A 106,755-nucleotide genomic window follows, 5' to 3' on the forward strand; every position below is an offset into this window, starting at 1 on the left:
GATGTTCACTGTTGAAATGGAGATGTTGAGATGTTCACTGTTGAATGTGGAGATGTTGAGATGTTCACTGTTGAATGTGGAGATGTTGAGATGTTCACTGTTGAATGTGGAGATGTTGAGATGTTCACTGTTGAAATGGAGATGTTGAGATGTTCACTGTTGAATGTGGAGATGTTCACTGTTGAATGTGGAGATGTTGAGATGTTCACTGTTGAAATGGAGATGTTGAGATGTTCACTGTTGAATGTGGAGATGTTCACTGTTGAATGTGGAGATGTGGAGATGTTCACTGTTGAATGTGGAGATGTTGAGATGTTCACTGTTGAATGTGGAGATGTTCATGTTGAATGTACAATGTTTAAATCCCTTCGCAACTAGTCAAAAAATGTAGCAGTCAATGCCTGCTTGAGCTGGACCCAGACAACGTTTAGGCATGAGCTGATAAGTGGCAAGTGACATTCAAGTGCCAGACTATGACTACTGCAACAAGACTTGACATTAAATGGAATGACCATAGCCAAGTTCATCTTCATCAACATCTTAGACAGTCACCGTTGATAAGAACTTGACCGTCCATAAATACCATGACTACAAGAGCAGGTCAAAAGATAGGGATACAGCAGTGAGAGTCTCACCTGCTGATGTCCTTAAGACAAAACCACCCATTTCTCACTGTCCTGGCATCCAATTTTTATTAACTATCACCTCAGGTTTTTGGAAACTTATGGCAGATTTACTTGTGGTGAAGTGTGAGGGTAAAATCTTTCCACAAGGCACAAGTCAGGCATATGATGCACCACTGTGTGCTGCACCATTTGTACTTTTTCATGCAATTTTTACTGAATAATAAGAGAAAATGTACAGATGTTGGAAATCAAAGTAATGCACACAAATTGCTGGACGACCTCAGCAGGCCAGGCAGCATCTATGTAAAAGAGTAAGCAGTTGATGTTTAGGGCTGAGTCGCTTCGTCAGCCTGAAATATCAACTGTTTACGCGGTACTCGTTTCCACGGATGCTGCCTGGCCTGCTGAGATGCTGAACACTGTACTGTTCAGTTGCAGCCACATGGTGGCAGGAGAGATCAACAAATTGTACAGTTAGCTTGCTGAGACTTGGAGATGATGGCAAGTCAATTCAGGACAGCAAAAGTTCAACATGTCAGTTAAGGACAACATGCAGTCATAGAAGCATTCTGCTCATTTTGGTCGCAGTAAATTCACCTCAAGATCCTTCTCAGGAACAATTGGGCACTGAACTATTCACAGGTATAAATTCTTAAAATCTTGATCAATGAGATAGATTTTAGGGAGCTCATTATGGTGAGAAGGAGGTAAAGAGGTTAGAGTGGAGGCCTTAGGTGGCTGACAACAGTCCTCAGAGGGCTGGGAATGCTGGGAATGGAGTGAAGATGTGACAGAGGGCACAAAAGAGACCCTTCAGCCCACTATGTCTGTGCCAACCCTTTAATTCGACATTAATTCGACCGACTTTCCTTAGTCTATATATAGCCTTACATATCTCGGCAATTCAAGTGCTCATCTAGATATTTGTTGAATGTTATGAGAGTCTCTACTTCCACCATCTACTCAGACAGTGTGTTTCAGACTCTAACTACCCTCTAGGTAAAAAAAAATCAATTCTTCCTCAGGTCCTTCAGAACTTGATCTGAACCTATCTAATCCTCCCATGCCTCATCCTAGACCAGGGGTTCCCAACCTGGGGACTCTAGACCCGTCGGTTAATGGTAGGGGTCTATGATATTAAAAAGGTTGGGAACCCCTACCCTTGACCCATGTCTTCCAGTTTCACACTTCTCTGCTATCGAATGATTAGAAAAGCAGTCGAATGATTGTGGAAGGTTTTAGGACTGAAACAGGTTAGATTCAGATTCATTTATCACATGTGCATAAAAACAGTGAAATGGGTCATTTGTGCCAATGGCCAACACGGCAGAAAGATGTGCAATGAAGAACTTTGGTCACAAGTGCGTGAATTTTAAACTGGAGTCATTACCTGACTGGAATCCAAAACAGACCAACAAATACGTGGGTCATTATGATGGCCCTTGAGTGACTCATGTCAGCAAGAATCTTAATGGAATATTGCCAAAGGTAAGGAATATAGAGGAAGATGGGTGAGAATTCTTTTGAGAATCTTTTTTGTTGATATTGGATAAGATTCTGGAGAAAGAAATACCAAAGTTCAAAGGTTCAAAGTAAATTTATTATCAAAATACATATACGTCACCATATATAACCCTGAGATTCATTTTCTTGCAGGCATACTCAGTAAATCCATATTAGAATAATAACCATAATAGAGTCAATGAAAGACCAACTGGTGCGTTTAACCAGTGAGCATTAAAATCATATTAAAAAGAGCAAATCTTCCTCAATCCCTTCTAAACCTCACCCTAAACCTACCTAATCCTCCCATTCCTCATCCTAGACTCTTCTAGTTTCACACACCAACTAATCTAGGCGCTGCATTTTGTTCATTTACTATTTATTTTCATGGTTAAAGCTGAGATTCACAAAGTACTCCCTGGACACAAATTGAGGAAGGACCTAATCCTCAATTAGAAAAGTATGAATTAAAGGGGAGGTGGTTAAGAATAATAATGTCTGCCTCATCTTGATTAGGTTCTTTGAAGAAAATAGTGTGTGTAGGAGGTAATATAGGAGATGATGTTTATCTGGATTCAAAGGACATTTGGTGAAGCAACAGAGTGTATAAATGGTTTGTCCAAAGGCTGATGTAACTTGTGTCTTGCCTCACAGGAACATAAATTACCTCATTAAATCGCCATCAACCCTTTTCAGTTTTTGTCAGAAGTGTCCTATCTGGATGCATAATGACAGGATACAGCAACTGCTCTGCCAGTGACCGTAAGGATCGGTAGAGTTGTCGAAACAGCCTAGCACATCACAGAAACCAGCCCCCCCCCCACCCCCCATCTCCATGGACTTTGTCTATATTCCCTACTACCTCTGTAAAGCATAATCAAACACCCCACCCAGCCTGGAGGATCTCTCTTCTGCCCTCTTCCACCAGGCAGAACATACAAAAGCCTGAAAGCCCATTCCTCCAGGCTCATGGACAGCTTCCATCCCACTTCATAGACAATTAAATGGTTCTTTAGTTTGAAGACGGACCCCTGACATCAATCTAACCTGGACCCACAACACTTCCTCACTAGTGAAGAGGGCACATGAGGAGATTGAGTCGTGCCAGGCTCCTCACCCCATTCTAACAACTGTCTACAGGAGCACCATTCATCGTTGCGTGGTACAGAGGCTACAAGGCATCAGATCGAAAGGCCTGAGAGGATCACTGGGGCACCCCCACCCACCCCAATTTGTGGCATTTCCTAGGAACATTGTAGACGAAGGTCCCAAAGCATTGGTGAGGATCCCTACCACCCATCCCACAACATCTTTGACCCACAACCATCAGGAAGGAGGTACAGAAACACCAGGATTAGGACTGCTAGGCTGGGAAACAGCTTCTTCTTCTCAGTCTGTGAGACGAACAAATACCCTGTCACCACGATGTCTCGTCACTAGGTCAGCGAGCTGTTTGCTGTACTAATTACTCGACCGATGCTGAATCATATTTCTTATCAACAGCATATGTCATGAAATTTGTTATGTGGCAACAATACATAAAAACTGTAAATTACAGTAATTATATATTAAAATGTTAAATTAAATAGGGCAAACAGAAAAAAAAGTAGTAAGGTAGTGTTCATGGGTTCAATATCCTTTCCAAAATCGGATGACTCTTCCTGAATCGTTGAGTGTGTGTCTTCAAGGCTTCTGTACCTCCTTCCTGACGGTAACAATGAGAAGAGGGCATGTTCTGGGTGATTGGGGCCCTTAATGATGGATGCAGCCCTTTTGAGACACCACTCCTTGAAGATGTCTCCGATGCTGGGAAGGCCAGTGCCCATGATGGAGCTGACTGAGTTCAAAACTTTCTGCAGCTTATTTTGATCCTGGGCAGTGCTTCCCACCCCCATACCAGACGGTGATACAGCCAGTTAGAAAGCCCTCCACGGTACATCTGTAGAAATGTTAATGTATTTATGGTAGTATTTTGTTTTACGTGCTGTGTGTATTATATGTGCACTGTGGTTCGGAGGAACGTTGTTTAATTTGGTTGTATATACGTACAGTCAAATGACAGGAAACAAACTTGAACAATTTACATCGTTATGATCTTGCATTTTTATTGTTCACCTGCTCTTTCTCTGTAGCTGTTTCACTTTATTCTGCACTGTTGTTTTACCTTGTTCTACTTCAATACATTGCGTTGATCAGTATGAAAGACTTTTTACTGTAGCGCATTACATGCGACAATAATAAATAAATTACAATTTCAAATTCAATTACCTATCCCCTGTTTTAGTCAGATAATGCACAAGTGCAACAACTTCATGAAACCTCCTGAGGAAGGGGGTCTGACGGTTTCCATTTTCACAAGGGCGAACCACGCCGAGTTACCCAGCAGTTGGACGTGGTGCGAGTCATTTACTGCACTTGCAAATTCTGGGCCTGTTGTAAAACCGACCGACGCTAGGTGGCGGTGGAGAGCCATTAAAGGAAGGGATGCATTTCCCACTTGAAACCCGTGTTTAAATACCCACTCTCATCTCTTGCCTTTAAAGATGCGCGGAGATACGGCACGGACATAGGTCCTTCAGCCCACTGAGTATACGCCAACCATAAATCACACATTTCCACCCAGTTGCCGATGGTCCATTTCCCTCCATAAATGCTGTCTCAGTCAGAATCAGGTTTATTATCACTGTCTGAGATGACATAAGATTTGTTCTTTTGTGGCAGCAGTACAACGCTGAGTCTCTCCGTCACCATTTGTGAAATTCTGGATTCCAGTGTCCGACACCTTACCCCCTCATTCCCATCAAATCCCACCTGATACCTCTCACCAGCATCTGCGGGAAACCCACCAACCCACACATTCTTGGCGGGTGGGAAGCGTCCAGAGGGAACTCAAGCAGTCTGGGAGATAACGCGCAAACTGCACCAAGGTCAGGATCGAACCCGGGTCACTGGAGTTGTGGGGAAGCAGCTCTGACAGGTATGCCGCAGATCAGTGAGGATTGCGCTGGAGCAGCCCACAACGAGGTGCCAGGCTTCCGGTGCCAACATGGCATGCCCACAACTTGCTAACCCTGACGTCTGGAACGGGGGGGGAACCGGAGCACTCAGAGGAAACCCACGTGTTCACGGGGAGAACTCACAGACAGCGGCACGATTCAGAATCACTCCACTGTATTTCCAGTATGTGCTCGATTCCCATTCAGTGATTACTGTAAAGCGATTGCACTAACTGCTACACTGCTGCCCCCTCACCTCCAAATCCCATCTGTACAAGGTTCTTGATGCTTTCTGGTCCTTTGCTTGAATGATCATGTCCAACGTGCGAGTGCAGAGAACGAAATGAGTAAAATTGTTCCTTCGTCAGTAGCTTTCAACCACAATCAGGCTTCCATTTTGACGTGTGGGTCTCCTCCGGCTCCCACATGGTCACGGAGGCAAGTTGGGGTTGGGCTATGGGAGCAGACTCATTTGCAACTTTCCGAAGGATAAGATCAAAGGTCGTAGGAGCAGAATTAGGCCATTCAGCCCATCATGTCTGCTCTACCATTCCATCATGGCTGCTTTATTTTCCCTCTCAACCCCATTCTCTTGCTTTCGGCATCCTTTGACACCCTTACTAATCAAGAACCTATCAACTCCCCTTTAAATATGACCGATGGTTTGGCCTCCACAGCAATGAATTCCACAGACCCACCACCCTCTGGCTGAAGAAATTCCTTCTCATCTCTTGTAAAGGGACGTCCTTCTGTTCTGAGGCTGTGCTCTCTGGTCCTAGTCTTCCCCACTATAGGAAACATCCTCTGCACATTCACTCTATCTAGGCCTTTCAATGTTTGATAGGTTTCAATGAGATACCCCCTCACTTTTCTAAATTCCAGTAAGGCCCAGATACATCAAATGTTCCTCGTACATTAACCCTTTCAATCCCAGGCTCATTCTTGTGAACCTCCTCCGGACCCTCTCCAACCTCAACACATCCTTTCTCAAATAAGGGGCCCAAAACAGCTCACAAAACTCCAAATGCGTTCTGACTAAAGCCTTATAAGAGCTTGGATTTACAAATAAGGAAAGGAAATGCATGCACTGCAATGGGGAAACCGTGGAGGAACAGGTGTAAAAGCCTCAGAGTTGCTGAGCAGATTTACTGGAAGGGACGAGGATCAGTTGATGTACGGAAACACTGGGACTGTTCTCAGGACAGAGACAATGAAAAGAACTGAGGGAATCAGTCTCTGATTTATTGTCATGATTTATATGACATGAAATTTGTTCTTTTACAGCAGTATAACAATACAAGTACTTAAGGTTGCTATAATTTTAAAAAAATTTAATGGTGCAAAAAAAAAACCAGAGCTGTGTTCATGAACCATGCGGAAGGAGGGGAAGAAGCTGTTTTTGAATCACTGAATGTGGGTCTTCAGGCTCCTGTATCTCCTCCCTGATGCCAGTAATAAGAGGGCATGTCCCAGATGGTGAGTGCCATAGAACACTACAGCACAGTACTAACCCTTCAGCCCACGACGTGCTGACCTAAGATCAATCTAACCCTTCCCATCTACATAGGCTTCCATTTTTCTATCATCCATGTTTCTTAAATGTCCCACATGCACCTGCCTCTACCATCGTCCCTGGCAGGGTGTTCATTACAACTACTCTCTGTATAAAAACTAGCTATATATATATGTGCTAATACTTTTGCACTATACCTCTGACTTTCCTCCAATTACTTTTTAATTACGTCCCCTCGTATTAGCCATTTCTGCTGCCCGCCTGATCTCTTATCAACTTGTACACCTTTTTGAGTTGCCTCTCATACTCCTTTGCTCCAAAGAGCCTTAACTCACTTAACCTGTCCTGGTAAGACATGATCTCTAGTTCACAGCATCCTGGTAAATCTCAACACCCTCCTCGTGAGGTGACCAGAACTGAATACAATACCCCAAGTGTGATCTAATCAGAGTTGTATACAACTACATTACCTCGTGGCTCTTGAACACAACCCCCCTGAACAGGACGGAACTAGAAACCTGTACAAATTTCTTTCTTTTATTAGCCAGGAGATGAAAGGGCGAGGAAGTGGTGGTAGAACTGTAAACAATAACCAGGTAGCCTGAGCAGCTAATGTTCTCATCAGATCTTGTAATCTGATGAGAACAACATGGATGCAGTGATGAACATGCTGAGATCAGTGAAAACATTTGCTAAAGTTGCATTGGGGTTTGTTTTCTTTTGAACTGATGAGACGAATTGAAACCTAAAATCCTATTTCCCTTACAGAAAAATTTAAACCAAATGGATTAGGGGAGAGGGCAGCTGTACCCAGGTTCAATTCTGGACTCCAGCAAAGTGGGGGGGGGGGGGGGGGGGGGCGACAGTGGGGTCATTGCGCGTGCGTGAATTGTGTAGGTCAGAAGGTTAATCGGTCATTGTAAATTGCCCCTAGAGTGCGAGTGAGTGGTCGAATCTAGGCTAGTTGATGATAATGGAAAGGATGACGGAATCTTACAGAAACATATAAAATTATGAAAGGGGTAGATAAGATAGAGGCAGGAAAGTTGTTTCCACCAGTAAGTGAGACTAGAACTAGGGGACATAGCCTAACGATTCAGGGGAGTAGACTTAGGATGGAGATGAGGAGGAACTGCTTTTCCCAGAGGGTGTACTGAATCTGTAGAATTATCTGCCCAATGAAGCCGTGGAGGCTACATTTAAGACAAGATTGGACAGATTTTTACACAGCAGGTGAACTAAGGGTTATGGGGAAAAGGCCGGTATCTGGAGACGAGTCCATGGCCAGAGCAGGCTCGACGGGCCAGATGGCCTACTCCTGCTTCCATTATGTATGAAATGAAATGAACTGGTTGGTTGATGGTCAGAGCACTCATTGTGCTGCAGGGCCTGTTTCTATACTGTACATTTCTGTGAAAGAAAACTTAAAGTTAACCTGCAGAGCTATGACCTAAAAAGGGGGCACACCAAGAGCTGGAAACTGAGATTATACCTCTTTTTTGAATCAGCACTTTAATATTGTTCAATAATTCTACTCAAAATACTAAATAATGTAACAATTTAGAATGACCTGGATCAGAGGGACTATCATTTTTAGAGGCAGTAACAATAAAAGGAGAGTGCACAGGTTTTCACTGGTCTTTAAACTGTTACCACCTTGTGGTGTCTGAGATCATGGAATTTTAGAATGTTATTTCTGAATCACTGTCACCACAGAAGAGAAAAACAATTCAAGACACTGTTTCCTCTCTGAAAAGGTGGTAATGACTTCCACAAGCACCAGCCAAACCGGGAGACTGAATGAAGTGACAGGTTGCACTGAGCCGCCAGGCTGTCTGGGACTTCTGTCACCCCTGAAGATGGAACACAGAACCAAAATAGGTTCTCTGTGGAAATAGAGTGCCTGTGTTGCAGATGACCACATCCAAAACATTGCAAAAGATGAGATTTGCAAACAAAAAGTGTTAATTAAACAGAAATTCAAACTCAGTTTAAGCAGAGTGAATATTTGGGGATTTCTGTAATGACCTTCTGCATCACGATTCACTTTGCTCAATGACTGAAAGAAAATGGTAGAGCAATCCTATTACGTTTCTGAACCGTGTGCTAAATTACTGCTCCCCAATACAAACCAGGTTCAATCCTGACCTCGGGTGCTGCCTGTGCAGTGTTCATACAACCTCCCTGTGACTGCGCGGGTTTCTTCCCACATTCCAAAAAAATGTGGGGTTAATTAGCCGCTGTAAATTGCCTCTAGCATGCAGGTGAGTGATAGAATCTGGGGAGGTGGGAGGATGAGAATGTGAAAGGAATAAATTGGGGAATGAATGTTGAATTTGAATTTATTTAAATCTTACATCCATCCCACGTGAGTAAAAATCTTCGCGTTATGACTCCATCACAATGTACAGACGTGAATTCTAATGGCTTGTAGGAAGAAGCTGTCCCGTAGCCTGTTGGTCCTGGTTTTAATGCTGCAGTACCACTTGCCAGATAGAAGCAGCTGAAAGAGTTTATGGTTGGGGTGACTGGTGTCCCTGATGATCTTCCAGGCCTTCTTTATGCACCTGCTGCTGTAAATGTCCTCAATGGAGGGAAGTTCACATCCACAGATTCAATGGGCTGTCCGTACCACATTCTGCAGTGCCCAGCGATCAAGGTTAGTGCAGTTCCCGTACCAGGTGGTGATACAGCCAGTCAGGATGCTCTCAATGGTGCCCCTGTAGAAGGTTTGGAGAATTTGGGGGCTCATGCTGAACTTCTTCAGTCACCTGAGGTGGAAGAGACACTTTTGTGCTTTTTTTGCCACAAAGGCGGTGTGTACTGTCCAGGTGAGATCATCAATATCAGGGAACTTGAAACTGCTCACCCTCTCAACTGCAGTCCCATTGATGTTGATTGTGGGGGGGGGGGGGGGGGGAGGGAAGCCTGTCTCCAATCCTACTGTAATCCACAATCAGCTCGTTTGTTTTTTTGAACACTGTGGGAAAGGTTTATTTTGGCATGACTGTGTCAAAGTGCAATGGCTGGCATAGATTTAGTGGGCTGAAGGGTCTATTCTGTGCCCTATGATCTTCCTTTAGCCATGAAAGATACCAGACAGAAACAAAAGGCTCAAGACAAAAATATTTTTAATTTTAAAAAAAATGCAAGTCACGATTCATAGCTTTCAATTGCTTGTCAGTGCAAGCTTCGGTTAATATACTGTACAAACATATTTGCAATTTGTCCAATGTTTTCTGTGGGGTGCATCTTGGTGTAGCTGATGAACTGGCGTCTCAGTTTGCGTAGCTCTGCCATGTGAAGGCTGCGTGTCAGTTCTATGTGATGAGAGTTAAGGACATTTATGGCTATCTGATGTTTAACAATCACTAATGAGTATTCAAATGAATATTAAGGTCTTCCAAAGCAACACAGCTGAAAGGAAGTAACAATGGTGCTTACATCACATCTTGCAGAGTTTCCGCACCTTTTGGCAATTAGGAATTCCTCAATTAACTGAAAGCAAAGTCAAAGCAAGCTACAGATGATAGAAATCTGAAGATGCTGGAAACATTCAGCAAGTCAGGCAGCATTTGTGGAGACAGAAATTGTTACTGTTCCTGTCTTGAGGACCCTTCTCAAATGTAAAATATTAATGGTTTTTCCTCCCACAGATGTTGCCTGATCTGCTAAGTATTTCAACTTTTTGTCTCATTTCAGCCTTCACCTACAGTTAGGCCGTAAGACAGCACCAGAATTAGGCTTTTTGGCTCTTCGAGTCTGCTCTGCCATTTGATTATTGGTGAGTTATTTTCCCCTTTCAACCCCATTTTCCTGTCTCTCCCCATAACCTTTTTTTTGCCATTACCAATCAAGAGGCTATCAGCCTCTGCTTTAAGTGTACCCAAAGACTTGGTCTCCACAGTCAGATGTGGGAATGAATTCCTCTGGCTACAGAAATTCCTCCTCATCTCAGTTCTAAAGGCATATCCTTTTATATGAGGCTGTGTCTTTTGGTCCTAAACTCTCCTATTGGAAACATCCTCCTCACTTCTACTCTATATCCAAACCTTTAAATATTCAGTAGGTAACGGCTAGGTTTTGAATCCACCTACCAGAGAAAATTTCTCCATCAAATCCTCAACAGCTCAATTGCACCAACCCTGGATTCAAGGGAGTATTAGCATACCAAGTCCAACCTTTTGAACAGCAATACAACTGCTCTCTATTTAGGCCAACCTTTGAGATTTAAAAGGATATTTTCATGTTGGCTCCCGGTACAGTGATCAGGTCTCCTGGTACACTTGTCTTCTGTGCGTTTAATACTGCCTGAGGTAAATGAACAATATTTTAAAATTAGGTTTTAAAACTCACATTTTAAACCACAGTACTGACAAATGTTTTGGGAAGTCGGGAGAGAGGTTAGGTAGAATACAAGTTACATTTTTATCCCATCATCCTGGGCTGCAATAAATACAGATCCTATTCTCCTCTGCCCAGACAGTAGCACATTGTAATGTTAGCGGGGGGGGGGGGGGGGGGGTAGTCTGAGCATTGGCTTTCTGCACAACACTGCCCCGGAGTTGCCACTGATTTGTAATCCCACTCTGACATCTGTACAGATGTGAAATGTAGATAACAGTATGGGAAAGTATGCTCATCAGTACAGTCGGGAGGGCACGAATTCTGACCTTGTGCCAAGAGCTTTGCTCTGTATCTGTCTTCCACTGACACCCACCTCAAGAAGAAACTCACTTGTTGAACAGAAGTCATTTATTAACTGAAACTAGAGTTCTAAGAGTGTGCAAGTCAACAGCAAGTGAAGAATACTTGATTTCACCTGACATCCACTTGCTTGCTAGGCAATGGAATTTAGTCACTGAGCCATACAGGAGCTTTGCCCAACTTGTCCATGCCAATTAATGTGCCTATTTAAGCCAGTCCCATTTGCCTGTGTTTGGCTCCTGTTCCTCTAAACTTGTCTTTTAAATGCTATAATTGTACCTGCCTCAAGATTTAATCCAACTCCCACAGGACAGAAGACAGAATAGTGGGGGGGGGGGGGGGGGGGGAGGTGAACAACAGTATTGGGGACAGAACAGAGACAGTGAGTATGACAATGTGTGAAAGAATATGACAATTATTATGTAGTGACTTTCACTGCTCATTAAAGGGGAGTTTGAGTTTAAACAAATAGACAACTTATTCTTCCTATTGACAGTTCTGGTGTTGCCAAAAAGGGAGGCGATCACGACTGGGAGTGGCCACTTTGAGAAAGGCTGTTTTGAGGATGAAGTGCAAAGTCTTTGACGAAGGAGAATTCAGCAAAAAGGTCAAGGGGCAAGATTAAATCAAGATAAGGTATTTTCTTTTAAACATAATACAGGATGATCACCACAAATCCAGAGTGATTGGGACTTGTGCAGTGAATCTGTCGAATCGCAAGTGGTTAAGTTAGGATTAAATGAACACCTCTAACGCACTTGATGATCACCTCACCCTACCTTTAAAGTACCCTGTAAATAGTACAAATTGGATAATGAAGAGAAAAAGCATTCAAGCAGCTCAACACAGTGACACCATCTTTTGATGCTTTCTAACCTGTTGGTGATTCTGCATCCTCTGTAGTTAGTGCATCTTGGAGTACAACAACAATACAAGGCAGTTTTGTCCGCATTGTAGGCCTGCTCAGGACTTAAGTTTTCATCAGAAACTAACTTAGTGAACTCATCAATCTCAGCAGCTGCTTCCTTGTCCACTGACCCTTTTTTTCACCATATGTTGACTGCACGAAATTTTGTGCTTGAAACGGTGAAGCCACCCTTCACTGTATTCAGTCATGATCCAGCCCTAATTCTTCATGAAGTAATTTTGCTTGTTCCTTCACCATCTCTCCTGACAGTTCTACACCTTCACTGAGTTTAAATCACTTCGAGAAGTTTATCCAGTTGTGAACATCTTCCAGCTTTCATTGTTTTCTTTAAACACACCTGCTTTTTTGATTCACTGTCAGCAAATAACTGGAGCAACTTTTCTTTTTGTTTCTTTATATGTGGAAGAAAATGAAATTTTGAATTAAATCTTGTTGTCAAGCTTAACTAGGCTGGGGTCATGAGGGTGACAGGATAAGAGGCAGATGCTGCCTTGCTTGTGCAAGCTAACAATAGCTCGATGTGGATCATGCCAGCAATGAGGTATTGTTAACCTTTTCTCAAGATTGTCTAGCAAATAGAGGAACCAACTGTAGACATGCATTTCTAATTTTGTGTATTGCACAGGAACATCAGTAGACTTGCTGATACCCAACAAGTGCTTCTTGAAATCGCTGACCAAGTATGTTTGGCTGTTGCTCAAAATTTGCTGTATAAACTTAAGATGTAACCTGACATTGGCAGACTTTGAAGACAACAGCTCCCAGTGATTACGTATTAAAGGGTTAATACGTGTTTTTATTTCTGTTCCTTAAGAGTAAAGTCTCTCTCAGTAAATTGGTGACAAAATCCTTTTTCAAGTCTTATATGCTACATCAGGATAATTCTTCAACATCATAAACTGTGGAAGAACCAATGTTATACAAGTCGCATATGCTTTTCACAGACATGCCACCGTTGAGTTTTATCTTGTATAGATGACGTATGATGTTTACACTTTACACAAGAAGCTCTTCCTTTATTCAATGAAGACATGACCGGGACTAGATAAGCACAGGTTAGAAAAATAAACTCTTTAAAAGACCATGCCAACAGCCAATCCTGCTAATGGTACCACCAACACAGTGGCGATGGGTTGGTGCGGCGACGCAGGAGATTTGAAATTAGGCTGACGAAAGTTATGTCTGAACCAGCGGTGGAACCAGAATACTGATTGCCAGACTCGAGGTGGATGACGGTCAGTGGAGTGGTGTACTTTTCTTGTGAAATGTGTGAGATCGGGGAGAGGTCAACTATCCCTGATCACTGCTGCACACTTGCAGTCAAGATGATCATTACTATATGGTCTAACAAGGCAATCTCTATGCTTCAGGACTGTTCTGAACGGACGAATGGTCATCTCATGGCCCAACGAGAAGCCCCGGCTGAAAGCATAGGTGCTCTCCCTAACAAAAGCCTGGGACACTACCTTCATATCCGGTGACAGAACAGCCAGGAAGTACCTCACCTTAAACATCAAGAGGGCAAAGGCTGCCTAAGAACAAAAGATTCAGGAGTACCTGTCCATTAACTATCTCTGGTGTATGTGGCTGGGCATCAAGGACATTACTAACCACGCAAAGAAAACAGGGGTCAACTGTATCAGTGACATCTCTCTCCCTAGCACTCTAAACAGCATTTATGCACACGTCGAGGCATGCGACACATACACTGGCCACGAAAGCTACCACTTACCGCCCCCAGGTGAGCAGCCACTGTCTAACAGCAGCAGACGTGAGAAGGACTCTGCAGAAAGTCAACCCCATAGGGCATCCGAGCCAGACAACATCGCAGACCGAGTGTGCTCACTGACATCTTCAACACTTCACTCATCCAGGCTGCTGTCCCCACATGCTTCAAATCAGTCACCATCATCTCTTTAGCAAAGAACTCTACACCTTTAGATCCAAATGACTAACACCCAGAAGCACTGACGTCAACCATCATGAAGTGCTTTGAATGGCCAGAAATGGTAATTATCAAAAAATCCATTTCTGCCACACTGGACTCTCACTAATGTGCTTACTGACAGAACTGCTCTACAACCTGATATACCTAGAAAAAGACACATGTCAGGATGTCGTTTCTAGATTTCAGTTCAGCTTTGAACACTATTGTCCCACAGATCTTGGTGAACAGACTCCTACTCAGTCTGAATACACCATTGTGCAATGGGGTGTTGGGCTTCCTAACCATCAGAGCTCAGATAGTCAGGATTCACAATGACTCCTCCCTCCCCACGAGTGCTAGTGACAGAAACAGGAACACAGCTGAATTAGTGCCTCCCAAGCTGGAGTAAGGGCAAGAGCTTCAGGTATTTTGATCACTGGGATCTCTGGAGCAGGGGTGAGCCGTGGAGGAAGAACAAGTTGCACCTAAAATGGAAGGATCAATGCCCTTGCAACATTGCTAGTGCCATCCAGGAGAGTTACAGGTGGTGAGACGGTGGGTGGGACCCAGAAATTCAGGACAGGTGGAGAAAACAGAACAGGCAAGTCCAGTGGGCAGAGAGGAGAGAGATAGGTGGGAGTGGTGATAGGTGTGACTACATTTGCAAGGATCTGCAGAGATAAAATGATTGAGCTGAGAGTGCGGATCAGCGTGTGGGATGATGATATTGTTTCAATCACAGAAATGTGGTTGAGGGAAGGGGAGTACTGGCAGCTCTATGATCCAGATACAGATTTTTCAAAGGTGCCAGAGGAGGGTACAAAAGGCAAGGGGATTTTGCACTGCTGATCAATGACAGTATCACAACAGTTCTCAGGTAGGACATCACGGAGGGATTGGCCAATGAGATTATATACAACTGGAACTTCAAAATAACAAACAGGTGATCACTTGGACAGCATTACTAGGCTTCCCAACAGTCAGCGGGAAGTACAACAACACATGTAGGCAATCACGGTAGTATGCCTAAACCATAGTGCAGTATAGTATAACATGCTTTATATTGACTGAGATGGTCTTAGCGCAAGGGCTGCAGAAGGGAAGGAGTTTCTAACACGTATTCAGCAGGGGTGGGTTTTAAGGCATTAAGTGGAGAGCCCTGCATGGGAAGTGGCTGTACTCAGACTTATCTTTGGTAATGAGGATGGACAGTCTGTGCGAGTGTCTTTGGTAACAGAGACCATAGCTCTGCAAGTTTCAAAGTATCATGGAAAAAAATCAAATTGGCCCTAGAGTTAGTCTTAAATTGGGGCTGAGGGCTAATTTCACAAAACAGGACCTGGCGAAAATAGACTGAAAGCGGCTTCTGGAGGGAGAAACAATAGTCAATAAATGGGAAGTGTTTAAAAATGGTGTAGTAGGAACTAAGAGTCAGTGCATCCCCTAAATAAGGAAGTATATGTCAGAAATAAGGAAGTACATGTCAGATATTGGCATTTGGTATCGATGGGGTATTTTGTCAGTATTGGGCATCACAGTTGTGTAGTGGTTAGTGCAAGGCTATTACAGTTTGGGGCGATCCAGAGTTCAATTCTTGCGCCATTCTGTAAGGAGTTTCTGTACGTCCTCCCCGTGAAATGTGTGGGTTTTCCCTGGGTTCTCTGTTGTCCTCCCACAGTCCAAAGGTGTACCAGGGAGGTTAATTGTCCTGTGATTGAGCTAGGGTTAATTAGGGTTGTGGTGCTGCCCGGCAGCGTGGCTCGAAGGGCTGAATCTGCACTGTATCGCTAAAGAAACATTCACCAGGTTTTGAAGGATGGCAAGTTAGAAAGGGGTATGATAATATTGTAAAACAATGATTTTCCACGCAGAGGATGGAAGTTGCCTGGAATAGACTGCCCCCCAGAGGAAGTGATGGAGACAGATACAATTACGACATTTAGGAAAGATGCAGAGACACGGTCAAGTGAGATCAGCATATTATGTGCTGACATGGATGAGATGGGCTCAATGGCCGGTTTCTGCACAATTAACTATGACACCAAGTGCCTTCTCACCAGAGAACAAGAAAATAACTCACCATCAGTATTTCCTGTGTGACCCTGTCCAATTCGTACAAGAAGTTTGTAGAGGAAAGTGGTTGCTAAAAAAAAATTGCAGACACATTAAATTTTACTTGACTGCTGGAATCAAGTATCGACAGGCCGCTCTTCTGCCCTAACTGAATGTTTAATCTGCAAAAAGATTTCACTTTTAAACCTTCATCACTGGAAAATTTTACCACAGTTTAAGATTCTTTATTGTGGGTCTGGAATCACTTTACTTCTGTATCCAATTACAAATAAAATTACTAGATTTCAAGCAATAAACTGTAGATCAAAATTCATACAGTCAAAAATCAAATCCACCCTTGGATAATTTTGCTAGTTACTTAAATGTGCGCCCTGTGGTCAAACTTCTAATTTAAGAATACTTCTATCAAATAACTATTTTTTGAGAATAATCCCATTGCTATAATCATTTTGACATCAGGTGACACCCTCACCACCTTCACCCCACTTTTGCACAGGAAACATTGGTCATCTAACATAAGTTGTAACTGTCTTTCAACGGTTAGAGAAAAACGTATTAGCCAAATGAGTGGTCAAACACCCTTCTACTCGTTCTTCTTCCACTCTTCGATATTTTTGTTTCATTCACAAAAGAACTCAAAAGAAAATGAAAACACCCCAATACTCTAGTGAATATTCTAGGTTTGCATGGAACAGTTTTCTAGAAATGAATCTAGAATTCATGGGGTGTCCAGGCCAACAGTGGTTACACATTTCATTGTAGAAGTTTTCTCACCGTCCTCACTTACACTTAGCGTTGACTGGTTGGGTGGTGGGGCTTTCCTGTGGAAGATTGCATCGCTTATAGCCTCAAACGGGAGGGTATCGTCTTTCTGAATGGTGAACAATGGGCTGTCCCATCGGTTTCTGGAATCGGGAGCCTCAAACCTCATCACCAGTGCATCAAAGCTGATGGAATTACAGAGAAGTCAAAGTTAGAACTCATTCACACCAGGTGATGTTATCGCATCGGTTGAATAGATAACTGGGAGGGATTTCCAGGAATAATTTAAACAGCACCTTGAACACAGTAATATCTAAAGGATCTCAGCTGAAATCCAACACTCACGCAGAGATTAAGATTAAAAACAAACACCTGGTTGCAGAGGCTTTTAAAAATCATCTTCAAAAGATTAAAAAGAAATTCCTGAGCTCAAATGAGGGCCCAGCTGAAGGAGGACTAATGAATAATGGGCCACAAAGGAAAAGGAGAGCTTGGGAAGGAGATTACGGACATGGGTACAACATGCCAAGGGGCTTCATACGTTTCTCAAGCAGCTGCAAAACAAAGGAACAAAATCAGCAGTGAGGGCAGCTCAATTTTGTTCCACTGGAGCAGGAAACAACACATACCCATCCCTCTACAGAGGTGTCTGCTGGGAAGCTGGTCAGACCGACAGGTTGTGATGAAGGGCACTGGAGAATAGTGAAGCATAAGCTCTGGCACAGGCGGTGGTGCTGCTGCATCACAGATACAGCAACCCGTGTTCAATTCTGGCCTCTGCTGCTACACGCATGCTTACCTGTCCATGACTGTGTGGGTTTCTTTCCCATTCCAAAGACGGGCTACTGGTAGATTAATTTATCGGCAGCAGAGTGGGTGGTAGTGGAAATAAAAGTCAGGTTGAAGTTGATTGGCTTGTGAGAGAATAGGTTACAGGGAAGTAATTGGCAAAGGGGAAAAGGTGTTATTCTGTAGGCTGCTCTAGATTCAATGGGCTGAACAGCCTCCTATATCAAAATTACATATGATCAAATACAATTGGAGCAAATGACAAGTTTCTGGAATGTTAATATTATGTATTAATGCTGGCGGACAAAATAAAGTAGATGAACCACCTTCTGTTAGGCAAACTTGAATGAATGGATCCTTTCACCCGTCACTTAAACAAAAAGCATCCAAGGGTTTATGAATTCATATCTTCATTTTAAATACAGTTGCATAAAGTTCAGGCAAAGTGTAGCAAGCAAAACTAAACACTTTTGGTTCTTTGATCCTTGTCTCTGTTCTCCTTCCCCGTTTACCAAGTTTGCTACACCAGAGTGCTGTTGAACTGCCTTGGCTATGCACAAATGATAATGTCTAGATGTTAGGGTTGGTGAAAAACAGGTAACATAATGACGATTGGTCAAATGTCATAGGAGCCAACAGAATGTCTCCCACTGTCGAGTTTGGAACGTAGTTCATTAGATCTGGTTAAACTGGCATAAGAAAACACTTTTATAATTAATGGTTGGTGTCTGCTTCTAACTTTACAATAAACAAAATCTATCAAAAAGGTATAAAGTTCAATGTACAACTATTATGAAAGTACATATACTATATTCAACCTTGAGATTCGTCTCCTTGCTGGCAGCCACTAAACAAAAGAAACCTAATAGACCCATTAAAATAAAAGACCACCAAACACCCAATGTGCAGAAATAAAACAAATCGTGCAAACAATAAAAGTAAGCAAATAACATTCAGAACTGAAATTTCTGAAAGGGAGTCCACAGCCTCAAAGCCAGTCATCACTGCAGCCGGTCCAGGAGCCTGTTTGTCATAGGCTACAGCTTCAGTTTAGCACAGAGATTAGTAAACCTGTGGAGCAGTAAGCTGAACACTGTCCCTCACCTCCACCACCCCCCCCCACACCCTGATCGTTTCAATCTGTCCTCGCACCTAAATTGGTTTAAAGGGATATAAAGGGATATAAAGGTAGGTATATGGAGTTTGATCGCATATCAGCCAAGATTTTACTGATTGGTGGAACAAGTTTGAGACCAGCTACTTATGCCTGTAATAAAATATACGGTACAAACCTTCAATGGCCCCAGTCTGACGCCAAGGCTCTGGGATGCAGATCAGGATCACTGCTTCCAGAGCCAATGAGCCAATCACCCAATGAGCAGGAGTCACTGCCAGAACAAACATCATGGCCAATCACAATGAGCCAGTGAAACCTTACCCCAGAACTACTTGAAGTTTCAATAAAATGAAACAGCATAGAACTGACACTGCACACACAATGAGTCGAATGCAGTAGTTCCCTAGCTGGGCCATCAATGAGCTTGGTTGTTGGGCTGGATGCTGCCCGCAGAACGCTAAAACTGGGAGGGACTGTAGAGGGCACCAATGAGCTTACATTGTCTGGAAGTACTGTTGCTCCTGCTCTCTGCTTTGGTTCCATGACGAACAGATGTCAACTGCAGTCTCACAGTGAATCTGGAAACAACAGCAACAAAGACATAAAAGATCGCATCTCAACATAAAACAGAAGCCCTCTCAAGAACTTGAGGATTGTTAAGTACAAAGCAGATTTGGCCAGGTAGTCTGTGGTGGATAGGAAAAGCAGGTTGTTCCAAGGGATGGAGAAATACAGGCAACTGTTAAATCCGCGGTCACACAGAGCTGTATAGCACAGAAATAGACTCCTTGACCCAACTCATCCATGCCGACTGTGATGTCTACCTTTGCTAACTCTGGCCTGTTTGTTGATGTTAGGTAGGAGGTGGAGGAGGTCTCTCACAGATTAGGGAAACACTGGGATTGGAAGTCAAGATGATGATCAGCAAAACTAGTCAATGTTCAGTGGCAACTGCATGGTTCAGGGAGAGACAGAAGGGAACCGAGCACTGGTGTTCCATTCAGCAAACAACGCAGCTCTATCCGCACAGAAGACACAGTTTTTTACCAGCAGTTTTAATGATAACATTAGGGAGGAGCATGATTGAATGCAGTTTAGAGAGTAAAGCTGGGATGAATAAGAGGAGGAGAGGAACTGACATGACCATGATCATGACAGGAATTTGCAATGAAAAGATTAAGCATCCAAGTTTTTCCTTGCATTGTGTTGCCATGCAATCATCCACTTCAAACTAATTTACCTTACACTGGTGTTCAAAATCTTCCTGTGTACAAATTAGCTGTCTAGTAGTCTTCATCCCAACACATCAAAAGGAATAACGCCCTTAAGTGTGAAAGAGCTCCTTTTCTTTTGTATTATCTGCACTACTTACTCCCAAGTTCTCTTACAAGTTGGGAATGAATGGACACACTTCCATGGGATTATGGAGACTTCCAAAACCTCACCCAATACCCATGTGAATGACTGAACAGTCAATGTCTGAAGTTATTAATGATGTCAGTTTGACTCATGTCTAACCACCAGGCCAAATGTCACACACAAAATGCTGGAGGAACTCAGCAGGCCGGGCAGCAACTATGGAAAAGAGTAAACCATCAATGTTTTGGCCCAAAACATCGACGGTTTACTCTTTTCCATAGTTGCTGCCTGGCTTGCTGGGTTCCTTCAGCACTTTGTGTGTGTTGCTTGGATTTTCAGCAGCTGCAGATTTCCTCATTTGCTATCAGAACAAATGTCACAGGTAAGATCCTAACTCCATAATTTGATCAACTGGTCTGGTCAGAACTTTCAAAACACTCACTGCTAGAGGATTAGCCTTTGAGGTGAGGTGACCAATATGTTTTCCCCTGCTTCTTAGAGATGAATAATTCCTATGAAAATACTCAGAATTCTCCAATCCCCTGGCCAACATTCATCCTATATCAACAAATTGAATGATAATGTGGTAAGTTTGATCAGGAAATTAGTGGATGACACCAAGATTAGGGGTGTAGTGGACAGTTTATCAAAGCTTGCAGTGGGATGTGGACCAGCTGGAAAAATGGAGTGGACTGAAAATGGCAGATAGAATTTAATGCAGACAACCCTAAGGTGTTGAACTTCGGGAGGACTTACACCATGAGCAGGAGGGCACTGCAGAGTGCGGCAGGACCGTGGGACTTGGGTATACAGACCCAAAATTCCTTTGAAGTGATGTCACAGGTAGATAGGGTCGTAAAGAGAGTTTCTGGCACATTTGCTTTCATAAATCAAAAATAAGCATTGAGTACAAGGGATGGGATGTTATGTTGAAATTGTAGAAGACCTTGGTGAGGCCTAATTTGGAGTACCGTATGAGGTTCTGGTCACCTAACCCACAGGAAAGATATCAATAAGATTGAAAGAGTGCAGAGAAAATTTAACAAGGACATTGCCACGACTTGAGGACCGGAGTTACAGGGAAAGGTTGAATAGGTTAGTCCCTGGAGCGTAGGAGGATGAGGGGAGATTTAACAGAGGTATACAAAACTATGAGGGTTATAGATAGGGTAAATGCAAGCAGGCTTTTTCCGCTGAGGTGGGCGAGACTAGAACTAGACATCAAAGGTTAAGGGTGAAAGGTGAAATGTTTAAGGGAAACATCTTCACTCGGAGGGCGTAGAAGGAGCTGCCAGCATAAGTGGTGGATGCAAATTGGATTTCAACATTCAAGAGCAATATGAATAAGTACACGGATGGGAGGATACCATGTTCTAGGTGCAGGTCGACGGGATGAGGCAAAATAATGTCTGGCACAGTGCAGATGGGCTGAGGGGCCTGTATCTGTGCTGTAGTTGCCATGACTCTATAACACAAGCAAAGCAGGTCAATGCTGACCGCTGGAGCTTGCTATACACAAACTGCTGCCAATGTATCTGCACAACAATAAGTAAACCTCACAATGGAAAAGCAAATTACTGCCTGCAAAGCATTTTGGCATGTCTGGAGGACACAAATCGAATTAAATTCAACTTCAGACGACGTGTGTGGGGAAAATGCATATTGCGAAATAGCTCTTTGTAGGGAACAGAAAGCAATCATCAGAAAAAGTAATTGAGAAAACCTGGTTCACAGCAAGAAGGCTGCGAGTGAACTGCTGATTTTTTGGAGGGAAGGGAGTTTTTTTAACTACTCGGGTTAAAGAGAGGCAAGACAGTGCAGGTGCGTGATGTCAGCCAGTAAGAGTGCAAAAGGTTTAAAAAGAATACTGCTGTATCCTGCAGGCAGTATCGGAGCGGGCAGTGGAGTGAGAGGCAGCAGAGTGACAGGGTTTTGGCTCAATGGGCTTAGGCGGTAACGGGACGAGGCGAGGTAGGAAGTATGTGTGTGAGGCCAGTTTTCTGTGCTCGGTGTCAGATGTGGGGGGGTCCTGGAGTCTCCCAGCGTCCCGGACGGCCATATCTGCACCAGGTGTGTCGAGCTGCAGCTCCTGAGGGACCATGTTAGGGAACTGGAGATGCAGCTTGATGACCTTCACCTAGTCAGGGAGAGCGAGGAGGTGATAGCGAGGAGATATAGAGAGGTGGTCACACCAGGGCCACTGGAGAAGACAAGTGGGTCACAGTACTAGAGTCAGGTACTAGAGAGTACTCCTGTGGCTGTACCCCTTGACAATAAGTACTCATGTTTGAGTACAGTTGGGTGGGGAGAGGGGGCAGCCTACCTGGAAGCAGCAGCAGTGGCCGTGCCTCTGGCACAGAGTCTGGCCATGAGGAGTAGGGAAGAGAAGAGGAAGGCAGTAGTGATAGGGAACCATAGTTAGGGAGTCAGACAAGCAATTCTGTGGACGCAGGAAAGAAACTCGGATGGTAGTTTGTCCCCCAGGTGCCAGGGTCCAGGATGTATCAGATTGCATCCAAGATATCCTGCAGTGGGAGGGAAAACAGCCAGAGGTCGTGGTACATATTAGTTCCAATGACATAGGTAGGAAAAGGGAAGAAGTCCTGAAAAAAAAGACTACAGGGAGTTAGGAAGAAAGTTGGGAAGCAGGACCACAAAGGTAGCAATCTCAGGATTACTGCTTGTGCCACGCAACGGTGAGAATAGGAATAGAATGAGGTGGCAGATAAATGCGTGGCTGAGGGATTGGAGCAGATTTCTGGATCATTGGGACCTCTTTTGGGGCAGGTGTGACCTGTATAAAAATGACGGGTTGCACTTGAATCCTGGTGGGGAGGTTTGCTAAGGCTATTGGGGAGAGTTTAAACTACAACTGTTGGGGGGTGGGAATCAAACCGAAGAGACTGGGGAAGAGGAGGTTAGCTCACAAATAGAGAAAGGTTGTAGACAGTGCGAGAGAGAGGATAGGCAGGTGATAGAGAAGGGACGTGCTCAGACCGAAGGCTTGAGATGTATCTATTTTAATGCAAGGAGTGTTGTGAACAAAGCGGTTGAGCTTAGAGCAAACATGATGTGATGTGGTGGCCATTATAGAGACTTGGATGGCTCAGGGACAGGATTGGTTATTTCAAGTGCCGGGTTTTAGATGTTTCAGAAAGGACAGGGAGGGAGGCAAAAGATGTTGGGGCGTGGCACTGTTGATCAGAGATAGTGTCACAGCTGCAGAAAAGGTGGACACCATGGAGGGATTGTCTACAGAGTCTCTGTAGGTGGAGGTTAGGAACATGAAGGGGTGAATAACTTTACTAGGTGTTTTTTTATAGGCTGCCCAATAGTAACAGGGATATCGAGGAGCAGATAGGGAAACAGATCCTGCAAAGATGTAATAATAACAGAATTGGCGTGATGGGAGATTTTAATTCCCCAAATATCGATTGGCATCTCCCTAGAGCAAGGGGTTTAGATGGGGTGGAGTTTGTTAGGTGTGTTCAGGAAGTTTTCTTGACACAATATGTAGATAAGCCTATAAGAGGAGAGGCTGTACTTGATTTGGTATTGGAAAATGAACCTGGTCAGGTGTCAGATCTCTCAGTGGGAGAGCATTTTGGAGATAATGATCATAATTCCATCTCCTTTACAATAGCATTGGAGAAAGATAGGAACAGACAAGTTAGAAAAGCGCTTAATTGGAGTAAGGGGAATTATGAGGCTATCAGGCAGGAAATTGGAGGCTTAAATTGGAAATAGATGTTCTCAGGGAAAAGTACGGAAGAAATGTGGCAAATATTCAGGGGATATTTGTGTAGAGTTCTGTATAAGTACGTTCCAATGAGACAGGGAAGTTATGGTAGGGTACAGGAGCCGTGGTGTACAAAGGCTGTAATGAATCTAGTCAAGAAGAAAAGAAAAGCTACAAACGGTTCAGAGAGCTAGGTAATGTTAGAGATCTAGAAGATTATAAGGCTAATAGGAAGGAGCTTAAGAAGGAAATTAGGAGAGCCAGAAGGGGCCATGAGAAGGCCTTGGTGGGCAGAATTAAGGAAAACCCCAAGGCATTCCACAAGTATGTGAAGAGCAAGAGGATAAGACGTGTAAAGAATAGGACATATCAAGTGTGACAGTGGGAAAGTATGTATGGAACCAGAGGAAATAGCAGAGGTACTTAATGAATACTTTATTTCAGTATTCGCTATGGGAAAGGATCTTGGTGATTGTAGTGATGACTTTCAGCAGACTGAAAAGCTTGAGCATGTAGATAGTAAGAAAGAGGATGTGCTGGAGCTTTTGGAAAGCATCAAGTTGGATAAGTCACCAGGACCGGATGAGATGTACCCCAGGCTACTCTGGGAGGCGAGTGTGGAGATTGTTGAGCCTCTGGCGATGATCCTTGCATCATCAATGGGGACGGGAGAGGTTCCAGAGGATTGGAGGGTTGCGAATGTTGTTTCTTTATTCAAGAAAGGGAGTAGAGATAGCCCAGGAGATTATAGGCCAGTCAGTCTTACATCAGTGGTTGGTAAGTTGATGAAGAATATCCTGAGAGGCAGGATTTATGAACATTTGGAGAGGCAGAAAATGATTAGGAATAGTCAGCATGGCTTTGTCAAGGGCAGGTCGTGCCTTATGAGCCTGATTGAATTTTTCTGAGGATGTGACTAAACACATTGATGAAGGTAGAGCAGTAGATGTAGTGTATATGGATTTCAGCAAGACATTTGATAAGGTACCCCATGCAAGGCTTATCGAGAAAGTAAAGAGGCATGGGATCCAAGGGGGCATTGCTTTGTGGATCCAGAACTGGCTTGCCCACAGAAGGCAAAGAGTGGTTGTAGACGGGCCATATTCTGCATAGAGGTCTGTCACCAGTAGAGTGCCTCAGGGATCTGTTATGGGACACTTACTCTTTGTAATTTTTATAAATGACTTGGATGAGGAAGTGGAGGGATGGGTTAGTAAATTTGCTGATGACACAAGGGTTGAAGGTGTTGTGGATAGTATGGAGGGCTGTCAGAGGTTACAGCTGGACATTGATAGGATGCAAAACTGGGCTGGTAAGTGGCAGATGGAGTTCAACACAGATAAGTGTGAAGTGGTTCACTTTGGTAGGTCAAATATGATGGCAGAATATAGTATTAATGGTAAGACTCTTGGCAATGTGGAGGATCAGAGGGATCTTGGGGTCCGAATCCACAGGACACTCAAAGCAGCTGTGCAGGTTGACTCTGTGGTTAAGAAGGCGTATGGTGTATTGGCCTTCATCAATCATGGAATTGAATTTAGGAGCCAAGAGGTAATGTTGCAGCTATATAGGACCCTGGTCAGACCTCACTTGGAGTACTGTGCTCAGTTCTGGTCCCCTCACTACAAGGAGGATGTGGAAGCCATAGAAAGGGTGCAGAGGAGATTTACAAGGATGTTGCCTGGATTGGGGAGCATGCCTTATGAGAATAGGTTGAGTGAACTCAGCCTTTTCTCCTTGGAGTGAAGGAGGATGAGAGGTGACCTGATAGAGGTGTACAAGATGATGAGAGGTATTGATCATGTGGATAGTCAGAAGCTTTTAAACCAGGGCTGAAATGGTTGCCACGAGAGGACACAGGTTTAAGGTGCTGGGGAGTAGGTACAGAGGAGATGTCGGGGTAAATTTTTTTACTGAGAGAGTGGTGAGTGCGTGGAATGGGCTGCCGGCAACAGTGGTGGAGGCGGATACGATAGGGTCTTTTAAGAGGTTTTTAGATAGGTACATGAAGCTTAGTAAAATATAGGGCTATAGGTAAGCCGAGTAATTTCTAAGGTAGGGACTTGTTCGGCACAACTTTGTGGGCCAAAGGGCCTGTATTGTGCTGTACGTTTTCTATGGTTTTACCAGAAATCGTACTAGAAATACTTCAGATTTAACAAACAAGGGCTTAAGTGCAGTTATTAGCGATTAACATTTGTGCATGAGGGTAGCCTGGTGAGTGGTTTAGCAAGCGGCCCAGAAAAGTGGCGAGAAGTTACGAGGGTCTCAGAATAAAATCAAACTGAGCTAACAGCTGTGTTAGTAAAAAATACATACAAAACCTGCAATCCTTCACATTTCATTACAAAAGGAAGATTTAATGGCTACTTACCAAGCAATGTGGAGTCTGTGCATGCTTTATTAAACAGAACAGCTCATATCTGTAACCTATATTTAAAAGAACAGTCAGATGGATTCACATATTTGTAACAAAATTAGACACAGTGAGTCAATATTTTCACATCTCAAGAAGAAATGCTAAATCAAAAGTCATTCTGATCTGCCTCTTGATTAATTGGCCCCATTATCAGCCCAGCTGCTCATTTATAGCAAGCTTCTGTCAACCTGACTCGTCACCTCGGACAAGCTAAATTGGCGGCTTCTTCACAAGGCTTAAACATACACGTGTAGATATCGCCTGTACCAACTGCCGTCTCACACCTCCCTTATTACTTCCATGTATCCAGTTGGCAAAGAGATTCCCACATGCATTAAAAGCTACTGAGAGGGCCAGAGACTGCAAGTTAAAAACATTTCATCCTAACAAAATTGTAAATGAGTTTGAAAATAAGAGCATCTGTGCTTAAAAATCAACCCACAGCACCCACCACTCTCCCCTTTTTAACTAAAATATTAAATCCTCTTGATGGATAATTTACTTTATTTATTAATATACAGAAGAAACAATATAATATGTTAATGTTTTCCTCTACATTCATTGGATTGTCAAAGCAATAGAGTTTATTACTAGACATCAATGCCACGGATGATTCCTCTTTAAGCAATTCACAAATAAAGCAGTTAAGGTACCAAGATTGTGGTCCTTGCCCAAAGAGCCTTTGCAGTGGCTGCACCAAGCTTCAGTGCATCACCCAGCACGGACTTCTGCTGCCTGCAGTGTGCCGTGTGGCAGCATTTGCTTGCAGACATCTCTTTATACTGAAAGACCAACAAATTTCAGGTGGACCAAGGTGTACCCTTCCCAGAGCTGATGTTTGCCTCAGTGTGTATCTTTTGGAATTATAAGAGAGTCCTCTGTAATGCAGCCGCTTGGGATGTGCCTCTATGGCAAGGTATCCTCTCCAGACCTTCTTGACAATGAACTTGATCGGATACTGGTATCAGTTTGAGCCCCAGCCCAGGTGGCCAAACAGCAAAACTTATTCACGGAATCTGGCAGGCTGGAAGTGCCAAGGGGATTTGAACACTTCCTACTCAACATGTGGAAGTGGCTGGAATGATGAGCAGAATTCCAGCAGCTTAAGCTGTGGAATTACTGCTGATGTTCACAATTGTGGAGGGAAGGGAAGCCTTGGTTTTACAATTCCCACTTGGCTCCCATGCCCACTGGCATGATTCTACAGAGAATGGCTGTGCATTGCTCCACACTAAACCATTTGCTTTTGAGAACACACGGGATAGCAAAAGAACGTATTTAGGACCTTTAACACATGCAAAAGACATGTACAAAAGGCACAGAGAAATGCTTTATTAATTCTAGGAGTGGACCACCTCATAAGCCTACCTGTCAGGCATCTCCTCCCCCTATCTGTGTGGGTGGGCGGGGGGGGGGGGGTCTACAGTTCCCTTTTTTACCTCACCAGCCTCCCAGAGAACCTACAAATCCACAGCAGAACAAAGCCATCCTCAAAGATGACAGCTCTTTGTTATTTATGCCAAAGATGTCAGTACCCGTGAAAGCATTTTGAACATTTCCTGCAATCCAGCAGAAGACACCATTAGCTCAGTTCAATTTTTCATATCAGGATATCTGCAGGTACATTATCTTTCAGAAAAGAATAGGTAAAAAAAAAAGCAGAAATTGTGAAAAGTACTTTTCATTCCAGAGATTTCTTTTGTTTAAGCTCTATTTTACAAAATTAGAGCTAAGCATTTTAGTAGCATCCTGAATGCAAATTGCTCATCACACTGACATTCTAAACACAATGGATTGCAGTTAGCAACACTCTTAGAAAAGCTTATTACCTGAAAAAGGAGCACCAGCTCAAACGTGAATACTCGTAACGATAGTATAAGTAGCAATTGGAGAAAACTGCAGAACTCTAATTATGTAAACCCATGCTCCTTCAGAGCACGTGGTTCAAGACTATTTAACCTGGGCTGCACTTTAGTGCAGAAGAGAGAAACCTGCACAGGCACTCTTTGAGATCACACGAAATAAAGTCCCATCAGCTCTCAGAGGGAGATACAAAAGGATGACACAGAGGAATTATCGCTGATCTCCTGACAATGTATAGCATTGCAAATATAGATCACCTGCTTATTCATGGGCCTTGGGCGACCTCCCTGAACTTCTCCAGAAGATAAGAGGGGTTGGATGAAATCCAGGCCATGCCACCTGTCAAGCCCAGCCAGGAGATACTCATCCTCCTTCTCTGGACATGGATCTATCACTGAAGAGGGACACCTTTACCTGTGAACAGCCACCTCAGTGAGGCCCAGAAACAGACTCGTAGCCCATTTGGCAAAATTTGCTTTGCTATAATTTATCTCATCCAAGCTATGGCACTGAACTCCACTGGTCTTAGTCTTAAGTGTAACTAGTAGAGTGGGACCTAAGCCACATGTTTCTAACTAGACTACAACTAAACCAAGCCCAAGACCTCAGACCTTGCAATATTAAACAATTTACTTACAGAATGACCTGCAAGGACATTGACTGTATTACTGCAAACAGTAATCATTCCAGGTAGGTACAGTGGCATGCAAAAGTTTGGGCACCCCAGTCAAAATTTCTGTTACTGTGAATAGTTAAGTGAGCGGAAGATGAACTGATCTCCAAAAGTCATAAAGTTAAAGATGACACATTCTTTTCAACATTTTAAGCAAAATTAGTGTATTATTTTTGTTTTGTACGATTTTAGAGTGGAAAAAAGGAAAGGAGCACCATTCAAAAGTCTGGGCACCCCAAGAGATTTGAGCTCTCAGGTAACTTTTAACAAGGTCTCAGACCTTCATTAGCTTGTTAGGGCTATGGCTTGTTTACAATCATCATTAGGAAAGGCCAGGTGATGCATATTTCAAAGCTTTATAAATACCCTGGCTCCTCAAACCTTGTCCCAACAATCGGCAGCTATGGGCTCCTCTAAGCAGCAGCCTAGCACTCTGAAATTTAAAATAAATGATGCCCAGAAAGCAGAAGGCTATAAGAAGATAGTAAAGCGTTTTCAGGTAGCCGTTTCCTCAGTTTGTAATGTAATTAAGAAATGGCAGGAAACAGGAACGGTGGAGGTCAAGTTAAGGTCTGGAAGACCAAGAAAACTTTCCGAGAGAACTACTCATAGGATTGCTAGAAAGGCAAATCAAAACCCCCGCTTGACTGCAAAAGACCTTCAGGAAGATTTAGCAGACTCTGGAGTGGTGGTGCACTGTTCTACTGTGCAGTGACACCTGCACAAATATGACCTTCATGGAAGAGTTATCAGAAGAAAACCCTTCCTGCGGCCTCACCACAAAATTCAGCGTCAGAAGTTTGCAAAGGAACATCTAAACAAGCCTGATGCATTTGGAAACAAGTCCTGTGGACTGATAAAGTTAAAATAGAACTTTTTGGCCGCAATGAGCAAAGGTATGTTTGGAGAAAAAAGGGTGCAGAATTTCATGAAAAGAACACTCTCTAACTGTTAAGCACGGGGGTAGAGAAGAATGAATTCAATTAAATAGCAGCAAATTCTGGAAGCAAACATAACACCGTCTGTAAAAAAAAAAGCTTAAGATGAAAAGAGGATGGCTTCTACAACAGGATAATGATCCTAAACACACCTCAAAATCCACAATGGGCTACCTCAAGAGGCGCAAGCTGAGCCATGGGCCTCACAATCCCCCGATCTAAACATCATTGAAAATCTGTGGATAGACCTCAAAAGAGCAGTGCATGCAGGACAGCCCAAGAATCTCACAGAAGCCTTTTGCAAGGAAGAATGTGCGAAAATCCCCCAAACAAAAATTGAAAGACGCTTAGCTGGCTAGAGAAAGAGTTTACAAGCTGTGATTACTTGCCAAAGGGGGCGTTACTAAGTAGTGACTATGCAGGGTGCCCAAACTTCTGCTTCGGGCCCTTTTCCTTTTTTGTTATTTTGAAACTATAAAAGATGGAAATACTACTTTAAGCAAGATTACTTTTTAAAGAAATGTGTCATCTTTAACTTTATTATGCCTTTTGGAAATCAGGTCATCTTTTACTCGCTTAGCTAATTTTGACCAGGAGTGCCCAAACTTTTGCATGCCACTGTAAATTCTTTCTGAGTCAAAGCGCGTTGAACTCCAAACTAAATTTAACCTTCTATCCACTCAACCTGTCGAACGCCAACTTCTTGAAAGCAAGAGTCGCTTTTACATCCATGGGGATAAGTCTGGTAAATTCCTAGCCAATCAGCTGAGGCGTTCCAAAGCCAAACAACATATTACAAAGATCCAGAAGGAGAACGGAGACTTTACATCGGATCATTTTGAAAATAATGACGCATTTAAAAATTTTTATTCTCGGCTTTATTCCTCTGAATGACAATATCCCTGTGGATCAATTTTTACAGAATCTGAATATCCCCTCACTTTCATCTGATTTCAAAGCCAAACTCAATGCGCCTATATCACCAGAAGAAATATCTTTTGCAATTTCTGCACTGTCCTCAGGGAAATCTCCTGGACCTGATGGGTTCCCTGTAGAATTTTATAAATCATTCTCTTCACTTCTTTCTCCTCAGTTACTTTCAGTAATATCTGACTCGTTTAATTACGGCAAATTGCCACCCTCTTTCAATGAGGCATCTATTATTCTTATTTTAAAAAAGGGCAAAGACCCAACAGAGTGTTCCTCGTACAGGCCGATCTCTCTGCTCAATGTTGATGTAAAGATCTTAGCTAAAATGTTGGCTCATAGATTAGAAACCGTTATTCCCTCCATTATCTCTGATGACCGAACAGGCTTTATTAAAAACCGTCTCCCTTTTTTTAACATTCGGCATCTATTTAATATTTTATACTCAGTTCCAACTGGCACTCCTGAATGTGTTATCTCCCTTGATGCGGAGAAAGCATTTGATCGTATAGAGTGGAACTACCTTTTTGCAGTCTTAGAAAAATTTGACCTCGGCCAAAGTTTCATCTCTTGGATCCAATTGCTGTACCTGTGTCCTACTGCTTCTGTTCTAACCAATTTTCAGAAATCCCAAGTATTTAATCTCAAACGTGGCACCCGTCAGGGATGCCCCTTAAGTCCCTTTCTCTTTGATTTGGCTATAGAACCTCTGGCGATAGCATTTCGAAATTGTCCTGAATTGACCGGGATTTGGAGAGGGGGTGTTGAGCATAAAGTTTCTCTCTATGCTGATGACTTATTACTCTTTCTCTCAAATCCATCTACATCCTTACCTCTAATGTTTTCACTTCTTGACCAGTTTAGCCAGATCTCTGGCTATAAACTCAATTTACATAAGAGTGAACTTTTCCCAATTAATAAAGAAGCACAAGAACTAATATTTCGTGATTTCCCTTTTAAAGTAGTCCATAATCAATTTACTTATCTTGGAATTACAGTCACAAGGAAGTTTAAAGATCTCTTTCGTGAAAACTTTGTCAATCTTTCATATGCTATAAAACAGAGTCTGGTACAATGGTCACCTCTATCTATGTCTTTGGTAGGTCGTATTAATGTTGTTAAAATGTATGTTCTCCCCAAATTTTTATACTTATTTCAATCTATCCCAATTTTTATTCCTAAATCTTTTTTTGATTCCTTAGACTCTATTATTTTGTCATATCTGTGGCAGAATAAGCGCTCTAGAATTAATAAATTCCACCTCCAAAAATCTAAAAAAGAGGGTGGCATGGCTTTACCTAACTTTCGCTTATATTACTGGGCAGCTAATATACATTGTGCTGCCTTCTGGTCTTTCTTCCACGGTCAACCCGAGTGCCCTAACTGGGTGGCAATGGAGTTGAGCTCCACCAAAGAATTATCTATATCTGCACTTCTTGGCTCTGCACTTCCTAGCAGTCTGCCCAGATCAATAGCTAATCCTCTTGTTAGACACACTTTGCGTATATGGGCTCAGTTCAGGAAATGCTATGGTTTCCAGGGGTTTTCCGTTTCTAGCCCTGTCGCACATAATCACCTTTTTTTTACCTACTACGTACAATTCAGCATTCCATGTTTGGCACAGGAAGGGCATTAGACATTTTGAAGATCTCTTCATTGATAATCGCTTTGCTTCTTTTCAGCAGCTCTCTGTTAAGTTCAACCTGCCTAACGCTCACTTTTTCAGATATCTCCAAATCCGACACTTTACTGCTCCTTTAATTACTAACTTTCCTGAAATGCCTGCGAAAAATGCTATGGACCTATTTCTTTCCATTAATCCACTAGGTAAAGGTTTAATATCAATTATCCGAGATAAACTAGCAGCCTTACGACAGGCCCCTGTGGATAAAATTAAAATGGCCTGGGAGCAGGATTTAAATATTTCCTTATCCGAGGAGAGCTGGGACTCAGTTCTCAAATCGGTTAACTCAACCTCCCTTTGTGCTCGCCATTGCCTTTTACAGTTTAAGATTGTTCATAGAGCCCATATGTCTAAATCTAAACTATCTCGATTCTACCCTGGCATTAGACCGCTCTGTGATAAATGCAAGAGGGGCGTGGCCTCTCTCATCCATATGTACTGGTTCTGTCCTAGCTTGGAGAAATTCTGGAAAGATGTCTTCACTACATTATCGGTACTCTGAATCAGCACCTAGAACTTAACCCCTTAATTGCTCTGTTCGTTTTTTGGGGCGAGACAGACTTATGTCTGGGTCCCACCCAATGCCGAATACTATCCTTTGCCTCTCTCCTGGCGAGACGCTTGATCCTCCTTAGATGGAGAGATGTTGCCCCGCCCACTCATGCGCAATGGCTTAACGACATTATGGCCTGCTTGGACCTCGAAAAAATTCATTATTCAGTTCTTAATTCGGATCTAAAGTTCCATAAGGTCTGGGGACCTTTTATCGAGTACTTTCATAACCTTCCTCCTGACTAGGGTTTTTTTCCTTTCTTTTTTTTTTCTTCTTTTCAGTCCCTTGCTTTCAGCTCCCTTTTTTTTCTGGTAGTAGGCATTATTATCCTCTGCTGCTAAGTGTATTCACAGTCTGGAAGTTTGACTGTCCTGACTTATACTCTCTATATTGTGTGGTGGTTGGTCTGGAGTTGATGTTGTTTTTTTCTTGTGTTGTGGGGCTTGGGGAGGACACTAAGCTCACTTGTCTTTAATTTAGGTGCTTTTTTGTTAAATTCTCTTTCTTTGTAGCATATTGTTATTGTATGCTTAATTTTGCACTGTATTAATGCTCCTCATTGGGATTTGGGGTTTTTAATTTTGTAAAATGTTTTGAAAAACTAATAAAAAAATTAAATTCTTACTGAGTCTGATCTGACTTTCTGGCCAATTGCTAACTGCTTGTTGCAACAGGTACTCACAGGTTTCTTGCTACAGCCCCAAATTTAAAAACAGAAAGAAACAGTTGGCTGCCTTTTTATAATTAAATGGTTCAAGTACAACAAATAGTTCAGGAAATTACAATTTGGTGCTGTGAACAGTAGACATATACGATACATAATAAAACTTTTTCAGACGTAATACATTGGCACCATTCTAAAATACAGTGCCCATAAAAAGTATTCACCGACCCCCCCCCCCCCCGAGAAGTTTTTATGTTTTATTGTTTTACAACATTTAATCACAATAGATTTAATTTGGCTTTTTTGACACTGATCAACAGAAAAGACTCTTCTGTGTCAAAGTGAAGACATATTTCTACATATTGGTCTAAATTTATTACAATTATTAAACATAAAATAACTGATTGCATACCTGCTCACCACCATGCTTCACAGTAGGGATGGTGTGTTTACGCCAAACACTGTTTAGTCTGATGGCCAAAAATCTCAATTTTGGTTTTATCACACCATAAAACCTCCTTCCAGCATGTCCCACATGCCTTCTGGCAAACTCTAGCCAAGAGTTCAAGTGAGTTTCTTTCCCCCCAAACAGTGGCCTTCTCTTTGCTACTCTCTCATAAAGCTGCAACTGGTGAAACACCCAGGCAACAGTTGTATGTGTAGTCTCTTTCATCTCAGCCACTGAAGCTTGTAACTCCTCCAGAGTTGTCATATGTCTCTTGGTGGCCTCCCTGACTAGTCCCCTTCTTGCAAGTTCACTCAATTTTTAGGACTGCCTGCTCTAGGCAGATTTACAGCTGAGCCATTTCTTGACAACTGACCTAACTGTACTCCAACGAATATTCAGTGACTTAGAAATTTTCTTGTACCCATCTCCTGACTTGTGCTTTTCAATAACTTTTTCACGGAGTTGCCTGGAATGTTCTTTTGTCTTCGTGTAGTTTTTGACAGGATACTGACTCACCAGCAGTTGGACCTTCCAGATACAGATGTATTTTTACTACAATCAGTTGAAACACTTTGACTGCACACGGGTGATCTCCACTTAACTAATTCTGTGACTTTAAAATGGCTACACCAGTGACGACTTGGTGCGTCATATTTCGAATACTTATGTAATCGTTTTTTTATGTTTTATATTTAGATCACTTTGTAGAGTTCTGTTTTCATTTTGACACCAAATCTGTCAATCAGTGTCAAAAAAGTCAAATTAAATCCATTGTAATTCAATGTTGTAAAACAATAAAACATGGAAACTTCTGGGGGTTGGGGGTGAATACTTTTCATAGGCACTGTATATACATACACACCATAAATCCTAGTCAAATGACAGGCACGTGAACTAATTAGTTCTTATTTGATGGAGAAACACAGTACAGTTAACATTTTGTATCAGAGTAACATTTGGACCTTGTGAAAGTCATAGCCTTAGAATGAAGAATGTGTCTTTCGAACAGAGATGAAAAATTTGTGAATTTGTAGAATTCACTGCCGCATATGGAGGCAATTCATCAGGTATATTTAAAGCAGAGTTTGATATTTAGTAAGGGTGTCAAAGTTGATGGGGAGAAGGCAGGAAAATAGAGTCGAGAGGGAGAGTCAAGTCTAACTACATACATGTATACCATCAAACAAAATGACGTTTCTCCAAACCAGGGTGTAAAGCACTGCAGTACACATAACACACAATAACTTATGAAAGGAAGGGTGAAATCAACAAATAAATTACCCACAAATAAACAAATTCAAGTGCACAAATTAAATATTGTAAGGTACAGAACAGATTAACCAGTGACACTTTGAATACGATGCAGCAGGGAGTTCAGAAGCCTAATGGCCTGAAAAAGTTTCTGATCCTGACCGTTCTTGTTTTTATGCATCGGAGTCTCCTGATAGATAGGTGGGATCCTTAATAATACTAAGGGCCTTGCGTATGCAGCACTCCTGATAAATGTCCCCAGTAGATGGTAGGGAGACCCCTATGATCCTCTCAGCCATTCTCACAGTCATGCTTGAATGGCAGAGCATACTCAATGGGCTGAATGGCCTAATTATGCTCCCATTTTTAATGTCCTGAATTGTTTCTTTCTCCACAGCTGCTGCCCGAACCAACTATTTTCAGCATTTTGATTTTTAAATTTAGAGCTGCATTACCACATGCTCTTCGCCTTCCAGCCTTCAGAAAGTAATCAGCTGATCTCCATCTTAAATCTCAGCCCATCAAGCATAGGATGGATGGCCTGCTGCATCACACAACATATCACTGCATAGGATGGATGACCTACCCCATCACACAACATATCACTGCATAGGATGGATGACCTACCCCATCACACAACATATCACTGCATAGGATGGATGACCTACCCCATCACACAACATATCACTGCATAGGATGGATGACCTACCCCATCACACAACATATCACTGCATAGGATGGATGACCTACCCCATCACACAACATATCACTGCATAGGATGGATGGACTATGGCATCGCCCAACGCAACAAGCATAGGATGGGTGGGCTATGGCATCACCCAACATATCACTGCTCTCAAAACAATGAGAATGGCATCTGTACATCATTGAATCAATTTAAAGACTCACTCCATACCTTTGATGTAGTTTAGAGTATCCAGAATCACAACATCTTCTTTATTGATTTTTCTGAGAATAAAGATACACAAGTTTAAAGAAAAATATGAAATTGCACTAGATAGTACAAGTATCAGGCACATTCTGAATCTCATCCAAAATACCACTGTAACAGCCAGGCAGAAAATATGTCTGTTTTTGCTATTCCTTTCCTGCTCACTGGGTTGAGTACGATTTGCTTCCAAATGCTAACGATGCTCTGAATGGCAAGCTGCGTACAAGCCCTACTCAATTGTTGTGCTTTATTGTGGAATGTGTGTCTAGGCATACAACAGAACATGGCAACACAGTATATTATCAAGTTAAAACAATAATTAATTACCATCTTATTAAGTATCTTATCAATTTGGACGGTCATTAATTCCAAAACGAAGAACTGTGGATGACAGAAATCTGAACAAAAAATAGTAATGTTGAAAATACTCAATACATCAGGCAGCAACAGTGGAGAGACAAGCAGAGTTAATGCTTCAAACTGAAATACTTTCAATGACTCTGCAGTTCATGTTATTAGCATCATTTACTTTTTATTATTCTTTTTGTATTTGCAGACTTTGGTTTTCTTTTGCACATAGATTGTTTGTCATTCTTGTTTGTGTGTAGTTTTTCACTGATTTGTATTTCTTTATTCCATTGTGAATGTTGATGCCCATAAGAAAATGAACCTCGGTAGTACATGGAGAAATACATTCAGTGGCCACTTTATTAGGTACACCTGCTCGTTAGTGCCAATATCTAATCAGCCAACCCAGTGTCAGCAACTCAATGCATAAAAGCATGCAGACACGGTCAAGAGGGTTCAGTTGTTCAGACCAAATATCAGAATGGGGAAATGTGATCTAAGTAACTTTGACCATCAAATGATTGTTAGTGCCAGAAGGGGTGATTTGAGCATCTCAAAAACTGCTGACCTCCTGGGATTTTCACACATACCAGTCTTTAGATTTTACAGAATATGGTGCGATAAACAAAAAATAATCTAGTGAGCAGTAAATCTGAGTGAATATACCATGTTAATGAGAGAGGTCAGAGGAGAATGGCCAGACTGGTTCAAGCTGATAGGAAGGCGAATGCAACTCAAATAACCACCTATTACAACAGTGGCGTGCAGAAGAGCATCTCTGAATGCACAACATATCGAACCTTGAAATGGATGGGCTACAGCAGATGACCATGAACATGTACGTATGTTGGTAATAAATTTAGTATGAACCTTGCATCAGAATGGGGAGAAGTTGGAGGTAAACAAGTGTTACATTACTGGAATGAAGAGGGAGAACAAGACATCTGCGATAGAGAAGACCAGGAGAGATTAAATGACACAGAGTGGAGGTATTAGCAACACTCATTTCTTGTGGGTTATTTTAGTCGAGAAAGATGCTTGTCACACTGACCAACAACATGTGTGCAACCACAAGGAAATTAAGCTCAGAGTAGCAGAACTGTAAAAACGTCTCCAGTGCTACTGTGAGCCTGATAGTAGGAGACAAAAATAACCAAAGTCTTTTACAACTCAAATGTGCACCAAGGGCTGATGTCAAAATGACACAGAGTACCAGGACCAAGCACAGATAGAAGCATTGCTCTTACATTGTTAAAGGAAACAGTTCTGACCAGAAAGATTGAGAAAGCTTTGAGTCACACTCAATCACACAGGGAGAGCATATAAACTCCTTACAAGCAGTGGTGGGAATTGAACCTGGGTCACTGGTACTGCAAAGTGGGTACTAACCACTATGCTACTGTGTTGCCCCTTTAATAGTAACTGTGTTAGTTTGTGCACTCTGAAAAATGACAGTAAATGCAAGGACCAGTTTGCAGAGAGGTGGAGCAAATGGATGCCAAGCCAGGAGACAGAAGGAATATTACAGCAGGAGATACATGCATGTGCTGTATAGAACTGGCATGTACACAGAAAAGGCAAAGAGAATTTACTCCTTGGCATGGGCAAAGTTTGATTTACACTGCAGTGCAACCAAAATGTACAGAAACCAGAAAAAATACAAATTGCAAAAAATGTAAAAGCATGGGTAGTTTCATGCTTTACAAAAAAACCCAAAAGCTACAGTTTTCAGATCAGACCTTTTTTTATATCCTAATCGCAGAGTAATAATTTCATTCTACCTTTCAACTTCTGCTTTCAATGCTCCTCGGAGCTCCTTCTCCTTCCGAGAATCTGAAATACAAAATAAAAAATGACCACCATTTAGGTCTCTCTTGCTCATACTAAAACTATACATATATTAAATCAAATGGTGCTTTTTCCAACAGAATACACTGATGATATGTTATTCCATATATCCCAAGCTAACATCAAGTACCAAGGCACAAAAAAAGATTTTTAAAAAAGCATGTATAGTTGCAAGAAAAAGTTTGTGAACCCTTTGTAATTACCTGATTTTCTTCATTAATTACTCATAAAATATGGTCTGATCGTCATCTAAGTCACAATAATAGACCAACACAATCTATCTAAACTAATAACACACAAACAATTGCACTTCTTCTCATCAATACTGGGTACACCATTTAAACAATCACAGAATAGGTTCAAAAAAGTACGCAAACCTCAGGGGCAATGCCTTCCACAAAAGCTATTTGCAGTCAGGTGTTCCAATCAATGAGATGGAGATTGGAGGTGTGGGTTGTAGAAGTGTCCTGCCCTATAAAAAAGACAGTCAGGTTACTGACAGAGCCTGCTCTTCTCAAGAAAGAGCACCATGCCTCAATCAAAACAACTTTCAGAGGACCTTCGAAAAAAAACTGTAGACATGTAAGAAGCTGGAAAAGGCTACAAGAGCATTTCTAAAGACCTGAGTGTTCATCAGTCCACAGTAAGAGAAATAATCTACAAATGGAAGAAATTCAGTACTGTTGCTACTCTCCCTAGGAGTGGGCAGCCTGCAAAATCACACCAAGAACACAACGTGCAATACTGAAAGGGGTGAAAAAGAACCCAAGGATAACATCAAAACACCTGCAGAAATCTCCAGAATTTGCTCAAGTTTCTGTTCATATATCCACTATAAGCAATACACTCAACAAGGATGGTGTTCTTGGAAGGACACCTCGGAGGAAACCACTACTCTCCAAAAAAAATAATTCTGTATGTCTCAAATTTGCAAAAGACCGCCTGGTTCCACAACACTTCTGGGACAATATTCTGTGGACAGATGAAGCAAAAGTTGAACTGTTTGGCAGAAATGCACACCACTATATTTGGAGGTAAAAGGGCACTGCACGCCAACTCCAAAAGCTCATCCCAACTGTGAAGCATGGTGGAAGGAGCATGATAGTTTGGGCTGCTTTGCTGCCTCAGAGCCTGCACAGCTTGTAATTGTTGATGGAACAATGCATTCAAAATTATATCAAGACAGCTAACAATATCAGGGTAGCGGTCCATCACCTGAAGCTTAATAGAAGTTGGATGATGCAACAAGACAATGATCTGAAACACCAGTAAATCAAAAACAGAATGGTTTATAAAGAAGAAAATTTGTTTTGGAGTGGTAGAGTCACAGATTTTAATCCAACTGAGTGTTGTGGCATGACCTAAAATGTCATCCCAGAAATGTTGATGAACCAAAAGTTTTGTATGGAGGAATGGTCTACAATTCCTCCTCACTATGGTGCAAATCCGATCAGCAGCAACAGGAAACGCTTGGTAGAAGTTATTGCTGCTAAAGAAGGTTCTACCAGTTAAGAAGTACAAGGCTTAAAATACTTTTTTCCAGCCTGGACTGTGAATAATTTATCTATTATTGTGACTTAGATGAAGATGAGACTACATTTTATGAGTAATTAATACAGAAAATCAGGTAATTACAGAGGGTTCAAACTTTTTATTGCAACTGCAGACGCTGGTTTTATTTACTTAATTATTGAGATACAGTGAATAACAGGTCCTTAATGTCTTTGGGCCAGCAACCCCCAACTTAACTCTAGCCTAACCACAGGACAATTTGACGATCATCAACCTACAAACCGGTACTTCTTTGGACTGTGGGATGAAACCGGAGCACCTGGAGGAAATCAATGTGGTCATGGGGAGAACGTCCTTACAGACAGCAGTAGGAATTGAACCCTGGTCACTGGCACAGTAAAGCGTTGTGCTAACCACTATGCCACCATAGTGCAGTGGTAAAATTCCATGGCATCCTCAGATCTGAATGAGGACTTTTATCAGCATACTCTTGGGCAACAACAGTACAATTCTGGCAATCTAACAAGTAGCAGTGATCCCACCTTTCTATACGTTTCATAGACATTGATTATCTAAAGCAGTCACATTAACCAGTAGAGAGGTACCACTATGAATTCCTCTAAATTCACAGCAAACCCATGATGGCATCCTCCCTGAGCCTACATTGCCAGCATTGAGGCTTTCAATAGGCCAAATGGCCTAATTCTGCTTCTCTGTCTAATTATACTAAGCAGACCCCAGTGAGCAGGCCACATTGCTTCCAAAGCAAATACTCAAATGGAGGATCCAAACTGTAATTACCACAAGAAAAGCCATCTTTCAAGTGAGAAGTTACATTCACCTTTGGTCTCAGGTTCATGTAAAAGTCTTAAGACCTTTAGAAGAATAACCTGGTTAATGATTAAGAGATAGCAATAAATTTCCAAGGTTTCTTTTTTTTTTTGGGGGGGGGGGGCAATCAACGGAGATAGTTTACTATTCCACTGGGTAGCCTCTAACCTGATGGCACAAGCAATGATTTCTCTAACTTGGTAATTTCTCCCCATCCCCCTTCTCTCTTGGCTCCCCTCTTACCTGCCCCACTCCTCACCTACCTTTCAGCTCCCTCTGATGCCCCTCCTCTTTCCCTCATGGTTAACTCTGCTCTATCAGGTGCCTTCTTCTTCAACCCTTTACCTCTTCTACCCATCACCTCCCAGCTCCTCACTTCATCCCCTCTTCCCCCTCCCACCTGACCACTTGGGTTCCTTTACCCTCCCTCCCACCTTCTATTCAGGCTTCTCTCCCCTTCCTTTCCAAACCTGATGAAGGGTCTCAGCCCAAAATGTTGACTATTTATTCCCCCCTCCCCATTAATGCTGCCTGATCTGCTGAGTTCCTCCAGCATTGGTGTGTGTCGATCTGGATTTCCAGCATCTGTTTTGTATCAAAGTGGGCCATAAGGAGGGAGATTTTTCATATGCAGTTATCGCCCGAAAGCTGGCTCAATACTATGAGTACTGTGCTGCCAAGACAAAGATGCCATTCAAGCCTTGTAGAATGACGATGAACTGAAGTCCTCACCACCCCCAAATTAAAAGTCTGAGCACAAGGGTAGGCAAGTATGGGCTCTTTGGGAAAGTAAATTAAGAAACCCTTCTAAAGATACTAAATAAAATAGAAATTAGAAATATAGAGCAATATATTAAGTTAAGCCTGAAGAGATAAAGATTTAAACTGGCAAAACCAAATTGTTAAACGAACTCAGCGGGTCAGACAGCATCTGTGGAAAGGAATAAAGAGTTGATGTCGCCGGTCAGGACCGAAAAGGAAAGAAGCCAGAAATGCCCTCCTCCTTTCCAGTCTGTTCAAGGATCTTAGCCCAAAATGTTAACTTTTTATTCCTTTCCATGGCCGCTGCCTGACCTGCTGAGTTCCTCCAGCATTTTGTGCGTGTTACTCTGAATTTCCAGCACCCTGTATGTTTATGAAAAACAAAGTGACAATTGATATCAGGCAGTAGTACATAACAGCTTGGAAAAGCTTGGGGGAAGAGAATGGGAGAAAAGGCAAAGACCCCCATCATCCCGGCCGTCTTCTCACTGCTACCATCAGGAAGGAGGTATAGGAGCCTTGGGTCCCACACCATCAGGTTCAGGGACAGTAATTACCCATTAACCATTAGGCTCCTGAATCAGGGTGGGTAACTTCACTCACTTCAGCTCTGAACAGATTCCACAACCTAAGGATTCATTTTCAAGTTCTCAGTATTACTTATTTACTTCATTTGCAGTTTGACTTCTTTTGTACAATGTCTATCTATCAGTCTGTTTTTCATTGATTCCATTGTATTTCTCAGTTCTACTGTGAATGTTTGCATGACAATGAATTTCAAGGTAGTATATATTGACATATACCATACGTACCTTGTAAATACAGTCAGAGAGTACTACGGCATCCATGCTCTCTTCTTGCTGCTGCCATCAGGAAGATGATACAGGAGCCTCAAAGTACATGAACAATCATTACCCCTCAACTAAGAAGCTCCTGAACCAAAGGGATAATTTCCTATCATTGAAGTGAACTCACCTTCAAGGACTCTTCATCTGATATGCTTGAAATTTATTCCTTATATTTTATTATTTCTTTGTTTTGCATTTGCAGTTTGTTGCCTTTTGCACACTAGATAAATGCCCAAGTTGGTGTGGTCTTGTATCGATTCTATTATGGTTATTATACTATATTAAGTTTGCCCACAATCTCAGGGTTGTATATGGTGACATTTATATGGTGACAAGTAAATAATAAATTTACTTTGAGAAACTCCTTTATGTTCCCCCCAACAAATTCCCTATCACTATATCTTGCCTCTTCTCTCTCCTTCCCTTCTAACCAGAGCCAGACTCATTGCCAGAGACCTGCTCACTGTGGTTTCTCTCTGGTAGGTCAATCAATGACCCCCCCCCCCCACAGTATCCAAAGTGGTATACTTATTATCGAGGGAAACAGTACTGGGGTACTCTGTACTGGCTTCTTATTCCCTTTCCTCTTCTAACAGTCACCCAAGTAGCTGCCTCCTACAACTTGGAGGTAACTACCTCCTTGTAGCTCCAAGCTATCACCTGCTCACTCCCTCCCATGATCTGCAGCTCAGTGCACCATGCAGATGTAGTTATCAGGGAGACCGAGGTCTCCCAAAATTCCCACATCTCACGCAAGGAACATACCACTAACTCTGGGTTCATTCTCAACACATGTACATTCTATGTACTAACAGAGAAACAAAAACTTACTTGGAACCTACATCTGTGCTTGTCCGAGCCTTCTGAGCCAAAGCCAGATCACTAAAACTGGCCCACTCCAACAATGGCCACTCCACTTACAACTTTGTTTTTTATTGGCCAAAACAATATCTCTTTCCTAACAAGACTTGCAGCTTTCAAATGGCTCCCACCCTGCAAGATGTCGCTCTCTCACTTGCTACTTCAAACACTTCCCCTTCTGTAATCATAAAGTAAATAATAAATTTACATTGTACCTTGATTACAAGAAACTGGGAATCTTTCATGGAAGATTAGGATTTCTTTGGAAACAGAAACTCAGGGCTCCCTGATTTAGATGTCAAATGATTCTAGTCTGAGTTACTTATCTGGTTATCCAGGTCATCCAAAACTGGGAAAAGGGATAACAGCCCAAAATAGAAGAATGGGCATTGCTGGAACAGCCCACCCATCAGGGCTGCAGGAGGTCAATTCATGAGTGTATTCAGTCAGAGGCAATAGATTTTTAGATACAAGAGAATCTAAGGATCTGGAGTCAGAACAGAGAAATTGAGGAGCAGCAGCCACAATCTTACTGATTGGGTTGAAAGGCAGATTCATATTATTTATCATGTACGTCCCGAAGGCAGTGCTTGCCTTCATTATTTAGTCTCGTTATTTAAATAATTCTAAATACATGTCTATTCTATTGAGACCATAAGACATAGGAGCGGCATTAGACTATTCAGCTGATCAAGTCTGTTCCACTGTTCCTTCACGGCTGATTTATTATCTCTCAAAACCCCATTCTCCTGCCTTCTCCCTGTAACCCTGGACACTCTTATTAATCAAGAGTCTATTTTCTGTTTTAAATACCCAATGACTTGGCCTCCACAACCATCTGTGGCATTGAATTCCACAGATTCACCACTCTCCTCTTCTCTGTTCTAAAGGTACATCCCCTACCCTGAGCCCGCGCCCTCGGGTTCTAGACTCTCCCACTATAGGAAACATCGCCTTCCTGGCCACTCTATCAAGGCTTTTCAATATTTGATAGGTTTCAATGAGATTCCCCCTCGTTTTTCTAAACACAACAGCTATCAAATGTGCCTCATACATTAACCCTTTCATTCCAGAGACTATTCTTGTGAACCTCCTCTGTACCCTCCCCAATATCAGCATACCCTTTCTTACATAAGGGGCTCAATACTGCTTACAATATTTTAAGTGCGGTCTGTCCAATGCCTCCTAAAGCTTCACCATTACATTCTTGCTTTTATATTTTAGTCATTACATTTCCCTTCCTTATCATTGACAGGGCCTGCAAGACATAGCAGCAGAATTAGGCCATTCAGCCCATTTAACCTCATACACCTGCCTTATCACCATATCCTTTGAACAGGAAGCTATCAACTTCCACTTTAAATATACCCATGGACTTGCCCTCCACCACAGTCTGTGCCAGATTCACTACTCTGACTGAAAAATTCCTCCTTACCTCTTTACTAAAAGGTTGCCCCTTAATTCTGAGGCTGTGCCCTCTAGTTCTGGATACCCCCACCCTAGGAAACATCCTCTCTACATCCACCCTATCTAGTCCTTTCAACATTCGGTAGGTTTCAATGAAATCCCTCCGGCATTCTTCTAAATTCCAGTGAGTAACATTTAGGGAATCTTGCACAAGGGCTCCCAAGTCCATTCACACCTCTGATTTCTGAATTTTCTCCCCATTTAGAAAATAAACTATGCCTTTATGCCTTCTGCCAAAGTACATGACTATACAATTCCCTACATTGTACTCAGTCTGCCACTTTTTTTTGCCCATTTTCCTAATTTGTTTGTCCTTCTGCAGATTCCCCGATTCCTCAACACTACCTGCCTCGCCACCTACCTTTACATTATCTGCAAACTTACCCATAAAGCCATCAATTCTATCAGCCAAACTGTTGACATATAACATGAAAAGAAGTGGCCCCAAAAAGGTCCCCTGGAGTTTTCAACTCTGTCAAAGCTCATACAAACTTGTAAGCTCCTCAGTGTCACTACATCTGAAAGCCAGTTTCATTCTGTTTACAACAGTCAATAGCCTTACCACAACTGCCATTTTGTTTGACTCCACATTTTGTGCTTAGGGGTGCTACTTTGTGTCAGAGGGCTGTTTGAAATTGCATGCCAAAGACTTGGAAATACAGCATAAGAAAACACAACCATTCTTAATATAGCAGCACAGTACAGATGCTAAAGTGTCATAATTTAGCTAAAATGTTAAACTGAGGCCCAGCAGCATCTAATCTCAAATCTCACTCAAATGTTATGAATGCCCCCTCTTCAATACCCCTTGCCCTTCCCTTCACACACATCTCTTACCTTGCCCTGAATTGCCATCCTATTAACCCACTCCCATAAGCCCCAAAATACCCCCAGCATTCCATTGCTTTCTCCTACAACCCTCCCTTCTTACACCGCTCCCCAAAACTCCATTTTCCTCAACCCTCGCTTTTGCCATCCAGCCCACTCCCCTTTACCCCGGCCAACACCATCATTCTGTAACCCTTCGCTACCTATCCTTTCCCCTCTACTCTCTCCCCACACCCACTTTGCCCCTTCCAACTCTATACCCTCCCCCTTTACCCAATCCCCTTGGAACCTCCCTTCTCTCCCCTTAGCCCCTTCCCCTCTGCCTTTCCACATTCCTCATTAGCACCCTCGCCCTTTTACCTATGTCTTTCTCGTCCCTCCCCGGTTTCCCCTCTGCCCCTCCCCCCCACTGCGACCATTTGCCTCATTCCTCACTCCCACTTGCCCCTTTTCCCTGTGCCCCCTATTCCCACACCCTTTGCCCCATTCTATCCCCTTTATCCCCTCTCTTTGCTGCTACTCTGTCCCCCTTTACTCTCTACCCCGTCTCTCCTTCGGCCCCTCCATTTGCCCGCACCCCGTTCCTCCTTGCCCCGGCCCCTCTCACCCGCATAGACCTCGTTGCGCTCCACCCCCAGGCTCCGGTCTCCCACCTCCACCACCTTCCTGTCCGTCGCCTCCCGCAGATATTCGATCAGCTCCGCCGCCCTGCGGCTCTTCCCGCTGCAGGGAAGGCCGCACAGAAGCACCAGCGGCATCGCCCAACGCTCGCAGCCGAAACGGAGAGACCCGAGCCTGCAACCACCGGATTCTTCCTCACGTTTAATGGCGGACGGCAGACCAACAGAAGGCGCATTACCGCCCCCTACCGATCCGGAGTGTGGAGCAAAGAGACGGCAGCTCCCCCAGAAATCACAACTACTCTATCATAACTAACTAGTATCATAACTAGTTAGTCCTGACGAAGGGTCTCGGCCCGAAACGTCGACAGCGCTTCTCCCTATAGATGCTGCCTGGCCTGCTGTGTTTCACCAGCATTTTGTGTGTGTTGTTGTTTGAATTTCCAGCATCTGCAGATTTCCTCGTGTTTACTGTATCATAAAGTCTAATACTTTTCAGAAAGTCAAAAACACACTTGTATACATTATGATGGCAGTGATATCCTAACACACTTTCCATCCCAAACTGTGTCTGCGCTGTTTCTTGACAAATGTCTGTATCGTGCATATTAATTCTGAACAATGAATTAATTATTCAACTTACTATGTCCAATACGTAAACGTGCAAGTATAACTTCTTCCCTCCTTTTATACCCATCTCCCACCAACCTCAGAATTTTATATAAATTACGTCCTTTCTCTGCCACCGTGATCGAATAGACTTTTTAAATTACGACTTTCACCTCACCTTTATGCAAAAGCACCACTATATTTATATTCTTTTTTGCAATTTATTTTTATTGAAGTTCATCATCAAGCAAACATTTCCATAAGATGTATTTCATATATTGTACATATGTATCATATAGTCATATATGCCACAAATCTCCACCTATATTTATATTCTTAATGTTAAGTGATTTATTGGCTAGAATATCGTCCACCTCGTTTCCTTCATAGGCGGGGACCTATAGGAACCGGATACATAAGCCTCGACCCTGCAGATTCAACAGATGTGGTCGAATCTCAAGGAGAATGTCTTGCCTACAATTTGAAAGACCTGTTTCAATCGATGTCAAACGCGAGAACGAATCAGAGCACAGAAGCACATAATCAGGGCCTATTTCTTCTGAAGCCACCTTAAAGGTGCGGCGGAGCTTCTTGTTTCCTGTCGGCCCATTAAAGGGATCTGTGCGTGGCCGCGTCCTCCGATTTTCGCCAGGTCCGCTCTCGCACAGTAGGACCTTCAAAGTGAGATTAAACTGTTTACTCTTTTCCATAGATCTCCTGAGTTCCTCCAGCATTTTGTGTGCGTTAAGTTAGAAGATGCTGCAAACACAAGGAAACATTGACAATTTCAGTGCGTGTAATTGAGTTATATTGAAAGCTGTGACATTATTGACCTGATAACCCAGAGAGCTGGATTACTATTCCCCAAACTAGAAATCAGAATCAAAATCAGGTTTAATATCACTGACATACATTGTGAAATTTGGGAGACAGTACATTAAAAATTATAAATTACAATAAAAATATATATTCAAAAATTAAATAAGTAGCGCAAAAAAGCGTAAAATAGTGTTGGTTCATTGTCCTTTGAGAAATCTGCTGGTGAAGGGGAAGAAGCTGTTCCTAAAACTTTGAATTTTCAAGCTCTTGTGCCTCCTCTCTGATGGTAGTAATAAGAGGAGAGCATCAAGTAAAGTCGTCACTTTTATTGTCACTTTGACCATAACTGCTGGTACAGTGCGTAGTAAAAATGAGACAACATTTTTCAGGACCATGGTTTACATGACACAGTACAGAAAACTAGACTAATTTTCGATTAGGGCACATGGATAACAGAGCGGCTATCTACCATCGCCAGATACTACTACAATACAGAGATCGTCCAAAAACAAACCTTCACAAAGATCTGCTGGCTGAATTACGCGACGTCGGTTTGCTGAGGGGAACGGGCCTACATTCCTCTGACTTGCCTGATGTCTTGGGTGGTGGGGTCCTTAAATGATGGATGCTACCTTTTTGAGGCATCACCTTTTGAAGGTGTCCTTGATGATGCCCATGATGGAGCTGGCTGAGTTTGCCTTTTCTGATCCTGTGCAATGGCCCCTCCGTATCAGATAGTGATGCAACCAGTTAGAATGCTCTCCACGTTCATCTGTAGAGATTTGCTAGAATTTCTTCTATACAGTAGGGAAATTCTAGGCAGCTTCTAGAGTAGGTTACATGGTCGGCTCAACATTGTGGGCCGAATGGCCTGTAATGTGCTGTCGGTATCTATGTTCAATGTTCGAATTCAACGAAGTGGGAATTATCAAAATGGGTAAAAAAAAAATCAAGGTTCTGAAAAAACCTGAGGTTCCTGTTCACTTCCATTCCCCATCAAGAAGGACTAAGCCTGGTCTATTTTTTCTAGAAAATGAATCCAACAAGTTCCTCACTACTAACATTCCACCACCTGGAGGAATTTATACAGAACTAACCCTAACCCTGAACAACTTCCCTTTTGACTCCTCTCACAGCTACAAATCAAAGGTGGTAATTTCTTGGGACTAGAAGTGAATTTAATCATCTAGATTTTTTTTTTAAAAAGTATAATCAATGGGAGCCCATGAAATATAATTGAGTCATGGCATAAGCAATTTAAAGTCCTCCAACGTGGGAAATTTGTAGCCTGAGCCACTGTTGACTTCAGACTCCGTCCCAAGGTAACTCACTCTTACCTGCCCCTCTGCCAAGCACCTGGACTAAGATGCCAGTAGAGAGTTTGTCCGTAGGGAATGCTGCCAACTAGCACATTCCAGGCTGCAGGAGTATGTGCTGAGGGATGTACTGAAGCTCAGCAGAGACCCTGTGGGGGGGAGGACCACAGTCTACAGTCCTTCTATCACCAGACACTGAGTGTTAGGTCCAGGATAGAAGCTCCTTAAAGTCTTGAAGTTTGTCTCATCCCTGGGAGCCAAAGAGAGTGACTATGGTGCTCTGTACACAGAATATGTGAACGCCAGTGAATAGCATCAATGACACTGTGGGTGATACAAAAGCTTGAAAGCATGTACTGCCAGGCTCAAGGACAGTTTCTACCTTGCTGTTGTTATAAGGCTATTAAATAGTTCCCTAGTACAATAAATTGGACTCTTGACCTCACAACCTTGCTCATTATTATCTTGCATCTTATTGTTCACCTACACTACACTCCCTCTGTAGCTGTTACACTTTGTTCTGCATTGTTATTGTTTTACCTTGTTCTACCTCCATCTACTGTGTAATGATCTAATCTTATGAATAATATGCCAAGAAAAGCTTTTCGCTAAATCTCAATATGTATGATAACAGTAACCAGATTCAAGAATGCTACAAATGCAATGTGATGGATTTTTCTGTACTTGTAGATATCTTAATGAATAGAGTTTAATTTTGAAACTTTAAAAATGTTGGTTTCCCAAGGGCCCTCAAGATGGAAGTGATAAGGATGGGACAATTGTTTACCTTTTTGTGGCCGGTCAATTTACAAAGAGGGTCTGGAAAAGGATGCAAGAGCCCTTGTCGAGGTTCTTCCTCAAGCCAGGACAAAAGGTTTTAAAGAGTAGGTCTGTCACATGTACATGGAAACATCGAAACATACTGTGAAGTGTGTTGTTTGTACCAAATCAAATCGTCAAAAATTGCGTTGGGTAGCCAGCAAGTGTTGTCATTGCTTCCATCATCAGTATAGCATGCCCACAACTTACTAACTCCAAGCTGTACATTGTGGAATATGGCAGGAAACTGGTTCATTCAGTGGAAACCCTCATGGTCAAGGGCAGAACGTACAAACTCATTACAGGTGGTGGCGGGAATTGAACTCTGATCAGTCCTTGTGACAGTGTAAAGCGAAGCACTAACCGCTATGCTACCGTTCCACCCACCCTAAAGCCCCACCCCCCCCGGTTCGGAACCTTCTAGTAATGCCTCACTTTGAACACTGATTTCGTCTCCCTTCCTAGCAGCTTGCTCACATAACTGGCAGGCAGGTGATCACTATGAAGGCACCAAAAGTAGCAATCTCGGTTAAGGGGTAAAAAAAAATAGGCAAACCATGGTTTATTGCTACAGAGAGACAATTAAAAAAAGAGAAACTACAGTGGGGACCTGTCCTGAACTTTGGTTAGACCATGTTTGCAATACTGAGTTTTGATGGAGCCACAGGCATTCTACAGCAACCCACTTTTAGCACAGTAAATGGTTATTGTAAAGAGCTGGAGGTGGTGGAGGGAGATAATGGTGAACATTGAGCAAGTATTAAGCTGATAAAATTGTATGAGGATGGATGGGAGGGAACTCCATGGACTGTCTGTGCCCTTCATCCTATGTAATGCCCTGGTTATATTCTGTACATTGAAGCAGACCAGCCTCTAGAGGTAAATATGAATTTCAAAAATAGCTTAAGACTGGACATAGCGATGGAGACAACCTACCTGCCAGTTATGTGAGTAAGCAATTAGGGACAGAGATGAAGCCAGTGTCCAAGGTGTGAAATTTCTGGTCGGATGGTTTTATATTTACTGTTAGTGAGTAAGAGAATGTCCTGAAGTTTATTATCAGATGGGGAGCCTTTCCACAAGTCAACGGCCATGGAATTAAGGATTGAGACTGAGTTGAGAATGATAAGGAAGAAGGCACAGAAATACATTTCACCAAAGAATGAGGAATAAATGCGTAAATAGGATAGATCCTTCAGTTCAACAGGGATGAATAAGTGAGCACAGACCCTGGTAAGGAGGAATGGTCCCACATGGGTGGCCTTGGACCACTGAAGAGAGGTCATGGAGGTGAATTACCTGAAAGGTTTCAAAAGATGGTATACAGCAGCTGAAATGTCACAGAATAACCAATGACATTAATCCAGCCAATTTCAATTGTTTTATTGAAATTAAAAACAGATTGAAGGGCGCTGCAGGAGGTGACTGGAGATAAACAGGACCTTTCAGAATGAAGAGGCTGGGTGGAATACTAAAGATAAATTGAAAAACACAGTGAGTTGAAGTTTGGGTGAACTGTACGGATGTTTCAACAACGAGAAAGAGTGAAGTGTTTTTGAACCTTTGAAACATATAAGGTTCCGAGGGGTACAAAACTGATGGTGAAGGGGCTGTTTCTCCTGGTGGGGTTATTTTAAACTTGATGTGAGGACACAATTTCAGAATAATGGGTTCCCCAATGAAAATAGAGATCCTCTTCTCTCAGAAGTTCGCAATTCTCTTGAATTCTTTACCCCAGAGAGCCGTGAAGGCAATGTCCTTAAATAGACTCAATAAGCAGCTATGAACAGATATATCAGCTTCAAAGCCAGGAAGGGGTATAGGGGCCAAGCAGGATGATGGTGTGGAGGACAGGGTTGGATCAGTCAGAATCGCACTGAGCGTTGCGGCAGGATGAAGGGGGTGGTGGCCTTCTTCTGTTTCTGACATCAGTTTTGGAAGTGATGAGGGAGGGGCTGGAGCTGGGTGACTGTGCAAGGAATTAACTTATGAACTTCTATAGATGTGGACTGCAGAGTATTCTGAGTGGTTGCATCATGGCCTGGTATAGAAAAGCCCTCCCCATCATTGAGCACATCTGCAGGTGGCAATTCCACAAGAAAGCAGCATCCATCGTTCAAGACCCCCATCATCCACGCTATGCTCTCTTCTTGCTGCTGCCATTGGGAAGGAGCCCTTGGTCCCACACCACCAGGTTCAGGAACAGTTACTGCTGTTCAACCATCAGGCTCCTGAATCAGCCTAGACAACTTCACGCACCTCAACTCTAAATTGATTTCATAAACTATAGACTTATTTTCAATGCCTCTACAACTCATGTTCTCAATAATATTTATTTATGTATGTGTTTGTTTGTTTGTTCGTTTGTTTGTATTTGCACAGTTTGTTTTCTTCTGCACTTTGGTTATTTGTCTGTCTTTGTTGGTGCATAGTTTTTCATTGATTGACTCTATCATGTTTCTTTGTATCCACTGTGAATGCTGCAACAAAATGAATCCGGTGGGGGTGGGGGGGTATGTAGTGGCATGTACGTACTTCAATAATAAATTTACTTTAAACTTTGCTATCTGAAAGACTGAAGTGATTGATGATGTCAGTCAGCACCGGGTAATACAATAGATGGGTAACGCCCCAACAGGGGATGGCTTGTCGAAGGTTGGAGGTTGGAGGCTGGTGGGAACATGAAAGAAGGAATTAGGTATGGAATTAAGAGACAGCAGAGCTGGTGTCAGGTGTTATAGATAAGAATGAACTACAACTGAGAGGAGAGATATTTTCTTTGGGGCACAAGAGGATGATGGATTTTTTGTACCCTTAGCATGAGACTAAACTCTGGATGACAGTGAGAAATACCACATAATACTGTAACCCTGTCACCAGGGCCCACATACACACTTGGCTTGTTAGACAAGTCTGCCAAAAGCGATGTGGCCCAGCAGTGAGAAGGCTACCTTTGACAAACTATGTACGTGTCTAGGTTTGGTATGATTTGGGATTCAACCAAACAGGAACATCATGATGATTTGATAAAAGGAACCTTGATTTGAGCAAATGCTGTGTGAATACTGCCTAAGCACAGTTATTGGTAGCCCAGAAATGACAGATCATACACCAGCATAAAACTATAAAGAGAGTACATTTGCCTAATTTTCAACTTTAGCAAAGAATTACAGAAAAAGAAAAGAAATTTAAGTGGTCCGTTATAGTTAAAGCAGCCAAATGTGTACACAAACATTGGAGATCAGACTGGAGTGATCAGGGTGTATTTCTTACTCACGCACTGGACCCATGGTCTGCCTGAAGGAATCTGCCACATTCCGAACTCTCCCCGAAGAGCATCTCGAGAAAACTGTCACTCTCAAGAGTATTGGCCCTTCCTCCTTGGAGCCATTCATTTGCACAAAGCACTTCTTCCAACAGGGACTCTCCTTCCACTGGCATTCAGTGGCATCTTCCCTTGTGCCCTGCTCCGCAGCTCCCGCCAAAAGACCCCAAACCAGACTATTGTCCTTCAGAAAACTCTTCCCCACAGCTCTCTAGAACCAGGGTCCTGATTGGCTGACACACATTCCTAAGTTGGACAACGTGGCTCATTATCTTTAGCCTAAGCCTTTCCAGCATGGCACACTGCTTTTAAATGGCTAATATAACATACCTCACTGTGTAGCAGTAGAAATCTTAACTGAGGCATTACAATTCTGTAAACAAATATGTAGTTTATTGTCAGATCCTTTCCTGTTACACCCGTATTCTGTTGTCGCAGTTCTTGTATCATTTGTCATACCTAAAGATTATGCTGAGAGTATAATTCCAATGCCTACTTCTATGACATTCGAAATATAATGTTGGAAATTTGTGATTCAGCCTTTCCATCACTTAGAGGTAAATTGCCTCTTCTGCCTGCTACAAAAAAGTGTGACTAAGTGTGTGAACAAAGATTGCAGATATTCCCTATTGATTCCCTATTGATTTTGGGAGTGACAAATGCACTTCGCTTTTAATTCAGAGAGTCTGTGCTTATGCAATTCCAAAGGTAAGATGACAAAAATCTAGTTTGACACCCTAGTGCTATGCTGAGACACCATGACACTGTCAGAGGTGCCGCCTTTCAGCTAAAACACTAAACAATGGGACCTGAACATGGAAGAATGCATAACACTAATTGAAAATAAGCAGGTAGATTTTCCTCAGTGTCCACTCTCCATTGGATACTGGGAAATTCAGGTGTTCGCTGGCTATGAAGATCATGCCACAGATGCAAGTTCTTTGTTTCAGCTACTAATGAATTCTTTGGAACACAAATGAGTTGCAACTTAATTCCAATTGCTCATAACTGATATATTTTATTTACATAGTTATTCTGTGCCCAGTAAAGACAATCCTGGTAAGGTATGTACTCAATTCTTGGGGTCTTATATGGAACAGGTGCAGGCAGACAATCTCTGATAATGGCTAGGGTCCCCCGTCTTGTAAAGACACTGCCCAGAAGAAGGCAATGGTGAACCACTTCTGTAGAAACGTTTGCCAAGAACAATCATGGTCATGGGGCAACGATCGCCCTCGTCATACGATACGGTGCATAATGAATGAAAGATGATGATGCAGGCTATTCATACCCTTGAACCTGGTCGATTGCTCAATTAGATCTGAACCTCAATTCCATTCTCTTGCTTGTTCCTGCACCAGGGGCATTTGACATTGTTCAATTAAAGAAAAACCTGCATGCGTTTGAGATGCTGCATGCCATTGGGGCACATGATCTCAACCCACACAGTGACAGAAAGAACATGGAAGCTAACAGCCCTGGAGGTCAGGATTGAAGCCATCATCTCTGGTGCTGTCAGATGGCACCTCTGCACCTCTGCGTCATTCATTCATTAAGTGCCATGTCTTGACCATGATTGTTCTTGGAAATTTTTTCTACAGAAGTGATTTGACATTACCTTCTTCTGGAGAGCGTCTTCACAAGACGGCAGCCTCCAACCATTAGCAATACTCTTCAGCGATTGTCTGCCTGGCATCAGTGGTCACATAACCAGGACTTGTGACATACACTAGCTGCTCATACAACCATCCATCACCTGCTTCTATGGCTTCACATGACCCTGATCAAGAGTGTAAGCAGGTGCTACACCTTGCCCAAGGGTGACCTGCAGGCTGGCAGAGGGAAGGAGCGCCTTACACCCCTCCTTTGGTGGAGACATATCTCCACCCCACCCCCCAGTCTCTGTGTCACCTTCTCATTATTTTAAACCTTGAATCTGTGACTATTTTGTCTTCTCAGTTATGGAGACTACAAGCTTATCTGTCCTCATGTTTTTAATCTTAGTGTCATTTGAAATCTGTCTTGCACCCTTTTCAAGATTAATACATTTTTTCAGAATGTGGTGCCCAGAACCAAACTCAATTCAAACTGCATTTTGCACCAGATCTTAACATATCCTCCTCCTGTGGTTTAAGAGATTTTTCCAAACAAAATAAAAACAGGTTATGCCTGCCAACTGTTCTCTAAATATCAGATGAGAAGGAAGAGACATGAGAAACTGTTGAAGAAGGGAACAGAATCCTGGAATAATTCCTGATGCAGGGTCTCGACTCAAATCATGGACATTCTCCACCTCCTCCACAGATGTTGCTTAACCTACTGAGTTTTTCCAACGTTCTGCCTATGTTTGTATCAAACTCAAAGGAACCTCTCTAGAACTTGAGGTTTACTGTGAATACACAAGGAGGACAAACACGAGAACATCTGTAGATGCTGGAAATCCAAAGCAACGTGTACAAAAGACATGGGGAACGAAATAGTCCTCCAGCATTTTGTGTGTTGTATACACAGGGAGTGCTTTTATGGAAGCCTGAGAAGTATTTATTCTCTTTTATGTTATTTATGGGGAGCCCAGCTATTATGTCTGTTCTTTACCTACGGAAGGATATCCGTGGAATGGAAAAGAACACAGAAGGTTCATCAGATTGATGAAAGGTTAAGCAGATTGGATCAATTTAATTCTGAATCTGGAAGGAAGAGTCATCATCACAAGATCACAAGATAAAGGAGCAGAAATAGGCCATTCAGCCCATTGAGTCTGCTCCGCTCTGCCACTCCACCATGAGCTAAACTATTCTCCCATCTGATTCCAATTTCTGGCTTTTTCCCTACATCCCTTGATACCCTGACTAATTAGATACCTACCAATCCCCTCCATGGCTGTATGTGGCAACGAATTCCATAAATCCGCGGACCCTCTGGCTAAAAAAATTTCTCCTCATCTCTGTTTTAAATGGGTACCCTCTAATTCTAAGACTGTGGCCTCTTGTCCTGGACTCACCCACCAAGGGAAACAGCCTTTCCACATCGACTCTGTCCAAACCTTTCAACATTCAAAATGTTTCTATGAGATCCGCTCTCATTCTTCTATACTCTAATGAATACAGTCCAAGAGCCGACAAACGCTCCTCATATGTCAGCCCCTGCATTCCAGGAATCATCCTCATAAATCTTCTCTGAACTCTCTCCAACAACAGTACATCCCTTCTAAGATGGGGGCCCAAAACTGTACACAGTATTCCAAATGAGGTCTCACCAGTGCCCCATAGAGCCTCATCAACACCTCCTTATTCTTATACACTATTCCTCTTAAAATGAATTCCATCATAGCATTCATTTTCCTTACTGTCAATCCAACCTGGTGGTTAACCTTTAGGGTGTCCTGCACGAGGACCCCCAAGTCCCTTTTCCCTTCCGATTTTTGAATTTTCTCCCCATCTAAATAATAATCTGCCCAATTATTTATTCTTTCAAAATATACAACCGTACCTTTCTCAACATTGTATCTCATCTGCCATTTCTTTGCCCACTCTCCTAAACTGACCAAGTCTCTCTGCAACCTTTCCGTTTCTTCAACACTTCCTGCTCCTCCACCTATCTTGGTGTCATCCGAAAACTTAGCCACAAAACCATTTAATCCATAATCTAAATCATTGATATACAGTATAAAAACACCGACCCCTGCAGAACACCACTAGTAACCGGCAACCAACCAGAATAGGCTCCCTTTATTCCCACCCTTTGCTTTCTGCCTATCAGCCAATGCTCTACTCTTTCCAATGTCTTTCCTGTAATTCCATGGGCTCTCATCTTATTAAGCAGCCTCTTATATGGCACCTTATCGAAGGCCTTTTGAAAATCCAAATACACAACATCCACAGCCTCTCCCTTGTCAATCTTATTTGAGATTACCTCAAAATATTCCAATAGGTTGGTGAGGCAGGATCTTCCCTTCATGAAACCATGTTAGCTTGGGCCAATCTTGTCATGCACCTTGAGGTATTTCATACAATCCTTGAGGATTGACTCCAATAACTTTCCAACTACTGATGTCAGACTAATAGGTCTGTAATTTTCTTTTTGCTGCCTCCCTCCTTTCTTAAAAAGCAGAACTACATTTGCGACCTTCCAGTCCTCCGGAACCATGCCAGAGTCTATTGATTCCTGGAAGATCATTTCCAATGCCTCCACAATCTCCAGAGCCACCTCCTTCAGAACCCATGGGTGCACCTCACCCGGTCCGGGAGACTTATCTATCCTTAGTCCATTTAGCTTCCCAAGCACTTTCTCTCGAGTATTCTTGATTGTAACTAATTCTATTCCCTGAGACCTCTGGCTATCAAGTATGTTGGTAATGTCTTCCACTGTGAAGACTGATGCAAAATACTCATTTAGTTCCTCTGCCATCTCTTTGTTACCCATTATAATTTCTCCAGCATCCTTTTCAATAGGTCTTATATCTACCCGTGTCACTCTTTTAGATAGATAGATAGATAGATAGATACTTTATTCATCCCCATGGGGAAATTCAACTTTTTTCCAATGTCCCATACACTTGTTGTAGCAATACTCTTTACTCTTCATATATTTAAAAAAACTCTTAGTATCCTTTTTTATGTTAATTGCCAACTTCCTTTTATAATTCACCTTTTCTTTCCTAATGACTTTCTTAGTTTTCTTCTGTAAGTTTTTAAAAGTCGTCCAGTCCTCAGTGTTCCCACTAATTTTGGCTTCTTTGCATGCCGTCTCTTTTGCTTTTATTTTAGTCTTAACCTCTCTCGTTAGCCACATTTGTGCCATTTTTCCATTCATGGTTTTCTTTTTTCTTGGAATATATTTTTCCTGTACTCTCCTTATTTCTTGTAGGAATTTCATCCAATTCTGCTCTACTGTCCCTCCATCTAGCTTACTTTTCCAATCGACTTGGGCCAGTTCCCCTCTCATACCACTGTAACTCCCTTTGTTCCACTGAAATATCAATACACCTGATACCAGCTTCTCCTTTTCAAATTTGAAACTGAACTCAATCATATTATGATCACTACTTCCAAGGGGTTCCATTACCTCTGGTTCCCTAATCGCCTCAGGCTCATTACACAGCACCCAATCCAAAACAGCTGATCCCCTGGTGGGCTTATGGACAAGCTGCTCCAAAAAGCCATCCAGTAGACGTTCTACAAACTCCCTCTCCTGAGATCCAGTACCTTCCTGACTTTCCCAATCCACTTTCATATTAAAATCCCCAATAATTATCTTTGCATTTTCCTTCTGACATGCTTTTTCTATTTCCAGCTGTAACTTGTAGTCCACATCCTGGCTACTGTTTGGATGCCTGTATATAACTGCTATTAGTGTCTTTTTACCCTTGCCATTTCTTAATTCAACCCATAAGGATTCTACCTCTTCTGATCCTATATCCCTTCTTTCTAGTGATTTGATATTGTTGTTTACCATCAGGGCCATGCCACCCCCTTTACCTACCCTCCTATCTTTCCTATACACCGTGTATCTTTGGACATTCAACTCCCAATCACGTCCATCATTTAGCCATGACTCGGTGATGGCCGCGATGTCATATTTTTTAACCTGTAGCTGTACAACAAGGTCATCCACTTTATTTCTAATGCTGCGGGCATTTAAGTACAGTACATTTAGATCAGTATCTGTTACCGATTTTGCTATATTTCTATTACACAGCAATAGATCCTGTCCTTCTTACCATTTTTGCTGCACAGTATCTTTGACATATTTCTGTTTTCCTCTTCCTCGACCTTAACACCCTGGTTTCCTTCCCCCTGTCAACTTAGTTTAAACCCTCCCTAACAGCTATATTAAACAATCCCACCAGGATATTAGTACCCTTTGAGTTCAGGTGTAACTAATCATTTTTGTATAAGTCATACCACCCCCAAAATAGGTCCCAATGATCCAAGAACTTGAAGCCCTGCCCCCTGCACCAGTTACTTAGCCACACATTCATCTGCTTAATTCTGCTATTCTTACCTTCATTTGCACGTGGCTCAGGCAGTAATCCTGAGATTATTACTCTGGAGGTTCAGCTTTTCAATTTTCTTGCTAGCTCCCAGTTATCTTCCTTCAGGACCTCCTCTCTTTTTCTGCCTATGTCATTGGTACCGTCATGTACCAAGACTTCTGGCCCTCTCTCCTCAGAATACTCTGGACCCGATCTGAGACATCAGATCATCTCCTTGGAATCTATAAAATTCTTATGGGGTAGACGTTTCCCTTCACCGGGGGAGTTAGAATCAGGGGTCACAGTAAGAGGTTCAACATTTGCAATGGAGATGAGAATAAATGTCTTCACCCGAGGCATGTTGAACCTTTGGTATTATCTCTCCCAAAGGCTATCAGGTGCTTGTTGTTGATCGTATTTAAGACAGAAGACCATAGGTTTTGAAGTATGAAGAACATCAAGGACATGCAATTAGAGGCACTGAGGACAAGGATCATCTTACTAAATGGTGGAACAGCCAGGTGGGTCAAATGATCTCCTCTTGTTTCTATTTATCTTGTAGAAGAAATATTACACATAGATATTCAGAAGTATTTTATACATCTTTAATTTATGTATGTCTGCTGATTTTTAGAATCTGCTAACTTAAATTAACAAAAACTTAAATTAACAGAATGTCTTCTAGCATATTGTTGTTGCAAAAAGCTATTTTTCATGACTATTCTATACTGCATATTTTTGCCAATGACAATAATAACCTTGAACATGAACTGCTTCCTATAGCCCTCTGACAGTTTGTAACATATTAGGATGGAATGATGTGCAGAGAGTTTAAGGGAGTCTCTTGCATTTGGTAGAGACCCCACAAATGCTTAAATAATAGATTCCTACAGGATAAAAAGAAGGTGAAAAGGGGCAAAGGGAGAGGGGTTACTGGTGCCTTATAGCCAGTCACTTTGAGAAGATGGGGCCTATCAGCCAAGTTTGGCAACTCATCTCGGGGAAAGGAAACTCTGATGTAAACCTCTGCTGCCTTGCGGCGATATCAACTCATGGGGAAGGCTTTGGGAGTAAACCCTGAGGAAAAATCTGGAGCTGGAGTTCCTAAGGCAGTCCTACATTGAGTTTGATGTTGACTGGCAACTCCTGCGATGCTGTTGGTGCCAAACTGTGTCAGTCTCTGCTGTTCCTTTGGGCTCATCAGATGCATGGAGAGGGGGAGCCTGTTTCAGGGCAACAGCTTGCTGTCCTTATCGTACTGCCCTGGGCTTAGGTATCATGTAGATAATTGGGATGCAACATCAATGGTTGGCCCTGACCAACGGAGACAAAGATTGGGTTGCAGGTGTTGCTGTGTTACTCCTGACAGTTAATTAGACAAGGATTGGAGTCACGTATCTACCAGTAGAACATAGAGTAGATTGAGACCTTCAGCCCTCAATGTCTGTGACAACCCTGATGCCAATCAAAACCAATCCCCCTTACCAGCACATGGTCTATATCTCCCACCCTCTGCCTGTTCATACATCCTGTACTTGATCTGGTATTGGGAAATGAACCTGGTCAGGTATCGGGTCTCTCAGTGGGAGAGTATTTTGGAGATAGTGATCACAATTCTATCTCCTTTACTATAGCATTGGAGAGGGATAGGAACAGACAAATTAAGAAAGCATTTGATTGGAGTAAGGGGAAATATGAGGCTATGAGGCAGGAACTTGGAAGAATAAATGGGGAACAGATGTTCTCAAGGAAATGTACAGCAGAAATGTGGCAAATGTTCAGGGGATATTTGTGTGGGAGTCTGCATAGAGAACATCCCAATGAGTTAGGGAAAGGATGGTAGGGTACAGGAACTGTGGTGTACAAAGGCTGTTGAAAATCTAATCAAGAAGAAAAGAAGAGCTTACGAAAGGTTCAAAAGAACTAAGTAACGATAGAGATCTGGAAGATTATAAAGCTAGCAAAAGGGAGCTTAAGAATGAAATTAAGAGAGCCAGAAGGGGCCATGAGAAGGCCTTGGCGGACAGGATTAAGGAAAACCCCAGGCATTGTACAAGTATGTGAAGAGCAAGAGGATAAGATGTGAGAGAATAGGACCAATCAAGTAACAGTGGAAAAGTGTGTACGCAACTGGAGGAGATAGCTGAGGTACCTAATGAATACTTTGCTTCAGTATTCATTACGGAAAAGGGTCTTGGCAATTTTAGGGATGACTTACAGTGGACTGAAAAGCTTGAGAATGTAGATATTAAGAAAGAGGATATGCTGGAGCTTTTGGAAAGCATCAAGTTGGATAAGTCACCGGGATCAGATGAGATGTACCCCAGGTTACTTTGGGAGGTGAGAGAGGAGATTGCTGAGCCTCTGGTGATGATCTTTGCATCATCAATGGGGACGGGAGAGGCTCTGGAGGATTGGAGGGTGACAAATGTTGTTCCCTTATTCAAGAAAGGGAGTAGAGATAGCCCAGGCAATTATAGACCAGAGAATCGTACTTCAGTGTTTGGTAAATTGATGGAAAAGTTCCTGAGAGGGAGGATTTATGAACATTTGGAGAGGAATAATATGATTAGGAATAGTCAGCATGGCATTGTCAAAGGGAGGTTGTACCTCATGAGCCTGACTGAATCTTTTGAGAATGTGACTAAACATATGGATGAAGGAAGAGCAGTAGATGCAGTGTGTATGGATTTCAGCAAGGCATTTGATAAGGTACCCCATGCAAGGCTTATTGAGAAAGTAAGGAGGCATGGGATCGAATGAGATATTGCTTTGTGGATTAAGAATTGGCTTGCTCTCAGAAGGCAAAGAGTGTTTGTAGACGGGTCATATTCTGCATGGAGGTTGGTGACCAGAGGTGTGCCTCAGGGATCTGTTCTGGGACCCTTTCTCTTCATGATTTTTATAAGTGACCTGGATGAGGAAGTGGAAGGATGGGTTAGTAAATCTTCTGATGACACAAAGGTTGTGAGTGTTGTGGATAGTGTGGAGGGTTGTCGGAGGTTACAGCAGGACCTCGATAGGCTGCAAAACTGGGCTGATAAGTGGCAGATGGAGCTCAACCCAGGTAAGTGTGAGGTGGTTCATTTTGGTCGGTCAAATATGATAACAGAATATAGTATTAATGGTAAGACTCTTGCTGGTGTGGAGGATCAGAGGGATCTTGGGGTCCAAATCCATAGGACACTCAAAGCTGCTGCGCAGGTTGACTTTGTGTTTAAGAAGGCATACGGTTCACTGTGGTTCATCAAATGTGGGATTGAGTTTAGGATCCAAGAGGTAATGTTGCAGCTATATAGGACGCTGGTCAGACCCCACTTGGAGTACTGTTCTCAGTTCTGGTCGCCTCACTACAGGAAGTATGTGGAAACCGTAGAAAGGGTGCAGAGGAGATTTACAAGGATACTATAGGGTCTTTTTAGAGGCTCCTGGATAGGTACATGAAGCTTAGAAAAATAGAGGGCTATGGGTAACCCTAGTTAATTTCTAAAGTAAGGACATGTTTGGCACAGCATTGTGGAATGAAGGGCCTGTATTGTACTGTAGGTTTTCTATGTTTCTATCGGTCTAAATGCCTCTTGAACAATGCTATTTATTGGCAACCTACCATTCTCTGTGTTAAGAACATGTCTTGCAAATCTCCTTTAAAATTTCCCCTTGGCACCTTAGATCTCTGCTCTTCCGTATTTGACATTTTCACCCTGGGTAAAAGATTCTCAGTATAAACACCTCAAATAATTTTATCTATTTCAATCATGTTGCCGCTCAGCCTGTGATGTTCCAGAGAAAATAATACAAGTCTCCCCACTCTTCCTTATAGCTAATACTCTCTAAACCAAACAGCATCCTGATGAACCCTCTCCATAGTCTCCACATCCTCCTTGTACTATGGCAACCAGAAATGCACACTTGTCCAAACTTCTGTACAACTTCAATGTAAATATATTGTAATCTCCTGGTTCTGCTGGTTTATGTTTTAGTGTGATGCATAAATTATCGCCTTTTGTACATTTGACCATCCATATACATTTAGTGGCCGCTTTATTAGTTACACCTGTACACCTGCTCGTTATTACAATTATGTATTTAGCCAATCCCATGGCAGCAACTCGATGCGTGAAAACATGCAGACATGGTCAAGAGGTTCAGTTGTTGTTCAGACCAAATGTCAGAATGGAGATGAAATGTGATCTCAGTGACTTTGACTGTGAAATATTTTGCTGGTGCCAGATGGGGTGGTTTGAGTACCTCAAAAACTGCAGATCTCCTATGATTTTCATACACAACAGTCTGGAGAGTCTACAGAGGACTGTGCAAAAAAACCCCAAAGATATCCCAAAGATTGTCAGTTCTGTGTGTGAAAATGCCTTGTTAATGAGAGAGGTCAGTGGAGAATAGCCAAATTGTTTCAAGCTGACAGGAAGGTGTCAGTATCTCAAATATCCACACATTGCAACAGTGACGTGCTGAAGAATATCTCTGAATGCACAATGTGCCGAGCCTGAAATGGATGAACTACAGCGGCAGACCACACACATACACGCAGAGGCCACTCTATTAGATACGGGAGGCATTGTGTGTATAGAATGGCTTGCTGTATGCCTCCCATGAGGCAGCTGGTTGTAATGGGCGCTGTAGCAGGTTGTTCTGTGGGATATTCTGGCCATGCTGAAATTCTTCAGCCACGCATACACAAAATGAGAAGCTGGGAAGAAGTCAAAGGTTATACCAGCATTACTTATGGAAATCAGTTGCACTAATGTGATAGTGTTACTGCTGTTTATTTTGTTCTGCAAGTTATGTATAATTTATACTAACTTAATTATTTTGGAATTTATGTTCAATAATTCTGTACTGTACTGTGCTACTGCTGCTGCAAAGAGCTAATTGTCATGGCAATTATATCCTGCGTATGTATGCCCATGAAAATATACTTGAACTTGAACTTTAGTCCATGTACGTTATGATGTATATAAATCACTCTGTATTTGGACCCATACATTATTGCATACGTACATGTGTACTGTAAGCATCACATTTCATTTTAAAGAAAGTACATTGGGTCATAATGCTGCCATATTTACAAAAGGTTTCATTATATCCAGAAAGGAAGTGATCCTGTGCTGGTGATAAAGCTGGAAGAAGATATGAATCTGGACTGAGAATTCAGATCGGCAATTTGGTGTTAAGCAGATTCTGTTGGTAAATGCTAAGCCTGCAAAGCAATATAAGGATGGGCGAACAAACAACCAGTCTGAGGAAAGCAATGGGTCGAGTAGCATTTGTGGGGGCTGGGAGGGGGTAGGAAGGATCAGAGCCTTACGACGGGTGTGAGTGGAAATGGCCATAGCCAGAATAAGGAGGAGAGGAGGCAGGCGTCTGAGGTGATTAGTGGACTGATGAGGGGGTGGTGAAGGAGGATGGTTGGACCGAACAAATGAGGGGAAGGGACAGGGATTTGGGAGTTAGAGGTAGGTGAATGTCAGGAGGGTGAATTTGGAGAAGGAATGGCAAATCTCACAGCTCGTCTAGAGACGGCCTCCAAATCAACAGCTGTGAAGAGCTAGTAGGGTGTGTGTGTGTGTGTGTGTGTGTGTGTGTGTGTGTGTGTGTGTGTGTGTGTGTGTGTGTGTGTGTGTGTGTGTGTGTGTGTGTGTGTGTGTGTGTGTGTGTGTGTGTATCTGAGTGTGCCTCTGTGAAACACATTCTGTGTATATCTATCTGTAATTGTGTGCATGTGTGCCCCTTTTTGATTTATTAATTTTGGAGAAAATAGAGCAATATAGAATTACATTTAATCTCCAGAAGAAAGACCGAGGGTCCCTGCAGCTGATCACAGAACACAGAGTGGATGTGAAAGGTCAAAAGGAAAATCTACTTCATCTATCGAGGCTGGAGCAGTGTTTCACAAATGACACATTTCACGTGGAAGAATCTGGAGTCACTGCAATAAAATTCACGACGACACTGTAATTTTATATTACCAGGACAAAGGACACCATTTCATCCGGTGAGGCTATGTCAGCAATTCCATTCCCCCAATCTGCAGCTGTGATTCTGTTTCTCAGTCCATTTTCATGGGATTAAATTGGAAGTACTAGTTGCTTAAACAATATATCTTTTATTCGCCAAGCATAACCTTGTGGTTACATTAAGTGTGCTTTAACAGAGCAAATAAGTCAGAAAAATATAGAACAGTCCTCGCTCCCTCTTTAATAGATATGGATGAGTGTACAGAAGCAATGCATAAAATATGTGATGGAAATACACTATCATTACAACAAAAGGTCCACATTCGGGTCATCTTGCTCACATCTTCACCAACCATTTTCCTTGATGTTCATCACTTCTTTGTAGTTTTACCATATCTCTCAATAAACTTTGTTATTAGTCCTGTTTCCTGGAAAGAAAAATGGAGTGAATGTGTGTGTCACATTCTACATACAGACATGGTGCACACACCGCAGGAGCGGGTAATGTGCAGTGTAATTGCTCTTAGCATTTTATACAAGTGGTATACAATATTTCCCCAATCATATACCTGTTGCATTGTACACATTATGTTTCTCACAGAAAATAGTTATTTTAATGAAATATATCCAAAATTTTTAAAGTACGCTGCCTGGATTGAAGAGCATGTCTTTTGAAGATAGGTTGAGTGAGGGAAGGATTTTCACTTTGGAGCAAAGGAGAATGAGAAGTGACTTGATAGAGGTGTTAAAGATGATGAGGCATAAACAAAGTGGATAGACAGAAAGTTTTCCCAGGGCAGAAATGGCAAATACGATGGGGCATCATTTTAAGGTGATTGGAGTGAGGTACAGCCGAGACGTCAGAGGTAAGTTCTTTACACAGACAGTGGTGAGTACCCTGCCAGGGGTCGTGGTAAGGGCAGATACACGAGGGCATTTAAGAAGTCCTCAGATAAGCATGTGGTTAATAGAAAGGTGGAGGGTTATGCAGGAGGAAAGGGTTAGATTGATCTTGGAGTAGGTTAAATGATTGGCCAAGGGGCCTGTACTGTGATGTAATGTTCTATGTTTGACTCTAATTGAAAATGCACTTTACCCATCATGTAACTTTCTCTTGTGCCGGTGACAGGGATTGACTAAGTTTCTCTTTGCACCTGTGCATACATGTATCACGCCAAAGGATGAGGGTTGAGCATGGGGAAAGCAACTCAACCCTGTAAAAAAAACCCATAGCTACAGAAAAAAAACCCCCAATAGAAGCACAAAGGCATCATTCAGGGAAGAGGAAGGGTCTTGGAAGTTGGGCTACACGTGGGATAGTTTGAGGGACTGGCCAGGATAGTGCCCTCTGGTGAGCTGCTGTCAGCACCCTGTGTACCAGTAGGGAAGATGCACATGAACTTGTGCCTGTGATACTTAACCGGACTTTGGACAATGACTTTGACCTCAAGCGGCTGAAACAGACTGGACCCTGACAGGAAATACCTGTGGTTTATATAATGGAAATTTCTAACACACGGTACAAAATCAGAATCAAGTGTACTATCACTGATTCAGATGACGTGAAATTTAGTTGGTCTTTGCAGCGTTTGGTTGTCTGTTGTTTCCACACACAGTGACTAGGCGCCTCTGCGATGTGGAATGCAGTGAAAGTGCGGGTTCGTCCACGTCTGGACTTTCACCTCTGGGCTGGAAGGCTTCGAGGCTGGGAATCGCCGTGTACCTCTGAGGGAGCCAGAATGGGTCGGCAGGCGGAGATCCCAGTCGAGGGATGCCTGAAGAATGTTTGAAAGCAGGTGCCCGGTAACGCTGACTGACCATCTGAGAGCTGGCAGACTCCACAGACGCAGGTTCGATCCCGACCACGGGTGCTGAAAGTGTAGATTTTGTAGGTTCCCGTCTGATCAGGTGGGTTATTGAGATTTATATTGGCTTATTATTGTCACGTGTACCGAGTTACAGTGAAAAGCTTGTCTTACATACTATTCATACAGATCAAATCGCTACGCGGTTCATTGAGGTAGAACGAGTTAAAACAAAAACACAGTAGAAGAAAGTGTAACAGCTACAGAGAAAGTGCAGTACAGACTTCCCGCCTGTACTCCAGTTTCCTCCCACGTCTCTCAGACACGCGGGATAAGTTAATTGTGCAATTTAAATTGACCCTAACGTGTTGGTGAGCGGTAGAACCTGGGGGAGCTGGTGGGCATAAAATGATTGAGAATCAAATGAGATCAGTGAAGATGTATTGGGTGCTCGAGGGAGCTGTCTCGCTTCTATTGGCTCTCCTAAAGGAAGTACTCAACATGTACACATCCATTGGGAAAATATATTGAATACAGGAGAAGGTGCGATGGATTGGCACCGTTCATACCACCACCCTCGTCCGCACTGTCCGCGCTATCCTGAAATATATTTGCACTCGCGGCGTTACCTGGGCTCCGGAGCCGTATCTCTCTCGCTTCTCCTTTGCTTCTTGGGCCAGGGCGATTTCCAGCATCCTCCGGCTCAGTAGGCTCCTGATAGTCTTCGGGTCTTCGGGGGAGGTAAGAGGAAGTCGCCCCAGAGTATAGTCATATCCATCTGGATAATCCAACACGCTCTTCTTTCCCATGAAGTGTCCTGCGACCCAACAGTACAGAGATCGTCACAGCGGAGTCATCTGGGCATCGTTAAATGCATCGTCTCAAAGCACCCACCCAGTAAAGTCACAGAGACTGAAACAAGCCCTTCGGCCCATCATCAAGCTCCCATCTTTATGCTCTTCATACCTTAACCCTGCGTTCTCCGACATTGCATTTACAAAGAACGCTGTCATCAAGGACCCCCACCACCCAGGCCATTCTCTCTTGTTGCTGCTGCCGTCAGGAAGCAGGTACATGAGGTTCAAGTCCCACAACACCAGGTTCAGGAAAAGTTATTACCCCTCAACCATAAGGCTCTTGAGCCGGGGGAATAATACGTTCTCGATATTTATTATTTATTTATTATTATTTTTTCTTTTTTTCTTTGCATAGTTTATTGTCCTTTTTACATCGGTTGCTTGACCGTCTTGGTTGTGTGCGGGTCTTTCTTTGTGTCTATTGTGAATGCCTGCAAGAAAATGAATCTCGGGATAGTATATATATGTACTTTGATAATGGATTTACTTTGAACTTTGAGGATTCTGCCACTCACCTACGCACTTTTTTATCACATTGCAGCCTTCAGTTAACCCAAGGAATCTTGTACGATCACAAGGCTAACGTGCGAACTCCACCAAGAGAGCACCGGAGGTCAGGGTCGAACCCGATCTCCGGAGGTGCGGGGCAGCTGCTCTTTTCGCTGCACCTCCGTGGTGAGAGGTCAGTTTTGTTGGCGGGACCTTGTCCTCCACATGCTGCCCATTTACAGGTTTGGAGGATGAGGTTCCACGGGTTTGACTGCTTACTCTCCTCATATCGCCTACACTGCCACCTACTGGCCAGCAACATTCCGACATGGACACCTTACACTCACCTGACCGGTGGAAACGGATAACGGGAAGAGGAATGAAGAGAAGAGATGGTACAATTCCTGGGAACGAGGGCGGGACCAGGCCATTCCCTTAGCTGTGTGAAGTAGCAATTATAGTCAAATTGAAAGAGCTTTCAAACTATTTTTGTTTTATTTCACGGATAAAATGTTTAACTACTAGTATATTTAACTCAATATTTATCATCTGGTATATTTAAAGCAGAGATTGAAAAGTTCTTCAGTAGTAAGAGCATCGAGGAGAAGATACGGGGAGAAGGTAAGGGAACGGGGCTGAGAGGAATAATAAATCAGATACCATCGGATGGCGGAGAAGATCCGATCGGCCAAATGGCCTAATTCTACCCCCATGTCTTACAGTCTTACGGTTTTAAATCACGATTTACGAAAAGTTTGGATAAGTAGATGGATGGGAGGGGATGGAGGGCTATGCTCCAGCTGCGGGTCAATGGAACTAGGCAGAATAACAGATTGGCATGGACTAGATGGGCCGAAGGGTCTGCTCCTTTGCTGTAGTGTTTTTTGACTCTATGGCACTTCAACCACCTCAAACTGGTAACGTACAAACATGTTTAATTTTAAATGATCTACCTCCCCTTCCCCAGTTTGGATAGGCACTGATTCCGAGTCTCAATTCCCGACTCCACCGAAAGTTTGAGACCCAAAAGACCGCGGCTGCTGGAATTTGGAGCAACACACAAGGTGCATGACACCACATTCATCAAAGCGTCTCGACCTCAAACGTCCACTGTCGGTTTCTCGCCATAGATGCTGCCCGACCCGTTGAGTTCATCCAGCAACTTGAGCATTGCTCTATCAAGAGCCTCCTTAACATCACCCAATCCTTCCTCCGAACGTAAATGTGAGCCCGACCGGAGATAAGATCCCTTCCCCAGGACCCACACCTACTCCCCTGGACATGCCGTCCCCTTTACCTGTGGCCCAGAGGTTTCCTCTCGGATTGAATTTGATCTTGGAAACATTGTTGGCTTCTGTAAGATCTAGACTGACCGCGGAGGACACCGACAAGTACGAAAACACAACCAGGTAAGCGAGGAAGCCGAGGTGACCCATCCGGTGGCTGGAGAGAGCTGTCATTCCTGCCTCACTCTCCGTCTCTCTCGTTCTCTTTCTTTTTCAGTCCCCGTGGGCAAAGTCTCTCGCGGTTTCCCGGGGTCTGTCTCGCCGCTTCATTGCTCTGATCTTTTTATACCTCTCCCGCTGACGATGGGCGGCGCCCAATCGAAACCTCAGCACGGATGACTAATGCACTGAGGACCAGCTCTGGTTGGTGTTGGTGATGTGCGGGACATCAGAGAGGGAACGAGTGAAATGTCTAGCGAGAAATGGTTGGGCTAATGAGGCGGGAGGAGAGTCTAGTGATCTCTAGGTGAAAATGTGAGCCTCGAGCCGCCTGTTAGACTAGAGACTCCTCTTCGCTTCATTTACGTTCAAATTCTCAACTTCTCGGTTATCTGAGCTCCCCCATCTCTCGGAGGAGATGCGTTTGTGCCGGTGTGGGATGGAACAAGAGCCGGCCACGTCAACCTTCACAAGAGCTCAGAGACCCATTCGCCCCTCCAGAAGACAAAATAATCCGGAGTCACAACAGGATCACTCGACGGGCTGGGCAGCATCGGCGGGGAGAGAAAACTGCTTAACGTTTCAGTTCAGAGGTTTTAGCAACAGGGTCAGCTACAGTGCGAAGGTCAGTCAGGCGAATCCCTCAGAGAGGCGACAGACTCCATCCATCTTCCCTGCTCATCTGTTCGTGTTTCCCTGCCCGCCCGTCCCTGGGTCTCCGGGCTGAAACGTCAACTGATTCCCTCCACACAGGCGCTGCCTGACCTGCTGAGTGTTTCCACTACTTTCCCATTAAAATTTCCAGCACCTGCGGTGTTTTTGTTTTGTTTCCGGGCTCACCTTGCGTTTGAGACCCTCTTTCTGTCTAGCATGTCTAAATATAGCGCGAATCGTGCCAGAAGCGCTGCCCAGAGAGTAAATTATATACAATCTCGTCCATTTTCAACGAGAACAGAACTGTTTGTGTCAGTAGTCCCGAAACACCATTCACCATCCACACCCTCCGATCACGCTGACCTCTGCACATTTTTTTTCAAAACGCGTCTGAGTAGGCAAATGAATCCTTAATATCACTTAAAAAAAAGCCTCCAGGATGCCTGTTTTTATTTGCTTTATACATCGACCGAGTATGTAGTTCCCCAGATAATTCACATTCTCAATTTCCCGGTGACTCGCGTGAAATCCTCGTGAAACTGTCCCATTTATATTAACTGAGAAAGTAAACGCGGGGCGGCGGGGTGTTGGTCAGATTAACTATAGTTAACGCCAGAGACAACTCACAGGTCCCGGTGAAAGCTAAGTGGTTCGTTTATATCTCTCTACTCGTTTCCGTACCAGATCTGAGGTGTTTAACATTTCCTTAAATAGGTTAAAAATAAACATGACATCCTTGAAAATATTAACTTCTCAATTGTTCAATGATACGGCGCAAGAGAGGTTGATAGGTTCAGTGACTTGTGTTTGCAATCCCATTTCCCTCTCCGTTTTAAATTTTAACTTGACAAGTGACGTTTAAAATCTAATACCTTTGTTGTCTCAAATCGACCCAAAACTACCTCTAGCCAATGAAATGGTTCGAACATTAGACACAGGTCGTCAATCAAAATGAGCTTTTGCTGCCCATGTCCCGTCTGCCTTTGAGAGGGGTGGGGGGAGAGCCTCCTCCTCGAACCGCCACCGTCCAGCTGGGGAAGGTGTTCCCACATTGCTGTTGGGAAGGGAGTTAAAGTATTTAGATCCAGCGAAAATCGGGACGGAAAACATATTTACACATCATGGAAAGACATTGTTAAGCTAGAAAGGCTACGAGAGAAGATCCACGGGCATGTTACCCGGAGAGGCTGGAACTGTTTCCCCTGGAGCCACGGAGGCTGAGGGGTGACCTTCTTGACCTCATAGAGGTTTATGATGTGGGGACTGCAATCACTCGAGCCCAGTACGATATTCTCCAAAGGGGTTGTCTATCAGGTTTACAGTGGCATGGTGTAGCAGACCACGGGGGCCCTTCACTGCTGTAGCCTTCCTCTGCCTTCTCTGCCCTTGCGACGTGTCATCACCTTGCGCTGCTCTACCGCTGAGGTCTTGGTTGGATCACTCCCTCTTGATTTTACCGCGATGGGTGACCCTACCGGGAGCTAAGCACCAAATGGCTAAACTGCACACGGCATCGCTCTCCGGATGTCAGACACCCTCAAGCCTCTCCTCCACTGATTCCTCTAAACTGCGCGGGTGCGCGGCCGGGCAGTGACTGAAACGCTCCCGCGCACATCGTCTTTGCGGCGGCGCGGCTGGAATTCTTTAATTACAATGTGACGCGAGAGGTTGATAGCTTCTGGGTTAGGATGGGTGTCAAAGGTTACAGAACGAAGGCAGAAGAATGAGGATAATAAACCAGCCATGGTGGAATGGAGGAACAGACTCTCTGGGCAGAGTGGCCTAATTCTTCCGCTGTGCTTTATGGTCTCATAAGATCATTCATTCATTCATTCTGTGTTGTGCCGTTTGACATCGGCGATCATGGACCTGACCATCGTTGTTCTGGCAAATTTTTCTACAGACATGGTTTGTCTTTGCCATCTTCTGGGCAGTGTCTTTTCAAGAGGGGTGACCCCAGCCATTATCAATACTCTTCAGAGATCGCCTGACTTGTGATATGCACCAGCTGCTGATACCCCCATCCACCACCAGCTCTCATGACTTCACGTGACCCTGATGGGGAGGGGGCTATGGAGGTGTTATACCTTGCCCAAGGGTGGCCTGCCGGCTAGCCGAGGGAAGGAGCGCCTTATTGATAGTGAGTAAGAGTATGGCCTACCACCTGAGGTTTTTTTTCTTGATTTTTTAATGCATTTTCTACAACACTACAAAAAACCACAAGAACGAAATAGGAAATGAATACAGTGCAAGATAAACATACAATGGTAATATAATACAGAATATAATAATTGAAAAAGCACCCAAATTGAAGTCGTGTAAAGTTAGTATCCACCCCCACCCTCGCAAGAAAAAAAAACTCCAGACCAACCAGAGCAAAATGTAGGAAATATAAATCAGAATATTCAAACCCCCAAAACTGTAAATACAATTAAAAACAGAAGATAATAATGCCTACTACCAAAAAAAAGCTGAAAGCAAGGGACTGAAAAATAAACTTAGTCAAAAGGAAAGTTATGAAAATACTCAATAAAAGGTCCCCAGACCTTATGAAACTTTATGTCCGAATTAAGAATTGAGTAATGAATTTTTTCAAGATCTAAACAAGACATGATATCGTTAAGCCATTGAATGTGCGTGGGTGGGGCAACATCTCTCCATCTAAGAAGAATTAGACCTCTAGCCAGGAGAGAAGCAAAAGATAATATTCGACGTTTAGTCAAACTCAAACGTATGTCTGTCTCAGCCAAGAAACCAAAAATAGTAATTAAAGGGTTAGGTTCTAAGTGGCGATTCAGAATACAAGATAAAGTTAAGAAAACATCCCTCCAAAATTTCTCTAGTCTAGGACAGGTCCAGTACATATGAATGAGAGAAGCCTCACCACTTTTGCATTTATCACAAAGAGGACTAATATTAGGATAAAATTGAGATAATTTAGATTTGGACATATGAGCCCTATGAACAATCTTAAACTGTAAAAGACAGTGGTGAGCACAAAGAGAAGTTGAGTTAACCAACTTGAGAATCGAGTCCCAAACCTCATCAGATAAAGGGATATTTAAGTCATACTCCCAAGCCATTCTGATTTTATCTAAAGGGGCGCGCCGTAAGGATACTAATTTATCATGAATAAAAGATATTAAACCTTTACACAATGGATTAATAGAAAGAAACAAGTCCATAGCATTTTTCTCGGGCATCTCAGGGAAGTTGGGTAATAAAGGATTAATGAAGTGTCTAATTTGGAGATGTCTAAAGAAATGGGCATTAGGTAGATTAAACTTAGCAGAGAACTGTTGAAAAGATGCATTCAAAATACCTAATGCCCTTTCTATACCAATCATAAAATGTTGAAACATGCATATAGAAGGTAGAAAAAGATGATTATGTAAAATAGGACTAGAAAGGGAAAAAACCATAGAAACCAGAAAATGTCCTAAACTGGGCCCATATTCACAGAGTATGTCTAACAAGAGGATTAACATTTAGTCTAGGCAAACTACTAGGGAGTGCATATCCAGGAAGTGCAGAGATAGATAGATCCTTAGTGGAATTCAGCTCCATTGCTACCCATTTAGGGCGGTCAGACTGGCTATGGAAAAAAGACCAGAAGATAAGTCAACAAATGTTAGCTGCCCAGTAATATAGACGAAAATTAGGTAAGGCCATGCCGCCCCCTGTTTTAGATTTTTGAAGGTAAGTTTTGTTAATTCTGGAATGCTTACCCTTCCACAGATAGGACAAAATAATAGAGTCTAAGGAATCAAAAAAGGTTTTAGAAATAAAAATTGGAATAGATTGAAATAAGTATAAAAATTTAGGGAGAACATACATTTTAATAACATTAACACAACCTACCAAGGACATAGATAAAGGTGACCATTGTGACAAACTCTATTTTGTAGAGTACAAAAGATTGGCAGGATTTTCACGAAAAAGATCCTTAAAATTCCTTGTAACTGTAATACCAAGATAGGTAAATTGATTATCAACTACTTTAAAGGGGAGGTCGCGAAATACTAATGCTTGTGCTTCTTTATTAATTGGAAAAAGTTCACTCTTATGTAAATTAAGTTTATAGCCAGAAAACTGGCTAAATTGATCAAGAAGTGAAAACATTGGAGGTAAGGATGTGGATTGATTTGAAAGAAAAAGTAATAGATCATCAGCATAAAGAGAAACTTTATGCTCAACTCCCCCCCTCCAGATCCCCATCAATTCAGGACAACTTCGAAATGCAATCGCCAGAGGCTCTACAGCCAAATCAAAAAGAAAGGGACTTAAGGGGCATCCTTGATGGGTGCCACGTTTAAGGTTAAACAACTGGGATTCCTGAGAATTAGTCAAAACAGAGGCAGTAGGACATAGATATAGTAATTTGATCCAAGAGATAAAACTTTTCTAAAACCGCCGAGGTCAAATTTTTCTAAAACCGCCAAGAGGTAGTTCCACTCTATACGATCAAATGCTTTCTCTGCATCGAGAGAGATAAAGCATTCAGGAGTCCCAGTTGAAGGTGAGTATAAAATATTAAATAAACGCCGTATGTTAAAAAAGGGAAGACGATTTTTAATAAAACCAGTTTGATCATCAGAAATAATAGAGGGTATAACAGTTTCTAATCTATGAGCCAAAACTTTGGCCAAAATTTTAACATCAACATTAAGCAAAGAAATTGGCCTGTAAGAGGAGCACTCTGTTGGATCTTTGCCCTTTTTAAATAAAAGAATAATACATGCCTCATTAAATGAGGGTGGCAATTTACCATAATTAAACGAATCAGATAGTACTGAGAGTAACTGAGGTGAAAGAAGTGAAGAGAATGATTTATAAAATTCTATGGGGAACCCATCAGGACCAGGAGATTTGCCTGACGACAGTGCAGAGATTGCAAAAGATACTTCTTCTAATGATATAGGCTCATTAAGTTTTGCTTTAGAATCAGATGAAATCGAAGGGATATTCATGCTATTTAAAAAAAAAGTCAACAGAAATATCCTCATTCAGGGATTTGGAGGAATAAAGCCGAGAATAAAAATTCTTAAGTAAGTCATTAATTTCTGAGTGATTTGATGTAATATCCCCGTTCTCCTTCCGGATCTTTGTAATATGTTGTTTAGCTTTAGAACGTCTCAACTGATTAACTGGAAACTTGCCAGGTTTGTCACCATGAATATAAAAATGACTCAAGAAGTTGAAGTTCAACTGGTTGAGTAGAGAGAAGGTCAAATTTAGTTTGGAGTTCTACACGCTTCTTATATAATTCGGGGTTTTTAGTCTGAGCATATAATTGATCTAATTCTTTAATCTGATTAATCAGGTCTAATCACTCTGAACGGGACTTTCTATTAAGATTCACTGTATATGAAATTATTTGACCCCTCAAATATGCTTTCATAGCATCCCAGACAATCTGGGATGAAATTTCAGATGACGTATTAGTGTTTAGGAAAAAAGTTATCTGGTCCTTAATAAATTTTACAAAATCATTATCCGATAATAAAGTCAGGTTAAAGTGCCAATGTTTATTCCTTTGAGGGAGACCAGGAAAATTTAGGGACAAAGTGACTGGGGCATGATCAGAGATCAGTATACTCTGATAGTCAGAAAAATGAACAAATGAAATAAGTTGATTATCAATTAAGAACTAGTCAATTCTAGTAAAGGTATGATGAACATGTGAAAAAAAGGAATAATCTCTCGCAGTAGGATGAAGGAAATGCCATATATCAGAGATACCATAGTTAGAAAGAAAAGAGAGAATAGCTAAAGCAGATTTAGTAGGTGATCTAGTAACAGGGGACGATCGATCCAAAGTTGGGTCTAACCAGCAGTTAAAGTCGCCACCCAATATAAGAGAATATAGGTTCAGATTTGGTAATGAGGAAAAAAAGCGTTCAAAAAAATTAACATCGTCAGAATTGGGAGCATACAGGTTAGCTAGTACTACCTTAGTATTATATAATTTGCCAGGAGCAATAATTAAACGGCCATTTGTGTCAGATATCTTACTATGGAGCTCAAAAGGAACACTTGAGTTGATAAGAATGGAAACCCCCCCCCAGCTTTGGCCGGGAAGGATGAATGAAAATGCTGACCCACCCACTTTGACATAAGCCGAGAATTATCGAAATTACAAATATGAGTTTCTTGGAGGAAAGCAATGTCAGCTTTAAGTTGCTTAATATGGGAGAAGACCTTTCTTCTTTTAACAGGATGATTGAATCCCTTTACATTCCAGCTCACAAATTTCAATGGACTAACCATTATCAATTGTTAAGACGTAAAAGGCAGTAGACATATATAAGATCAAACATTGCAATAACAGTTTGGAAGCAAAAATATAAACATAAATCAATAAAATCAGGACATAGACATGCCCTGGGTAGCAAGGAAAAACAAAAAAAACAATAGATAGTGTTGGTACTGAAGAATCCACTCCACCCTCACAATCCAAAACTAGATGGCTACCCAAAAAAGCAGCTAGCTCTACAGAAAATAGGACACCCCAAAAACCAATGTAATGGGGGGTTTCTTTTTCTTTGTTACTGTGTATGTAATCAAAATGGCGTCTTTGTTTTGTTAAAAGTAGGAATGCTGGCGCCTGTGTTAATAGTAGGAATGCTAGCGTCTTTGTTATGATAAGTGCTGGAAGCTTGTTTGGGACTGTAAACTGATTGTTGGCGGGATTTTGGGGAGTCGGGGCGATGGAGAGAGAGAGAGAGGACGGGATGCTGGAAGCTGGGCGACGGTCCCCGGCCCAAGGTGTTCGGTGATGAGTGGAGACGGAGACAGAGGAGTGTGGAGCGTCTGGTCGACCACCGTGGGGGTCCCAGGAGGCGGGTCGAGGAAGTCGGAGGGGATCGAATGGTGGCCAGAAGACTTCAGTAATTGAGCTCCAACGGTTGTGCACAAAGTGGTTTGGACTTTGATAAGTTTGGCGCCTTTTCTTTTTTTCTCTTATTCATATATACTGTATCGTTAGTAATCGCTTAGTTATAGTAATCTTTATAAATTGTACTCATTTAATCGCATAAGGTGTACTGCCTGTTATTTGGCGAGGCGGGGACATCACACAGCATCCACACCAGCTGATTACCCAGTTTGGCGGGTCCGAAGGCTGCTCCCCCTAGACTAGAACGAGTTTGAGCGATGCCTGAGGCGACCCGGGGTTACACCAACTTCCAGTTCCGTAACATTAACATAAGCTCCGTGTAAATAATATAGCAGATACTAACTAATTTTTGCACTACAAATCAAAATTACAAATAGGAACAACTTCAACAGAAAGAATATAAAACTTAATACAGAATAATAATCCAGAACTAATCTACCCGTGAGAAACTATGAAAAATTGGGAAAAAAAGGGTAAAAGGGGGAAAAAAGGGGGAAATTCTATATTTAAAGAGAGTACATATCAGCCGTTTTAAAAAAAGGCAGGTCTTATACGGTAAATTGACAGGGAGACCTTCAATAAAAAACTCTAAGCCTCCCAAATAAATTAAGACCAGTTGTAGTTCTCTATAAAGTTATTCAAAAGTAAACTAAATTACACAAATGAAATCTAAGTCCACAGGAAAACATTAATTTAAATCATCTATTTAAGAAAATCACACCAAGTCCAAGGAGAGACCAACTAAAACCCTTAGGTTCTCAGTAGTTAAGGACTAAATTATTCAAATAGAGTCTGAGTTCGCAAAAAAGATTTTAATTCAAGAAATACTCATCAGCCATTTTAGAAAGTCAAACCGGGTCCAAAGAAATCAAGATGGCTGGAAGATTTCCAACAAACATCTCAGCCTCTCTAACTGACTTAAACCACTTATATTCTCCAGTAGTAAGCGTAATTTGAAGATCGGCAGGATTGTGAAGGGAAGGTTTGAATCCACGATTAAAGAGCTCTTTCATAACGCCTTTGAACTCGGCACGCATCTTCAGAACCTAGGGAGCATAGTCTTCCACGATACAAATAGTATTATTTCGGAAAGTCAGCGTGCCTCCATAATCAAACGGTTTTTCACCTGATAATGATGGAAACACAGGATAACTGCTCATGCTCTAGAACCCAAAACAGCTCGAGGGACATAAATTCTGTGAGCTCTTTCTAGCTCATCACCTGAGGTTTATTATCAGATGGGGAGCCTTTCCACAAGGCAACGGCCATGGAATTAAGGATTGAGACTGAGTTGAGAATGATAAGGAAGAAGGCACAGAAATCCATTTCACCAAAGAATGAGGAATAAATGCGTAAATAGGATAGATCCTTCAGTCCAACAGGGATGAATAAGTGAGCACAGACCCTGGTAAGGAGGAATGGTCCCACATGGGTGGCCTTGGACCACTGAAGAGAGGTCGTGGAGGTGAATTACTTGACAGGTTTCAAAAGATTGTATACAGCAGCTGAAATGTCACAGAATAACCAATGACATTAATCCAGCTGATTTCAATTGTTTTATTGAAATTAAAAACAGATTGAAGGGCGCTGCAGGAGGTGACTGGAGATAAACAGGACCTTTCAGAAGGAAGAGGCTGGTGGAATACTAGAGATAAATTGCAAACCACAGCGAATTGACATTAGGATGAACTGTACGATTGTTTCAACAAGGAAAAAGAGTGAAGTGCAGATCAACCCCTGAAGCATATAAAGTTCCGAGGGGTATTGACAAAATTGATGGTGAAGGGGCTGTTTCTCCTGGTGGGGTTATTTTAAACGTGATGTGAGGACACAATTTCAGAATAATGGGTTCCCCAATGAAAATAGAGATCCACTTCTCTCAGAAGTTCGCAATTCTCTTGAATTCTTTACCCCAGAGAGCCGTGAAGGCAATGTCCTTAAATAGACTCAATAAGCAGCTATGAACAGATATATCTGCTTCAAAGCCAGGAAGGGATATAGGGGCCAAGCAGGATGATGGTGTGGAGGACAGGGTTGGATCAGTCAGAATCGCACTGAGCGTTGCGGCAGGATGAAGGGGGTGGTGGCCTTCTTCTGTTTCTGACATCAGTTTTGGAAGTGATGAGGGAGGGGCTGGAGCTGGGTGACTGTGCAAGGAATTAACTTATGAACTTCTATAGATGTGGACTGCAGAGTATTCTGAGTGTTTGCATCATGGCCTGGTATAGAAAAGCCCTCCCCATCATTGAGCACATCTGCAGGTGGCAATTCCACAAGAAAGCAGCATCCGTCGTCCAAGACCCCCATCATCCACGCTATGCTCTCTTCTTGCTGCTGCCATTGGGAAGGAGCCCTTGGTCCCACACCACCAGGTTCAGGAACAGTTACTGCTGTTCAACCATCAGGCTCCTGAATCAGCCTAGACAACTTCATGCACCTCAACTCTAAATTGATTTCATAAACTATAGACTTATTTTCAATGCCTCTACAACTCATGTTCTCAATTAGATTTATTTATGTGTGTGTTTGTTTGTTTGTTTGTATTTGCACAGTTTGTTCTCTTACACCTTGGTTATTTGTCTGTTTTTGTGCAGTTTTTCACCGATGAACTCTATCATGTTTCTTTGATTCCACTGTGAATGCTGCAACAAAATGAATCCGGTGGGGGGGGGGGGGGTATGTAGTGGCATGTACGTACTTCAATAATAAATTTACTTTAAACTTTGCTATCTGAAAGACTGAAGTGATTGATGATGTCAGTCAGCACCGGGTAATACAATAGATGGGTGACGTCCCAACAGGGGACGGCTTGTCGAAGGTTGGAGGTTGGAGGCTGGTGGGAACATGAAAGAAGGAATTAGTATGGAATTAAGAGACAGCAGAGCTGGTGTCAGGTGTTATAGATAAGAATGAACTACAACTGAGAGGAGAGATATTTTCTTTGGGGCACAAGAGGATGATGAATTTTTTGTACCCTTAGCATGAGACTAAACTCTGGATGACAGTGAGAAATACCACATAATACTGTAACCCTGTCACCAGGGCCCACATACACACTTGGCTTGTTAGACAAGTCTGCCAAAAGCGATGTGGCCCAGCAGTGAGAAGGCTACCTTTGACAAACTGTACGTGTCTAGGTTTGGTATGATTTGGGATTCAACCAAACAGGAACATCATGATGATTTGATAAAAGGAACCTTGATTTGATCAAATGCTGTGTGAATACTGCCTAAGCACAGTTATTGGTAGCCCAGAAATGACAGATCATACACCAGCATAAAACTATAAAGAGAGTATACTTGCCTAATTTTCAGCTTTAGGAAAGAATTACAGAAAAAGAAAAGAAATTTAAGTGGTCCGTTATAGTTAAAGCAGCCAAATGTGTACACAAACATTGGAGATCAGACTGGAGTGATCAGGGTGTATTTCTTACTCACGCACTGGACCCGTGGTCTGCCTGAAGGAACCTGCCACATTCCGAACTCTCCCCGAAGAGCATCTCGAGAAAACTGTCACTCTCAAGAGTATTGGCCCTTCCTCCTTGGAGCCATTCATTTGCACAAAGCACTTCTTCCAACAGGGACTCTCCTTCCACTGGCATTCAGTGGCATCTTCCCTTGCGCCCTGCTCCGCAGCTCCCGCCAAAAGACCCCAAACCAGACTATTGTCCTTCAGAAAACTCTTCCCCACAGCTCTCTAGAACCAGGGTCCTGATTGGCTGACACACATTCCTAAGTTGGACAACGTGGCTCATTATCTTTAGCCTAAGCCTTTCCAGCATGGCACACTGCTTTTAAATGGCTAATATAACATACCTCGCTATGTAGCAGTAGAAATCTTAACTGGGGCATTACAATTCTGTAAACAAATATGTAGTTTATTGTCAGATCCTTTCCTGTCACACCTGTATTCTGTTGTCGCAGGTCTTGTATCATTTGTCATACCTAGAGATTATGCTGAGAGTATAATTCCAATGCCTACTTCTATGACATTCGAAATATAATGTTGGAAATTTGTGATTCAGCCTTTCCATCACTTAGAGGTAAATTGCCTCTTCTGCCTGCTACAAAAAAGTGTGACTAAATGTGAGAACAAAGATTGCAGATATTCCCTATTGATTCCCTATTGATTTTGGGAGTGACAAATGCACTTTGCTTTTAATTCAGAGAGTCTGTGCTTATGCAATTCCAAAGGTAAGATGACAAAAATCTAGTTTGACACCCTAGTGCTATGCTGAGACACCATGACACTGTCAGAGGTGCCGCCTTTCAGCTAAAACACTAAACAATGGGACCTGAACATGGAAGAACCCATAACAGTAATTGAAAATAAGCAGGTAGATTTTCCTCAGTGTCCACTCTCCATTGGATGCTGGGAAATTCAGGTGTTGGCTGGCTATGAAGATCATGCCACAGATGCAAGTTCTTTGTTTCAGCTACTAATGAATTCTTTGGAACACAGATGAGTTGCAATTTAATTCCAATTGCTCATAACTGATATATTTTACTTACATAGTTATTCTGTGCCCAGTAAAGACGATCCTGGTGAGGTATGTACTCAATTCTTGGGGTCTTATATGGAACAGGTGCAGGCAGACAATCTCTGATAATGGCTAGGGTCCCCCGTCTTGTAAAGACACTGCCCAGAAGAAGGCAATGGTGAACCACTTCTGTAGAAACGTTTGCCAAGAACAATCATGGTCATGGGGCAACGATCGCCCTCATCATATGATACGGTGCATAATGAACGAAAGATGATGATGCAGGCTATTCATACCCTTGAACCTGGTCGACAGCTCAATTAGATCTGAACCTCAATTCCATTCTTTTGCTTGTTCCTGCACCCTCTTGGTAGTTTTAGCTAATAAGAAGATCTGTGAATTCAAGGCTCTGACATTTCAAATGACTCTAAATTCCATAGACTTATTTGGGTGGGGCTGAGTTTGCAAAATTTCATTTGCCCTTGCTAATTTCACTTTGGATTGGCCCACATGCAATTCTATCCTGGTTCCTTAATAAACCGATTCCCAGGCGGGAGCATGGAATTCCCAAGTAATACTGAACCAGAGAACCTAACTGAACCAAAGACCCATATAGAGAGACAGCATTGAGACAGACCCTTTTGCCCCCGGAGGCCGCTCTGAACACGAACAACCCTTGCCCTAATTCTATGTTAATTCGACATTCTCATCAATGGATTCCACCATGCACAGGGGATTTATTTTCCTTTTCAACTCCGTTCTCTTGCCTTCTCTCCACAACCCTTTAAGGTCCCTGCTAATCCAAAATTTATCAATGCTCACTTTTAATATACCCAATGACTTGGCCTCCACAGCCACCTGTGGCAATGAATTCCACACATTCATCACCCTCTAACTGAAGAAATACCTCTTCATCTCCGTTCTAAAGGGACGTCTTCTATTCGGAGGCTGTGCCCTCTGGTCCTAGACTCCCCCACTACTGGAAACACGCTCTTTATGTCCACTTTATCTAGGCCTTTCAATATTCAGTAGGTAGGTAGGTTTTGGTGGAAAGAGAAACCAGTTCAGATGAAGGGTCATGATCCAAAATGTTAACTCTCCTTTTCCTTCCATAGATGTTGCCTAATCTGCTGAATTCCTCCAGCATCTTGTTGATTCCTCCATATTCCAGCATCTGCAGTCTCTTGTGCCTTTATCCAATAAATACTTTGGGTCAATAACAACGTTCCCTCTATTTTTTTTTTGGACCAACCTTTGCTCTGAGCAAGAACTTTTTTACACGGCCTGAAAACGGCCATAGTGGGGTGTGTCAGGAATGGACAGGAGGAGGAGTATAGGAAACTGATACAGGACTTTGTGATATGGTGCAACTCAAACTACCTGCGTCTCAATATCACCAAGACCAAGGAGATGGTGGTGGACTTTAGGAGATCTAGGCCTCATATGGAGCCAGTGATCATTAATGGAGAATGTGTGGAGCAGGTTAAGACCTACAAGTATCTGGGAGTACAATTAGACGAGAAGCTAGACTGGACTGCCAACACAGATGCCTTGTGCAGGAAGGCACAGAGTCGACTGTACTTCCTAAGAAGGTTGGCGTCATTCAATGTCTGTAGTGAGATGCTGAAGATGTTCTATAGGTCAGTTGTGGAGAACGCCCTCTTCTTTGTGGTGGCGTGTTGGGGAGGCAGCATTAAGAAGAGGGACGCCTCACGTCTTAATAAGCTGGTAAGGAAGGCGGGCTCTGTCGTGGGCAAAGTACTGGAGAGTTTAACATCGGTAGCTGAGCGAAGGGCGCTGAGTAGGCTACGGTCAATTATGGATAACTCTGAACATCCTCTACATAGCACCATCCAGAGACAGAGAAGCAGTTTCAGCGACAGGTTACTATCGATGCAATGCTCCTCAGACAGGATGAAGAGGTCAATACTCCCCAATGCCATTAGGCTTTACAATTCTACCGCCAGGACTTAAGAACTTTTTAAAAGCTATTATTAATGCTTTTTGAGATAGTGATTTAGATGCATATCATATTTTTTACTGAGTTAAGTATTGTATGTAATTAGTTTTGCTACAACAAGTGTATGGGACATTGGAAAAAAGTTGAATTTCCCCATGGGGATGAATAAAGTATCTATCTATCTATCTATCTATCTATCTATCTATCTAACTGTGCGACACTTCAATAACACATTATACAAAAGAAAATTCCAGCTGCTAACCAACAAAGGCTACATGCACTGGCACATTTCACTTACACCCACTCAGCTTAGATGAAACAGTGGTTAATAACCCTTCCTGAGAACGGGGGGGAGCTCATGGATGGTTGTACTCAAAGATGAAGCCACCTGCCCTAGATATCAGAGATAGTAACTGATGCCAAGTCCACCACATTGACCTACTAAGCATGACCTGTTGCATGAGGCACCTCATTTCTCTACTTGGTATCCCAGGATTTGCATTGACCTCTGAATTTTCTGACTTTGATTCCACATGAAAGGTACGTCACTTCACATCCTTCTACAATAGATGTCCACGTCTTTGAATGCTACCACCTGAATCTTTTCTTCAAGTGTTCAAGGAGGTAGGAAGTTCCATGAGTCAGATTTGTTCCTTCAACTCATATTTCAAGAAAGAACTGATGCAGCTCATCTCTTTCCCTTCATTCCCATTCACTGCATTCAGCAGTCCCAATATCCCATGACTTATACGCACTCAGGGAAGAGAGAAATATCCACTGCTTTTTAATATTGTGTTGTATATTGAGTTTGACTTGCAAGGTTTCTTACGGTTGTTATAGTGGGTGGTGGCAGAGGGGACAAGCTCCAACTTCCTATTAAATGCTCCCAATGGTGTGCATCTCCAGTAGCCACTGATAGCCAAGACCAGCTCCTGGCCTTCACGTGTGCTTAACTACTAAGCCTGGCAGAACCGTTTCTACTGACAGGAGAAGGGGCAAAGGGAGAGGGGTTACTGATGCCTTATAGCCAGTCACTTTGAGAAGATGGGGCCTATCAGCCATGGTTGGCAACTCATCTCGGGGAAAGGAAACTCTGATGTAAACCTCTGCTGCCTTGCGGCTATATGAACTCATGGGGAAGGCTTTGGGAGTAAACCCTGAGGAAAAATCTGGAGCTGGAGTTCCTAAGGCAGTCCTACATTGAGTTCGATGTTGACTGGCAACTCCTGCGATGCTGCTGGTGCCAAACTGTGTCAGTCTCTGCTGTTCCTTTGGGCTCATCAGATGCATGGAGAGGGGGAGCCTGTTTCAGGGCAACAGCTTGCTGTCCTTATCGTACTGCCCTGGGCTTAGGTATCATGTAGATAATTGGGATGCAACATCAATGGTCGACCTCGACCAGCAGAGACCAAGAGTGGGTTGCAGGCATTTCTGTGTTATTCCTGACAATTAATTAGACAAGGATTATTTGTTGGAGTCATGTATCTACCAGTAGCATATAGAGTGGATTGAGATCTTCAGCCCACAATGTCTGTGACAACCGTGATGCCAATCAAAACCAATCCCCCTTACCTGCACATGGTCTATATCTCCCACCCTCTGCCTGTTCATACATCCTGTACTTGATCTGGTATTGGGAAATGAACCTGGTCAGGTATCGGGTCTCTCAGTGGGAGAGTATTTTGGAGATAGTGATCACAACTCTATCTCGTTTACCATAGCATTGGAGAGGGATAGGAACTGACAAGTTAGGAAAGTGTTTAATTGGAGTCAAGGGGAATATGAAGCTATCAGGCAGGAACTTGGATGCATATATTGGGAAGAGATGTTCTCAAGAAAATGTATGGCAGAAATGTGGCAAATGTTCAGCGGATATTTGTGTGGAGTTCTGCATAGGTATGTTCCAATGAGACAGGGAAAGATGGTAGGGTATAGGAACCATGGTGTACAAAGGCTGTTGTAAATCTAGTCAAGAAGAAGAGCTTATGAAAGGTTCAAAAATCTAGATAATGATAGAGATCGAGAAAATTATAAGGCTAGCAGCATGGAACTTAAGAATGAAAATAGGAGAGCCAGAAGGGGCCATGAGAAGGATTAAAGAAAACTCCAAGGCATTCTACAAATATGTGAAGAACAAGAGGATAAGACATGAGAGAATAGGACCTATCAAGTGTGACAGTGGAAAAGTGTGTATGGAACTGGAGGAGATAGCAGAGGTGCTTAATGAATACTTTGCTTCAGTATTCACTATGGAAAAGGATTTGGCAATTGTAGGGATGACTTGCAGTGGACTGAAAAGCTTGAGCATGTAGATATTAAGAAAGAGGATGTGCTAGAGCTTTTGGAAAGCATCAAATTGGATAAGTCACCGGGACCGGATGAGATGTACTCCAGGCTACTGTGGGAGGTGAGAGAGGAGATTGCTGAGCCTCTGGTGATGATCTTTGCATCATCAATGGGGACGGGAGAGGTTCTGGAGGATTGGAGGGTTGCAGATGTTGTTTTCTTATTCAAGAAAGGGAGTAGAGATACCCCAGAAAATTATAGACCAGTGAGTCTTACTTCAGTGGTTGGTAAGTTGATGGAAAAGATCCTGAGAGGCAGAATTTATGAACATTTGGAGAGGCATAATATGATTAGGAATAGTCTGCATGGCTTTGTCAAATGCAGGTCGTGCCATACAAGCCTGACTGAATATTTTGAGAATGTGACTAAACACGTTGATGAAGGAAGAGCAGTAGATGCAGTGTGTATAGATTTCAGCAAGGTATTTGATAAGGTACCTCATCCAAGGCTTATTGAGAAAGTAAGGAGACATGGGATCCAAGGGGACATTGCTTTGTGGATCCAGAACTGGCTTGCCCACAGAAGGCAAAGAATGGTTGTAGATGGGTCATATTCTGTATGGAGGTCGGTGACCAGTGGTGTGCCTCAGGGATCTGTTCTGGGACCCCTACTCTTTGTGATTTTTATAAATGACCTGGATGAAGAAGTGGAGGGATGGGTTAGTAAATTTGCTGATGACACAAAGGTTGGGGGTGTTGTGGATAGTGTGAAGGGTTGTCAGAGTTTACAGCAGGACATCGATAGGATGCAAAACTGGGCTGAGAAGTGGCAGATGGAGTTTAACCCAAATAAGTGTGATGTGGTTCATTTTGGTATGTCAAATGTGTTGGCAGAATATATTATTAATGGTAAAACTCTTTGGTAGTGTGGAGGATCAGAGGGATCTTGGGGTCCAAGTCCATAGGACACTCAAAGCAGCTACACAGGTTGACTCTGTCTTTAAGAAGGCATACGGTGCATCGGGGTTCATCAAATGTGGGACTGAATTTAGGAGCCGAGAGGTAATATTGCAGCTATATAGGATGCTGGTCAGACCCCACTTGGAGTACTGTGCTCAGTTCTGGTCGCCTCACTACAGGAAGGACATTGAAACTGTGGAAAGGGTGCAGAGGAGATTTACAAGGATAGAATAGGGTCTTTTTAGAGACTCCTGGATAGGTACGTGGAGCTTAGAAAAATAGAGGGCTATAGGTAACCCTTGGTAATCTCTTAAGTAAGGACATGTTCAGCACAGCATTGTGGGATGAAGGACCTGTATTGTGCTGTAGGTTTTCTATGTTTCTATCGGTCTAAATGCCTCTTGAACATTGCTATTTATTTGCAACCAACCACTCTCTGTGTAAAGAACATCTCCTTTAAAATTTCTCTTTGGCACCTTAAACCTATGCTCTTCAGTATTTGACATTTTCACCCTGGGTAAAAGATTCTCAGTATAAACACCTCAAATAACTTTATCTATTTCAATCATGTTGCCGCTCAGCCTCTGATGTTCTGGAGAACATTTTTTTTTCTTCAGAAGGTTAATGGGGCACAACTACGCAAGCACGTGTAAGTCAGACTGTGAGGCAGCGGGAGTATTTAAAAGAGAGCAGTTTGACGGAGCGGGCGACGGAGTAGAGGGAGACAGAGTGGGAAGGCGTGGTCTCCAGAGGCTGAAGACGAGCTTCACTCCGAGTGAGGTCAGGCCAGGTAAGCGCCTTTAAAAGGAGAACATTTCAAAAGTTGAGGCAACGTTTTGGGCAGGTCATGACAGCTAAGATCGGCCCCGTGGTTTGTTCATCCTGCAGCACGTGGGAAATCAGGGATACTTCCCGTGTCCCTGAGAACTATGTGTGCAGGAAGTGTGTCCAGCTGCAGCTTCTGGCAGACCGCATTGAGCATCCAGAGCCGCGACTGGATTCATACTGGAGCATCCGCGATGCTCAGAAAGTCGTGAATAGCACGTTCAGTGAGTTGGCCACACTGCAGGTAAAGGCTGCACAGGGAGAAAGGGAATGGGTGGCCACTAGACAGCGTAGCAGTAGGCAGGTAGTGCAGGAGTCCCCTGAGGTAATCTCCCTCCTAAACAGATATACTGTTTTGGATACTGTTGGGGGAGATGTCTCATCAGGGGAAGGCAGCAGCAGCCGAGTTCATTGCACCATGGGTGGCTCTGCGGCACAGGAGGGAAGAAAAAGGAGTAGGAGAGCTATAGTGATAGGGGATTCGATTGTAAGGGGAATAGATAGGCGTTTCTGCGGCCGCAAACAAGACTCCTTGGTGCAAGGGTCAAGGATGTCTCTGAGCGGCTGAGGACATTCTGGAATGGGATGGGTGAACAGCCAGTGGTCGTGGTGCATATAGGTACCTACGATATAGGTAAAAAATGGGATGAGGTCCTACAAGGTGAATTTAGGGAGTTAGGAGATAAACTAAAAAGTAGGACCACAAAGGTAATAATCTCTGGATTACTACCAGTACCACGTGCAAGTCAGAGTAGAAATAGGAGGATATTTCAGATGAATATGTGGCTTGAAAAATAGTGCAAGGGGGAGGGATTCAAATTTCTGGGGCATTGGAACTAGTTCTGGGGGAGATGGGACCGGTATAAACAGGACAGTCTGCACCTGGGCCGGACTGGAACCAATGTCCTAGGAGGACCGTTTGCTACTGCTGTTCAGGAGGATTTAAACTAATGTGGCAGGGGGATGGGAACAAGTGCAGAGAGACAGAGGGGTGTAAAATGAGGGTAGAAGCAAGAAGTAGTAAGGTGAAAAGTAAAAGTGGCAGGCAGACAAATCCAGGGCAAAAATCAAAAAGGGCCACTTTTAAACATAATTGTATAAGGGCTAAGAGTGTTGTAAAAACAAGCCTGAAGGCTTTGTGTGTCAATGCGAGGAGCATTGGTAACAAAGGTGGATGAATTGAATGTGCAGATAGTTATTAATGAATATGATATAGTTGGGATCACAGAGACATGGCTCCAGGGTAACCAAGGATGGGAGCTCAACATCCAGGGATATTCAATATTCAGGAGATATAGACAGGAAAGAAAAGGAGGTGGAGTAGCATTGCTGGTTAGAAAGGAGATTAACACAATAGAAAGGAAGGACATTAGCCTGGAGGATGTGGAATTGATATGGGTAGAGCTGCATAACACTAAGGGGCAGAAAACGCTGGTGGGAGTTGTGTACAGGCCACCTGACAGTAGTAGTGGGGTTGGGGATGGCATTAAACAGGAAATTAGAAATGCGTGCAATAAAGGAACAGCAGTTATAATAGGTGACTTCAATCTACATATAGATTGGGTGAACCAAATTGGTAAGGGTGCTGAGGCAGAGGATTTCTTGGAATGTATGCAGGTTGGTTTTCTGAACCAACATGTCAAGGAACCAACTAGAGAGCAGGCCATTCTAGATTAGGTATTGAGCAATGAGGAAGGGTTAGTTAGCAACCTTGTCGTGCGAGGCCCCTTGGGTAAGAGTGACCATAATATGGTGGAATTCTTCATTAAGATGGAGAGTGACATAGTTAATTCAGAAACAAAGGTTCTGAACTTAAAGAAAGGTAACTTTGAAGGTATGAGATGTGAATTAGCTAAGATAGACTGGCAAATGATATTTAAATGGTTGACGGTGGATATGCAATGACAAGCATTTAAAAATCACATGGATGGACTACAACAATATGTTCATCCCACTTTGGCAAAAGAATAAACCAGAGAAGGTACTGCACCCGTGGCTGACAAGGGAAATTAGGGATAGTATCAATTCCAAAGAAGAAACATACAAATTAGGCAGAAAAAGTGGCACACCTAAGGACTGGGAGAAATTCAGAGTCCAGCAGAGGAGGACAGAGGGCTTAATTAGGAAAGGGAAAAAAGATTATGAGAGAAAGCTGGCAAGGAACATAAAAACTGACTGTAAAAGCTTTTATAGATATGTGAAAAGAAAAAAGATTGGTTAAGACAAATGTAGGTCCCTTACCGTCAGAAACAGGTGAACAGGGGAACAAGGACATGGCAGACCAATTGAATAACTACTTTGGTTCTGTCTTCACTAGGAGGACATAAAATAATCTTCCAGAAATAGTAGGGGACCGAGGGTCTAGTGAGATGGAGGAACTGAGGGAAATACATGTTAGTAGGGAAGTGGTGTTAGGTAAATTGAAGGGATTAAAGGCAAATAAATCCCCAGGGCCAGATGGTCTGCATCCCAGAGTGCTTAAGGAAGTAGCCCAAGAAATAGTGGATGCATTAGTGATAATTTTTCAAAACTCTTTAGATTCTGGATTAGTTCCTGAGGATTGGAGGGTGGCTAATGTAACTCTACTTTTTAAAAAAGGAGGGAGAGAGAAACTGGGGAATTATAGACTGGTTAGCCTGACATCAGTGGTGGATGAAAATGCTACAGTCAGTTATCAAAGGTGTGGTAACAGCACATTTGGAAAGCGGCGAAGTCATCGGACAAAGTCAGCATGGATTTGTGAAAGGAAAATCATGTCTGACGAATCTTATAGAATTTTTTGAGGATGTAACTAGTAGAGTGGATAGGGGAGAACCAGTGAATGTGGTATATTTGGATTTTCAAAAGGCTTTTGACAAGGTCAAAATCTCCCACACAGGAGATTAGTGTGCAAACTTAAAGCATACGGTATTGGGGGTATGGTATTGATGTGGATAGAGAACTGGTTGGCAGACAGGAAGCAAAGAGTGGGAGTAAACGGGATCTTTTCAGAATGGCAGGCAGTGACTAGTAGGGTACCGCAAGGCTCAGTGCTGGGACCCGAGCTGTTTACAATATATATTAATGATTTAGACGAGGGAATTAAATGCAGCATCTCCATGTTTGTGGATGACACGAAGCTGGGCAGCAGAGTTAGCTTGAGGAGGATGCTAAGAGGATGCAGGGTGACACGGATAGGTTAGGTGAGTGGGCAAATTCATGGCAGATGCAATTTAATGTGGATAAATGTGAGGTTATCCACTTTGGTTGCAAGAAGAGGAAAACAGATTATTATCTGAATGGTGGCCGATTAGGAAAAGGGGAGATGCAACAAGACCTGGGTGTCATTGTACAGCAGTCATTGAAGGTGGGCATGCAGGTACAGCAGGTGGTGTAAAAGGTGAATGGTATGTTGGCATTCATAGCAAGAGGATTCGAGTACAGGAGCAGGGAGGTTCTACTGCAGTTGTACAAGGCCTTGGTGAGACCACACCTGGAGTATTGTGTGCAGTTTTGGTCCCCTAATCTGAGGAAAGACATTCTTGCCATAGAGGGAGTACAAAGAAGGTTCACCAGATTGATTCCTGGGATGGCAGGACTTTCATATGAAGAAAGACTGGATCAACTAGGCTTATACTTGCTGGAATTTAGAAGATTGAGGAGGGATCTTATTGAAACGTATAAAATTCTAAAGGGATTGGACAGGCTAGGTGCAGGAAGATTGTTCCTGATGTTGGGGAAGTCCAGAACGAGGGGTCACTGTTTAAGGATAAGGGGGAAGCCTTTTAGGACCGAGATGAGGAAAAACTTCTTCACACAGAGAGTGGTGAATCTGTGGAATTCTCTGCCACAGGAAACAGTTGAGGCCAGTTCATTGGCTATATTTAAGAGGGAGTCAGATATGGCCCTTGTGGCTAAAGGGATCAGAGGGTATGGAGAGAAAGCAGGTACAGGGTTCTGAGTTGGATGATCAGCCATGCTCATACTGAATGGCGGTGCAGGCTCAAAGGGCCGAAGGGCCTACTCCTGCACCTATTTTCTATGTTTCTAAAAAATAATACAAGTCTCCCTGTTCCTCCTTATAGCTAATACTCTCTAATCTAAACAGCATCCTGATGAACCTCGTCCATACCCTCTCCATAGTTTCCACATCCTTCTTGTACTATGGCAACGAAAACTGCACACACTTTCCTAAAACTTCAATGTAAATATATTGTAATCTCCTGGTTCTGCTGGTTTATGTTTTAGCGTGGTGCATAAATTATCGTCTTTTGTACATTTGACCATCCATATACATTTAGTGGCCGCTTTATTAGTTACACCTGTACACCTGCTCGTTATTACAATTATGTATTTAGCCAATCCCATGGCAGCAACTCGATGCGTGAAAACATGCAGACATGGTCAAGAGGTTCAGTTGTTGTTCAGACCAAATGTCAGAATGGAGATGAAATGTGATCTCAGTGACTTTGACTGTGAAATATTTTGCTGGTGCCGGATGGGGTGGTTTGAGTATCTCAAAAACTGCAGATCTCCTAGGGTTTTCATACACAGCAGTCTGGAGAGTCTATAGAGGATCAAGCAAAAAAAAAAATCCCCAAAAACATCCCAATGATTGTCAGTTCTGTGTGTGAAAATGCCTTGTTAATGAGAGAGGTCAGTGGAGAATAGCCAGATTGTTTCAAGCTGACAGGAAGGTGTCAGTATCTCAAATATCCACACATTGCAACAGTGACGTGCTGAAGAATATCTCTGAATGCACAATGTGCCGAGCCTGAAATGGATGAACTACAGCGGCAGACCACACGCATACACGCAGAGGCCACTCTTTTAGATACGGGAGGCATTGTGTGTATAGAATGGCTTGCTGTATGCCTCCCATGAGGCAGCTGGTTGTAATGGGCGCTGTAGCAGGTTGTTCTGTGGGATATCCTGGCCATGCTGAAATTCTTCAGCCACGCATACACAAAATGAGAAGCTGGGAAGAAGTCAAAGGTTATACCAGCATTACTTATGGAAATCAGTTGCACTAGTGTGATAACTTGTGTGTCCAAGTGGGTGAGGACCACCCTCCACCTGGCTCCCACCCACCTGGACAAAGACACGTACATTCAAATGCTGTTCATAGACTTCAGTTCAGCATTCAACACAATCATTCCTCAGCACCTGATTGGAAAGCTGAAACTGCTGGGCCTGAACACCTCCCTCTGCAACTGGATCCTAGACTTCCTGACTGGGAGACCTCAGTCAGTCCGGATCGGGAGCAGCATCTCCAACACCATCACACTGAACACGGGGGCCCCCCAGGGCTGTGTGCTCAGTCCACTGCTGTTCACTCTGCTGACCCACGACTGTGCTGCAACACACAGCTCGAACCACATCATCAAGTTCGCCAATGACACGACTGTGGTGGGTCTCATCAGCAAGAACAACGAGTCAGCTTACAGAGAGGAGGTGCAGTGGCTAACAGACTGGTGCAGAACTGGTGAGATCTTTTCACTGCACCTCCATGCTGAGAGGTCAGTTTTGCTGGCGGGACCTTGTCCTCCACATGCTGCCCATTTACAGGTTTGGAGGATGAGGTACCACGGGTTTGACTGCTTACTCTCCTCATATCGCCTACACTGCCACCTACTGGCCAGCAACATTCCGACATGGACACCTGAGCGGTGGAAACGGATGACAGGAAGAGGAATGAAGAGAAGAGATGGTACAATTCCTGGGAATGAGGGTGGGACCAAGCCATTCCTTTAGCTGGATGAAGTAGCAATTAAAGTAAAATTTAAAAAGCTTCCAAACTATTTTAGTTGTATTTTATGAATAACATTTTAAACTACTGGTATATTTAAAGCAGAGATTGAAAAGTTCTTCAGTAGTAAGAGCGTCGAGGGATACAGGAAAAGGTAAGGGAATGGGGCTGAGAGGAATAATAAATCAGATACCATTGGATGGCGGAGAAGATCCGATAGGCCAAATGGCCTAATTCTACCCCCATGTCTTATAGTCTTATGGTTTTAAATCACGATTTACAAGAAGTTTGGATAAGTAGATGGATGGGAGGGGATGGAGGGCTATGCTCCAGCTGCGGGTTAATGGAACTAGGCAGAATAACAGATTGGCATGGACTAGATGGGCCAAAGGGTCTGCTTTGCTGTAGTGTTCTGTGACTCTATGGCACTTAAACCACCTCAAACTGGTAACATACAAACATGGTTAATTTTAAATGATCTACCTTCCCCTTCCCCAGTTTGGATAGGCACTGATTCCGAGTCTCTGGTCCTGGCTCCATCGAAAGTTAGGAGACCCACACTATTTTCTCCAAATATTGGCTCATTGTGGCCAAAAAGTTCTATTTTAACTTCATCAGTCCACAGGACTCATTTCCAAAATGCATCAGGCTTGTTTAGATGTTCCTTTTGCAAACTTCTGACACTGAATATTAGCCGCAATGAGCAAAGATATATTTGGAGAAAAAAGGGTGCAGAATTTCATGAAAAGAACACCTCTCCAACTGTTAAGCGTGCTTTGGGCTTGTGTTGCAGCCAGTGACATGGGGAACATTTCACTGGTAGAGGGAAGAATGAATTCAATTAAATACCACCAAATTCAGGAAGCAAACATCACACCGTCTGTAAAAAAGCTGAAGATGAAAAGAGGATGGCTTCTACAACAGGACAATGATCCTAAACACACCTCAAAATCCACAATGGACTACCTCAAGAGGTGTAAGCTGAAGAAGGTTTTGCCATGGACCTCACAGTCCCTCGACCTAAACATCATCGAAAATCTGTGGATAGACCTCAAGAGAGCAGTGCATGCAAGATGGCCCAAGAATCTCACAGAACTAGAAGCCTTTTGCAAGGAAGAATGGGCGAAAATCCCCCCAAACAAGAGTTGAAAGACTTAGCTGGCTACAAAAAGCGTTTACAAGCTGTGATACTTGCCAAAGGGGGTGTTACTAAGTGCTGACCATGTAGGGTGCCCAAACCTTTGCTTCGGGCCCTTTTCCTTTTTTGTTAGTTTGAAACTGTCAAAGATGGAAATAAAAAAGTAATCTTGCTTAAAACAATACAGAAATGTGTCATCTTTAACTTTATGCCTTTTGGAAATCTGGTCACCTTTTACTTGCTTAACTACTCACAGTAACAAAGATTTTGAACAATGATGCCCAAACTTTTGCATGCCACAGTAAATATGATTTTAACCAGAGGTAATATCCCTTCCCAAGACCCTGGTCATGATGTCTCCTTACCCGTGGCCCACAGACAGCCGGATGGATGACATTAGGAGGGAGGAGGTGGAGTGACCGCGGAGGACACGGACAAGTACGAAAACACAACCAGGTAAGCGAGGAAGCCGAGGTGACCCATCCGGTGGCTGGAGAGAGCTGTCATTCCTGTCTCACTCTCCGTCTCTCTCGTTCTCTTTCTTTTTCAGTCCCCGTGGGCAAAGTCTCTCGCGGTTTCCCCGGGTCTGTCTCGCCGCTTCATTGCTCTGTTCTTTTTATACCTCTCCCGCTGACGATGGGCGGCGCCCAATCGAAACCTCAGCACGGATGACTAATGCACCGAGGACCAGCTCTGGTTGGTGTTGGTGATGAGCGGGACATCAGAGAGGGAACGAGTGAAATGTCTAGCGAGAAATAGTTGGGCTAATGAGGCGGGAGGAGAGTCTAGTGATCTCTAGGTGAAAATGTGAGCCTCGAGCCGCCTGTTAGACTAGAGACTCCTCTTCGCTTCATTTACGTTCAAATTCTCAACTTCTCGGTTATCTGAGCTCCCCCATCTCTCGGAGGAGATGCGTTTGTGCCGGTGTGGGATGGAACAAGAGCCGGCCACGTCAACCTTCACAAGAGCTCAGAGACCCATTCGCCCCTCCAGAAGACAAAATAATCCGGAGTCACAACAGGATCACTCAACGGGCTGGACAGCATCGGCGGGCAGAGAAAACTTCCCCGCTCATCTGTTTGTGTTTCCCTGCCTTCCCGTCCCTGGGTCTCCGGGCTGAAACGTCAACTGATTCTCTCCACACAGGCGCTGCCTGACCTGCTGAATGTTTCCACTATTTTCCCAATTCAGATTTTCAGCACCTGCGGTGTTTTTGTTTTGTTTCCGGGCTCACCTTGCGTTTGAGACCCTCTTTCTGTCTAGCATGTCTAAATATAGCGCGAATCGTGCCAGAAGCGCTGCCCAGAGAGTAAATTATATACAATCTCGTCCATTTTCCTCAGGTTGCTGTAGAGGCCAATTTGGAATCTACATAACTAGGATGTTAAGATGGATTCTCTTAATGGAGAACACTAGTGTTAACGTGGGAAGTCTGATGCACGGAGAGCCACCACTCGACCCTTGACAGATTGACTGAGGCTTTACAGTGGCATAGTATACAAGGTGTGTCATCATCTTGCGCTGCTCTACCGCTGAGGTCTTAGTTGGATCACTGTTTGTCCGGAACCTCCCTCTTGATTTTACCCCGATGGGTGACCCTCCCAGGAGCTAAATGCCGGGTGGCTAACCTCCAGACGGCATCGCTCTCGGGATGTCAGGAACTCACTCTCAAGCCTCTCCCTCACTGTTTTCTCTCGGGTGCGCGGCCGCGCAGTAACTGAAACGCTCCCGCGCACATAGATAGATAGATAGATAGATAGATAGATAGATAGATAGATACTTTATTCATCCCCATGGGGAAATTCAACATTTTTTCCAATGTCCCATACACTTGTTGTAGCAAAACTAATTACATACAATACTTAACTCAGTAAAAAATATGATATGCATCTAAATCACTCTCTCAAAAAGCATTAATAATAGCTTTTAAAAAGTTCTTAAGTAGTTTACTTAAATACATTAAATACAATCAACCCCGGCACTTTAACATATCTTACTCCTGGTGGTTGAATTGTAAAGCCGAATGACATTGGGGAGTATTGACCTCTTCATCCTGTCTGAGGAGCATTGCATCGACAGTAACCTGTCGCTGAAACTGCTTCTCTGTCTCTGGATGGTGCTATGTAGAGGATGTTCAGGGTTTTCCATAATTGACCGTAGCCTACTCAGCGCCCTTCGCTCAGCTACCGATTTTATACTCTCCAGTACTTTGCCCACGACAGAGCCCGCCTTCCTTACCAGCTTATTAAGACGTGAGGCGTCCCTCTTCTTAATGCTGCCTCCCCAACACGCCACCACAAAGAAGAGGGCGCTCTCCACAACTGACCTATAGAACATCTTCAGCATCTCACTACAGACATTGAATGACGCCAACCTTCTAAGGAAGTACAGTCGACTCTGTGCCTTCCTGCACAAGGCATCTGTGTTGGCAGTCCAGTCTAGCTTCTCGTCTAACTGTATTCCCAGATACTTGTAGGTCTTAACCTGCTCCACACATTCTCCATTAATGATCACTGGCTCCATATGAGGCCTAGATCTCCTAAAGTCCACCATCTCCTTGGTCTTGGTGATATTGAGACGCAGGTGGTTTGAGTTGCACCATATCACAAAGTCCTGTATCAGTTTCCTATACTCTTCCTCCTGTCCATTCCTGACACACCCCACTATGGCCGTGTCATCAGCGAACTTCTGCACATGGCAGGACTCCGAGTTATATTGGAAGTCTGATGTGTACAGGGTGAACAGGACCGGAGAGAGCACGGTCCCCTGCGGCGCTCCTGTGCTGCTGACCACCGTGTCAGACCTACAGTCTCCCAACCGCACATACTGAGGTCTATCTGTCAAGTAGTCCACTATCCAATCCACCATGTGAGAGTCTACTCCCATCTCCGTTAGTTTGTGCCTTAAGATCTTGGGCTTTTGTTGCTTTGTTGCTGCGCCGCTGGAAATTTTTTAAATATAATGTGCTATGCGTTTTTCAGTCCGTGGAACAGTCCCTGCGCCGCGCAGCGGTGAAACAAAACTAGAGGGAATATTGCGCGTATCGTCCCCTCAAGGTGCCGATCTTCGGGAATGTGCTCTGATCACTGAATTTCTCCCGGGGCAGGGAGTCTGAAATTAGAAAGTATAGGGTTAAGGTGAGAGGGGAAAGGTTTAAAGGGGTCGGGGGGGGGGCAGGTTTTTCACACGGAGGCGGTGGGTATGTGGAGCAGACCACCAGGTGAAGTGATAGACGGTACGATTGCGATCAAAACACATTTAGGGACATAGTTGGGAAGGTTCGGAGGGATATGGGCCAAAAGCAAATAAATGGGACTATCTCAGGTCGGCATGGGTAAGTTGGACCGGACGCTCTACTTCCGTGCTGTATAAGGTGGGTGCGGAGGCCAAGTCAGGGGGGAATTTAAAGAAGAGGTTGTTAGCTTCTGGGTTAGGATAGGTGTCAAAGGTTACAAGACGAAGGCAGAAGAATGGGGATAATAAACCAACCAATGTGAAATGGAGGAACAGACTCTCTGGGCCGAGTGGCTTAATTCTCCCCCTATGGTCTCATAAGATCATTCACTGATTCATTCTGTGTCGTGCGATATGAAATGGGCGATCATGGTCCTGACCATGGTTGTTCTTGGCAATTTTTTCTACAGACATGGTTTGTCTTTGCCATCTTCTGGGCAGTGTCTTTACAAGAGGGGTGACCCCAGCCATTATCAATACTCTTCAGAGATTGTCTGCCTGACTTGTGATATGCACCAGCTGCTGATACCCCATCCACCGCCAGCTCACGTGACCCTGATGAGGGGGAGAGGGGGGCTAAGCAGGTGCTACACCTTGCCCGAGGGTGACCTGCAGGCTAGCGGAGGGAAGGAGCGCCTTACACCTCCTTCGGTAGAGTCGTATCTCCGCCCCACCATCCTAGTGCGATGAAACAGAAATGTCGTTCTAAAACATCTGATGCCTTATCCTAGAGAGAAGAGCTTGTGAATGAGAAAGCTGCTGGTTAGACAGAGCTGCAGCCACAGTACAGAGGTGCTAGAGGGCGGAGTCCACTGGCCAGTGGACGAGGGGTCGGTCACCAGCCCTCAGCCAGCCCCGTGGAGAGTACTCCATTACTCTCGTTCTGCAGATGGCGGCGGGGGTTAGGGGAGTCACTTAGCTGTGTCTCTATGAAAAGTGAAGACACGTTCCTGGTCAATGATCGGTACCGGGCGATTGATGGTGAGCAACCTGGCGCTGGTAATCCTTGCAAATGGATATACTCGGATGCCGGAGGTTGCAACTAACTTAAGGCAAAGCCTGAACTCGCGTTTCTATACCCTCACAGAATACCTTGGGGTCCTTTAAAACTCTCTAAGCAGATGGGGTTTCGGTTTAACGCCACCGCGGACAGAGCAGTTGCCCTCATGAATGTTAGTCCAGAAACTGCGGTCATACTTGAGATAGGACTTAAATCTATCACATTTCCTTCTCAGAGACGGTACGAGTTGAGCCCTGACTTTTTTTTTACAGGGAAGATTAAACGCTTGACACAGGGTCCGTGGTCCCACAGGTTAATGCGGCTACGAATTCACTGGATTCCTGTTTATGCCCAATATGTCGGCCAACCAGTACATCACAGGTAAAACCCTCTCAACGACTGAGCACGTTGACGCGTTGCCGTAGGAAAGCAGCATCCAGCATCACAGATCCTCACCACCCAGGCCGTGCTGTCTCCTCGCTGCTGCCGTCGTCAGGTAGAAGGTTCAAGAGCCACATGACTCACACCACCAGGTTCAAGAACAGTTACTACCCCTTAACCATCAGGCTCCTGAACAAAGGGGGATAACTACATTCCATTTCTGCTGTTCCCACAACGGACAGTCTCACCTTAAAACTCTTTCTTGTTATTTCATGCTCTTGTTATTTATTGCTATTTATTTATATTTGCATTTGCACAGTTTGTTGTTCATTGATCCTGTTTACAGTTACTGTTCTATTGGTTTGATAAGTATGCTCGAAGGAAGAACTTCAGGGCTGCAGTACTCTGATAGTAAATTTACTTTGAACTTTGAACCGAAAAGCCCCAGTAATTTATTTTAAACTTCAGAATGCAGGAAACAAATACGTAATCACAATTTTCATATAATTATATTTTGTCGATCTGGGTCGGTTCACACCTGAAAGAACGACCACTGGATTTCTAAATCGCCTCAGGAGTGCCAGTGGAGCAGAAATCTCTGTTATAATATGGGAAACTGAGAAACGGAGAAGTAAGAGGTTGCGCCTGATATCCGGGGTCAGTCACAGAACGGGCGCTCGCTACAGTCGAAATGTTCCCTGGACCCTGACCAGATTAAGCTTCAGAAATTGTCAGGACTTACAGTGCCAATAAACAGTATTCACCCCCTTGGGAGGTTTCATGTTTTATTGTTTTACAACATTGAACCACAGTGGATTTAACTCGACTTTTTCGACACTGATCAACAGAAAAAGACTTTGGTATCAAAGTGAAAACAGATCTCTACAAAGTGATCTAAATTAATTATAAATATAAAGCACAAATAATTGATTACATAAGTATTCACCATCTTTAATATGCCATACCAGATCATCACTGGTGCAGCCAATTGGTTTTAGAAGTCATATAATTAGTTAAATGGAGATCACCTGTGTGCAGTCTAGGTGTTCCAATTGATTATAGTAAAAATATACCTGTATCTGGAAGGTCCAATTGCATGTGGACCCAGAGAGCAGAAAGGCAGGATTTGGGATGTACGTGTCTCAACTTGGAGTTGAGATTGGTCACTGGGTTTCAGATGGTGTTTCTGTCTTTGTAACAGAATTATTAGCAATCCTCTGGGCCTTATGGTGGATAGAAGACTCTCGACCATGCAGGGTTATCATCTGTTCGGATTCTGCTGCTGGCTTAGAGGCTATAAAAGGGAATAAATCAAAAGCTCATCCTGACATAGTTAGTGAGATTCTCTTAGCTATGTTTAGAGTAGGGAGGATGGGTTGTGAAGTCAGATCCACATGGATACCTGGGCATGCTGGGGTGGAGGGAAATGAAATTGTGGATGGCATTGCAAAGTCTTCCTTGCAGAGCGGGCAAGTAGGAATTAGAATACCCCTCGGCAGAGCAGAATTGAGAAGTAAGATTGAAAAAAAGGGTATAGAGAAGCAATGGCAGGAGGATTGGAAAAATGAATTAAAGGGAAGGCATTTCTTTTCTAGTCACCCACTAGTTAAAAAGGTCTCAGACTGTTACTCTTTAAATTGTAGAGATATTGTGAAATTAACAAGACTGGGGTTGGGGCATTGTGGGCTAAACTATTACTTAAAGGAAATAGGAAGACATCCTACTGGATTATGTGACTGTGGTAGTCCAGAGACAGTTCAGCATGTTTTGCTGAGTTGTAATTGTTATAAAATCGAGAGAAGCATATTGTTCAAGAGGCTGTCTGACTTAAATGTATTTTGTTTTTCTGTTAAATCTTTGGCCACCAAGAGAACCACCACCTGATTGAAAAGTTTATTATTCTGTTTCTACGTGCGACTAGTGTTAGAGTTTCTTGAACTCTGTAACTAATTATACACCCTGCGAGGGCGGTAATACGCCTAGATGCGTCTAAACTGCCGGAAATGGAAGAAGAAGAAGAAGAAGAGGAAGGTCCAACTGCTGGTGAGTCAGTATCCTGGCAAAAACTACACCACGAAGACAGAAGAACATTCCAAGCAACTCTGCAAAAAGGTTATTGGAAAGCACAAATCAGGAGATGGATACAAGAAAATTTCCAAGTCACAGATTATCCCTTGGAGTAGAGTTAAGTCAATCATCAAGAAATTGAAAGAATATGGCTCAGCTGTAAATTTGCCTAGAGCAGGCCATCTTCCAAAGCTGAGTGGCCGTGCAAGAAGGGGACTAGTGGGGGAGGCCACCAAGAAACCTATGACATCTCTGGAGGAGTTAGAAGTTTCAGTGGCTGAGATGGAAGAGACTACGCTTCCAAAAACTGCTGCCCGGTGCTTCGCCAGTCACAGCTTTACGGGAGAGTGGCAAAGAGAAAGTTACTGTTGGAAAAAAAAACTCACTGAAATCTTGGCTAGAGTTTGTCAGAAGGCACGTGGGAGATTCTAAAGTCAGCTGGAAGAAGGTTTGATGGTCTGATGAAACCAAAATTGAACTTTTTGGCCATCAGAATAAATGCTATGTTTGATGTAAGTCAAACACTGCACATCATCAAAAACATACCATCTCTACTGTGAAGCATAGTGGTGGCTGCATCATGCTGTGGGGATGCTTCACTGCAGCAGGACCTGGAAGGCTTGTGAAGGTTGAGGATAAAATGAATGCAGCAAAATACAGGGAAATTTTAGAGGAAAACCTGATCCAGTCTGCAAGAGAACTGCAACTTGGGAGAAGATTTGTTTTCTAGCAAGACAATGATCCCAAGCATAAAGCCAAAGCTACATAGGAATGGCTTAAAATCAAAGTTAATGTCCTGGAGTAGCCAAGCCAGACCTCAATCCAATTGAGAATTTGTGGCTGGACCTGAAAAGGGCTGTTCACTCATGATCCCCATGCAATCTGACAGAACTCGAGCAGTTTTGTCAAGAAGAATGGGGAAAAATTGCAGTGTCCAGATGTGCAAAGCTGATAGAGACCTATCCAAACAGATCCAAGGCTGTAATTGCTGCCAAAGGTGCATCTACTAAATACTGACTTGAAGGCTGTGATACTTATGCAATCAATTATTTTGTGTTTAATAATTAATAAAAATTTAGACCAATTTATAGAAATTTGTTTTCACTTTGATACTTAAGAGTCTTTTCTGTTGATCAGCATGAAAAAAGCCAAATTAAATCCTCTGAGATTCAATGTTGTAAAACAATAAAACATGAAAACTTCCAAGGGGGGTGTGAACACTTTTTGTATATAGGCTCTGTATCCCTGCCCACCTGAGGGTGGGTTACGCTGACAAATAAAGTTGGTAAAATAGGCACAGTAACAATTCTTACTTTTAAATGTGTCTGTGCTCCCCTTTTTTACTTCGCTTTTAAAACAAGGCGTGACACTTGCAGCACTTCATTGACAAAGAAACCCTTCCAACAGTTGTGCTGAAAACAATCCATGTCCTCCCCTCTCTGGGTATGTGTTGTTCAGTGGATTCTCCTTTTGGCACTGTACTTTTTTGTGGTGAGCCTCTTGTGAATGGGTCCACTGCCGTTCTTCAGACGCCCTGTAACTGCAGCCTTCAAACACACCGGCAAAGACCCTATCTATGTGTGAACGGCCAACAGCTGGCCCAGGGTTGGTTGTTGGAGAACTATTTGAGCCTTTTCTGACCCCGCGGTTAAAGGAGTGACAGCTTTTCAGCTCTAACTCAGAGCACGGGGTGGCGGGGAGATGGCAGATATCAGATAGATCAAACGATGAACTATAGCGTGGCCAGCCAGTCACAGTGTCAATTCAGACACTTCAATGTAAAGAACAAACACGAGGAAATCTGCAGATGCTGGAAATTCAAGCAACACACACAAAATGCTGGTGGAACGCAGCAGGTCAGGCAGCATCTATAGGGAGTAGTCCTGACGAAGGGTCTCAGCTCGAAACATCGACAGTGCTTCTCCCTATAGACGCTGCCTGGCCTGCTGCATTCCACCAGCATTGTGTGTGTGTGTTGCTTCAATGTAAAGAAGTTGTACTTTAAAGTATCGAGGAGTCTTCCTGATTTATAGAATTTGCATAGACAGAACTGGGATGGTGCTGGGGCTGTGTTAAATGGAGAGCTGGAGAAGGTGGAGGTTCTTGGCTGGGGAGATTTCATACGTAGGTGTTACCCGTAGCAGGCTGAGAGAGCAGGTTCAACATTTTTATTTGTCACATGCACTGTACATGAAAGCATCAACAAATACAGTGAAACGTGTCTTTTGTGTCCACGACCAGCAGAACCCAAGGACGTGCTGGGGGGCGAGAGTTGGCAGTTTCTGGCGCCCACATAGCATATCCACAACCTACTAACCCCAGCTTGTACGTCTTCGAATGCGGGAGGAACCCAGAGAAAATCCACACAGTCACAGGGGGAAAAGTACAAGCCCCTCCAGACAGCAGCAAGAAATTAACTCTGGATGCTGGTCCTGTAAAGTATTACACTAACTGCTGCACGACCACGCCATGTGTAAAGGAGAAATGGCAGTGGCAGAAACATTAGGGGCATTTAAACTCTTAGATAGGCAAATGTATGATAGGTAAATGGAGAGTTACATAGGAGGGAGAGGTTAGATTGAAGGTTAAAATTTGGCACAATATCATGGGAAATCATAGAACATAATGTTCTACGTTCCAGCTGAAAACAGAGTGACTCTGGGAATAATCGAGGGAGTGGCATTAGATGGCTTCTCCAAAAAAAAAAGAGCAGGAACAGTGAGTTCTTGATGTCTGGGATCTGTTCCATGTGGAAGCATTTGGCTTTTAATCACAATTGATGCTGCCCACTGAGCACGCATACCGGGCAGAGTCCCGCCCCCACCTCGGTTACTCAGACCACATCTCTGTTATGCTAATCCCAGCATACAGACCGCTCGCCAGGCGCTCCAGACCAGTTCAGAAGCAGGTGAAAACCTGGCCAGCAGGAGCCATCTCTGCTCTTCAAGACTACTGTGAGCACACTGACTGGCACATGTTCAGGGAGGCTGCAACCGATGGCGACTCCACCAACTGAGAGGAGTACACGGTATCAGTGACCAGCTACATCAGCAAGTGCATTGATGATGTTACTCTGTCCAAGACCATCACTATATGCGCTAACCAGAAGCCATGGATGACCGCAGAGGTGCGTGCGCTGTTGAAGTTCTGCGACTCCGCCTTCAGAGCAGGCGACAAGGCAGCCCTAACAACAGCGAGGGCCAAACTGTCCCGGGCCATCAGAGAGGCAAAGCATGCACAAGCCCAGTGAATCCACAGCCACTTCCAGGACAGCGGCGATACGCAGCGCATGTGGAAGGGCATCCAGGACATCACCAATTACAGGACAACATCACCCGACTACGCGGGTGATGCCTCCCTCCTAGATGAGCTGAATAACTTCTATACTCGTTTCAAGGCGGAAAATGACATGGTGGCGAGGGAGTCCACCCCTCCTACAAATGACCAGGTGCTGTGTCTCACGGTGGCCGATGTGAGAAGAACCCTGTGCAGGGTCAACCCGCGGAAGGCTGCTGGACCAGACAACATTCCTGGTAGAGTGCTGAGAGGATGTGCAGACCAGCTAGCAGATGTTCTCACTGACATCTTCAACATCTCCCTGAGCAGCGCCACCGTTCCAAACGTGCTTCAAGGCCGCCACCATCGTCCCCGTGCCGAAGAAGTCTTCAGTGTCCTGCCTAAAAGACTACCGTCCCGTTGCACTCACATCCATCATCATGAAGTGTTTCGAGAGGCTCGTCATGAGGCACATCAAGACCCTGCTGCCCCCCTCACTGGACCCCCTGCAGTTCGCGTATTGCCCCAACCACTCAACAGACGACACCATTGCCACCACCCTCCACCTGGCCCTAACCCACCTGCACAAAAAAGACACGTACGTTCGAATGCTGTTCATAGACTTCAGTTCAGCATTCAACACAATCATCCCTCAGAAACTGATTGGAAAGCTGAGCCTACTGGGCCTGAACACCTCCCTCTGCAACTGGATCCTAGACTTCCTGACTGGGAGACCTCAGTCAGTCCGGATCGGGAGCAGCATCTCCAACACCATCACACTGAGCATGGGGGCCCCCCAGGGCTGTGTGCTCAGTCCACTGCTGTTCACTCTGCTGACCCACGACTGTGCAGCAATACACAGCTTGAACCATATCATCAAGTTCGCCGATGACACGACCGTGGTGGGTCTCATCAGCAAGAACGACAAGTCAGCTTACAGAGAGAAGGTGCAGCGGCTAACGGACTGGAGCAGAGCCAACAACCTGTCTCTTAACGTGAACAAAACAAAAGAGATGGTTGTTGATTTCAGGAGGGCACGGAGCGACCATTCCCCGCTGAACATCGACGGCTCCTCAGTAGAGATCGTAAAGAGCACCAAATTTCTTGGTGTTCACCTGGTAGAGAATCTCACCTGGTCCCTCAACACCAGCTCCATAGCAAAGAAAGCCCAGCAACGTCTCTACTTTCTGCGAAGGCTGAGGAAAGTCCATCTCCCACCCCCCCATCCTCATCACATTCTACAGGGGTTGTATTGAGAGCATCCTGAGCAGCTGCATCACTGCCTGGTTCGGAAATTGCACCATCTCGGATCGCAAGACCCTGCAGCAGATAATGAGGTCAGCTGAGATGATCATCGGGGTCTCTCTTCCCGCCATCATGGACATTTACACCACACGCTGCATCCGCAAAGTAAACAGCATTATGAAGGACCCCATGCACCCCTCATACAATCTCTTCTCTCTCCTGCCATCTGGGAAAAGGCTCTGAAGCATTCGGGCTCTCACAACCAGACTATGTAACAGTTTCTTCCCCCAAGCTATCAGACTCCTCAATACCCAGAGTCTGGACTGACACCTTGCCCTATTGTCCTGTTTATTATTTATTGTAATGCCTGCACTGTTTTTGTGCACTTTATGCAGTCCAGTGTAGGTCTGTAATCTAGTGTAGCTTTCTCTGTGTTGTTTTTTTAAATTACGTAGTTCAGTCTAGTTTTTGTACTGTGTCATGTAACACCATGGTCCTGAAAATCATTGTCTCATTTTTACTATGTACTGTACCAGCAGTTATGGTTGAAATGACAATAAAAGTGACTTGACTTGACTTGATAATAGTGCTCACTTCTGCCCAGCTTTGGGTGGGTCAGGGGAAGGAACCGGTAAGGCGAAGTCCTGGTCAGACGAGGAGATCTGACTAATTTCTGATCACACCTGCATTTACTTGTCCACCCCGGCAAGATCCAGAATCGGGTTTATTATCAATGAATATGTTGTGTGAAATTTGTTCTTTTGCCCCAGCAGTACAGTGCAAGGCATAAAAATATTCTGTAAATTACAACTAGGAATACATAAAAATTATAAGTTAAAATAATAAATATATAAAATA

The 106,755-nt window shown here is 43.2% G+C and overlaps 2 protein-coding genes across 2 annotated transcripts; both read right to left on the reverse strand.

Annotated features, from left to right (window-relative positions):
- Window positions 1-9,752: 9,752 nt before the first annotated feature.
- kti12 (KTI12 chromatin associated homolog) lies at window positions 9,753-46,570 on the reverse strand. The gene is made up of 9 exons (XM_073024973.1): window positions 46,324-46,570; window positions 38,541-38,592; window positions 36,376-36,428; window positions 26,414-26,469; window positions 19,440-19,519; window positions 17,061-17,220; window positions 16,281-16,343; window positions 10,878-10,949; window positions 9,753-9,959 (listed from the first exon to the last, which is right to left on the reverse strand). Exons 1-9 carry the CDS (start codon window positions 46,472-46,474, stop codon window positions 9,819-9,821), a joined length of 828 nt encoding a protein of 275 aa, XP_072881074.1. The 5' UTR covers window positions 46,475-46,570; the 3' UTR covers window positions 9,753-9,818.
- An 18,821-nt stretch (window positions 46,571-65,391) lies between these two features.
- On the reverse strand, window positions 65,392-69,847 carry nmba (neuromedin Ba). The gene is made up of 3 exons (XM_073025761.1): window positions 69,619-69,847; window positions 67,605-67,792; window positions 65,392-65,598 (listed from the first exon to the last, which is right to left on the reverse strand). The coding sequence occupies exons 1-3, from the start codon at window positions 69,779-69,781 to the stop codon at window positions 65,542-65,544; spliced, it is 408 nt and encodes a 135-aa protein (XP_072881862.1). The 5' UTR covers window positions 69,782-69,847; the 3' UTR covers window positions 65,392-65,541.
- Window positions 69,848-106,755: the final 36,908 nt, after the last annotated feature.

The sequence above is a fragment of the Hemitrygon akajei genome, chromosome 21 (genome assembly GCF_048418815.1).
Source record: "Hemitrygon akajei chromosome 21, sHemAka1.3, whole genome shotgun sequence".
NCBI lineage: Eukaryota > Metazoa > Chordata > Chondrichthyes > Myliobatiformes > Dasyatidae > Hemitrygon > Hemitrygon akajei.

Coding starts and splice junctions, on each gene's coding strand:
- kti12 (XM_073024973.1), bottom strand. CDS start 46,474: ATGCCGCTGGTGCTTCTGTGCGGCCTTCCCTGCAGCGGGAAGAGCCGC. Junction 26,470..36,375: donor TACTCTAAACTACATCAAAG/GTATGGAGTGAG, acceptor TTTTAAATATAG/GTTACAGATATGAGCTGTTC. Junction 9,960..10,877: donor CGGGAGCCAACATGAAAATA/TCCTTTTAAATC, acceptor TCTCATCACATA/GAACTGACACGCAGCCTTCA.
- nmba (XM_073025761.1), bottom strand. CDS start 69,781: ATGACAGCTCTCTCCAGCCACCGGATGGGTCACCTCGGCTTCCTCGCT. Junction 67,793..69,618: donor AGGAAACCTCTGGGCCACAG/GTAAAGGGGACG, acceptor GTTGGGTCGCAG/GACACTTCATGGGAAAGAAG. Junction 65,599..67,604: donor GATACGGCTCCGGAGCCCAG/GTAACGCCGCGA, acceptor TTTTCTTTCCAG/GAAACAGGACTAATAACAAA.